This window comes from Oncorhynchus mykiss, chromosome 19 (assembly GCF_057628025.1).
Source record: "Oncorhynchus mykiss isolate SJ-2025 chromosome 19, ASM5762802v1, whole genome shotgun sequence".
Taxonomy (NCBI): Eukaryota; Metazoa; Chordata; class Actinopteri; order Salmoniformes; family Salmonidae; genus Oncorhynchus; species Oncorhynchus mykiss.
Window position 1 is genome coordinate 44,373,839 of NC_143040.1, and position 121,896 is coordinate 44,495,734.

Genomic DNA, 121,896 nt, shown 5'->3' on the forward strand with positions numbered 1-121,896 from the left:
ACAATCAAGACCGAGGTCCAACATCAGCAGAGCTGGGGCACGGTGGAGAAGATGGGCAGAAACAGACAAAAATGTAATGCCTTTGTTGCTGCCCAATGCACAAGCCGGCGTGAAGGGGATGAGTGGGCAATGGAGGAGAAATAAAGTTAGAGTTATATTAAAGGAGTCTTGTTTAGATATATTGTATTACATACATGGCAACACAGTATATGGTTTCAACAAAAACAACTCAGAGCAAAGGGTTAGGGGAAACATCTGCCTGGCTACAGTGATTCAGGGGGAGATCTTGGGGACACAGCTGGACCTCACTATCCACTAGCAGGCCTAGTAAACAACCTTTATCCTTGCACTGACCCCAAATCAAAAGTAAATATTCTATAAAGTTAAAAGATAACGAACAACATTGCAATTGATTATGTGGACACCTGTGTGGCACAGCGGTCTAAGGCACTGCAAGAAGCGTCACTACAGTTCCTGGTTTGATTCCAGGCTGTATCACATCCGGCTGTGATTGGTAGTCTCATAGGGCGGTGCACAATTGGCCTAGGTAGGCCGTCATTGTAAATAAGAATTTGTTCTGAGCAGACTTGCCTAGTTAAATAAAGGTTACATTTTTTTTTTTAAATAACCAAAACATTCTAGCATTCAGTTTGTCCACGAGTACTCAATGGCTGCATTTACACAGGGAGCACAATTCTGATCTTTTGCCCAGTTATTGGCATGAGCCGATCCTATTGTTCCAAAGATTAATTAGTGGAAAGAAATCTGAATTGGGCTACCTGTGTAAACGCAGCCAGTGAGTCAGCAACAGAAACTCACTGAGGCACTACTGACACCAAGTGGACTTCGCAAGTATTGTGTCTCTGGTATAACTAGAACGAAGGACTGGCGGCACAAAACATCTATAAAATCTAAACGTCTCAACTTTCTGGGAATTTACATTTCAGAGACATAGTTAGCGCCTTTGCATCCTGTGTGATTTGTACAGTTTAACTAAATTTGTATGCAGTCACACTACCCAATAACCTTGTATTAATATTTCCATTTATATGCCAGTTATGAAGAGGGTGGTCAGTCATCTACAAACTTAAATTGTCCATCTGTACATTTAGTACTGGACTCATTCAAATCGCTTTATCTAAGTAATATAACTAGCAATAGCATTTGAGAAACACATTGCTCTTTGCCTGCACCATGTTCAAATAGGACTACCTTCCATCAAGTCACTTGGCAGACAGCGGTATGAAGGCTGGAACTATGGCAATGAATGACATTACAGATTGAACGTCTGTCTGGAACACCATCCTCCATATATCAATGTAAAAATAAAGTCCTAGTCCAGAGGGTCTATCCATGAGTTCTATGAAACATGTTTCATCAGTTATTCATCTAAAAACATCCTAAAGCGACACTCCGAAATACATGGAGTCAGGAGTTCAGCATCCTAATTTGCATGTGGCATTTAATGAAACAGGCTGTACAAAAATATCTTGGAGCATTGACATGGAACCATTTCAGACAAGTCAAGTCAGTCAAGTCAACAGACAAGTAATCATGTTTTTTTTTTATTCATTATGCTTAGGTTTCATTTGGACAAAAAAAATATTAACATCACTTTCCAAAACAAGTGTCTTCAACAATGCATAGCTAGACATTGTGCATGGTCAGACTGGCTTTATATGGATCAAAAAGCTGTAGGTTACAAGTGTTCAACATTTTACAACTGAAAATGCACAATTACCACCAACACTGGATTCAGAGAATATACCCAGTATGCAACCCACCCTATTCTCATTGCTCCTATGCTTTAGAACAAGTAAATACATTTATGGGAGAGAAACTGTAAACTTGATGCATCAATTACAGTAAAAGCAGACAATAGAAAAGTCTAATAAAATAAAAATCGAGGTAAAAGAAGTCCAGAAACCAGAGCAGCAAGACCATGTCAAAACTGACTGGTGACTAGAGAAAAAGCTTGATGATTAAAAACCCACATTATTCGAAGAAAATACACTGAGGCAGTTTAGCTTCCCTCTTCTGGTGAATTGCATTTAAGGAAATCCACAACCTTTCAGTTACGAAAATGTATTTATCAAAAGTAGAAACAAAACTAAGCATGACATGACAGCAGAACGCACTCAACTTTAACGCCTCTTTTCCTTCCTATCTGACTTGCGATCCCTGTCGCCGCGAGAGGACCTCTTCCCTGACCGGCTGCCTTCAGAGGTGGTCCTCTTCCTGTCAGACTTGGAGCTCTTATCTTTGGAACCTTTGGATTCACGACCACTGCCCTTGGATGACTTGTGGCTCCTCTCAACTACTGCCTTCTTCCTCTCCCTGTCCCTCTCGGATGGCCTCCTCCTACGTTTCTTGTCCTTCCTCCCTCGGCTGCGGCTCCTGCTAGAAGAGCTGGAGGAGCTGCCACTGGAGGAGCTGCTCCTGCTGGAGGAGCCACTAGAGGAGGAGCCAGAGCTCCCACTGGACGAGGAGCCGGAGGAGCTGCTAGATGAGCTACTGCTGCTTCTGCCACCACCACCTCCCTTCTTGTCCTTTGACTTCTTAAGTCCCCTGCTGGCTTCCTTGCTCGGGGGCGTCAGTTCCTTGGGAGCCGCAGCATCATCCTGGGCCTGGGCAGGCTGGGCATTAGTGGTCTGCTTTATGGCACCTTGATCAGCCTCTTGGCTCTGCTCGGTTGTGAGCGGCTCTGGATCCGTTTCAGTCTCCAGTAGGGGGATCTGAACCTCAGGAGCCATAGATGTTACATCAGAGACTTCCACATGAGGGTTGCACTCTGAGAGCAGGGGTGTGGCCACTTCTGTACGTGGCTCTTCATCTTCGTTTGGTTGCATTTCAATGCTCTTCTCCTGGCCGTCTGACACAGCTGTGAGGTCCCGACCGTGAAGGGGCTCCTTTTCTGCCTTAACCGGTTGCTGCTCTTCTACTCCTTTCTCATTACCTACCTCCACTGGACTATCCTCCATCTTCTGATCCCCGTCCCTGGCCTGCCCTTCAGCCTCCCTCACTAGTGCAGTACCCTCCATCTGCTCCCCCACATCTCTAAACTCCACTATTCTAGTGTCTTGACTGTCTTCCTCAGCCTCCTCCATCTCATCTGCTTTAGTCCCCCCCTTAGACTCCTGCTCCTCGACTTTCTCTGGCTTTTTATTTCTGTCCTCCTTATGCTTTACACCCTCACCCCCCTCTTCCTCCTCTATTGTTGCCTCATCTTCCTCCTCCATCTCCACATCAAACCGGTTACCTGTCACTTTGACTACCTGACCCATGGGCTTACCCTCCTCTCGATCTTCTTTCTTCAGGTCCTTACCCAGAGCGGTGTCCCTCTGAGACTGGCGCCGAGGCCGAGCCTCCATCTTATTCAGATGTTCAGCAAATGCCTCGCGTCTCTCCTCAAACATAACTGAAAACAGGGATTTTTTTATTTATTTTTAAACAGATTCAGTGACACCACAATGCACACCAAGGATAGGAAGTGTATTATGGCTACTTGTTGGAGGGCAGAATAATTTGGCAAATTGCACAATTGCTTACCATTCATTTTTTTCTGAGACTCATCTAAGAGCTTCTGAGTGGCTGAGCACATCCTCCCAGGCAGAAAGAAGATGGGTGGCTTGGTCTTTGTGCGGATGTACTTGACAATTTTTGTGTTGTGCACATTCCACTCCTCTTGCTAGAATACAAAAAAGTTAATGAGCATTCAACCGTCCCATCTACATATTGTGAAAACTGTCACACACACAAAGGTTTCATTTCACCTTAATGCAATATTATTACAGATTAAAACATTTTATTTTTTTTGGCACCAGCACAACCAATGAGGTTGAATATTGCTTTCAAGCTTCAAGAAAAGTCTTTACCAACTGAGCAAGCTCCACTTTCTGTTCCAACAGTCTCAGCTCTGTCTGCTTGGCACGCCTCTCCTCAAAGAGCTCTCGTCTTTCGCCCTCTACTTTTTTGCGCTCTTGTTCAGCTTGAACTTCCAATTTTTGTTCAATCTCAATGCGTTTCTTTTGCTGAGAAGAGAGATCAAAAAATATATATAAATTCACACATACAATTTCCCCATTAGCAAATATTCCAAAATATATCCTAACAGCTGGAATAATTTTCACCAAGCTAGCTCGAAGGCTAATTCTGTAAGGTGACTTTCATGCATTTACTGTATTAGAGTACCAGTTCACCAGTGTTAAGAGTAAACAATATTCCTACCCTATCCGTTGCCACATTAGATTCCTGCTTGAATTTCTGTAATGTTCCCATCAACAGGCCAAACATGCGTCGATTCCTATAGGGAAAAAGGACAAAACAAAGAATAACATTTACATGATTTCTTGGCGATACACAAACTAAAGACCATTATTTCCCTAAGCATGTACAATGACATGTTACCTTTGTTTTCCCCTCTCATCCATGGTCTGATCCTGGATCAGGTCTCGACGTGTACGCTCCTTGGAGGTAGCTACTACTGATGACTGCAACACTGGCTGTGTTTGGACAAAGGCAAGTGGAGAGTTGGACACTTAAAACATCAAGGTAAAAGAGTCAGACAGTGAGTGTATAATGATGGTCTACCTTTTTGACATCGTCATCATCTTCAGCGTCGCTGTCATGGCGTGAATCTCTCCTCCCTCTCTGGTCACCGGCCAGCCTATACAAAGACACGAGCAACACAAATGTGTGATTAACAGGCCACATCAAATAGAAACCCATTTGAATGCCACCAGGTGTAGGGCAATACCTTTTTAGGAGTGCCCACTGCAATAATCATGCAACAAGGAATGACAGCCTACTAAGTGAAAGTTGGGTTCTTGCACAATATAAGTCTCCCTCTGGCTATCTGCCTTGTCAATATCCTCAGTGTCTATTAGTTTCACTTGTCTGTGTATCCATCCTGTGTACGGTAACTAGCGGATTTGCACTGGTTTTAGAATATTTTTGTTAACTACTCAACCAGGCATTAGAAAATGAGGGAAACAAAAATGACTTTATCTTCAAAATTCTTAATCTCTTTAGATGACATGTATGAGATCTGGAAATTTTATTTTGCTGGATTAATCCCTAAAACATCCTAACACACTGCGAGCCAGTACCAGTTGATCAATTGTTGCAACCGAGAGAGCAATCTCAAGACAGAGTGGACAGGCAGAGTAAGGAGATTATGCAATTGAAAGACAACTTGAACCAACCTCCCTGCATACCCAGTGTGATTTATAGAGGATATTTACTTTTAATAATTACATGTTCTGATAACGCAATGTTTTAAATTTGTCTAATTTATAAAACAAAATTTTAAAAAACTTTCCCACGCGCTGCAGATGGCTGTATCGATCCACTAATACAGCAGTAGTAAAGGCCCAGCGAACTAACATTACATTTGTCAAAGAAAAATCCCTGTGCTGCAGACTGCTATATCAGTCAGTTATTATTAATAATAACAATAACTACTTTTTAAATGTAACCTTTATTTAACTAGGCAAGTCAGTAATAAGAACAAATTTGTATTAAGAATGACGGCCTATAAAATGCCAAAACCAGACAATGCTGGGTCAATTGTGCGCGCTCTATGGGACTCCCTACAGCCTGGATTCCTAATACAAGAAGGCCCATTGAGAATAGTTTTTAATATACATTTTTATTACGATTTTTTAGGGGGTGTTGTAACACCCCTACTTCCCATGACTATGGACTCATCTCCACTACATCTGGAAATGGGCTAGATCTACAGATTACTCTTACCTCAGGAGGGCCCCTTCAATATCCCTCTGTTTCACTGGGGGTCCTCCTGGTCCACCGCTGATGTCGGAGAGTCCACGCCTGCAGACAAATACAACATAAAGCTCAATGAAATACAAACATCACACATACTGTTGGAGATAAAGCCTAAATATGAAATGTGTTTTACCTCAACAAGTTGATTCCTCGCCCCCTACCTCCTCCAACACCTGGGATGGTTGGCCGTCTAACTTGGCCGGGTCTGTAAGGAAAGCAGAGAAATTACATAACATTACAATTAACATAGATCGACCAGAGCTAGCTGTAACTATCATTGTTTTTAGAAAAACTTAGCCAACACTACATAGGGGGCAGGGTTGGGGGTATAGAATAAAAAAGATAAATAAATCAATGTGGCATAGCTAACTACTGTTACTTCAAGTAACGTTAGTTACTCTGACTAGTCTGGAAATTAAACTGAATCGAAACTAGCCAGCCAAAGGACACTAGCGAGCAACAACCGAGTAGCTAGCCAACTTGCTAACTTTACCAGTTGAACAATATATGGACATAACGTTAGGTAAGTAAAAAAACAGTAACGTTAGTTACCTAACTATAGTAATTGCATAAGTATTTGTACTTGCAGCTAGCTAGCCAATTAGCACACGGCCGATTCCATTCGACAGCACAGGCACGCAACCAAGCGGCTAGCTGGTTATGCACGAGAATGGGAGATGCCATTTTTGTCGTGGGATTGGCATTTGTTGCTAGCTATTCAGCATAGTTAGCTAGAGGACGAACGAATGCTGAAAAGGTTAATACAACTTAAGTTTTAAAATGCATTTTTGTCATACCTCAATTCATTAGGATCCCGACCAGTTAATTTACGAATATTATCGTCTACATTTTTCAAACTCTCTTTCGCTTTCTCAAGCTGGGCTTGCAAAGATCCCACTGCCACCGCCATCTTAGCTACAGTAACTGCCTTTCCTCGCGGGCACGCCAGCTAAGTGTTGGTCGCTCGTCGCAAAGCATCACTGGGTGATAAGCGCGTTTCACTAGCTTGATTGACAACTCAAAAGCCCAATCGGCAACTTCGTTATCTAAACGCACACGGCCATGAATTGTAAGCTTTCTCTAGTCAACAACGTCCATTAGTTTGTTGATCAATGAATGATTTTGATAATGACAAATACTTAGTAATTTGGTTGTTTTGGTCCTAGAGTTACACCACAGAACAGTGGAGCCTAAAATATCTGGTAACAGTCACTAAAACACTCATTCAGAATAAAAGGATGTCCAATGCCTTTATGGCATACAGTTTTTCTTGATGGTACAGAGCAGTGGTGGGCTTGTAGAGATGCAAGTGTAACCGATGTGAAATGGCTAGCTAGTTAGCGGTAGTGCGCGCTAATAGCGTTTCAATCGGTGACGTCAGTCACTCAGACCTTGAAGTAGTGGTTCCCCTTGCTCTGCAAGGGCCCCGTGAGTGACTGTGGTTGATGTGTGCAGAGGGTACTCCCTAGTTCGAGCCCAGGTTGGGGCGAGGAGGACGGAAGTGTAAGGAAGTGCTATTTCTTATGCAGGTGACCAGCCTACTGCTATTACATTGCTATAACTGAGACAACGTATTTTCACAGTAAAACATGTTAGGTCCCATACAGGATAGCTCCCACACCCACACACACAGCACACACACATTACACACACTAACTGCCGAGGACACACAGATAAGACATACACCCACACATTGGGAGGAAGAGACAGCCTTGACTTGCAGAAACCAGCGCACACACCTAATCTCCTTTCTAGCCGAACATTGTGTGACTGAGGACAGCGCACACACCTAATCTCCTTTTTTAGCTGAACATTGTGTGACAAAGAACAAGACTCAGAGGGATGACGGACGGCCCAACAGGGCCAATCCAAGAAGACTACACCTCAGCCTGAACCAACCCGAAGACCCGATCTTCTAGAATCAACCTACTTTCTGTTCTGTATATGAGACATGTGCACTCTGTTATCTGCGCTCTTTTCTGCTGGTTCCTTAAGAACCGAATGAAATGGGCCCGTATACGTTGTACCAGATATCTTTACTCATAATTAAACTGTCACTTGTCATACAATAGACCACCTTGTCTGAATCGATCCTTGACCGGCTCGCCCTCCTACATATCCCATTATCAACAGAAGCTATACTGTTACATTGATGCTGTTGACCCGGATCACTGGTTGCTGTGGAAAAGGGGGGTGAGTGTAACCGATGTGAAATGGCTAGCTAGTTAGCGGTGGTGCGTGCTAATAGCGTTTCAATAAGTGACATCACTCTCTTTGAGACCTTGAAGTAGTGGTTCCCCTTGCTCTGCAAGGGACGTGGCTTTTGTGGAGCGATGGGTAACGATGCTTCGAGGGTGACTGTTGATGTGTGCAGAGGATCCCTGGTTCAAGCCCAGATTGGGGCGAAGAGAGGGAAGGAAGCTGTACTGTTACACAAGCCACAACAATTGTGAAAGCAAACATTTTATTTAACTCCAGCAATAGCAGAAAGTGAACACAAACTGTAATAGAAAAAAATAAACAGTCTAATTGCACCAGGTAGCCTAGCAGTTAAGAGCATTGGACCAGTAACCAAAAGTCGCTGGTTTGAATGCTGAGCAGACAAAGTTAAAAATATGCTGATGTGCCCTTAAGTAAGGTACTTTACCCTAATTGCTTCTGTAAGTCACTCTGGATAAGAGTGTTTGCTAAATGCCAAATCTATTGGGTCAAATGTTCTCCATAAGACTCAATAGTTGCTTTATCTAAAGGCTTCAAATTGCCACAGATCCTAAATCGGAGCATGGTGATGGGTTCATAGAGCTACAGCTCATGGGGTGATGAGTTCCAGCCTCATCGTGGATTTCATCAACCCGTTTAGTCCTCCTTATCGGCCAAGTCGTTTTGATCAAAGTACCTATGTAAAAAAAAAAAAAAAAACATGAGCAATCAAATGACACTATTTCCTGGCTATGAGTTTGTGAAGTCAAATAAACTTACCTAGCAACAAGGCAGATCATCAAGTTGAGAGGAGACAACCTTTCATCTTCTTGGTGTTCCTGTAATGGGAAAGAAAGAAACAAAATAATTACTATAATATACTCTGTTCATAATTATCAAATATTATCATGCAAACATTTGAGCATCTAACATTAATGTAGTTACATTTTAATTATCCATAAGGAAGTTGGTTTGCATCCTTTCATCTCAACATTAATACAAGGCACTATATCCCCCTACCAGATTGGTCCGCACTTCAGAACTCCGTCTGGCCAGCTGTCTTATTAGAGAATGTGCTTCAGGGAGGAGAGGTTTCTCAAGGCAAGCCAGCAGTGCATACTGCCATCTTCCCTAGAGAAGTTGAGCACATATTAGCCACGAAAGCATTAAAAAAGGCACAAACTCTGTATTGATAATATTAAAGAAACTGAACTCACTAACTGCGGGACAAACTCTCTCTCTTCAAACCAGTTTATCAAGTACTCCAAAACTGCAGAGACTGTGGCCTAGAAGGGAATAATAATTTAGAGTGTCAAACACAAGTATTGTAATTTAGGTAATTAAAGAAAGCATCAATTGATGAGAAATTAGTGTAGTAAGTATCATGCCAATGCTGCGAAAACATTCACCTGATTTAACCTGCTCACTATGCTAAGGAAAGGTGGAAAACCAACCTGGTGAAACAGGTGGGTAAATGTCAAACATGATTCATGTCCATTTTTACACAGAAATCTTGCAAGATGCATCACTTAAATATTTCATCTGTGGTCTATATACAGTTACCTTCACATAATCAAGGCCTGGATCTTCAGTAACATGGTCAGTTGGAGGAGAGTTCAGATAAACATTTTCACCCAGGCAGAACTTTTTCCATTGTTCCTCTGCATCCTGTTTTGGCTAGATACAGAACACGTACTTTAAGGTTGCTGTATTTTACAATTCACTTTTACCAACAACAACAAAAATCATCCTCATACTTACCATTAACACATTGTCATCTAAAGCTTGACCACTCCAGTGTAGTCTGTGCTTACTGATACTCTGCAAGTAGTAAAACATTATCAGAATAAGTCACTTCAAAACAAAGCGACAAACAACTCTAAAGGGTAGTCACATCTATAGTTACCCGTCTTATTTCTGAGAAGTTGCTGACTTGCTGTCGCTGCCATTTTAAACTCGGTGAAAATCCTTGTGGAGCAGCTTGGCAACCCATGAGCTACCAAATAGAAGATTTGACAGGAAATTATACAGACAGACTCTCTCGCTCTCTCTCCCCTTTATACATGTTTTATTTATTTATTTTATTAGGCAAGTCAGATAAGAACAAATTCTTATTTATAATGATGTCCTACACCGGCCAAACCTGAACGATGCTGGGCCAATTGTGCACCTCCCTATGGGACACAGCCTGGATTCGAATCAGGGTGTCTGTAGTGACGGCTCTAGCACTGAGATGCAGTGCCTTAGACCGCAGTGCCCCCCGGGAGCCCAAAAAATATCTGCGTTGGCTGGGAAAAATCAAGACCGTAGGCTACATTTAATTTGTGTCAGTGTGGTGAAACTTACCGACACATTCACTGTCTGTTTCTTTCTCAATTTCTTTGGATCAATCTTAGCCACCACAACATCTGGACAGAGAGACGCCTCTAATCTGAAAATGAGAAAGGCAGTGTTGTTTTTACTTCCGTGAATGTGTGTTTCCTGATCATATGCGTGAAAAAAAATATCAAAAGACAGAGCTGAGGGACTTACTGAACCTGCCTCAGATATTCCTGGGGATTTCTTGGAGGCTCGTTAAGATTGACGTCTTCCCCCGTTTCAATGCCGCATGTTTCCAAAGGCAGAAGCCTTGGCATCAGTTCCTCCGCGTCAGATTTCATGATGATGCTGCAAACTATATGGTCAGTGTCAGACTGATACAATGTTAAATTAACCAATGACCGTGGCACTTACTATTGTACTTCTTAAAATATCACTTTATAAAGGTTGTTATGTTGGATAACGACACAAGTCTCACGTCAAAACAAACGTTGTCGCCATCTTGTTCGACTTTCGAATCAATCATGACGCATATAGAACGCGCCCGTTGCCATGGAGATTTAAAGAAGATGCTGCACGTGTATTTTGCGTTCTAAATGCCACAGGTCAAAGTCGAAAATAGAATGTTCCACATATTTTTTTCTAACAAAATCTACTACGCCATAATGACTATACAAATAGTTTAAATCACTTGAAGGGAGATAGTTATAAAATCATTGGTTGTTTGTGTTTCTTAATGATCAGCTCTTAATACAATTAAATTGGTATCTTGTTACAAATGAATCATTACCCCTCAGTTACATTGTATCTTGAATCCCTCATTTAGCTATTGAAACGTCCATACTTGTTGAGATGTGACATCAACAGCTTGAAGGCACTGTCAATTTGACACTATGGAATTCAATGCAACCTGTGTTACGGTGCGTGAATGAGGACCCAAAAGCGAATCAACTTAAACAGAGCTTCTTTAATTACCAAACATAGGTAGGCTCAGATGGACCGGCAGATTCCGACAGGACAGGACAAGGTTACAGCAAACATGACGGCAGTCTGGTTCAGGCATGAATGACACAAACAAACAAGAATCCGACAAGGACAGGAGCAGAAACAGAGAGAGATATAGGGACCTAATCAGAGGGAAAAAAGGGAACAGGTGGGGAACGGGGTGAATGGGTAGTTAGAGGAGACAAGGGACAGCTGGGGGAAAGCGGGGGAGAAAAGGTAACCTAACACGACCAGCAGAGGGAGACAGGGTGAAGGGAAAGGACAGAGACAAGACAACATGACAGTACATGACAGTACCCCCCCACTCACCGAGCGCCTCCTGGCGCACTCGAGGAGGAAACCTGGCGGCAACGGAGGAAATCATCAATCAGCGCACGGTCCAGCACGTCCCGAGAGGGAACCCAACTCCTCTCCTCAGGACCGTACCCCTCCCAGTCAACTAGGTACTGATGACCACGGCCCCGAGGACGCATGTCCAAGATTTTACGGACCCTGTAGATAGGTGCGCCCTCGACAAGGATGGGGGGGGGGGGGGGGGAGACGAGCGGGGGCGCGAAGAACGGGCTTAACACAGGAGACATGGAAGACCGGGTGGACGCGACGAAGATATCGCGGAAGAAGAAGTCGCACTGCGACAGGATTAATGACCTGAGAGATACGGAATGGACCAATGAACCGCGGGGTCAACTTGCGAGAAGCCGTCTTAAGGGGAAGGTTCTGAGTGGAGAGCCAAACTCTCTGACCGCGACAATATCTAGGGCTCTTCGTTCTACGCTTATTAGCAGCTCTCACAGTCTGCGCCCTATAACGGCAAAGTGCAGACCTGACCCTCTTCCAGGTGCGCTCGCAACGTTGGACAAAAGCCTGAGCGGAGGGGACGCTGGACTCGGCGAACTGAGATGAGAACAACGGAGGCTGGTACCCGAGGCTACTCTGAAAAGGAGATAGCCCGGTCGCAGACGAAGGAAGCGAGTTGTGGGCGTATTCTGCCCAGGGGAGCTGTTCTGACCAAGACGCAGGGTTGCGAAAAGAAAGACTGCGTAAGATGCGACCAATAGTCTGATTGGCCCGTTCTGCTTGACCGTTAGACTGGGGGTGAAAGCCGGAAGAGAGACTGACGGAAGCCCCAATCAAACGGCAAAACTCCCTCCAAAATTGAGACGTGAATTGCGGACCTCTGTCCGAAACGACGTCTGACGGAAGGCCATGAATTCTGAAAACATTCTCGATGATGATTTGTGCCGTCTCTTTAGCAGAAGGAAGCTTAGCAAGGGGAATGAAATGAGCCGCCTTAGAGAACCTATCGACAACCGTAAGAATAACAGTCTTCCCCGCTGACGAAGGCAGTCCGGTGACAAAATCTAAGGCGATGTGAGACCACGGTCGAGAGGGAATAGGAAGCGGCCTGAGACGGCCGGCAGGAGGAGAGTTACCGGACTTAGTCTGCGCGCAGACCGAACAAGCAGCCACGAAACGACGCGTGTCATGCTCCCGGGTGGGCCACCAGAAACGCTGGCGAATGGAAGCAAGCGTACCCCGAACGCCAGGGTGGCCGGCTAACTTGGCAGAGTGAGCCCACTGAAGAACGGCCAGACGAGTAGGAACGGGAACGAAAAGAAGGTTCCTAGGACAAGCGCGCGGCGACGGAGTTTGAGTGAGTGCTTGCTTTACCTGCCTCTCAATTCCCCAGACAGTCAACCCGACAACACGCCCCTCAGGGAGAATCCCCTCGGGGTCAGTGGAGGCTACTGAAGAACTGAAGAGACGAGACAAAGCATCAGGCTTGGTGTTCTTAGAGCCCGGACGATAAGAAATCACGAACTCGAAACGAGCGAAAAACAGCGCCCAACGCGCCTGACGCGCATTAAGTCGTTTGGCAGAACGGATGTACTCAAGGTTCCTATGGTCAGTCCAAACGACAAAAGGAACGGTCGCCCCCTCCAACCACTGTCGCCATTCGCCTAGGGCTAACCGGATGGCGAGCAGTTCGCGGTTACCCACATCATAGTTACGTTCCGACGGCGACAGGCGATGAGAAAAATACGCGCATGGGTGGACCTTGTCGTCAGAGAGGGAGCGCTGAGAAAGGATGGCTCCCACTCCCACCTCTGACGCGTCAACCTCGACAACGAACTGTCTAGAGACGTCAGGTGTAACAAGGATAGGAGCGGATGTAAAACGATTCTTGAGGAGATCAAAAGCTCCCTGGGCGGAAACGGACCACTTAAAGCACGTCTTGACAGAAGTAAGGGCTGTGAGAGGAGCTGCCACCTGACCGAAATTACGGATGAAACGACGATAGAAGTTCGCGAAGCCGAGAAAGCGCTGCAGCTCGACGCGTGACTTAGGGACGGGCCAATCAATGACAGCTTGGACCTTAGCGGGATCCATCTTAATGCCTTCAGCGGAAATAACAGAACCGAGAAATGTGACGGAGGAGGCATGAAAAGTGCACTTCTCAGCCTTCACAAAAAGACAATTCTCTAAAAGGCGCTGGAGGACACGTCGAACGTGCTGAACATGAATCTGGAGTGACGGTGAAAAAATCAGGATATCGTCAAGGTAAACGAAAACAAAGATGTTCAGCATGTCTCTCAGGACATCATTGACTAATGCCTGAAAGACAGCTGGAGCGTTAGCGAGGCCGAAAGGAAGAACCCGGTATTCAAAGTGCCCTAACGGAGTGTTAAACGCCGTCTTCCACTCGTCCCCCTCCCTGATGCGCACGAGATGGTAAGCGTTACGAAGGTCCAACTTAGTGAAAAACCTGGCTCCCTGCAGGATCTCGAAGGCTGAAGACATAAGAGGAAGCGGATAACGATTCTTCACTGTTATGTCATTCAGCCCTCGATAATCTATGCAGGGGCGCAGAGACCCGTCCTTCTTCTTGACAAAAAAAAACCCCGCTCCGGCGGGAGAGGAGGAGGGGACTATGGTACCGGCGTCAAGAGCTACAGACAAATAATCTTCGAGAGCCTTACGTTCGGGAGCCGACAGAGAGTATAGTCTACCCCGGGGGGGGGTGGTTCCCGGAAGGAGATCAATACTACAATCATACGACCGGTGTGGAGGAAGAGAGGTGGCCCTGGACCGACTGAACACCGTGCGCAGATCGTGATATTCCTCCGGCACCCCTGTCAAATCACCAGGCTCCTCCTGTGAAGAAGAGACAGAGGAAACAGGAGGGATAGCAGACATTAAACATTTCACATGACAAGAGACGTTCCAGGAGAGGATAGAATTACTAGACCAATTAATGGAAGGATTATGACAAACTAGCCAGGGATGGCCCAAAACAACAGGTGTAAAAGGTGAACGAAAAATTAAAAAAGAAATGGTTTCACTATGATTACCAGAAACAGTGAGGGTTAAAGGTAGCGTCTCACGCTGAATCCTGGGGAGAGGACTACCATCCAGGGCGAACAAGGCCGTGGGCTCCTTTAACTGTCTGAGAGGAATGTCATGTTCCCGAGCCCAGGTCTCGTCCATAAAACAGCCCTCCGCCCCAGAGTCTATTAAGGCACTGCAGGAAGCTGACGAACCGGTCCAGCGTAGATGGACCGACAAGGTAGTGCAGGATCTTGAAGGAGAGACAGGAGTAGTAGCGCTCACCAGTAGCCCTCCGCTTACTGACGAGCTCTGGCCTTTTACTGGACATGAAGTGACAAAATGACCAGCGGAACCGCAATAGAGACAGAGGCGGTTGGTGATTCTCCGTTCCCTCTCCTTAGTCGAGATGCGGATACCTCCCAGCTGCATGGGCTCAGCACCCGAGCCGGCAGAGGAAGATGGTAGTGATGCGGAGAGGGAGGCGACGGAGAGCGCGAGCTCCTTTCCACAAGCTCGGTGACGAAGATCAACCCGTCGCTCAATGCGAATAGCGAGTTCAATCAAGGAATCCACGCTGGAAGGAACCTCCCGGGAGAGAATCTCATCCTTTACCTCTGCGCGGAAACCCTCCAGAAGACGAGCGAGCAAGGCCGGCTCGTTCCAGCCACTGGAGACAGCAAGAGTGCGAAACTCAATAGAGTAGTCTGTTATGGATCGATTGCCTTGACATAGGGAAGACAGGGCCCTGGAAGCCTCCTCCCCAAAAACAGATCGATCAAAAACCCGTATCATCTCCTCCTTAAAGTCTTGATACTGGTTAGTACACTCAGCCCTTGCCTCCCAGATTGCCGTGCCCCACTCACGAGCCCGTCCAATAAGGAGAGATATGACGTAGGCGACACGAGCAGTGCTCCTGGAGTAAGTGTTGGGCTGGAGAGAAAACACAATATCACACTGGGTGAGGAACGAGCGGCATTCAGTGGGCTCCCCAGAGTAACACGGCGGGTTATTGATTCTGGGCTCCGGAGATTCGAAAGCCCTGGAAGTGGCCGGTGGATCGAGGCGGAGATGGTGAACCTGTTCTGTGAGGTTGGAGACTTGGGTGGCCAGGGTCTCAACGGCATGTCGAGCAGCAGACAATTCCTGCTTGTGTCTGCCTAGCATCGCTCCCTGGATCTCGACGGCTGAGTGGAGAGGATCCGAAGTCGCTGGGTCCATTCTTGGTCGGATTCTTCTGTTACGGTGCGTGAATGAGGACCCAAAAGCGAATCAACTTAAACAGAGCTTCTTTAATTACCAAACATAGGTAGGCTCAGATGGACCGGCAGATTCCGACAGGACAGGACAAGGTTACAGCAAACATGACGGCAGTCTGGTTCAGGCATGAATGACACAAACAAACAAGAATCCGACAAGGACAGGAGCAGAAACAGAGAGAGATATAGGGACCTAATCAGAGGGAAAAAAGGGAACAGGTGGGGAACGGGGTGAATGGGTAGTTAGAGGAGACAAGGGACAGCTGGGGGAAAGCGGGGGAGAAAAGGTAACCTAACACGACCAGCAGAGGGAGACAGGGTGAAGGGAAAGGACAGAGACAAGACAACATGACAGTACATGACAACCTGACTGTTCATCTCAAGGACTGCTTTAGTCAGGTTTTACATTCCTGGACTTTCCAACATCAATATGGCTATTTCAACGATATACCTTTGGACATTTACTATTTGCATTTTTCCAACTCTAACTTGGGGATTATGAAAGTAATTGCAGCCGTGGCCAAAAGTTTTGAGAATGACACAAATATACATTTTCACAAAGTTTGCTGCTTCAGTGTCTTTAGATATTTTTGTCAGATGTTACTATGGAATACTGAAGTATAATTTCAAGCATTTCATAAGTGTAAAAGGCTTTTATTGACAATTACATGACGTTGATGCAAAGAGTCAATATTTGCAGTGTTGACCCTTCTTTTTCAAGACCTCTGCAATCCGCCCCGGCATGCTGTCATTTAACTTCTGGGCCACATCCTGACTGATGGCAGCCCATTCTTGCATAATCAATGCTTGGAGTTTGTCAGAATTTGTGGGTTTCTGTTTGTCCACCTGCCTCTTGACCACAAGCTCTCAATGGGATTAAGGTCTGGGGAGTTTCCTGGCCATGGACACAAAATATCAAAGTTTTGTTCCTCGAGTGACTTAGCTATCACTTTTACCTTATGGCAAGGTGCTCCATCATTCAGGAAAAGGCATTGTTCATCACCAAACTGTTCCTGGATAGTTGGGAGACGTTGCTCTCGGAGGATGTGTTGGTACCAATCTTTATTCATGTCGATTTTCTTAGGCAAAATTGTGAGTGAGCCCACCCCCTTAGCCTCAGGATGCTTTACTGTTGGCAGGACACAGGACTGATAGTAGCGCTCACCTTGTCTTCTCCGGACAAGCTTTTTTCTGGATGCCCCAAACAATCGGAAAGGGGATTCATCAGAGAAAATTACTTTACCCCAGTCCTCAGCAGTCCAATCCCTGTACCTTTTGCAGAATATCAGTCTGTCCCTGATGATTTTCCTGGAGAGAAGTGGCTTCTTTGCTGCCCTCCTTGACACCAGGCCATCCTCCAAAAGTCTTTGCCTCACTGTGCATGCAGATGCACTCACACCTCCCTGCTGCCATTCCTGAGCAAGCTCTGTACTGGTGGTTCCCCGATCCCGCAGCTGAATCAACTTTAGGAGACGGTCCTGGCGCTTGCTGGACTTTCTTGGGCGCTCTGAAGCCTTCTTCACAACAATTGAACCGCTCTCCTTGAAGTTCTTGATGATCCGATAAATGGTTGATTTAGGTGCAATCTTACTGGCAGCAATATCCTTGCCAGTGAAGCCCTTTTTGGGTAAAGCAATGATGACGGCACGTGTTTCCTTGCAGGTAACCATGGTTGACAAAGGAATAACAATGATTCCAAGCACCACTCTCCTTTTGAATCTTCCAGTCTGTTATTCGAACTCAATCAGCATGAGAGAGTGATCTTCAGCCTTGTCCTTGTCAACACTCACACCTGTGTTAACGAGAGAATCACTGACATGATGTCAGCTGGTCCTTTTGTGGCAGGGCTGAAATGCAGTGGAAATGTTTTTGGGGGATTCAGTTCATTTGCATGGCAAAGACGGACTTTGCAATTAATTGCAATTCATCTGATCACTCTTCATAACATTCTGGAGTATATGCAAATTGCCATCATACAAACGGAGGCAGCAGACTTTGTGAAAATTAATATTTGTGTCATTCTCGGCCACAACTGTACACAACAAGAGAAGAAAGAAATATTTATCTCATATAACAAATACATTTTTTCTATCCTTTCCTGTAAAGTAAAAATTCCTATGATTTTTTATTTATTTATTTTTATTTAACCTTTATTTAACCAGGTAGGCTAGTTGAGAACAAGTTCTCATTTGCAACTGCGACCTGGCCAAGATGAAGCATAGCAATTCGACACATACAACAACACAGAGTTACACATGGAATAAACAAAACAGTCAATAATACAGTAGAACAAAAGAAAACTAAAAGTAAATATACAGTGAGTGCAAATGAGGTAAGATAAGGGAGTTAAGGCAAGAAATAGGCCATGGTGGAGAAGTAATTACAATATAGCAATTAAACACTGGAATGGTAGATGTGCAGAAGATGAATGTGCAAGTAGAGATACTTGGGTGCAAAGGAGCAAGATAAATAAATACACTATGGGGATGAGGTAGGTAAATAGATGGGCTGTTTACAGATGGGCTATGTACAGGTGCAGTGATCTGTGAGATGCTCTGACAGCTGGCGCTTAAAGCTAGTGAGGGAGATATGAGTCTCCAGCTTCAGAGATTTTTGCAGTTCGTTCCAGTCATTGGCAACAGAGAACTGGAAGGAAAGACGAACAAAGGAGGAATTGGCTTTGGGGGTGACCAGTGACATATACCTGCTGGAGCACATGCTACGAGTGGGTGCTGCTATGGTGACCAGTGAGCTGAGATAAGGCGGGGCTTTACCTAGCAGAGACTTGTAGATAACCTGTAGCCCCTGGGTTTTGCGACGAGTATGAAGCGAGGGCCAACCAACGGGAGAGTACAGGTCGCAATGGTGCGTAGTGTATGGGGCTTTGGTGACAAAACGGATGGCACTGTGATAGACTGCATCCAGTTTGTTGAGTAGTGTTGGAGGCTATTTTATAGATGACATCACAGAAGTCGAGGATCGGTAGGATGGTCAGTTTTATGAGGGTATGTTTGGCAGCATGAGTGAAGGATGCTTTGTTGAGATATAGGAAGCCGATTCTAGATTTAATTTTGGATTGGAGATGATTAATGTGAGTCTGTAAGGAGAGTTTACATTATAACCAGACACCCACGTATTCTAAGTCAGAACCGTCCAGAGTAGTGATGCTGGACGGGCGTGCAGGTGCGGGCAGTGATCGGTTGAATAGCATGTATTTAGTTGTATTTGCATTTTAGAGCAGTTGGAGGCCACGGAAGGAGAGTTGTATTGCATTGAAGCTCGTTTGGAGGTTAGTTAACACAGTGTCCAAAGAGGGGCCAGAAGTATACAGAATGGTGTCGTCTGATGACCTTATGTGACTTTTCATAGGCTTTCTGAGTCAGGCCAGGGCCACTAGAGCATCGGGGAGAGGACTGTAGATTCCTTAACTTCTAAATAGGGGATGTGATATTTGTTTACCACAAACTCAGGGGTAAAGGAGATGATCTATGTACAGGAAGTGTAAGCGTTTTTCATATTGGTATTTTCTAAAATATGCTGTGAAAATGTAGGAAATGTATGCAGATCACAGAGAAAGAAGTAGCCACAGGTAATCTTTGCAGTGCTCTATGCATTTCCGTTTTGGGCCTGTATATGTGTACTGAAAGTATGTAAATTAAAGGGTGAATAATCGGTGCTTTAAACCTTTCTATTAAAGACATTCTGTTAAAGCTCTTCTTCTGTTCCTTCCAGAAACATGACTTCTTCTGCATTGATGAGTATGGCACATTAATTGCTAATGACTCCAGTGAGTGGGACAATGAAGTTTATATCGGTTCAGAATTTCAAGAGATCACCACCAATAATGCTCCAGAATCTAAAACTTCCAAAGATGTCTTCGTGTCCAAACATTCGTCACAGAGCAGTGATGAAACAAGAACAAAGATGCCAATCAGGTCAGAATGGAAGACTTTTCCATGGATACCAAACCTGCACCTAGCGAACAAGGTGGGTCTCAGTGGATTGACTCTACAGTAACTGGATTGCTTGGTTTAGGTGGGGAAAGCCCTGATGATCCCAAAGATGACAACCCAGAACAGTCTTTCAGGAGAAGGAAACGTGCTTTGGACATTGATGGGAACCAATTGGAGGAAGAGACAAAGCAGACCGAAATGTCCGTCTGGTTTGGAGATGGACTGACTAGTGCCTTCGGTTTTGATGAAAAAGCTCCAGAGGAAAGGAGGTGGAAGAGCAACCCCCAACTTCTAACTCCTGGTTGAATATTGGCAATAGAGATGTCTTATATTTTGTCAGTCTTATCAGGATAAAGTTAAATAGAGAGTACCAGCAGCAGGCAGAGAGGAAAACATTGATCCAGATGAAATGATATAACAGACCCACAGGACCTTGACTTAAGTGAGTCTCATCATGATGCTACAGTGGAGCAAATAAAATAAACAGAGCACCACAGAGATGATGACACTGGTAAGGAGACAGAGAGAACAGGGGATTATGACTACGGTCAAGCAGACCGTCAGGAAGAAATGGTGGTGAATTTAGAAAAGAGGAAGATGCAGGGTGGTATGGCAGAATCTATAACAATATTGCAGACCTTTATGGGGAACAGGATAATGAAGAGGAGGAGGATATAGTTATAGACAAGGATAAAGAGTATAAAGATATCAGCCTTCAGTCAGAAGTCTCAGTCTGTGTTCTCATCCATGTTTGACACTCTGGCATCACTGTTTCAGGCAGATACCGATTATAAAAATGCTCAAATTGATGAGGTAACAGATATAAAACCGGCAGCCGCAGATGCCAATAGAGAGATCTCCGCTACTCCTCAGATGGCCATCCCAAAATGATGGTAATGACAGCAATGAGGCTCCACATCCCCCTCCATTAGATATACAGTGGGGAGAACAAGTATTTGATGCACTGCCGATTTTGCAGGTTTTCCTACTTACAAAGCATGTAGAGGTCTGTCATTTTTATCATAGGTCCGTGCACTTCAACTGTGAGAGACGGAATCTAAAACAAAAATCCAGAAAATCACATTGTATGATTTTTAAGTAATTAATTAGCATTTTATTGCATGACATAAGTATTTGATTACCTACCAACCAGTAAGAATTCCGGCTCTCACAGACCTGTTAGTTTTTCTTTAAGAAGCCTTCCTGTTCTCCACTCATTACCTGTATTAACTGCACCTGTTTGAACTCGTTACCTGTATAAAAGACACCTGTCCACACACTCAATCAAACAGACTCCAACCTCTCCACAATGGCCAAGACCAGAGAGCTGTGTAAGGACATAAGGGATAAAATTGTAGACCTGCACAAGGCTGGGATGGGACAATATGCAAGCAGCTTGGTGAGAAGGCAACAACTGTTGGTGCAATTATTAGAAAATGGAAGAAGTTCAAGATGACGGTCAATCACCCTCGGTCTGGGGCTCCATGCAAGATCTCACCTCGTGGGGCATCAATGATCATGAGGAAGGTGAGGGATCAGCCCAGAACTACACGGCAGGACCTGGTCAATGACCTGAAGAGAGCTGGGACCACAGTCTCAAAGAAGACCATTAGTAACACACTACGCCGCCATGTATTAAAATCCTGCAGCACACGCAAGGTCCCCCTGCTCAAGCCAGCGCATGTCCAGGCCCGTCTGAAGTTTGCCAATGGCCATCTGGATGATCCAGAGGAGGAATGGGAGAAGGTCATGTGGTCTGATGAGACAAAAATAGAGCTTTTTGGTCTAAACTCCACTCGCTGTGTTTGGAGGAAGAAGAAGGATGAGTACAACCCCAAGAGCACCATCCCAACCGTGAAGCATGTAGGTGGAAACATCATTCTTCGGGGATGCTTTTCTGCAAAGGGGACAGGACGACTGCACCGTATTGCGGGGAGGATGGATGGGGCCATGTATCGCGAGATCTTGGCCAACAACCTCCTTCCCTCAGTAAGAGCATTGAAGATGGGTCGTGGCTGGGTCTTCCAGCATGACAACGACCCGAAACACACAGCCAGGGCAACTAAGGAGTGGCTCCGTAAGAAGCATCTCAAGGTCCTGGAGTGGCCTAGCCAGTCTCCAGACCTGAACCCAATAGAAAATCTTTGGAGGGAGCTGAAAGTCCGTATTGCCAAGCGACAGCCCGAAACCTGAAGGATCTGGAGAAGGTCTGTATGGAGGAGTGGGCCAAAATCCCTGCTGCAGTGTGTGCAAACCTGGTCAAGAACTACAGGAAACGTATGATCTCTGTAATTGCAAACAAAGGTTTCTGTACCAAATATTAAGTTCGGCTTTTCTGATGTATCAAATACTTATGTCATGCAATAAAATGCAAATTAATTACTTAAAAATCATACAATGTGATTTTCTGGATTTTTGTTTTAGATTCCGTCTCTCACAGTTGAAGTGTACCTATGATAAAAATGACAGACCTCTACATGCTTTGTAAGTAGGAAAACCTGCAAAATCGGCAGTGCATCAAATACTTGTTCTCTCCACTGTAGGTATGGTTCAGAGTGCTAATGAAATACAGGAGGCATTCAAAAAGCTCTTGACACTAGCAAGAATATTTAATTGTCCCACGACCCTCAATTAAAGAACACAACTGGCATACTGAATCTTGAAGTTGATACAGCTATCGCTGAGATCAGTGAAAATGATGAGCTTAACTCTGCAGGTAGATTAGAGTTAGATGATGTCACCACCACTAATAAACCTTTCAGTTCTCGTGGAGATGTAGAGCCAAACCAATTTGTGTTGGACAATGAGGATGTGCGAAAATCAACTGTGCTCCTCAATGGGCTTATGCATTCAAGTGATGAAGATGTCTCTAATCACCATCAAGAAACTCCTGCTGCTGACCTCTGAAAATAGCCTGGATGATGGTGAGCCTGATCATTCAGTTGGTCTGAACATTTTAGAAGGCTCAGGGACTTCAAATCTATCTGATTTTACTCTTATTCAGACAAAATCAGAAATATTAACAGAGGAGCTACCTGATGTATCAAAGGACACGTCTGTAATGCATGCTGACGTGGAGGACATTGACACTACAGGCATTAAAGTGGTCTCATCCAGTCAGACAGGAGAGGATAGTATTCTAGTGTCTCAGTGCCCGGCAGAAGAGGACAGTGATAATCAGACAAACACGCCAGCTACTGATGAAGCTTCAGTGCTGGAGGAAATCGCACAGACACCTGACCCCTATCTGCATAATGCTGATATAGCTGAATCTATTCTGAATCTATCCCTAGCTGAACCTGTCACTGAAAATGTCTCAGGACAGGAAGGACATCATTTGATTACCTCAAGTGAGGAGGTGGATAAGTAAGGACTAGAATGAGAATACATTCAAGGCACCAGATAAGAATGTTCATGTTGAAGAAATCGACAAAGATTCAGTTTCTCTGAAAGACTCGTTCTCTTCTAAACTATGAGGGAAGTAATTCCAATGTAATGTAAGTTGTTGATCAAGAATAATTTCTCTCCTCTGATCATTCCAAGGAGTGGCACGAGGCTGATCCCATAGATAAAGTAGGGTTGATAAACATAACCCATGACCCAACGTTAGACTCAACTATACTAAATGATGACACTAAAAGTAACACATTTTTATCTGATAAAGCCAATGATGATAGGGAAAGTAATATAGTGGGCAAAGCATTTGAGATAGTTGGAAGAGGGTTCAAATATTGAAGTTACTGAGACAGAGTGGATAGAACCTGGGAAAATAGTTGAAGTTGAGTGAGACAATGTCTTTGAGAATGATGAAACACAGCCGTTCCAGATATGATGCTAAAATCCAAAGTTATCCTGATAGCTCAGAGCTAGGTCCCCCTGAGACAGTAACAGGAAATTAAGAAAGACAGACAGCAATCCTTGAGGAGGCAGATACAGAAAACTTGTCTATGGAAGATTTCATTCATGACCACGGGAAGTCAATGAATCTAAAAAAGACAGTGACGAGGAAAACATCCTGAAGGATAGATCCAGGATGATGAATGACCAGACGACAGCAATTGAGGACCAAAATCTGCCACAAGAAAACAGGAATCAGATGGATGACAGTAATCACATCTAAGAGTCAGTCGCAAGGAAATACTTTCAAAAAGGACCAAAGGATTGCATAATAAGATCAGTCTTGAGAAGGAGAGAGCACAGGAATTAGGCCAACAGGATAGCGAAACCGATGATGGGCGAATTAGCTTTGATAATTTACGTGCAGTCAATCAGCTTTCCCCCACTGATGAAGCTAATGATGTCATTACTCTGTCAGAGAGAACAGTAGACCATGATACATTGTATTCAGGTGAGAATTTCCTTTCAGATAGTTGTTCTAATTATCAAGAATTATCAAAACTAAAGGGATGATAAGAAGAATAACAAGAACCCCTACCTGTTATTCCTGACTTGAACCTCCATGAACCAGAACCACAGTCTCAGTCACCTTCAGTAGAGGACTCTGACAGGGCGACAACATTTTTGAAAGAATACAAGAATATCCAAAAGCACCTAAGTGCAGGTGAGAACTACTTTGTTGGACTTGTTTGGGAAGCACATACTAATGTGGCTTGACTACAACCTAACACGCTCAGAGACTTTGAATGAGGGCCAAGATGGTGATAAGGACCTTGCTATAATGTCAGGCTTTGAGAGGCTCCTGCAGTATTACATGGATTGGACAAAAACTCCATCTGGTGGATTTCTGGAGGATGAAGACAAATCCTCAAAACGTGTGTCACTACAAAACTAGAAATACTCCTGTCAAACATAACAAAAAGATTCCTACCAGTGTTTGCATGTCTCTTGCATGTCAATATTGTAAAGGTTAGCATATTTTGTCAAAGTTTTTGCAATTCGGTCATTGTTAGAAATGTGCTAAATCTGACCACCATTTATTGACAATGTCTTCATGTTTTAAGAATGAATTGGTGTCATAATACAACATGTTGTCCTGCAAATACAGACAAGACAAACTGCACCAATGATGATTGTTTTACTCGTAAGGAAAACGAAGACCTAACCAACCTGAAAATAAAATATATCTACTGAGGGGGGCATTCAGACTGGCAGATGGATGGGCAAACCAGGGAGGGAGTTAAAGATAAGCAGGGGTGGAATATCTTTCGACTTCTGCACGTCAAGTCACTGGTGATACTATTGCTCATATGCTGATGGTTAAGGGGCTTCTGAAATGGCTCACTGTACAGGTAAGAATGCTTAAATGACTGCTTTAAATATACCCCTGTGTCATCTATTGAGATGTAATGAGATCTAATTTAAAAGATTTGGACTGCACAATGCATGTGTCAATATGAATGTCCCCTCTTTGTCATCATTATAATAGAATAGCTTAATTATTCCAAGAGGGAACTTTGGTTGTGGCATTTGAATTAGACAACATAACACTATTAATTGACCCGATTGCCGAAGAAGCTGGTCCTTTAAAACCTCTGGTATGTTTCTCTGGTATGCAATAAATCATCCATCACAGTCATCATCCAACACTTTGAGGAGTTGGCTTTGGTGACTAGGCTTTTCACTGCACTGTGGTAGTGCAATAACATGAGCATTTTAAATAGAGAATAGAGATGGAGGTTCAGGATGTTGACCAGGTGAGTGAGAGGTAGTGTTTTGGACATGCACTGAGAAGTTAGCTGAAAGGTAAACACACAACCAACAACAACTTCTGGGCCTACTCTGAAAGGGCAGGGCAGGTGACAGCAGAGGGACTTTAGTAATAGTTAGTCTCAGCTGGAGGGAAAGGTCACTTATTCCATGTTTATAGATTATTTGAGAATGGGTATAGAGGTTGAATATGTGCTGTTTTCAAAACATTTTGTAGAGTACTACAATTTGCATTTGTTTCATCCAGGTTTCATCAGTTTGAGTGTAGGCAAGGATTGTCTATTATATTGACAAGATTGTAAAGTGACCCGCTCTAACAATGGAAAAACATGTCCTCAAAGATGGAAGTAGGCGAGATCAGGTGGGACCATTTTAGCCAATGATAAGGTAGATATGCATGTGAACAAAAGTCTATAGAGATAGACTCATCTTTTATCTGTGCCACTATAGCATCTGTGACGGCATGGGCAGCGCCATTGAGGCTATCTCCATTTGAAAGTATTCAATGTTCTTCTTCTTCAATGGCTAATTGCTCCCAATTCATAGGAATCCCCATTCAGTTGACTACTTTAAAATGGTGGAACCCTCAATGGGAGCGTTGGGCCAGTAACCGAAAGGTTGCTAGATCGAATCCCGAGCTGACAAGGTAAAAATCTGACATTCTGCACCTGAGCAAGGCAGTTAACCCACAGTACCCCTGGTGATGATGTGGATGTATATCAAGGCAGCCCCGGCACCTCTGATTCAGAGGTTAGGTTAAATGCAGAATTGTATAACTGACGAGGTATCCCCCTTTCCCCACGCTAAAAGGGGTTATGTCCATGCTAAAACGGATTTTTATCAATCATAAGCACCTACAATAACATCTGCGAAATGTGTATGACCAATAACATTTTATTTTATGGGTCCTCTATCTCTATGACAACACCGACAACTCCGATATAGTATTTTTTTCCAAAAATGCCGAAATGCCACGTGCCTTCACTTATAACAGTGCATTCACGTATAACAGTGCATTTGTAACAAACTAACCATTACGACATTTATAGTCAATCAAATAAGACTCACATAGCAAATTAGCAATTCGATTTTGTTATTCACCAATTAGACACTGATTGACCTCCATACAAAAATGCCTCACTTCGTGGACAGATTTTGGGCTATTTGGAATCCTTTGGACGTCCCTAAACAAAATATTAACCCTAACCTTAACCTCTACTCTAACCTAACTCTAATTTTAACCATTTTAAATGGCAACGTCATGGGTTAGGGGTGTCCCAATGATGCAAGATAGCATGGATAGTTCTACAATTGGTGACGTTGAGAATATACCAACTCAACATTAAAGCAGGAAATGGGGGCGCTGAAACATTTACCAATACTCCTTTTGAGTGAAAAGTCAAATAAAACACATTATTGTGTAGGATTAGAATTATACAAATTAACCAATATTCGTTTCAGGACAATATAAACGAAAGTGAGTCGTTTGAGCGAGTTCTGGGTGCATAAAATAGCATCAACCTGCGCACGTTTGAGCGTCATACGTGTCCCAACTCTAGTTTCATGTTGCCAACGATACTTCAGGATGACAGCTGGGCATTTGTTTTTTCAATGTTAATATAATCATGGAAATAATATTTCAATGAAATATTCGACAAATGGAAGATCAAACAAGTGGTGAGGCAGTTGCTACCCAATTGGCTGATTTTAAAATGACAGCAAGGACCTATTACACTCTAGCCGTGGAGAAAGTGAGAGATGTGAGTGTCAAATCCAGTTAGCATGCTAGATGGCTAGCTTGGACTAGTCAATGCTAAAAACATCAAATGGTGTAGCTAGCGTTACCCAACTTTGTAATTTCTGTGAATTCAATGATTCATTGTGTAGGACTGTCAAATATGGCTTATCTACATTGTTTAGTTAACTAGTTAGCTAGTGTCTTGTCTTGTTGTCCACGAGAACACTGTTACCTGGTAAGATATCGGAACGTAAACTAATGACATGTTAGCTCATTTAGCCAGCTAACTAACGTTAGCTATCTATTGCATCCTAATGTAAGTGTGTTCACACTTGACTTTGTCCCTTTCAGTCAATTTTTGTGAACTCGAGAGGTACGGTTCGGTTCGCTTGAATTCAGAGGTACGGTTCCCTTTTTTAGGGTATTGTGAACACAAAACTCCCCAGGTTCGCTTGTAATTATTCCTGTACCACACACTAGACTACTGCAACACCTGTCCCCCTACCATAAACCCTCACATTGGTGCAACAAAAGAGAGAAGATGATGTGCAGATTCGCGGGGGAAAAGCGTGCTGTTTTTAGATATTGATTAAGGATTGTCAAGGATGCGCGGAAATTCAAAAATAGTGTGTGTGGTGCGGGTATACTGACAAGCGAACCTGGGAAGCTTTCTGTTCACATTGCCCTAAAAAAAAAGTGAACCGGACCGCAGAATTCATGCAAACCGATCTCAAAACTAAAAAATAAGCCAACCGCACTGAGTTCACAAACATTTACTGAAATTGAGTGTTAAAACACCCTAAGTAGCTAGATAGGTGCCTAGTTAGTTTCACGTTTGAAGTTTAATGTCACATACACAAGTATAGTGAAATACAGTTCTTGCAAACTCAAAACCCAACAATGCAATAATCAATAACAATGTAATATAAAAATATATATACAAATAAACACCCAATAAATATGACCAACACAATAAGTAAGTAAGCATACTATGTACAGGGTCAGTTACAGTACCGTATTTACAATGTGCAGAGATACTGGAGTGATGGTAGATATGTATATGGGAAAGGTGTCTAGGCATCAGGATATAAGATAAACAGAGTAGTAGCTATTTATCAGTCTTATTGCTTGGGGATAGAAGCTGTTCAAGAGGCTGTTGGTGCCAGACTTAATGCACCGGTATCACTTGCTGTGCAGAAGCAGAGTGAATAGTCTATGGCTAGGGAGGTTGGAGTCTTCAACGATTGTCCGGGCCTTCCTACCACACTGCCTGATATAAATGTCCTGGATGCCAGGGAGCTCTGCCCCAGTGAAGTACTGGGCTGTCCTCACCACCCTCTTTATCGCCATGTGATTGAGGGCAGTACTTTTGCCATACCAGGCAGTGATGCAGCCAGTCAAAATACTCTCAATGGTACAGCTGTATAACTTTTTGAGGGCCCATGCTATCGCAGCTTCTTCATGACTGTGTGCGTGTGTTTGGACCATATTAAGTCTTTTGTGATTTGGACCCCAAGGAACTTGAAGCTCTCGAACTGCTCCACTGCGTCCCCGTTGATGTGGATGGGGGCATGCTCACTCTTCCTGTTTCCTGTAGTCCACGATCGGCTCCTTGGTCTTACTGACGTTGAGGGATAGGTTGTTGTTCTGGCACCACACTGCCAGGTCACTGATTGCCTCTCTGTAGGGTGACTCATCGTTGCCGGGGATCCGGCCTACCATTTGTTGTGTTGTCAGCAAACTTGATGATTGTGTTGGAGTTGTGCGTGGCCACTCATTTGTGGTTGAACAGCGAGTACAGGAGGGGACTAAGCACACAACCCTGTGTTGAGGGTCAGCGTGACCGAGTTAATGTTGCCTACCCTCACCACCTGGGGTCGGCCCGTCGGGAAGTCCAGGATCCAGTTGCAGAGGGAAGTGTTCAGACCCAGAGTCCTAAGCTTGGTGACGAACTTGGAGTAGACAATGGTGTTAAATGCGAGCTTGTTGTGGCTCCTTGTTGCAATCACTTTACTTTTCAATCACTCACAACAACTAGCTGTGTGTCTGTGTTTTAGAGGAAGTTGGACGTTAGCATTTTGACTGTTATGTACCCACAATCTAGGGCCTGAAACCTGAATAAAAATACTATAGCAAGTCCTTTGATTGTAAGCAATTTGTCTGATTTTCTACCCAGGTTGTGTCATCCCTTCCTGATGACGTAAGGCCAGGTCCTGACCTGTATGGACTTCCATGGGAAGCTGTCATCATCACTACGTTACTGGGGTTGGGCACCCTCCTATTGTTCACCTGCAGGTTCTACCAATGTGTAAGTTGACTGTCTGATATTTATACTAGCATGCAAGTATAGAGATGAACAACAGCATTCTTTCTTTTGATCGGGGAGTGACCAAGCTCACAAAATTGTTGTTATTTCCAGATAAAGAGCAGACTATATTCTGGCAAAGAGAGGCGGATGGGCCTGAAGGTGGCTCAACTATTAGATGAAAAGTGCAAAGTACTTAAGACTTTGAGTGAGGTTCAACAAAAAGTGAGTCTTATGTCAAAGAATGCAGTGTGTGTGTTTCTGACTGACTGGATTCGCAAACTATTCAATGCAATGCCCCCGGAAATTAATGTTTTGTATAGACCTGTGTGTTATGAATGCCTTTGCTACTGTTTGTTTATGTTTATTATGTACCTTTTTTAGTATGAAAAACTGGAATCTGCCCTGTGGAATAGTGGCGTTTTGGCTCACGCCGCAGAGAGGGAGAATCTGGAGGTAAGACACAAATTACACAGTATAATTGTTCTCAATACTGAATAAAGATTCTCATAAATGGTATAAAAGGACTTGGTATGCGTGTGACTTTCAAGTCAGAGGAAACCTATAATGGTCTCCTCTTCAGGTGATGTTCCAGAGGCTGAAACAGTCAAATACACAGCTTGGAGATGATATAGAAAGGTTAAAGGAGGACCTACATATCCAGAGAGCGAGGAGGTTGCAACAGGAGAAGACAGTGAGTTTGACTTCGGACTGGACATTTTTCACCTTTTCCTGTGTTTTGATGTTTATGCGTTACATCTTTTATTTTTTCAGTTTCAATCTTTGCTCTCATATTTCACAGTTCATTTATTTTTGAGATGTGGTGATTTGTGTGATTTTTACAGATTGCAGATATGCAGGAAACCTTGAAAACTGTAGAAGAAGAAACCAGGGACCTCAAGTCCCAGACAGAACAGGTGAAGTATGACGCTGACACTGGTCCGCATTACAGTGTTATATATCATGAACAACACGTTAATGGTAATTCCTTCCTGTTCGGCATGTTAATCATGTCGGGGCGGCAGGTAGCCTAGTGGTTAGAGCCTAGTGTTGGACTAGTAACCGAAAGGTTGCAAGATCGAATCCCCGAGCTGACCAGGTAAAAATTTGTCGTTCTGCACCTGAACAAGACCGTTAGTTAACCCACTGTTCCTAGGCCGTCATTGAAAATAAGAATTTGTTCTTAACTGACTTGCCTAGTTAAATAAAGGTAAAATTTAAAAAATGTCCACACACTTAGAGCCAGGATAGATGTAACACATTTTGCTCTTTTCAGGCACAGACAACCCTAAAAATATATGACATGAACAGTGAGAGGAATCAGAATAATCTGGAGGCAGCAAAAGAAGAGAAGGCCTTGCTCCAGGAGAAAAATGCACAGGTATGTAACCTGACATATAATATGTCCATTTACAGCTATACAGTGCCCACGAATCAGAGCCATTGATATCTGTATGTATGGCTCAGTCACTTATTGTGTTTTATACTCCAGTTCCATATCAGGCCTGGTTGCCGTTTATACAAAGAACCTGCATGGGTTGTGCTGAAGAGAAAGCAGAAAGTGTCCTATATTCTGGTGGGGTCCTCACCCTCTCCCCCTCTTCCCACAGCTGGTCCAGGAAGCAGAGGACTGGGGGGAGCGGATGAGTGAACTGGAGGAGGAGATGAGGATGTGTGAGAGCTCCTACACTGGAATGGTGCAGGATGCTGCCACGAAAGACGAGAGCATCAAGGTTTGCATTCATATTACTGCACTGGCAAAAACCACATGCAGCTAAATGTGTGCCTATAACAAACATTTGCATATTCTTCCCTGTACTGGGAAAAAGCAATCACCACACACTTTGAATATTACTGAGGGTGTCAACTAGGACTGTTGAAGACCAGATTAAATCAAAGAATAGTCTGATCGGTGACAATATTAGCCTATCACTTGTGAATTATATATTATCATTTGTGAATGATGCCCAGCATAAGAAACAATGCCTTTTTTTTTTGCGACTCATAGTCGCACACCTCATGTAGCCTAGCCCATAGGTTTGTATCACAACTAAAGTGGCCAAATAACTTCTTAAAATTAAGCACATTGATCAGCTTTACAAGGGGTGTAGACCCTAACTGGCATATATAAGCAGCGAGTGAGTTTCAAGATTGGGGAAGATAATTTTCACCATAAAATGCACCTTTATAATAAAAGCATTACATGCATAATTGCATTTACGGTCATTTTTGATAATGGTGTTTTGAAACATTCGGGCCTGTGCACATTGCTGTGTTTTATAATGTGAAGAAATAGCCTAATAGTTTATCAACATTTTTAAGCTAAACGTTCTGATCTGTTGCGTCAGCCACATTGCATAAAAAACGTTTGCATCATTTGGGATCTATCACATCCCACAACTGTCCCAGACTGTTTGAAATATTTATTTCTTGCACAGAGTAGAATAGGTCGACTTTTGTACTTTGGGGGATAGTAGATTGACATAGGCTAGTGCTTTTGTTGTTTGTTAGGCCACCACATCTTGTTGACTGACAAAATATCTTCAATATGCACTTCTGAATTGGATAAGGGCGCAGTTGCGTCCCTGATGTTTCTGTCTTAACTTGTAGCCTGTGAGGAAGACCGATCTCAAAACACAAAAAAAAGATCACGTGATGGAAAGCAGTGTGAGTGAGAGACGCTTCGGATTGCACAGCACACACCGGGAGTAGGGCTCAATGCAGCACTCTGGCCGCAAAAGGCATGGATTTTTTAGGGGGCGCGTTATGGCCGCAAAGGGGTTGCCGCCATGAAATTTGAGGAATTATCAAGTGCTTGTCAAATTTGTGAATGAGACTATTTGTGTGTACAGCCTTGCGCAAAACAGACTTCATTCAAATCATCATTCGTCTCATCATGCAGCCTTACAATGTATTAAAAATCAAAACATATAGCCCAATATTTGTAGAACTTAAGTTATTTTAATAACTCTAAATTAAGCATATAGGAGTGCCTATTTCTTTGTTAACCGCTCAACACAGAATAGCCTCGTGTGCACTCACTGAAATTGTTTGGAGAAAATATTTATATTTGTTCAGCTTTGTTCATTTGTATTCTTCGTACTATAATATAAAATAAGGCCAGGGAATTATAAGCAAATCTTGTCTGCTAAATTAACTAGTGTAGCCCACAGCCATTTGGCACAGCCACATCAGTACCTAACATAAGGACATCTGAGTTCTATTCTTTTCTTCTGAAATAGACTACATGTTCTTCATATCATGCTTCTTTAGACCTGTGTAAAATAATGGATTTATTGTGAAGGTGTAGGCTATATTACATGGATTTATTAGACTTTTAAAAATGGCTTGTAGGTGGCAGGTAGCCTATTGGTTAGAGTGTTGGATGAGTAACCGAAAGGTTGTTAGATCGAATCCCCGAGCTGACAAGGTAAAAATATGTCGTTCTGCCCCTGAGCAAGGCAGTTAACCCACTGTTCCTAGGCTGTCATTGTAAATAAGAATTTGTTCTTAACTGACTTGCCTAGTTAAATAAATAAAAACATGTGTGGAAGCCAGGATATGCTTAATGTTTTTATATTAACGGTCAATTACCGTGAGACCGACAGTTTATTTGCTTGACAATCACCGGCTGATGACATTTTGTGACCGCCACAGCCCTAGTGTCAACTAACAATTAGTTAGGCTGCGCCACTTAGGGTGTCAACTATTTGAGGCTATGGTCATAATGGTAATCCTCGATTGCCTGTTAATTATTGTAAATGGTATATACTGTGTTTTGTTGTATCACTCAACAAAATAAGTTTCCTTGGGGAAAAAACTATAGTTATTTAAATGGTAAAGCCTTCTCACGCTTTCTCTCGCTCTCACTCTCTCTCTCTCCATTAGTCCCTGACAGACTGCCTGTTGAAGATAAAGGACTGGGACTCAGTGCTGGAGGACGGAGCCAACGGAGAGGAGAGAAATGGGACACGAGGGGTGGAAAATAGAGAGGGGCCAGGTGAGGTTCCGGTAGATAAGACTACAACCGCCAGTAGGTATGATCAACTGGCTTTCGCTCACCATCTCTTCGTATTATTATGCATGATCATCGGATGGGATTAAAAACAACAACATTTGTGTCAGGATATTGAGGAAGTGGGATATCTGTGTCTTCCCAGATGTAACTTTTTTTTTTTATACACAGATAACCATCAACGACAAAGAATACAGAAACTCATTCATGCAGCCAAGGTATGTCTTCACTTAAATAAAATTCTGTTTTACAAACAAAACTCTTGTCAGCAATAGATGGGAAATGAGACTTGTTTTTTATTTTTTATTTTTTCAGATGAATGCAGACTTGAAGTCGGTGGATGAAGACAAGGACAGGGTGTTTGCCAAGCTAGCAAATGAAGTCAAGGCCATGGAGGATCTCCAAGGTAAGCAGAGTATTATGCTGTTCAGTAGTAACTTTTCACTGCGGAGAACAAAGCAAGAAAATAACAAGGTTAATTTTATAATGTACATAAAATGACTAGGTTTATATTGAAATGAGCTTCAGTTGTTCATGATACAACAGACACAAAGGGTTGGTTTCCCAGACGCATATTAAGCCTTGTCCTCCTAAAAAGGACATGCGTCAGTGTCCGGGAAACCGGCCTAAACTGCTGTAAACTTCTGACCTTTAACGAAAAACCATGTCTAGTTTTTAACACCAGGTTGACTCTTGGGTTGCAGAGGGGATTAAGAAACTTGAGAATGAGAAGGACTCTCTGCAGACCGAGAGTGAGAAGTACACGGGCCAGGTGCAGAAACTACAACAGAAACTGCAGATCATGACGGAGATGTACCAGGAGAATGAGCTCAAACTACACAGGTACTGTACAGGAGCCACTCTAAGGCTGACCCAAATGCACAGCTTCATCCATGAACATTATGTCATTTTATACAGGCTGATCATAACAAACAAAAAAACATTTATGAAGGATAATGGCTGATTTATGAAAGTTTGGTTACACTTCATAATAACTATATTCAATAAGTGGGACTATTGAACTGCTGCATGCCTGGTAATATAATACTATATGTAATTTAGCAGACACTTATGCAAAGCAACGTAGTCATGCGTGCATACCTTTTTTATGCCAATGGGCATCGAACCCACTATCTGTGGCATTGCAAGCGCCATGCTCTAACAACTGAGATGCACTGGACCACACAAGGCCTGGTAATGTTTGTCTGATCATGGCTGTTCCACTCTGTGGTATGCATATAATGGGTGTTCTCCCTGGTGTCAGGATGCTGACGGTGGAGGAGAGGGAGCGTCTGCAGAAGGAGGAAAAGCTGACCAAGGCTGACAGGAGTATCAGCCTGGCCGTGGAGGAGCTCAGCAGCTACAGGTCGGCTACTGGACATACACACACACACACACACACACACACACAAACAAACCATCCCTGACTCCAGATATCACCTGTCTCCAAACCTACCCTGCAAATCTCTTGTTTACTGTGTTTTCATACAGGCCTGAAATTTAAAGGTATACTTACTTCCAGTACACTTGCTGTCAATCGAATACATCCAATTAATTTTGTGAAACATAGAGTTGCACATGTCAAAAAAATTTCGCAGGGCATTTTGTATTGCGAGTGCTTGCATCAAGGTGCTGTTTTGTTTCCACACAAAGGCAAAGAGCACAAGACCTGGAGGATGAGCTGGAGAAGACCAACCAGGCCTACAAGATCCAGGTGGGAGATCTGACAGTCTGTCATAAGAGGCGGGAAAACATAAACCACATGCAATTATCTGATGTATGGCCAATAACAAATGTCATTCTCCCTCCATTTTTCAGATAACCTCCCAGGAAAAGAAGGCACACAATAACTGGGTAAGTACATAGTAGTAACATACATACACACACTATGGCGCACACCTCAGCTCATAGTCATGTTAAAGAGCAACTGAATGCATTTCTGGTTGAAAACAGCCTATGTGGCATCGATATTAGAAATGTTTATTCCAGTGCCAAAATTGACTAAAGTGTAAGTAGGATAATTTTGGTCATAAGGTTCCTAAACTGAGTTTTGTGAGATTTGTGTAACTGAGGTCATCACAATTTACATAAGGGCTGGGTTTGGATTGCAACCATGCCGACTAACACGAGACGGTAACGCCAAAAATCTGCTCTGATTGCGCTCTATCCAATCGCAGAACCTCCAGGCAGTGAGACAAACTTGCCCAAACACTGCAAGACAGATGCAAACTCCGGTAATGGATTGTAAAAAAAAAAGTATAATTTTTAAATGAATAAATAAAAAAACTGCACCGAAGCGCACACGTCGCCACTCGCCAGTGACTTGATAAGCTGATTAGCTAACATGGCCTGCCTGCTAGCTACTACTACATGGAACTTAGCTAGCTAGTGATGTTTGGGCACTGGTAAACAGCGTGAAGCTTTTGCTTTATTTAAGATTTTTTTGACAGCTTGCTGATGATGTTGTAGACATGTTCTCCGAAATCAGTCATGAGTGCAGCCAGCAGCAGCTGACTCAGTACACTTGAGAAATACTGCACCAAACACCTTAGTCACACAATTTTACATCTAGCTAAGACCTTAGATCAATTCTGACTATTTTGAGGAAGTGATAGTGGCTATGTTGCCACAGTGTCTCAAGAGGGACAAACAACCGTAACTACCATGGTACGATCTACAAACATGACACACACACATCAAGCCACACCCCCAAGACCCACATCAAATTTTTCTTGATGAGCAGCAGAAAGACACATGTGGGATCGGTGCTTAAATAGGATTTCCTCAGCTTGGCAACTCATCTGTAACCTCTATTGTCTGCATTGTAGCTAGCAGCACGAGCTGCTGACCGTGACCTGGCTGACATTAAAAGAGAGAATGCACACCTCAGGCAAAAGTAAGTACTAAAGAAAACAGTCAGTTTCACCAGACACCAGTGTTGTCATGTGTTGCTACAAAATAGTATTTCCCTGCAGTGTGGAAAGTATTCTCCAGCTTGTGGTGTGTCTCCATGCAGATTGACTGATACTCAGTTCAAGCTAGATCTGGTGGAGAAAGACCCCTATGCTCTGGACAACATGGGCAGACCTCCATTCAGAGGTGAGTCTACAATAACCCTCCTATCACCCTAACTATAATCATATCCTCCGCTGAATCCTAACTCGCCCCCTAGCTCCTATTCCCTACATTGAGACAATTAGATAGGTGAAAGCAATATGGCGACAATCCGAAAGTCAAGATGAAGTTATTATTAACAGAACTACTTACAGTATATCCATCCAATCCTCTCAGATCTACAGGAGTGCCTATCGTGTAATAGGGACTAGGTGTTGAATAGGTCATTATTCTGATATCTGAACTTTCTGTCTCTCCCTGACCTGCAGGTGAAAGGTCACCGTATGGCCCCTCCCCCCTGGGTCACCCTGCCTCCGAGAACAGAACCTTCCCGTCTCCGCCCACCCTGATGGATGGCCCACCACACCTCTCTCCAAACTTCCCTCCCATGGCACCGGGAGGCAGAGGTGACTTCTCCAGTCCAAACCCCCTCTTCAGTGCAACATGTGGCACTGCACCGCAGCCAAATGTACATGGCTTGAGGCGTGTGTCCTTGAAGCATTGCAGAGTATCATGTTCTAATCGTTGGCATGTCATGAGTTTATAATTAGGATTCTATTTACGTTTTCTATTTAGTACCAACTGATGTGCCATGACATGGTGAAAATGCCATTAAGAAAGCAGGATAAATAGATTATTTAATTAAGTTTTGATTATTATTTAATCCCTGTCAATTAAATTGAGTAAAGCAATGCTGAAGTCTGTTCTTAATCACCTGATACAAATACATGCTGAATCTTAATTTGCTTGAAGGTTGATGCATCTGTTACAGAGATGCTTATCTTTATAGTCTAAATTGCCTTGGTGGTGAGCATGCACCTGCAAAATGGGGAATGATATGCAGCTGTATCACCTACAGAGGGAGCATTGTCTTTGCACATGACGCATTATTCTGGTCTTGTCATCCTTGCTTCATGAACTCATTGACATTATGCTGTCTCTCTCTTTCTTGCTCACCTACCACTCCCACATGTCTCTCTCACATAACCAGTATCCCGAGGCCTAGTAGATCCCACCGGTGGGGTGGACTCTGATCGGAGTGGTGGTCCTCACTCTGACAGTGGCTCGCTATCTCCCACCTGGGAGAGGGATCGCAGGGGCCCACCTATACCCCCTCCAGGTACAGTGATGACCACCTGCTATCGCCCCCCCCCCCCCTTTATGATCTCAGCAGCCCCCCCAATCACTACAGACAGCAGTTATTCTAATCTTCTAGCCTACTATATTGTGTGTGAAAAATACTCATTCAGTATCAGCCCTAAAGGGTGTGTGTTCGTTATTTATTTACGTCAGTATGATTTACCATCTTTTGCTATGTAAAGATGTCCGTACTTTCTTTTGGGTTGCGGAGAAATATAATTAGTTATAGGGTGAGAGTGAGTTATATTTGTTAATCGACTGTCAGATTATTTCACAGCTTAACAATTCCCCTCAGTTGGTTACTGTTGTGGTCAGCCGGCCCTGTGAGAGGTTTGAGATACTCTTTATTGGTTCAAATCACTGTTGTTATCAGTCTGTGAGGTGCAGGCCTAGTCGTGGTCAGTGAGTGTATGACTACTCTATATATATATATATATACAAAAGTATGTGGACACCCCTTCAAATTAGTGGATTCAGCTATTTCAGCCACACCTTTTGCTGACAGGTGTATAAAATTAAGCACACAGCCTTACTGAGGAGCTCAATGACTTTCAATGTGGCTGCCTTTCCAACAAGTCAGTTTGTCACATTTCTGCCCTGCTAGAGCTGCCACGCTCAACTGTAAGTGCTGTTATTGTGAAGTGGAAACGTCTAGGAGCAACCATGGGTCAGCCGTGAAGTGGTAGGCCACACAAGCTCACAAAATGGGACCGCCAAGTGCTGTAGTGCATAAAAACTGTCTGTCCTCTGTTGCAACACTCTACCTATTTCCAAACAGCCTCTGGAAGCAATTTCAGCACAATAACTGTTTGTCGGGAGCTTCATGAAATGTTTTTTTTTACAATGCTACCTGCCCGACTGCGTAGTGCCAACTGTAAAGTTTGGTGGAGGAGGAATAATGGACTGAGACTGTTTTTCATGGTTTGGGCTAGGCCCCTTAGTTCAAGTGAAGGGTAATCTTAACGCTACAGCATACAATGACATTGTAGACGATTCTGTGCTTCCAACTTTGTGGCAACAGTTTGGAAAAGGCCCTTTCCTGTTTCAGCATGACAATGCCCCTGTGCACAAAGCGAGATCCTTACATAAATGGTTTGTCGAGATCGGTGTGGAAGAAATTGACTGGCCTGCACAGAACCCTGACCTCAACCCCATCGAACACCTTTGGGATGAATTGGAACGCCAACTGCGAGCCAGGCCTAATCGCCCAACCTCACTAATGTATTGAGGAGTCAGAGCCTGAGCCGCCACTGGTTTGTGTCGACTCGAACCAGGATCTCTAGTGGCACAGCTAGCACTGCGATGCAGCGTCTTAGACCACTGCGCCACTCAGGAGGCCCTGGAGCTAGGAACTTTTTAACCATTTAGTTCAGTTATCATGGGGGAGCGATTAGCATGTGGCATCACTGTATTTTGATTAGTCAACGACAATTCCATCATACCCATTCTACTACTGTCACTGTTCTGTGTACTAAGTAAATGCATCATGATTTTATGCTTGTTTTTGTTTTTTTGACCTGCAAAGAGGCTTCTGCTTTTGGCTCCAGTCCCCTTTGGACAGCACACTGGTTGTTTTGATTTGGACATTTCTGCTCTGATCCCCATCCTCAGTGCAGCTGGTCTGAATAAGGCTGCTGAAACGGTGCTCTCTCTCTCTGCTCATAAAGGGTATATGTATCCAGACCCAGGCCTTCCCTACAGGAGACCCCTGCCTGGAGCCTTTCCCCTTGGGCCTATGGGCCCCCCCCCACCCAGAGGCCCCGGTCCTACTGAGCCCCACAACTTTGGGCCCCACCCTGGAGATCAATCTGGTGAGAACCCTCCTTTTTGACCTTTTCTCTCTCTGTATTACAGTGCCGTATAATTCGTTTTAGTGATTGATACTGTATCTCTGCACCATAGCCACTCTGTCAAATAAACTTCAAAAGGATGTTTAGTGCTTGGAGTGTGTAACTGAAGTGATGAAATACATTTCAGGACAGTATCTTTTTAATGTTGACGTGATTCAGACCAAGTTCCTTTGTCAGCAGCACACTGAATTAGGAGGAGTGTACATGATTAGTATACCTCTGAAGAATAATATAATGTTAGCTAGAGAATGAGCAGGATATTTTGCCCAATGTTAGGTAACTCATTACGTAATCAGATTACTTTTATGAGTAACAGAGTAAATTTTTTAAATTGGGTGATATTATAACATTCTTTGTCAACTAACGTGTGCGTTACTTTCAGATTCATATCCATACTGGACGCTTTTCCATGATCCGATCTCGACTTGTTTCCTCATTTGATTCTTGAGCGAGCCATTGATCGCTTCTTTGATAGCAAAAGCCCGTAAAGGGCTTTCCCATCTAGTGGCAAGTGTGCCCTCTATACATCTCTAGGGTCCGTATTACGTGCAATCTATAACCAGAACTGGCGGCTCGAGAGAGATTTTGAATGAAAAGATGGCCAGATATCTGTACAGATTTTCTTAGTGTACAGTGCATTTGGAAAGTATTCAGACCTGTTTTTCCACATTTTACATTACAGCATTATTGTAAAATGTATTACATTTTTAAAAATCCTCATCAATCTACCCCATAATGACAAAGCGAAAAACATTTTTTTTTAGAAATGTTTGCTAATTTAAAAAAACATAAACAGAACTGAGACTCGAAATTGAGCTCAGGTGCATCCTGTTTACATTGATCATCCTTGAGATGTTTCTACAATTTGATTGGAGTCCACCTGTGGTAAATTAAATTGATTGGACATGATTTGGAAAGGCACACAACTGTCTATATAAGGTCCCACAGTTGACAGTGCATGTCAGAGCAAAAACCAATCCATGAGGTCCAAGGAAGAGAGCTCAAGAACGGTTGTGTCGAGTAACAGATCTGGGGAAGGGTACCAAAAAAATTCTGCAGTATTGAAGTTCCCCAAGAACACAGTGGCATCATTCTTAAATAGAATAAGTTTGGAACCAACAAGACTCTTAGAAATGGTCGCCCGGCTAAACTGCGCAATCGAGGGAGAAGGGCCTTGCTTAGAGAGGACAACGACCCTACGCACACAGCCAAGACAATGCAGGAGTGGCTTCGGTACAAGTCTCTAAACGTCCTTGAGCCAGAGCCCAGACTTGAACCCGATCAAACATCTCTGGAGAGACCTGAAAATAGCTGTGTAGCGACACTCCCCATCCAACCTGACAGAGCTTGAGAGGATCTGCAGAGAAGGGGAGAAACTCCAAATATAGGTTTGCCAAGCTTGTAGCATCATACCCAAGAAGACTGGAGGCTGTAATCGCTGTGGAAGGTGCCTCAACAAAGTACTGAGTAAAGGGTCTGAAAAATACTGAAATATCACATTTCCACAAGTTATTTATTTTTGACAAGCATTTCTAAAAACCTGTTTTTGCTTTGTTATTGTGTGTAGATAAGGGGATAAATATATATTTTTTAGAATAATACTAAGGTAACAATGTGGAAAAAGTCAAGGGGTCTGAATACTTTCTGAATGCAGTGTGTGTGTGTGTAAGCAGCCCATTTGATAGCACAGCTTTTGTAGACTATCACAGGAAAGCAGCGCCACAGATGAAAGGAGAAACTTGTGATCAAACCTGAGTTAGTAAGTAGCCTATCTTTGGTAGAGCGTGCGCGGCTCCCTCTGACAGTCAAACTGAGTTTGAGATGTTTTTTCTTTCATGAAAGTAACTCAAAGTAATAACACGTTACTTTCCACACAAAGTAATCCATAACATGTCATGTATTAATTTTTCAAGCAATACATATTAATCATAACACTGTGCCCAATGTGGAAACTCCCTTGTTTTGACAGAGTTGAGCTGATGGCATTAAAGAGCATGAATGAACCCTCTTTTCATCAAGTTCTTAAGGATTGAATGAAATAAACCCACCAAAGATTGAAGTGGATATAGCTTGGTTCTTACTGTGTTTTTTTCTCTTGTGTTCTTGCAGACTCATCATTTATGGAAAACAGCATGGGTCCTGGTGAAAATGAAAGGGATGTAAGTATTCTAACCCTTATATTAACAATACATTGGCTCATTCATGTACTGTCTCTCTGTCCATAGGTGCATATTTTGCTGTAAAACCAATTTCCCATTGGGGATCATAAAATGTTCTACTACAGGGATGGTTAACTTTGACAGGGGTGTGGGATTACAAAACATCTGAGTTTGCCATCATGGCCGCAGTGGCTCATGGGTCTGCGTACCCACATTCAAACCCACACATTGTCAGAGCTGGCCCTAGCCTTTTGGGGGCCCCGGGTGAAAGAAATCCCCCCCCCCCCCCCCAAAAGAGAAAAACAGCGCTTTGCTGCTATTCTACTTATTTGCCATGGGGTGGAGAGAAAAATGAGCAGTTTCACAGATTTTCTGCAATTCTACACATTCTACCACATTTTGAAATTGCCCTTTTATTTGACTATTTAGACTGAGTAACTAAAATTAATAGTAAATATTTTTTTCCCCTGAAATTTTTCCTGCAAAAGGGGGATCAAATTAAGATTCTACATCTATATTTAAAATGTTTCCGCAGTCCCACATGTCAGCACCTGGAGATCTGAGGATGGGGCCTCCTCCCTTAGGACCCCCTGGTATGGGTCCCCTCCCCCCCATGGACCCTTACTTTGCACGCAGAGGCCCCCCAGGCCCTTACGGACCCCCAGACTTCTTCCCCCCACGAGGTCCAGCAGGGCCACCCATAGGCAGTAAGTATTATTCTCTGTATCCCTTACATATTAAAGGCTCATATGTGCTTTGTACTTATAATGCATTTATAACTGAAGGTTTTTATGTAATTTGGTTCTATTAACAAGCTATGGGTGGGAGATGAGGAATATCATTTTATACCACATTCACTACATCTTGCAGGTTAAATGACTCTGCATGTATACTGTTAGACTGACTATACGTAAAGCTTTCCCCCTTGTTTTCCCCTGAAGTGCGAGGACCACCTCCCCCGGGAATGTTTGGGCGATTTCCACCTCTGCTGCATATGGGCTACGCTCCCATGAGGCCCCACCCAGACAGTTTTCCCCCTGGACCCCCTCCAAGGCCCTCCCCACCAGACAGCGAACAGCCTCCTGACCAGTCCCCTTCTCCACATGATGTCATCTGAGCCATCTCTCCCCCTCCCTATGAGGGAGAAACTCTCTCTCCGCCTGCTTCCTGTGTGGCACTTCACTTCCTGTTGTGCTGGTAGTGAGCGACTTAGGGTATGCTCAAGGACTGTTTCATGAAGTGTAACCAATTGTCATTTGACTGTCTTTCCCTTTTTTAGAGACCGACAGTGGAATTGTTTCCCCACTGTCTCACACACACACACCACACACACACACACACACACAAATAGATTAGTGGCTTATTAGGACTGTTGAGAGAATACAAAACCACCATGAACTGGAACTACTGAGTGATCACTGTTGCTATGTGTATTTCTGGTGTTGAATGCAGTGTATTTTTGAAGAAGTTCCATAGTTATGTGAATCTGCTGATGGTGAACTGCCTGTGAGACTGCCTTTTTCTGAGTTGTGACTTGGGCAAATTTGAGAAGGCTGTGTTTTCTTGCAATGTCAAAGCATTCTTGCCATGTGTATATATTAAGATATTGTCAATATTGTGAAAAGGGAAGTGTGTGTGTGTGTGTATACCACCCTTAGTCCATTCACGTTTTCTGTCAATTGACCTGAAAGATGTTCATTACTTTTTAGCTGGGAGTTCTTGACCGTCCATAGTTTGATCATTAAATGTCAAGAAATTAAGTAGTGTTAGCCTTGAGGGAATGAGATATTGTAAAAGTCTAATAAATTATGCTCAAGTGTTTACTTGTCTTACATTTTCATAGATCAAATGATTTAGGGGATAAGGATGGAATCACAAATTATAGAATAAATGAATGGCAACTCACTTTTCTGCTCAAGTCATCTTTACAAATGGCATGCCATATTGGTCTTCTTCAGGTAGAACTAACCCTTACATGACCTGAAAAGGACCGTAATCAGCTGTGCCATGACACAACGTCTAGCTCTGACATGTAGTTGAAGTTTACATCCATGGCCAAATACATTTAAACTCAGTTTTTCACAATTCCTGGTAAAGATTCCCTGTCTTAGGTCAATTAGGATCACCACTTTATTTTAAGAATGTGAAATGTCAGAATAGAGATTTATTTTGGCTTTTATTTCTTATCACATTCCCTGTGGGTCAGAAGTTTACATACACTCAATTAGTATTTGGTAGCATTGCCTTTCAATTGTTTAACTTGGGTCAAATGTTTTGGGTAGCCTTCCATAAGCTTCCCACAATAAGTTGGGTGAATTTTGGCCCATTCCTCCTGACAGAGTTGGTGTGACTGAGTCAGGTTTGTAGGCCTCCTTGCTCGCACAAGCTTTTTCAGTTCTGCCCACAAATCTTCTATGGGATTGAGGTCAGGGCTTTGATGGCCACTCCAATACCTTGACTTTGTCCTTAAGCCATTTTGCCACAACTTTGGAAGTATGCTTCGGGTCATTGTCCATTTGCGACCAAGCTTCAACTTCCTGACTGATGTCTTGGGATGTTTTTTCAATATATCCACATAATTTTCCTTTCTCATGTTGCCATCTATTTTGTGAAGTGCACCAGTCCCTCCTGCAGCAAAGCACCCCCACAACATGCTGCTAACCCGTGCTTCACAGTTGGGATTGTGTTTTTCGGGTTGCAAGCCTCCCTCTTTTTCCTCCAAATATAATGGTCATTATGGCCAAACAGTTCTATTTTTGTTTCATCAGACTAGAGGACATTTCTCCAAAAAGTACAATCTTTGTCCCCATGTGCGGTTGCAAACCATAGTCTGGCTTTTTTATGGTGGTTTTGGAGCCGTGGCTTCTTCCTTGCTGAGCGGCCTTTCAGGTTATGTCGATATAGACACTTTTGTAGCTGTTTCCTCCAGTATCTTCACAAGGTCCTTTGCTGTTGTTCTGGGATTGATTTGCACTTTATGCACCAAAGTACGTTAATCTCTAGGGGACAGAACGCATTTCCTCCCTGAGCGGTATGACAGCTGTGTGGTACCGTGGTGTTTATACTTGCATGCTGAACGTGGTACCTTCAGGCGTTTAGAAAGTGCTCCCAAGGATGAACCAGACTTGTGGAGATCTACAATCTTGGCTGATTTATTTTGATGGTCCCATGATGTCAAGCAGAGGCACTGAGTTTGAAGGTAGGCCTTGAACTACAGCCACACCTCCAATTGACTCAAATGATGTCAATTGGTCTATCAGAAGCTTCTAAAGCCATGACAATTTTCTGAACATTTCCAAGCTGTTTAAAGGCACAGTCAACTTAGTGTATGTAAACTTCAGACCCACTAGAATTGTGATACAGTGAATTATAAGTGAAATAATGTCAAACAATATTTGGGAAAATTACTTGTGTCATGCACAAAGTTGATGCCCTAACCGAATTGCGAAAACTATAGTTTGTTCATTTGTGGAGTGGTTAAAAAATTTAAAAAAACGTTAACGACTCCAACCTACGTGTGTAAACCTCCGACTTCAACTGTACCTGTACACTGGGTTAATGGGAGGTAAAATCACACCAAAGGTAAAGCACTGCCATAAACTAGGATCAGCACAGGATTATTGTAATTCAAATTAAACCACCATGAATAACAAAGACCATGTTTGTGTTTAATGCTTTTATTCACTGGTTTAAAAAGAACCATTCAACATTCAGCTGGTTTACACTGTCACTTAGGCTTTTTCCTTTAGTTATCTTGCATCACTTTTTCAAATCAAAATTCTCTACACTTGCCATTTTCACACCTGCACCAGTGGAGTTCCCATTTGCAGATGTACTGTACATATCCAACGCTATGCGCTCACTTGAGACAAAGTTGACAGAACACACCTGTCCAAATATTTCAACATTTAGCAAAAATGGTAAAACCATCTTAAAGCTTACAAATGTTCATAAATAGAACCCAGACATATGTTGCATAAGAGTATACATTATGTATTGATATATACAAATATGCAGTTATTTTCTTCCCCGAAAGCTTATAAGGACACAGCCTAGGTGTTCGCACTGCTAGTGCCCCATGGTGGCCACTTGTAATGCATTACTTATTTTGCAATAAAATATCCTGATTTTAAACAAATGCACAACATTCATACCACTTAAAACTGGCGCCTGCTGGCCAGTCTCATAGAGACCATGTCTGTAACCCACGGTAGCCTTTGAAACGGAGTTTGGCTTCCAAAAAATCAAGATCTTAAAACAATCACATTGTTATTTCCATTTGTAAGTGACAGAAAAATAAAAGCCACTGGATTATATGTGTTTGACTTGGCTGTAATGCAAGCCAGCCATTAAGAGATGTGACATGTTTAAGCTCACCTCCCTCCTGACCCCCACAACAGTGAACTTGTGGTATGATAGTGGTGCAGGTTTTTAATAATGGAATAAAACAAAACAGAATTCTCCTCACTCAGGTCTCTTGACGTCAAGCGTTTATGCTCTTAATAAGGCTGGTATGAGGTCATTTAGCTGTAGCTTCTGCAGCACAATGAGGTTCTACAGGTAACAGTTAACTCTCAGATGGACCTGCCCTCAAGCAGCTCACTGTTGCTATATAGGTTCCTCCTTTTCAACAAGAGAGATGTGGATTGTGATAGCATAAAAAACAAGAAAAAAAAAAGGGAACCAACTGATTTGTAAGCTGTAATAACCCAAATGGTATGTTTCTCCAGAGTATAAAAATAAAATAAAATACCTCCACTGCTATGCCTGTTAACATGCAGAGTGAGACTGGGCTACACAACCACTTCTATAAGACTTCACACAGCAAAACCATTTTAAAATCATTTTTTCAGACATTTGGCCATTTTCTGTTGGTTTTTAACTCCCCAGTGGAATGTTCCTTACACGTCTGATAGCAGCATACAGGGCTGAAAGAATCAACCAAACTTGATTTTATCTATACTAAAATGACATTCACTTTTCACAATGAAACTGGTGAGCGAGAGCTCTGTTGTTGACAACTGAGAGAGCTCTGTTGTTGATCAAGCCACAGCACAGCTGTGCACCACGTGGTCCATCTTCACCCCATATTCAGTAGGTATATTTCTAGTAGTATTTGTGGAGGAGCAGTCATAGTAGTACATTTTGGCTGATCAGCCATTGGCCCTTCCCTATGCCAGCACGTGGGCACTTCATAAGGGTCGTTTCACACAGTTATCTTTGGCAGCTGATGCAGACACGCTGACAGACCGTTTTGTTTAATCCAGTGACTTGTTGGAAAAAAGATTCTTCCTAACTTTCATCATTTATTTTTTAGGCATGGAACACCTCTCCTCAACTGACAGTAACCCTGAGAAAGGCTGTTTCCTGCTCACTGGTGAGAAAGGGGTACACCATGCTTTGCTTCAAGCACACCATACGGCTAATTCTTTGATGTATGCACTTCTGAAACTTTACACCCCCACACAAGCTCAAGAGAAACCTACACTCCTCTTTTCCGGAATGCTCCAACATCTCAGCAGCATAGAACAACCACAGGTCACCTATTCCAAGCCCCACACACTACTGCGTTATCAGACAAGTCTGGCTCCCGAAGCTTTACAAGCAACAAAAAAAGATATGCGTATATAAGTGGAATTCTGGATAGCAGACAACTTTACACATTAAGGTTGTTAGCTTCATATTTACATTCTACCACTGAGCAATCAACCTCAGATTCCCTCTACTACTCTGAGCTCTAAAATGTCAAATACACTATAGAAAACGCCATTAAAAGTATTTTCACAGACGCACATCGAGGATGTTAACCTTTTTAAAAAGTTAAGAGGACACGAGAAGGCGCGTCTAGAAAAATAAAACCGCGTAGTGTTGGAAGAGCTCTTTCCACAGTATTAGTATCCAGTCACACCACCACGCACACTGGCCCGCAGATCAACAGAAAGCTTTTTATTAAAAGAAAGCCTTCAAATGGACAAATTTACTGAAAGTGAAAAAATCCTGAGATTTGGAACAAGCAAGCAAATGCTTCCCTCCATCCAACGTTCAGCTGGTGAAACACTGTGGCCCTGGAGTCAGCGAACATAGCTGTGAACAAGAGAAACATGTGCAAGGAGTAGCTTTTTGCCATTCTTTAAACACCTTAATCTTAAAACAAATGTACGACTAAGTTTGTTTACCCCATGGTAAAAAAGGGGCAGATTGGATGGCAAAAACGACTGATACTAGAAAACAAGGGGTTTTCCAAGGCAAATGTGAAGAAAAGAAAACTGCATTAGACTGAGAGACTAGCTGATTCTTTCATAGTATATACATCCTCATCATCTTCCTAGAATCATGTTTTGCCCACCTGAGACAGAGAGGATTTTTCTGAGAGCAAACTGCAGCGTACGACTCGCAACGCTAACCCCTGACTTAAGTACTGCAGCAGAACGTAGGAAACTCAGTGTCAGTGTGGAAACCTATCATATCCCACCTCTGGGTTGAGAAGAACCAGCAGGATCTTAGTCCCGTAACATAGCAACAATATCATCTCCAAAACACAAAAGTAAAAGAGCAGACAGGATCTTGCTGGGCTGAGGGGGGGGCCTAACCACACACTCCATCAGCATGGTCCCTCCCTCTGCCGGAAGACTACTAGACTAATCTCCCGTTAAAAAAAATGTGCACGAACAAGTACACAGGATTCCATCATTGCAAAAAGTAAAGGTGGATTAACTGATAACTCAGCACTTGCTGACAGACAAAACACAAAGCAAAAAATAAAACTTGCAATACAACTAACTAAGCTAGCTGTGTAGAAAAGCCCCCTTGCAACACCAACCTCTCATTTAGCTACTAAACAATTATTCGACTATACTCTCCTAATCATAAGCAGGATATATATTGATAGATATAAATATAGAGCTAATACTGATAAACACGGCACAAAGGATGCTACAGAGAAGAAAATAAAATGTGTAAATGAGATGATCTAATCACCTTATAGGTCCCAAGACAAACACTGAGCATGTGCAGCAGGCAAGACCAGACCAGGGTTGTGTTCATTAGGTCATTCAATGGAAAACGTTTTGTAACAGAAAATTTGAATTGCTTATTGGTGAAGTGGGGTCCCTCCTGTTTAGGTCTGGTTTTCTTTTGTTTGATGCCTAATGAACACGACGCAGATGGCTGCCTGGTCTAGCGGCTGCAGCACTAGCCTACATGCCCAAGCTGAAGCTCTGCATCTCCCTGTGGAAGTGCTGGGTGGGCTCGCTGAGGACCAGGTTGGAGTCCATAGAAGGGTGCCAGACGCGCCCCAGGCCCAGCGACACCTCCTTCACCAGGTTATGGACGGGGTCACCCTGCATGAAGACCCTCTGGTCCGGGTCGAAGTCAATGCTCTCCTCGGACACAGCCAGGACCTTGAGGCTGGAGCCACGCAGACGGGAGATGGCCACCAGGTTGTGGGACCACACAGTGTAGCCTGTGGTGTTCAGACAGAGGAGAATCACATTGAACGCCACTGTAGAAAGAACATACTGGATACTGAATGTAAAACAACTCCATTTGATCTGTGCTATACATATCAACATTCTGCCAATATGACCTCTACAACACACACACACACTAGACATTAGGGCTGTTCCCTAAAATGTATTAGTCGACCAAGATACTGTTCTTTCAACCAATCGATAGGTCAGTTTTTCATATACTGACACATCCTATGAGTTTTAATCAAATCAACTATATGCACTGAGCTTGTTGGATGCTTTAAGCAAACCATTTGTTGAAATAATTAAAAGACAAAGGACTAGAGGGAGTTTGACCGCAATTGATTTGATTGTACCGGACCTGGCTCAGACATGTTGCACTGTGTATTAAAATAAAAAAATATTTTAATACACAGTGTTGTCTCGCTCTCCTCACTGCTACATCGACACCACAGAACATCAACAGCATAAGCTGAAGCTGCAACATAATTTGTCCTTTCTGACTGAAAAATTGTGTTACCGAAATACAGCATATCATAACATCAATAAATTGGTTAGAAACTCTGAACATCCTAACAGCAAATTGGATGCAGAGGACTGACAAGTAAACTCGAAACGGGATAATGTTTACTTGTTGCTTACTGGTAAAAGGGGAAGTCGGATGTGTGGAATAAATGACTACTTGTGGAAAATACTAAAGATCAAGAAAAATGAGGTAAGGAGCAAGTGCTGCGTGCATATTATGTGTGCCAAAACAGGTGCTGTTAGATTACAATATAATTTCTCTGACCGTTTGGAACAATGTAAACTACACAAAATAAATTATAAGTGGACCAGAGACTTGATTGAAAATTCTTAACTTAAATGCTTGATTGCATTTCAAATCATGAATGACTGTGATGACATTAATTAATAAATGATTGATTCATGCAGTTACCTATTTACAGTGCCCTTAACTTTATCCCCTGTTACGTTAGTCGTATTCTAAAATATATTAAATAAAAACATTTGCTCGGGAATCTACTCACAATACCCCAAAAAGACAAAGCGAAAACAGGTTCTTTGAAATGTTTGCCCCCCCCCCCCCCCCCAAAAACAACGAAATACCTTATTTACGTAAGTATTCAGACCCTTTGTCATACACCTGTTTATATAAAGGTCCCACAGTTGAGAGCGGAGCTCAATTTCGAGTCTCATAGCAAAGGGTCTGAATAATTATGTAAATAAGCCATCTGTTTTTTATTTTTAATACATTTGCAAACACTTCTAAAAACCTGTTTTCCCTTTTTCATTATGGGGTAGTGTGTAGCTTGATGAGGAAAATGTTATATTGAATCCATTTCAGAATAAGGCTGTAACGTAACAAAATGTGGAAAAAGTCAAGTGGTCTGAAACCTTTCCAAATGCACTGAAATATAGGCCCAAGTTATGGTATTTATATTAGACCTACAGCTCAATGCTGGTTATACAAGGCTGCTACACTAAGCAGACTAATGAGAATGAAATTACTTATTACCATCATTATAATAATAACAATAAGAAGGAGATCAAGGAAAAAGGGTCAATTGTGCGCCGCCCTATGGGACTCCCGGTCTCAGCCGGTTGTGACACAGCCTGGGATCGAACCCGGGTCTGTAGTGACGCCTCAAGCACAGCAATGCAGTGCCTTAGACCACTGCACCAGTTGGGAGGCTTATGGATGATTTATAAAGTCAGGCACAATTTTCTTGGACACTTAAGGCAAAGTCTGTTTTCTCATCTCTCCGAACTTCACTGCTGCCTCCACAGCATTGTTCTCAACACCATGCTGGTTAACTATTACGCACTTAGCAACATGGTCTAGTAAAAAGTGCCAATTCAACAGTGTACTGGTGCGTTTCAGAACTGAGGACAGTGACTACTATCCAAAGTGTGAGAGGGCGCAGTTGTTAAAAATGTTTGATTTGTATTGCACCATTGTTCTTACATAAATGCATATGGTTATTTTTCAGTAGCACATTCACAATGGATCAGTCCACTCAGACAGATGTTTTGTACACCAGGATGTTTTTGTTGTTGTTGCTACTTGGTCGACCAACAGCCTATCGCCCAAAACAATCAACCAGTCGACTAAATGGGGTCCGCCCTACTAGACATTTTATTTGACCTTTATTTAACTAGGCAAGTCAGTTAAGAACAAATTCTTATTTTCAATGACGGCCTAGGAACAGTGGGTTAACTGCCTTGTTCAGGGGCAGAACAATATATTTTTACCTTGTCAGCTCGGGGATTCGATCTAGCAACCTTTCGGTTACTCTCTAACCACTAGGCTACCTGCCGCCCCACATAACAGTACTCCCAGAAATAACCAGTAATAGATATTTCTAGCAGAACATCTTGTAGAACCCATGCCACTGGAAATCAATCATTGCCATTCAAATGTTAGGCTACACTAAAAGAGTGGTGAGCTATGTAATGCTAACATCTGGGCCAGGCTCACCGTGGATGACCAATACAGAGAGGTGTACGCAGCGCCAGGCCAGTAGGACCAGTGGGTCCTCGTTTCGGTTGATGCCAAGGTCAGGGAAGCCGGTGTCATCCCTCATCAGGACGAAGTGGCTTAGGGTCTTGTTGTACTGCTGGGCAATGAGCTCCAGGGTTCCGTCTGTGACCAAGGTGGAGTAGCTGTCCAGGTGGATCCTCTCCAGGGGCAGGCTTGGTTTTAGCACCCTCAGCAAGTCCTGGCTGCACACATCCAGTGCCATCACGTAAACCCGCAGGTTAGCGCTGCGTTGGACCAGGGCCTTCCAGTCGTCCTCACTGGCGGTGCCATCGAGCGGCTTAGCCTCCAGAGCAGCGCCGTTGAGCATCAGGGAGAGGCGGTGTAGCGGAGCACGGTCTCCTCCAGCCAGTAGGTGGCTCAAGTCTGAGGTGAAGTCACAGAAGTCGAGGGCCAGGGAACGCAGGTGGACCAGCCGCTCCAGCTCCACAGGTGAGACCAGGCAAGGCAGCTGGTTGTCCAGCAAGCCGAGGTGCTCCAGGGAGCCTGCGCTGGGGTTGGACAGAGAGGCCAGGGAGCATGGGGTCACCACACCCAGCATGAAGGTGGAGGACAGCCACTTTATCTTCCTGCTGTTAGACAGAACCTCCAGTAACAGCTGTTGGATCCTACCCCGGCCCAGAGGAAAACACAGAAAGAAAGTTTGAAAACTTTTGCATTTTTTCTCTGTTCCATTTCTGCAAATAAAGACCTATTCACTGACAATGAATAGATTAAAAAAAACTGTATGGTCAGAACAGAGATCCTATTAAATGACCTATTTGTGTTCTATGTAATTATATGAGGCAGTTTTAGTTTAGTTTTTTTTACAGGGACAATGCACATTAATCAACATTTCAGTAAAAGTGCCGGTTTGAGCCAGCCGGCTAATTTTCAACCGCAGTCCCTGGGCAGGTTATTATCTATATTGTAATTGTTTTTAATCATTGAGCAGTGAGCACACGCAGTACACCATAGTACAAGCAAGACATAGCATACAGACAGAGCAACAGAACAAAAAGCAGCAAGACAAAATTCATAAAAGCAACAAAGTGTTTCCACACCTCACAAGCTACAGACAACATGGAAAGCGGCAATACACAGCTAGGGATTTTGTTCACAAATCTGATTGATATTTAGCCATGTCTTCATGCATTTTGTGAAAGTGTGATATGTGGTGCAGTTATGTGTGTCTGATGGCAGTGTATTCCAGACATGGGAAGCTCTCACAGAGAAAGCGGATTTACTAAAGGTGCTTTACCTTAAGGGAACTATACTGTTTGTACTGTGATTTTGAATGATTGTGAACCTAAGTATTTTGCTGTGCGACCTTGAAGAAAAATCAGGATCCTAGCTTTATTAATTCAAATCATTTTCCTGGTGTCCCTAAATGTCTTTATGTGTGCCGACATTTTTCAATTTAGGCGCACACATGTTCCTTGTAAGAAAAGTAAGTGTATGCCCTTTTGTCGCCCTGGGCAAGATGTAGCCTTGCCTAAAAGCTACTCACTCTTTGATTTTCTTGCCTCCTGGGTCAACCTGCTGGAGATGGGCATTCTGGACAGTGCCTTCATCCTGAAGAATGAAGGTATCCCCATACAGACTCAGTTTCTGGAGATTTCTGAGAGAAGGAGCGAGAGAGAAAGGGCCGAGAGAGAGAGAGGTCCGAGAGAGAGAGAGGGGGTCGAGAGCCGAGAGAGAGGGCCGAGAGCCGAGAGAGGTGGGTGGGGGGCGGGGGGAGAGAGGTATGAGCTTTAGTCAAAACCAGACACTAATCAGCCATAGTGGAGGTCAGTGAATGTTCTAATTGTGGTCTGCAACAAACACCATCAAACAGTATACATGTCCTCACCAATTTGCCAGAAGGCCTCTGACAATAAATACCTTTCAACATCACACACTGATGTCCACCACAAACCTAGCGGCTAGACACCACAAACATGGCGGACTAAATTCCACTCCATGGTGACTTCCTTCACCATTGAACGGAGTTTGGTCCACTATAACAAACCCAGCTTCCCGCATTTGATTGCGCCACTAAATCTCTCGAACTCTCTTAAACAAGTGTGTTGTAATTGAATGAACGCTGGAATTAGTTATCAACAAAGAAATGCCTCAAGACACCTTTAAGCCATCTCTGTGGCAGTGGAAGTGTAACTTTTCAGGACACAAATGTGTCCAAAAGATATTAGCATATTGAAAGTACATGTTTGAAAAGGCAGAGTTGCATATCACCAGGGTTGGGGAGTAACGGATGACATGTAGTCCGTTACATGGAAGTGATTACAAAAAAACTAACTGTCATCCGTTTCCAGCAAAAATATTGTCATCTGGTTACAGACACTTTTGAAAAACTAGATTATTTTAATGATTACTTTTAAATTCAGAAAGGATGTTTGCGGGAAAACAAAAATCTTTGACACTTCTGTTCTCAATGACATTCAAATCAGCATTGAAAAGGGTACAAATTTAAATGTATTCAATGTGTGTGAGTCTGGCCGTAAGACAGAGACCACTATGATGACAAACCAAATGTGCTTGATGGATCGCGGGAAAACAGCAGGAATATACTTTTGTAGGCTACAGCTGACTGCTGTCAGCATCTAAAGCATCTAAAGAACTTGAATAAATGCATGGTGGTGAGGATGACAGCAGAGGTGTAGTCTACGACGATAGGGATATCATTTATTGATAAATACATAGCAGCAGTGTGATTCACAATCACACTTGTGAGGCGTCTGAAAAACAGACAAGTACATTAGTGTCTAGTTTGAGAAACAGACGCCCCACAAGTCTCCAACTGACAGCTTCATTAAATAATACCGGCAAAACACCAGTCTCAAAGTCAACAGTGAAGAGGTGACTCCGGGATGCTGGCCTTCTAGGCAGAGTTCTTCTGTCCAGTGTGTGTTATTTTGCCCATCTTAATCTTTTATTTTTATTGGCCAGTCTAAGATATGGCTTTTCCTATGCAACTCTGCCTACAAGGCCAGCATCCTGGAGTCCCCTCTTCACTGTTGATGTTGAGACTGGTGTTTTGCAGGGTACTATTGAATGAAGTTGCCAGTTGAGGACTTGAGGCGTCTGTCTAGTTTGAGAAACATGCTAATGTACTTGTCCTCTTGCTCAGTTGTGCACCGGGGCCTCCCACTCTTTCTATTCTGGTTAGTGCCAGTTTGCGCTGTTCTGTGAAGGGAGTAGTACACAGCGTTGTATGAGATCTTCAGTTTCTTGGCAATACCTCGCATGAAATAGCCTTAATTTCTCAGAACAAGAATAGACTGACGAGTTTCAGAAGAAAGTTAATTGTTTCTGGCCAGTTTGAGCCTGTAATCTAACCCACAAATGCTGATGCTCCAGATACTCAACTAGCCTAAAGGCCAGTTTTATTGCTTCTTTAATCAGAACAACAGTTTCAGCTGTGCTAACATAATTGCAAAATGATAATGATCAATTAGCCTTTTAAAATTATAAACTTGGATTTGCTAACACAACATGCCATTGGAACACAGGAGTGATGGTTGCTGATAATGGGCTTCTTTACGCCTATCAGCCGTTTCCAGCTACAATAGTCATTTACAACATTAACAATGTCTACACTGTATTTCTGATCAATTTGATGTTATTTTAATGGACACATTTTTTTTGCTATTCTTTCAAAAACAAGGACATTTCTAAGTGACCCCAAACTTTTGAATGGTAGTGTGTGTGTACGTCAAAAGTTGAAGAACACCCCCTCATTTAAGGGTTTTTCTTTATTTTTACTATAAAAACTAATGAAATAACACATATGGAATCATGTATTAACTAGGGATGCACCAATATGACATTTTTGTCCGATACCGATATTTTCCTTGCCAAAACACCCGATACTGATAAACGATATTGAAAATTTGGGTGGCATTTTAAGCATTCTTGTACAGTTAAATAGTTGAAAACACACACACACAAAGAAGTTATTTTGTTGGCATTTACGTATGTCCCAATTACCAGTAAAACATAATCAAAACGGCCGATTAATTAGGGCCGATTTCAAGTTTTTATAACAATCGGAAATCGTTATTTTTGGGTGCCGATTTGCCAATTTTTTTTTTATACCTTTATTTAACTAGGCAGGTCAGTTAAACAACACAATCTTATTTTCAATGACGGCCTAGGATCGGTGGGATAAAACCTTTTGTAACTAGGGGGGCAGTATTTTCATTTTTGGATAAAAAACGTTCCCGTTTTAAACGGGATATTTTGGGGTTGATTCTAAGGGTTGATTCTAAACAACATTTGCCATGTTTCTGTCGATATTATGGAGCCTATTTGGAAAAAAGTTCAGCGTTTGTAGTGACCGCATTTTCCGGTCGATTTCTCAGCCAAACGTGAAGAACAAACGGAGCTATTTCGCCTACAAAAATAATATTTTGGGAAAAAAGGAACATTTGCTATCTAACTGGGAGTCTCCTGAGTGAAATCATCCGAAGTTCTTCAAAGGTAAATGATTTAATTTGATTGCTTTTCTTATTTTCGTGAAAATGTTGCCTGCTGCTAGCAGAGCCTAGCATAGCATTATGCCATGATAAACTTACACAAATGCTTGTCTAGCGTTGACTGTAAAGCATATTTTGAAAATCTGAGATGACAGTGTGATTAACAAAAGGCTAAGCTGTGTCTCAATATATTTCATTTGTGATTTTCATGAATAGGAAAATTTTCTAGGGGTATTTATGTCCGCTGCGTTATGCTAATTAGTTTGAGGCGATGATTACACTCCCGCATGCAGGATGGGTAGTATCAAGAAGTTAACTGCCTCATTCAGGGGCAGAACAACAGATTTTCACCTTGTCAGCTCAGGGGATCCAATCTTGCAGACCCACTGGCTCTAGGTCATCTACAAGTCCATGCAAGGTAAAGCTCCGCCTTATCTCAGTTCACGATGACAACACCCACCCGTAGCACGCGCTCCAGCAGGTGTATCTCACTGATCATCCCTAAAGCCAACTCCCTCATTTGGCCGCCTTTCGTTCCAGTTCTCTGCTGCCTGTGACTGGAACGAATTGCAAAAAATTTTTTTTGCTGAAATTGGAGACTTTTATCTCCCTCACCAACTTTAAACATCTGCTATCTGAGCAGCTAACCGATCGCTGCAGCTGTACATAGTCCATCTGTAAATAGCCCACCCAATTTACCTACCTTATTCCCATACTGTTTTTATTTAATTTACTTTTCTGCTCTTTTGCACACCAGTATCTCTACCTGTACATGACCATCTGATCATTTATCACTCCAGTGTTAATCTGCAAAATTGTAATTATTTGCCTACCTCCTCATGCCTTTTGCACAATGTATATAGACTTTTTTTCCTACTGTGTTATTGACTTGTTAATTGTTTACTCCATGTGTAACTCTGTGTTGTCTGTTCACACTGCTATGCTTTATCTTGGCCAGGTCGCAGTTGTAAATGAGAACTTGTTCTCAACTAGCCTACCTGGTTAAATAAAGGTGAAAAAAATAATAATAATAATTGCATTATTTAAACCAAATTGAACATGTTTCATTATTTACATGAGGCTAAATTTATTTTATTGATGTATTATATTAAGGTAAAAGTGTTCATTCAGTATTATTGTATTTGTCATGATTACAAAAACAAAAAAATAAAAATATATACTTTTTTTTAAATTGGCCGATTAAATCAGTATCGGCTTTTTTGGTCCTCCAATAATCGGTATCGGGATCGGCGTTGAAAAATCATAATCGGTCGACCTCTAATCTAAACCTATTTATTTCATTTATTGCTGGGCCATTTTGTTGTTCATTTGTTCAGTCGTTTTATTCTCCAGGATTTCATCATACATGTCAAGCAGTGAAGTTTCAGCTCCGTCTGTCCGTGGCCTCTTTCTCGGTGCGCACTGTCACCACGTCCGTTTCCATCTTGTCCAGCTGTGTCTAACATTTCACGTAAACCCTGTTTCTTGTCTGCATCGAAGTAGCGGTCCTTGTACCTAGCATCGAGCAGGGTGTGACACAGTAAAGAGGCTCAGAGAGACTGCCACCGAAGAGCTTGTTCGCAGCCTCTAGTAGATTACTTTTGCAAGTTTTAACCCCACGGTCTGTTGGCAGTTTTGTTGAGCAGGCATTTCAATGCCATGACAGAGGGCATCACGTCTGCTGCAGATGATGAGCTTATGTCTTGAGTCAGTTGTTCAAATGGCGCTAGGAGTGTGTTCATGTTTCCAAGTTTCAAACATGTTCTCAAATGCCATTGAAATGGCAGCAGCGGTATGAGAACCAGCATATTCTTGAGCATGCAATACAGCTTTCCTCAGTACGAAATCCTTGTCGACCCACTGTGCTGTCAGACTAAGCGCGCTCATGGGGCTGACATACCTGGTCCAACTGTCAGTCGTGAAGCTAATAGCAGTGACGCCCATAGCAAGTAGCTCATGGATGTGCGTTTCAACAAAACTAACTCCAGTAGGGCAACATCTGAAAAATAGCGCCTACTTGGTAGTGTGCACTGGGGCTCGAAGTGCTCGACCAGTCGGCGAATGCAAACATCATCTACGACAGAGAACGGTTGATTGTCAAGGGCAATGAATTCCATCATCTTGGCGTTAATGGATTTTAGCTTTGAGTTGTCTCGCTGAAATGTTCTTACTCTTTCAAATGACTGCTGGACTTGAACTTGTTTAGTTGTTGGAAGTGTGTGCTTAGTTTTTCTGCTTTTGTTCTAAGTAACTGCTGAATCTCTGGGGGAGATGCACTTTCAAATTACTAATTAGGTTTGTGGTATTGAACGATTTCACTTTCTCCCATCCTCGGGAAATAATAGCAGCACAAACGTTGCATATGGCCTTCTGTTATCTTCCTTTGAAACTTCAAAATAAATCCACACAGCAGACATTGTGTGCTTGGGTAGGAATGCTGTGTTGCACGTGTAACGCTGTATTTTTCGTGGCATCATTACATCATCCACCTATGTTATATAGGTATGCACGTCAGCTTTGACATCGGTTTTGCACATCGGCGTTAAACTAGACATCGGGCCAATGCCGATGTTGGCATTTTTAGCTAATGTCGGCCGATTCCGATATGCTTACCAATATATTGTGCATCCCTAGTAGAAACCAGAAGAGTGTTAACCAAATCAAAATATATTTTATATTTGAGATTATTCAAAGTTGCCACCCTTTACCTTGACAGCTTTGCATTCTCTCAAACAACTTCATGAGGAAGTCAACCTGGACTGCATTTCAATTAACAGGTGTACCTTCTTAAAAGTTCATTTGTGGAATTTCTTTCCTTCTTAATGCGTTGTGACACAGTATTGGGAGGGGGGGGGGGGGGGGGATTATACAGAAGATAGCCCTATTTGGTAAAAGACTAAGTCCATATTATGGCAAGAACAGCTCAAATAAGCAGAGCGAAACGACAGTCCATCATTAATTTAAGACATGAAGGTCTGTCAATACGGAACATTTCAGGAACTTTGAAAGTTTCTTCAAGTGCAGTCGCAAAAACCATCCAGCACTATGATGGTTCTACAGCTGCACCATCAAGAGCATCCTGACTAAGAAGAGACTTGTTTGGGCCAAGAAACACACGCAATGGACATTAGACTGGTGGAAATGTGTCCTTTGCTCTGAAGTCCAAATTGGAGATTGTTGGTTCTAACTGCCGTGTTTTTGTGAGATGCAGTGTGGTTGAACAGATGATCTCTGCATGTGTATTTCCCAATGTAAAGCATGGAGGAAGTGGTGTGATGGTGTGTGGTGTGGGGGTGCTTGCTGGTGATACTGTCAAAGTTGTATGTAGAATTCAAGGCACACTTAACCAGCATGGATACCACAGCATTCTGTAGCGATACGCCATCCCATCTGGTTTGGGCTTAGTGGGACTATCATTTGTTTTTCAACAGGACAATGACCCAACATACCTCCAGGCTGTGTAAGGGCTAAATAGGAGGCTCAAGGAGGAGAGTGATTTAGTGCTGCATCAGATGACCTGGCTTCCACAATCCCCCAACCTCAACCAAATTGAGATGGTTTGGGATGAGTCGGACAGCAGAGTGAAGGAAAATCAGCCAACAAGTTCTCAGCATATGTGGGAACTCCTTCAAGACTGTTGTAAAAGCATTCCAGGTGAAGCTGGTTGAGAGAATGCCAAGAGTATGCAAAGCTGTCAAAGGCTAAGGGTGGCTGCTTTGAAGAATCTCAAATATATTTTGATTTGTTTAACACTTTTGGTTACTACATGATTCCATATGTGTTATTTGATAGGTTAGATGTCTTCATTATTATTCTACAATATAGAACATAGTAAAAATAAAAAACCTTGAATGAGTAGGTGTTAAAACTTTTTACCAGTAGTGTATATCCATTGATTATTGAAGAATATAACTTAAATGCATCATGAGCTTAGTTCATCTGTCACACTCCATGAGAACCCAAAATATTAGCTTGTTTTTCACCAATGTTTGTAAACATTGGAGATGTAAACAAACACTGGATAAAACAAGTTTGATATCATGGATGGTCAGTCCTTGCATCATTAGCTTTGTATTAATTATTATTATTATTATTATTATTATTATTATTATTATTAGCTTTCTATTAATCTGAGTGGTTACATTTCTCCAGGCCCATCCCTCAGCGTTAAACCAAAAACAGTGGCGGGGATCGTTTCATCTGTGGATTTGTCCTTTAACACAGCTGCATATTATCAATATATCAAAGTGTCACCAACAAAAAAGTTAACAATAACTATAGCAAATGCAGCATATGGCATTCATTTTTCAAATGTAAACAGCACTTTTCAATAGTGCTCAAAACATGCCATTCCATAAGCGCAGTATTTATTTTTCAACTCGAATCAATGAGCCCAATCAATCCTCCATGACAACAAAATCATAAACAACAATAGGGATGGCTAATAAATCCTTAGTTTTGGGGTTATGCTCAAGTAAAAAACATGTGGCTAATCTATACCTCCAAGTCCTATTCTTGAAGTTCACGTAGTATAGCATTTATTGGAACGACTGGAATTCTGATAGACTTCGGTTATTAATGTAAAGATATAATTTAATCGTATATATGAAGTAGAAAGCAATGGGTTAGAAGAAGCCTAAATAACCAACCCATAAAGTAAAATGTTGTATCCATATAAGGCCAGCTAAGTAAACTTTAACATTAATTTATCCTGCAATAGATATCGTTCAATTGGTAACATACATTTTTGCATTCTTCTTATGCCTCTTAAGGGGAAGTCATCTAAAAGTAACTTAATGTAATCAGTTTACGTTACCGAGTTTGGGCAAGCCAAAAGTTACGTTACTGATTACTATTTTGGACAGGTAACTGGTTACGGATTACATTTAGAAAGAAACCCACCCAAACCTGAATGACAGCATGCTGCCAATGTCATTGTTGACCTCAATGGTTGAGCCTAGCTAGATTCCCTGGGCATGACCGCCACTGCTGCAATGTTGTTCAAATGTCATTTAAAAAACTCCTTGCAACATTCTTTGCGCAACAAGCAGAAAAACAGATTTCAAACTGACATGCCTTCTCCAAGTAGTTAGATTATAGCTAAAACAGACTGAAAACCACACAAGCAGTATAACGTTAAGCAGAAATCGGTAGAGTAACGACATGACTCGATTACGTAATGATAGTTTGTTTATAGCTAGGCTAGCTACTTAACGTTAGCTGACTACGACCCAACAAACTCTCAAATTGACACGTATGGAGTTGCTGACTCCATTTACTTTAAACATGTATTGAATAATTGTAGTAACTATCCAACTACCTGTTGTTTCGAATACATCTGAGCACACACAACACCTGTTCCAAATAGGTTATCCTTGCGTCTTTCCAGCGATCAAGCAATTGAGGGTCGCGTTCTACAGGTTCTATCCTGCCCTCCAATCCGCTCAGTGGGCTTAGATATCCGTCCACAGGGGCAACCTCGAGATGTAGCTCGCGCACGAAGGCGCCAAACTTCCTCATGAGAAATTCTAATCTTGGGGTCTGTTCGATGCCAGAACCTCCCCAGTTTGCACCACCTCCGACACGCAACTTCAGCTCCGTCCAAAGCGATGGGTAAAACAGACACTCCCTCCAGCGAGAGCACACGGACGAGGCCCGAAGCTTGTCACGGTCGGACAAGAATGAAAATATATGGACGATAAGCTCGCTAGGTAAAGCCATGGCTCCGACACACCCGTACAAAGCCATGGCGCAGACCACTAAACTATTGTATTAATCGCGGACAGAAAGTGTACATATAACCGTTGTAAGATTGTGCGACAACAGTCCAGTTCCGGTACTCCCTCTCCGTAAAACTAAACATCCAGCAGATTTGCTTTCAATACTATTGGATCATACCACTTATGACTACGTGGGGATGAAAACAATCCTCCGCAACGTTCCACTTTTTGAAAACAGGCCGACATCATTTATGTTTAAGTTACATATTCATATGTTTGATCATCATTTATGTTAAACTTATATATTCATATGTTTGATATACTTTAAATTTCTGTTGAATATGTTGTTCATTTAATTGTCATCTGCAAATATAGTTATTTTATCAAACCATTTGCAGTAGTGGTTTGGCCCAATTACTTATTTTTGCCATACCCCTCAAGTGCGCAAGGGGGGGAACTTTTACTGCAGTTGAGTCCCCCACATAAGGGGACATTTTATTGAATTCTCTGCCAACGACAAGACCACCTCGTTTTCTCTTTGCACACTCTCTTTACCGTTATAGTGTAGGATACCATATTACTGACCTAACTAGCACAGCCAATGCTGTAGAAATGTAAAAGGAATTATTTTTCAAGAACAATATCCAATAGCAGATACCTTCATCACATTCAGGGGTATTTGATTGAATGCCATATACACATACAGTGGGGCAAAAAAGTATTTAGTCAGCCACCAATTGTGCCATTTCTCCCACTTAAAAAGATGAGAGAAGCCTGTAATTTTCATCATAGGTACACTTCAACTTTGACAGACAAAATGAGAAAAAAAATCCAGAAAATCACATTGTAGGATTTTTAATTAATTAATTTGCAAATTATGGTGGAAAATAAGTATTTGGTCAATAACAAAAGTTTATCTCAATACTTTGTTATATACCCTTTGTTGGCAATGACAGAGGTCAAACGTTTTCTGTAAGTCTTCACAAGGTTTTCACACACTGTTGCTGGTATTTTGGCCCATTCCTCCATGCAGATCTCCTCTAGAGCAGTGATGTTTTGGGGCTGTTGCTGGGCAACACGGACTTTCAACTCCCTCCAAAGATTTTCTATGGGGTTGAGATCTGGAGACTGGCTATGCCACTCCAGTACCTTGAAATGCTTCTTACGAAGCCACTCCTTCGTTGCCCGGGCGGCGTGTTTGGGATCTTTGTCATGCTGAACGACCCAGCCACGTTTCATCTTCAAAGATCTTGCTGATGGAAGGAGGTTTTCACTCAAAATCTCACGATACATGGCCCCATTCATTCTTTCCTTTACACGGATCAGTCGTCCTGGTCCCTTTGCAGAAAAACAGCCCCAAAGCATGATGTTTCCACCCCCATGCTTCACAGTAGGTATGGTGTTCTTTGGATGCAACTCAGCATTCTTTGTCCTCCAAACATGATGAGTTAAGTTTTTACCAAAAAGTTATATTTTAGTTTCATCTGACCATTTGACATTCTCCCAATCTTCTTCTGGATCATCCAAATGCTCTCTAGCAAACTTCAGACGGGCCTGGACATGTACTGGCTTAAGCAGTGGGACACGTCTGGCACTGCAGGATATGAGTCCCTAGCGTCGTAGTGTGTTACTGATGGTAGGCTTTGTTACTTTTGTCCCAGCTCTCTGCAGGTCATTCACTAGGTCGCCCCGTGTGGTTCTGGGATTTTTGCTCACCGTTCTTGTGATCATTTTGACCTCACGGGGTGAGATCTTGCGTGGAGCCCCAGATCAAGGGAGATTATCAGTGGTCTTGTATGTCTTCCATTTCCTAATAATTGCTCCCACAGTTGATTTCTTCAAACCAAGCTGCTTACCTATTGCAGATTCAGTCTTCCCAGCCTGGTGCAGGTCTACAATTTTGTTTCTGGTGGTTCTTTGGTCTTGGCCATAGTGGAGTTTGGAGTGTGACTGTTTGAGGTTGTGGACAGGTGTCTTTTATACCGATAACAAGTTCAAACAGGTGCCATTAATACAGGTAACGAGTGGAGGACAGAGGGGCCTCTTAAAGAGGTCTGTGAGAGCCAGAAATCTTGCTTGTTTGTAGGTGACCAAATACTTATTTTCCACCATAATTTGCAAATTAATTAATTAAAAATCCTACAATGTGATTTTCTGGATTTTTTTCTCCTCATTTTGTGTGTCATAGTTGAAGTGTAGCTATGATGAAAATTACAGGCCTCTGTCATCTTTATAAGTGGGAGAACTTGCACAATTGGTGGATGACTAAATACTTTTTTGCCCCACTGTATTTGGTTGCATCCAACAATTTCTTATCTGTAAACTGATGGAATGCGAAAAAATAACCAATCAAGTCGAGGCAGGAATCATGGTGTTATTGAATGCCAAGTTTGAAATGAGAAGTGGATCATGTAGAGAAAGAGAGAAAAAATTGCATTTTTGGGCTGGATTGCCTGTGAGATAGAGGACCGGACAAAAAAAATGAGGAAAGTTGAACATATGAGTAAATATGGAGTGGGGGATTGCACAAGCTTGCATGTAGAGAAAGAGTGCGGTGAAATGGAGAAGACATTGGCTGTTCTGCTGAGTTTTGATGCAGAGTCTTTGCACAAGATCAAGTTAGGATCTGATGAGGGAGAAAATGGTGGACAAGGAAAAAAGGAGAAAAGTGGAACATGTTTTGAGTGAATATGGAAAAGAGGATCATGCAGAACTTTTGGAAGAGCTACAGAAGGAAATTGAATGTGACGAGAGTGAGGATGAAGTACCTGCGGTGAAGACCGCCGAGTTGGAGCCTCGTCCCGATGATGACAAGGATGATTCTGGCCCAGTGGGAGTGAGATTTGTGGAGAGAATGGATACTTGTATTCTGGCTGATCCATATGTGGTTTCAGGTTGGATGGAAAAAGAGGTTTGGGACTGTTGAGTTGGTGAAAGTAACTCAACAGTGATTTATTGTGTTTCTTCCATCCAGAGGGAGAGGGCGCTCCGGACCATGCGATTAGGGACAAGAACTGTCTTGCTTTGCTCTTCGGAGCAGGGCGCTGTTGAACGCCGTGATAATGGGGGTAGCATTAAGTATTGCGGAAGATCAGCTGAAATTGAAGATTCCTGGTGTCTGTGAGGCCCGCCGTTTGGTGCGATGCAGACCCGGTGGAGAGCGTGGTGAAATGGAGAAGACATTGGCTGTTCTGCTGAGTTTTGATGCAGAGTCTTTGCACAAGATCAAGTTAGGATGTGTTAGTTATCCCGTGAGAGTTTTTGTCCCCGAAAATACTACAGTGTTATAGGTGCCAAGATTATGGTCGCAGCAGTGTGTAGGAGGGAGATTCCTAGATGTTAGAAGTGTGCAGGAGGGCATGAGATTAAGGAATGTGTAGTATCAGTGGAGAAAGTTGTGTGTGTAAACTGTGGGGGTGCCCATGGCGCTGGAGATCGGAGGTGTCCGGTGAGAGAAAGGCAGGTTGAGGTTTCCAGGCGTCAGAGTAGTACAGAAAGTGTCATATGCTGAAGCAGTGAAGAAAGTTGTAGATGGGTGCAGGGTGAGAGATCCTGAGGGGATTCCTGTGAGTGTACAGTTGACAACCATGGCTATGAATGCTAAGAAACACTCACAGTGTGTGTTTCTTAGCATTCATAGCCATGGTTGTCAACTGTACTGTAGAAATGTACAGAAAATAAAGGTGGTGATGGCAGCTGCAGAGAAGTACTTAGGATTGTGAGGTTGTACTACAGAAGATTTGCTCTGTCCTCCCAGACCATTGGAATGGGGTGGTGAGTTTTTTTTATTTTATATTTTACCCCTTTTTCTCCCCAATTTCGTGGTATCCAATTGTTGTAGTAGCTACTATCTTGTCTCATCGCTACAACTCCCGTACGAGACGAAGGTCATCGAAGGTCGAAGGTCACGAAAGTCATGCGTCCTCCGATACACAACCCAACCAAGCCGCACTGCTTCTTAACACAGCACGCATCCAACCCGGAAGCCAGCCGCACCAATGCGCCGGAGGACACACCGTGCACCTGGCCACCTTAGCGCACACTGCGCCCAGCCCGCCACAGGAGTCGCTGGTGCGCGATGAGACAAGGACACCCCTACCGACCAAGCCCTCCCTAACCCGGGCGACGCTAGGCCAATTGTGCGTCGCCCCACGGACCTCCCGGTCGCGGCCGGTTACGACAGAACCTGGGCGCGAACCCAGGGACTCTGATGTCACAGCTGGCGCTGCAGTACAGCGCCCTTAACCACTGCGCTGGGTGGTGAGTTTTTTAGTGAGGGTTAATATTTGGCAGGGTAATGTTCCTTTTTCCCCAATTTTGTATTACCGGAAGTTAATGTAGGTAGGCCGTGACTGGCCTCACACTCCAGTACAGTAGGTGGCAGTGTATTCCCGTAAAAGTTGGTTGCGATCCGCCAACCCAATACTGAAGAAGAATGGACAAAAGTAATGAAAAATAAGTGTCGATAATTGAAGGGGATGATAGTATATCAGACAATGATTCGTTTCTTGTTGGGATGCGATTTTTTGAAAAGGGTGATTATCTGGGAAATCAGTTTGGCGTCTCGAAGACGGTAAATCATAGCCTGTTAGGAAAAGTTCAATCAAATCAGAGTGACCAGGCGTGGGCTTGTCCCTGATTATGTTTAAGGAACAAGGCAGTGGGCCTCACAAGAATCGAGTCACCCGAAGTATCATGCTTCAAACACTGGAGTAGGGGTTGGGCACCTGTTTTAAGGGAGTTATCTCTGGGTTGTCAATGGAAATTGAGGAAAACCTTGCGAAAGGAATCCTTTGCGACAAGAATCCCAGGTGTAGTTAGTGCCCGTCACTTGACCCGCATGGTGGATGGAAGAACATTCGGTTCTATTTTTTTGGAATGATGTCACCTTTTACATTACAGGCTTATTCTAAACATTTTAATAAAAATGTTTCTCATCTATCTACACAATACCGCATAATGACAAAGCAAAAACCTAAATACCTTATTTACATACTGTAATTATTCAGGCGTTTAGCAGCGGTGTCTGCTCAGTTTGGCAGCTGCGCGAGAGTTAGAGGGAGATGCCCGTGTGCTTCGCGGTTTACCGGATATTTTTCTGCTGTATTGTTGAAGATCACTGCGACCCACACGCTGCAGCGCTGTGGTTCAAGCCACTGACTTGTTATTCCCACTCGCCATCACGAAATGGACTCATGCTAGCCACAAGTTCTGACTGAGCTTAATCGTCATGAAACGCAAATACAGTGATTACTTTTGTCTCTTTCATACAAACTTTGAGAAATAACGAGGAGCGCCCACAATGTGTTTTGTGTGGGGAAGTGCTTAGAAATGAGTCTCTCATAACGAACAAGTTAATAAAACGACACGATGGTAAACCCAGTGAGTTCTTTCAGAACAGGGCAGAATGCTTCAGGAAACAGTGCTTCGAAATTGGAAAGTAAGTCAACTAGCAAGGCATTGTTGTCATTTTATAACAGGTGATGGGGAGTACTATCTCATAGTAGAAGATGTGAGTTTCTCTTTCAAACAATCCCCATGGCCTTGTAACTTTACACAGCTAATAGCTAACGTTAGCCAAAGCAAGCTAACTAGCGACTGATAGTGCAACCCAAAGAAACGGTATAGATGAAGATTTTTTTTTAAATCAGGCATACTGTACATTTTACTGTAGAAATAATTGTTGGAAACAAGTCTAGATTGGAACTGTTGCTGTTAAAATACAAGTAATAATTTTTATTCTGAAATGGAATAAACTGATTGAAGCAATATGCTTTTTGAGGCAAATACTCACATATTTCTGGGTTGCTCATCTGCAGCAGGAAGCAGTCTCCTGCCTGACTGAGAAAGCAGTAGATGTTCTGATCCAGTTTGGCAACACATACCTATGCAATTCAGGGTTCTCAAGTACAGAAACAGTGTCAATGCTGAGCATGACCTGAGCATGACCCAGAATAGACCTGCTTGTTGAAAACTTAGGACCTCTCATTAGGATTGTGTGTTTTCTGGTCTACATCTGTGTGATGTGATCAATCAATTTATTCCAGTTCAGAATAAAAAAAATGTATTTTAACAGCAACAGTTCCAACCTAGACTTTCTATCAACAATAATTTATACAGTAAGATGTACAGTAGGCCAGAATTTTTCCATCTGTGCTGTTACTTAGGGATGCACGATCAAAAAGCCTGTGTGTGTGTGTTCTGTTATACATCTGTGGGATGTGATCAATCTGTTTATTCAAGTTCAGAATGAAATTATTTATTGTATTTTAACAGTAACAGTTTCAACCTAGATGGGTACATAAGTGTTTTTAATGGGGGAAAATAAACATGAAAATATATTTATGGGTATTTCATAGTTATTTGTTTTTGTCTATATTGCATTTTTTTTAGGCAAATAGGAAAAAATGCAGCTATACATAACTAAGCTTGGGTCACAGGAAAACACAGAATTTCTCATTTGGGTCCCAGGCTAACAAAGTTTAAAAACCCTTGAATTACAGTGATCTGTCTGAGCCCGCAAATGCGTCATCACATTCCCTAAACTGATTGGTCGAATAGGCGAGCCTTCTGATTTTGTGGCAACTCCTGATAGCCCCGCAGAGGAGAGAAGCAGTGAAGTGTGATCTCTGAGTTTATAATGGTGCGTTCAAAATAACTGGGACCTCGAAAAAAAATACGAGGATATATCATGACATCTGTGATCTTCAGGTCGGGAAGTGGGAGCTCTAGGAAGAGGCCCGAGTCCACATGTGAATTTAGAGTTGGATTACCGTTCAAAATATGTTTTCCAGTCGGAGTTCGTTTTTTTCCAAGTTCAGTTGTCTTGAACAAACTGATGTTGGAAGTAGGACACTACCGAGTTGATTTGAACGCGGCATAAGAACGGCGTCGCTGTATCTCTCTAATGTCATCATCTCTTTGGGGCAAGCTATGGACACTGAAATGGTGTGATTATTCAAATGTTATACCTGTTCTCGTGAGCTTAGCCAACAAAAAAACGATTGTGTGTGTGTGTTTTTTTGTTTTAGCTAGCTAGCTACTTCATTGTACTGTAACGTTAGCCTCAGCAGCTGGCTAGTAGCTATCTAGCTAGTAGCAAGCTGTCTCGAACAGGAATTCGTTCACAATTGTACACTTATACGACATGCGTAGCTAGCTACCATAGTAACAACCACTAGCACTCTGTCATTAGCTGCGGTACGAATTAAACACTCACAGAAACTGCTTGAATAAACATGCTGCGTTGGAATGTTTTCATTCAAATGTGTGACAAATGTCAACAACCATAATGTAGCTGCTATTCTTTCTAATAGTTAAATTATGATAGTAAAATTATGTTTCTACTAGCTGTATGTAACCACACATGTCTGGAGAATGAACTGTTGTTATGATGATTGACAGAGCTCCAATATGGTGAAGGAGTTTGAGAGTGTGGAGCTGGGAGACATGCGGATGAAAAAGCAGAAGGTGCCCCGTAGAACGATCTACTTTGCCAGTGGCGAGACCATGGAGGAATACAGCACAGATGAAGATGAGGAAGTGCAAGTTTCTATCGCTGTTAAGACCTCAGCTGACCCGGTTGGTTTCTCTGGACTTTACTCCATGACATGCACTTGAATATAATTAATAATTCCCACATTTTGTTAACTTTGTTTTCTTACTGTGTCATGTTTTTGATACAGTCCAAGTTGAATTGGGGTCCATACTTTTGGTTTTACATGTGGAGAGTGGCAACCTCCACTATTTCAGGTAAATGTGGGATTTTGTATACTACACTCTAAAGATAAACATGTATTGAATATTCTGTGTGTTAGTAATACTGTGCCTTGGGCTTTTTACTTTCAGTTTGTGACTATCTTGGGGAGAGAATGGCCTCATTGTTCGGAATTACCTCACCCAAGTACCAGTATGCTATTGACGAGTACTACAGAATGAAAAAGGAGGTACGTTGTTGTCTTGTCTTTGTGGAAAGCATCTATTTACAGACCTTGGAATGCTTCATTACTACTACTTTGTTACTACTCCATGATGTAGTTTGTAATATTCTTGCTTCTCATTCATGATGTGACTGACAGGAGGATGAGGAGGAGGAGGAGAACCGGCTGTCTGAGGAGGCAGAACGTCATTTTGAAGAGGAGCACAACCAGGAGATCCAGCAGCCAGCCATGGAGCAGCCGGAGGGCAAAGCTTCCTTTGTCAACGTCAGCTTCGAGCTGGATCAAGATCCCACACCTGAACCCAACAGATGTCCTGCCCCCATCCCCACCTAACAGTTCAATTAAATAGGTGTTTCCATTTTTCTCATTTCACGATGTAGCCTCCTCAGACTGTTTTTTTGTTGCTATAGCATAGAATTCTTATTTTTATCATATTGATTTAATATTGATTTTTCTATAGTGTAGTTTTCTTATCTTTGCCTAAATGATCATGTTCTATGTAAGTCACAGATTTAAAACAAAAAAAAAATATATATACATATATACATACATTTTTTTAGTTGCTGCGTTGTAAATATGCATTAACTTTTGTGTGCAATGAACATTGCTGTGCTGTGTCAGTGACAATGAATGAGCACACGGATGATATCTGATGCTGGTTAGCTATTTCCAGGTTTAAGAAATGTCTTTGATTTATTTTTTCAGGTACATAATAACATTGTTATACAATAAGTTATTTTCAGCAAGATAAGTTACCTTTTTCTAAAACCATTCCAGATGTGCACAATGTTATGGAATAGTACAGATTTATTTGAATGGAAAATCTATTTTCATTTCAGAATGCCCACAAACATGTTACTGTTAGAATCTGTCCCCAGGCCTTTAATGTAATAACTTCACACGTTGCTCATTGGCATCTGTGGAAAGACTTTAGACATTACTGTTGTCCAGGGCTATATATTTAGAAATACAGTGAGCTCCAAAAGTATTGGGACAGTGACCATTTGTTGTTTTGGCTCTACTCCAGCACTTTGAATTTGAAATGATACAATGACTGACTTTTTGTACATGGTCCCCTAAAATGGGGGAACTAAAAGTACTGGAACAAATTCAATGTATTTGGTCCAATATTCCTAACACAAATTGGGCACAAAATAATCTGAAACACAAACAAAACAGCAAATGACTCCAACGAGTTTGTAGAGTCATACGCTTGATGTAATCATTGTGTGCTAAGAATATGGGACCAAATAAACTTTTGACAACTTGGATACACAAGTGTATTTGTCACAATACTTTTGGGCTCCTGAAATGGGGGGGGAGACCATCTACAAAAAGTGCTGTCATTTCTAAACTGCTCATATGGATGAAAATACCTTCAAATTAAAGCTGACAGTCTGCATCAAAAGTGCTGGAGTACATAGCCAAAACAAAAACGTGTCACTGTCCCAATACTTTTGGAGCTCACTGTATCTCTGCTAGAGCTGACCTTATCTGCTATTGTCCCTTCTCAGTTTACAGGGCTTGTGAGGGATGCCTAAGGTAAAGCCAAACATGTTAAAATTGGCTACTCTCTTTTGGAACGCAGTATTGTCAAGATAACTACTTTTTACCGTGTGTAAAATTGCCCAAAGAGTTTGAAATGCCAAGAGACACTTTATTAAGACAGATGCTAAACTATTTATTTTTCCACTCTAATGTACTATGTACACACAAGGAAAGGAAATCTTAGGAGTCCAACATACTGAAAAACAAATATTTTCTAATTTAATGGAAACCGGTTTCATTTGAAAGCTTTTATATAATAATTTTAGTAAAATATAGTATTTTCTTTTTCTATATGAACTGTACATTAAACATTTAACTGTCTTGCCAAGTCCACAGGAGTGTGTGTCAAGAATCAACTAACATACAGTACAGTCGGGAAGTATTCAGGCCCCTTGACTTTCCCACTTTTTTTTTTTTACGTTACCTTATTCTGAATTTTTTTTAATTTTTTACATTCCTCAATCTACACACAATACCCCATAATAACAAAGCAAAAACAGATCTTTAGAAATGTTTACAAATGTATCAAATGAAAAAAAGAAACAAAAACAACTTTACTCAGCACTTTGTTAAAGCACCTTTGGCAGCGATTGCAGTCTTGGGTATGACGCTACAAGCTTAGCGCACCTTTATTTGGGGAGTTCCTCCCATTTTTCTCTGCAGATCCTCTCAAGCTCTGACAGGTTGGATGGGGAGCATCGCTGCACAACTATTTTCAGGTCTCTCCAGAGATGTTAGATCGGGCTCTGGCTGGACCACTCAAGGACATTCAGAGACTTGTCCCAAAGCCCCTCCTACATTGACTCGGCTGTGTGCTTAGGGTCGTTGTCCTGTTGGAAGGTGAACCTCCACCTCAGTCAGAGGTCCTGAGTGCTCTGGAGCAGGTTTTCATTAAGGAGCTCTATACTTTGCTCCGTTCAGCTTTCTCTCGATCCTGATTAGTCTCCCAGTCCCTGCAGCTGAAAAACTTCCCCACAGCATGATGCTGCCACCACACTTCACCATAGGGATTGTGCCAGGTTTCCTCCAGATGTGACGCTTGGCATTCAGGCCAAAGAGTTCAATCTTGGTGCCTTTTGGCAAACTCAATGCAAGCGGCCATGTGCCTTTTACTGAGGAGTGGCTTCCATCTGGCCACTCTACCATAAAGGCCAGATTGGTTGAGTGCTGCAGAGATGGTTGTCCTTCTGGAAGGTTCTCCCATCTCCACAGAGGATCTCTGAAGCTCTGTCAGTGTGGCCATTGGGTTCTTGATCACCTCCCTGACCAAGGCCCTTCTCCCCCAATTGCTCAGTTTGGCCGGGCGGCCTGCTCTAGGAAGAGTCTTGGTGGTTCCAAACTTCTTCCACTTAAGAATGTTGGAGGGCAACGTGTTCTTGGGGAGCTTCAATGCTGTAGAAATGTACCCTTCCTCAGATCTGTGCCTCGGCACAATCCTGTCTCGGAGCTCTACGGACAATTCCTTTGACCTCATGGCTTGGTTTTTGCTCTGACATACATGGTCCACTGTAGAACTTTATAGACAGGTGTGTGTCTTTCCAAATCATGTCCAATCAATTGAATTTACCACAGGTGGACTCTAATCAAGTAGTAGAAACAGCTCAAGGATGATCAATAGAAGCAGGATGCACCTGAGCTCAATTTCGAGTCAAATAGGAAAGGGTCTGAATACTTATTTTATTTTTAATACATTTTCTAAAATGTCTAAAAAACTGTTTTTGCTTTGTAATTATGGGGTATTGTGTGTAGATTGATGAAACATGTTTGTTTAATACATTTTAGAATAAGGCTGTAACGCAACAAAACGTGGAAAAAGCAAGGGGTAGGAATACTTTCCGAATGCATTGTATATCCTTTTAATGTTGGTCTTGCAGTCCTTCCCAGTTTGACAGAAGATTCATGTATTTTCAAGGTCAGCGTTGTCGCTGTCATTAGCAACCAGAACTTTTCTGTTTTCAAAAGTCCAGAAGCCATTGAAATCAATGAAGATGCTGGTTTCTGTGTCTCATTGGCTGCTGTTCACTAGATCCTGCACGGATCCTTTGGCTTCACCATGTCAAAGATATCATCCTGAAGGCACAACATTGCAAATTGTTTTAAAATGACTTATTATTGAATTAATTATTCAAATCATTATTAAAAACATTTAAATCCCAACGAGTACAAATGAGAATGCAGGTTGGGTCTGTAAAAAGTTGTCAGGGAACCATAAGATTTAATGGCATGACACATCAGTAGCCATCTTTCCATCCAATTAGCTACAGATTTTCATGGGAATATTCTAAAATCAGCATAAAGAAAATATGCACATTTTCCCACCAGTGGTGTTTTCACCAAACTGACTTGAAGATAAACGTGTGTGATGATGTAGTGCAAAAAAAAATAATGTTTTTGCTTAAGTTTTCATGTACCGAATAAAAAACTAAAGTAAATGTGTTTCCATCGCATTTTCAGCTCTATCGATAGTTGTCACAAACAAGCAAATATGACTACTCTCATCTTGACACTTGCACTCTAGCCAACAGTTCGCAGATACTGTGCTGGTAGGCTAGTATACATGAGACTATTATGGATAAGAGCGAGAATATTTCTATTTGTCAAACGGCAGTCAAGCATCAATCATCATGTCACCAGACCATGACCCTCGATATTTATTGGAAATGAGCATCAATATCACTGCATTTAAAAAATGATGAACTTCACAGGGTGGTGAAAGTGCATGGTGAAGAGATGTGATGATCCTTTCCAAATATTGTGGGTCTTATTCTGGTGATCATCGATGCTTGGCTGCTGTTTGACAAATGCAAATATTTTTGTCCATAATAATATCATCATGTATTAGGCTACCTGAGCTGTTGGCTAGAGCCCACGTGCCAAGACCAGAGTGGGCACATTCGCTATTTTATGTTGTTGACAAAACCATCAGTTGAGTTAAATGCGATGGAAACCCATTTAACTTGTATTTTCTATTTGATACCTGGGAATTTAACCCCAAAATTATTTTTGTGTGCACTGTCACACACTGTCTTTTATCCGCAACATGTCAATTTGATGGAAACTCCGGTGGGAAAATGTGCATATTGTTTTTATGCTCATTTAAAAACAATAGTTGCATGAAAATCTGTCACCAATTGGATAGCTTCTGGTGGGAAAATGCACATATTGTTTTTATGCAGATGTAGAATAGGCCATTCGCATGAAAATCTGTCGCCAACTGGATGGAAACCTAGCTACGTTTTCATCCACAGTAATGTGAGTAAATTCATACAAACTTCACAGGGTGGTGAAAGTGAATAGTGATGACCTTGATGTAGAGGTCTGCACGAGACTGATTTCTTCAATCCTCACCCACTTGCTTGCTGTCCAACTCCCACCCACTACCACAAGAACTGGTCCCGAACCCAACCGCGGTAATTGTGAGTATTTCTGTCTGTAATAATGCCCTTTTGTGGCGAAAATCTCATTCTAATTGGCCCAAGTGGGTGGGTCTATGCCTTCCCAGGCCCACCCATGGCTGTGCCCCTGCCCAGTCATGTGAAATCCATAGATTAGAGCCTAATGAATTTAAGTCAATTAACTGACTTCTTTATATGAACTGTAACTGTAAAATCGTTTAAAGTTGCGTTTATATTTTTGTTCAGTGTAGCTAGCTTTTAGCTACTTGAAACCTAGACATTCGGCAAAACAAAATGCGTATGTATCTGGTGGACATCTGGCATTCATGGGCTATATCAGCCAATAGGCTAGATGTAGTTTGAAGAGAGCAGAGTTTGGAGCGAGAGCAGACACTTGCACTTTCTCTTGAGCTACGTTTGATAGCCTGCTTTTTAAGAGTGGGACGATTTTCAGACAAACAAATATGGGTGATCAATGTGTATTTCTAGGCAATGTTGTAAACTATAGTATAGTATACAACATAGTATAGTGTAAACTATATTTAAGAAGTTAATTTAGATAACTGCCCCATGCTTCTCAGCCCATGCATAGGCTAGCCTACTATTTTAACCACACATGCACCTGATCTTGCACCTATCTACTGAACTTGAAGCAGCAAGATTGATGAGTGAACACTTGATCTTTCTCTTGAGCTACAGTCGTTTTGCATATGGGATATAGCCTACCTTTTAGGAGGACAATTTGCATGCAAAGACAATTAAATGGGTAATCAATATTTATTGAAAATAAAAAAAGGTGCAATGCTCGCTCACCATGGTAGCCAATAACTGTGTTGACCTTTTCAATAGCCACCAAATTTTTTGATTGCACTTCGACTCAAGTTAGTTGAGCGCCCTCCACTTCTTTCCATTATCAATATTAATATTAATTTACAGACACTATAGCCTACTCATATTTAAGTGAATTTACTTATTTCATAGAGCCCCACAATGGAGGTGTCATAATACCCATAAAGCCTTGCGGTCAAACAGAGAAATGTTTCCAATCATTTTTCCACCATTCACTTTTCCCATTGGGTATTTTAGAAAGACTTAAATTAAGGGCTGTGTTTTGTGTAGGCTAACTCTGGTGTGAAGTTTTGATAACCGTGTAACTCTCAATACAATATAATATATTAGGCTCTATTTAATCTCAGATTTGAAAATGCTAATTAGCATCAAAGTGGACATCATGCAAGACCACAAATCCCTGCAAGCTCCAGTATGTTATCTCAAATTCTGAGTGTGTGAATAATGCCGCAAAGAGGTGCCTACAAAGCAGACAGTTTCCAAATAATTTGCAGGACCAAAAAAATATCCTCATCCCAAAGTTGTCTGAATGACCATGTGCTTCCTCCCACAGCATTAAACATGCCGACACACACAGCCTACCGACACTGTGTCTGCGAGCTTTTATCTAGAGTGCATATGTCAAGACTAGAGTATGCACATTTGCTACAATTTCTGTAACAAAACTGTTGGTAGAGTTGAAAGTGCAATGGAAACACATTGAACTTTAGATTTGTATTCAGTACATGAAAATTTACACAAAAAGTAAATTTTGTGTACTCTATCTCATGCACTGAAGTCTGTTTGGTGGAAACACACCACTGGTAGGAAAATAAACATTTTCTTTATGCACATTTTTATATATTCGCATGAAAATCTGTCACCAATTGGAAGGAAACCTAGCTAGCATTAAATATTGTATCAGCAAACTCAGATTAGATCTTGGGGAAACAAAAGCAGCAGCACTGAACACCTACTGAGCACCATGGCTTATGGTTAACTCCATACAAATCCTTGACACCCACAACCTAATCTCTCCCCAACATTTCTGGATGAGACTTATTTACGGATACTTCCAGCTGATTTTACAGTAACCAGTAGTACACTTCAGTTACTTCATCCATGGTGAATATGGTAACAGGGGGCAAAGTCTATTTACCTTGACATCCTGGAAGAATATCGTCTCCTGCCCATGGATTTTCATCAACTCCTGAATGGCCCGGTGGATTTTTTTATTTTTTACATAATAGATGACAACACTTTTCATACAGTGAGCAGGATAGCAAGGTCCCGCTGTCTGCCGTCTCCATTGACTTCTATTATCTCTGGCCCAATGTGGCATGTTCTGTCAGATGTCCATCTCACCCTGAAGAAGTAATTGAGAGCGAAGACATTGAGGTAGCCCTTGTTCCCCATGTCCAGCAGCTTGAAGATGTACTGCAGCGCTGCAGGTTTCTTCCTGTTCTCCAGAGCCAGAACAAAGTCCACGTACGTCTTATAGTCCTGGGAGAGATACACACAAAGTCAAGACCAGATTTAGTATTAAATCAGGTCCAGTGGTTCCCCTATATTCATTTAGCAGCGGCTGCTATATCGTTGCCACCACTCCAAAAAATGTATAAAAATAAATAATAATTTTAAGGTAAGAGTGACAAGTTACACATCTTCCTCAGATTCTCATGATTGTCAGAAATCTCCAAATTAACTAGCTAGCTAGCTTGTAATCCTGGAAGTGTAGCCATCCCTATTAGTAGATGTACTGTATGTAATAATTGTTAGCTAAAATACAGTAATGTTACGTTAGCAAAAAACTTTTTGGAGTATTTTTATACATTGGCTATGATGTCATTGAGATCAAGACATAAAATTAAACGGTCCTCAATTTTGAGATGCGTTTCAAAGGAATTCTACTCATGAATTTGAGTAGAATGTCCTTTAAAAAAGTCAGCGGTAGTTTAACAAAAAAAACTCCCAAGGGAAGACCCCAAGCAGATAAGGTTTTTACAATTTCTCCGTCGTAGGTGAGGCACTCCAGGTACACGCAGTCCAGAAAGACGCTGGTCAGAGTGCCAGTGCCGTAGCGAGACAGCTCCTCCTTACTGAGCATGCCGTTGTGGTCCTTGTCCAAATTCAGGTATTGACCTGCAAGAGGAAAGATCGACCATCTTACCAAGACAGAACAAAGACATGTAGAGTACCTTTTTTTTATTTTAACATTCAGGTATTACCGGCTTCAGATTAGTCCGATGTCTATTAGGCAAAATGTTGAAATCAAATAGCTGCTGCTTACAATAAACTCGAAGAGCAGAGGGTGCAGAGAACCAGTTGGATTCCTGGCTCACCTTGGAAAGCTCCTCATCTCTCAGCATAAGTAGAACATCCAAAAGAACTGCAGGCCAAGATGTCTTGAATCTTAATTTCCCCTGGAAATTAACATAAATAAATGGAGCAAGATGTTTGTTTTTAAGAGTGGGCACAGGTAAACAAGTTGTAGGCATGAAGATCAATCATCGGAATCTTACAGATAGGAATTCAAAACCTCAGCGTCTCTTATACATGTACAAGTCTGCACATTTGACTAGTGTTTCTGGTTAGTTATCGTTAACTAACCAGTCCGTAAAGAATCCAGGAAGAAGAAGAACTTGCGGACAGCGGTGCAGACATAGAAGGAATAGAAGGACGTCTCCAGGCCATACAGCTGAGGGAGTGTGGGGATCCATTTTAAAATGTAGTTCTCCACTTCCTGTCACATAACAAGACACATACTAACTCAATCCAACCTAAATTCCAAACAGCCTGGTGTTCAACCTATTTATGGGTTGCACATTGTCACAATATTGTTTTGAACATTTGTTTTAGGACTGATGGCCAACTGAACATTCTACTCAATGCATCCTCAATGGGCGATGGTGAAGATTTGGTCTAATGCATTACTAAACCTTGAAAACACAATGACATTTCTAAAATAAGGCAAATTATTACTAGGAAAACCTTTGGTCATCATTTTGATGTAGCCAGATTGACTTTATTTGCAGTATAACGTTAGCTAGCTAGCTAGGATTGCGGGGAGACCACCAAATTTTTAGCGCACTACCGTTAGCATTGCAAGCTATTTTTGAGAAACTTTGCTAGTTAATGACAACATTGCCATCTGTCTAAAGTACATTTAACAACATGATGATGGTGACAAAGTGTTTTCCTACTTTAGCAATGTCATCTCATCTTATTTCTAAATCACTAATGTATTCTAGGCAAATATTAATTAGCTCCCATTCTACTTTTGGGCATCAACATGGCTGCAGTGTCTGTAAAATGTTGATAACAATGGCAACTACGCAACCAAGTGATGGAGGTGCACGAATCTGGGGCTACTTGGACAATTTACACCCCAAAAGTCATAACATTTGTCTCTTTGCTGGAAAAGACAGCAATACAGAAAGGTTATCCAAAAGGTAAAAGGGTCACTGAGAAAAACATGATGTCACAGTGAAGAAAAACATTTACTGTAACCAGAGATGCTTCACAAGAGGGTGGTTCCTGCCTCAAGGTCATAGTACATATCATCTTTCACAACTCTGAAAGGCGCAAATGGGCAACCTCAATTGGAATCATGAGAAAGTAAGGAGGGAAAGGATATCCCTATTTCAGTAAGGAGCCACCAACACAAGCTTTTGGTCTGAAAGTATAGTACTAGTGAGAGTGCTTACAGACTCGCAGAGGTAACCCTGTCCGGCCATGTCATGGAGACTCAGCCCTAGCTGTGTTTGCTAGGGATGGGGGAAAAGTGTGACACCAATCAGGCCCCCGAGGACTGGAATTGCCCAGGCCTGCTCTAAACGCTCTGCAACGTGAAGTAAAAGCTGTTGAATTCCCTTTAGTTGTAGTTAATTATTTTGAAGCCTATGAACTACATCTTCTGATTAAGAATGAAATGATACTCAACAGCCTTTACATCATGTTGAATAAACCCCTAGCTTACAAATACACTATGTCTCATCATCACGGTATTCATGTTGCCTTTTAACACCAGCTAAAAACATGCTTTTGGGCTAATGTGAATGTACACATAGGTAATTCTGCTCAAGATTAGCACAAAACATTGTGGCTCCAAAATTACTAATATGCAGAGTACTCACTTGCACTTTACTCCTGCTTTGTCTCCAAACTTCAGAAAACAGTCGTAGCTTATCATTGCCTCCTCTCCTGTCATGGGTGACACTTGGTGTTTGTCGAGCAGAAACCACATGATCTATATAACAGAAAGAAGATTTAGGTAAAATAATTAGGTTTGATTACTTGAATAGACTTATGCACTTTTCCGGTGCTTGTAAAGCTTTCTATTTTAATAAAACATTTGTTTGATTCTGCCAGATGTTAGTCTCACCTGTAACTCCTCATTTGTTCAGAAGCTCCAAGCTCTTCCTCTGCAGAAAGATGGCTCTGGACTCCTCTCGCAGTTTCTGCAGAACTTCATCCTCTGCAGGAAGCTATATGGGTCACAAGATAAAAGACTTCATTAAACATGATCCTTTCAGCCCCTCAAAAAAGTAAAACAGAAGCAGGCTAATGATACAAAAGTGCATCCGTTGACACACGTCAATAATATCATAATTACTGTAGGCTGTTAAAAATGGTTGATGAGTTAAAATGTTAGGTTAGAATGTTAGAGATTGTCAGAAAATGCAATTGCTTGCTCTGTAGTAGAAGAGTGGAATGTTCTTGTAGTTCTCTGTGCTGCTTCCTCCCCTCTACTCTGTGTAGTAGTATTTAGTGAAAAGTATTGTCTCGTCTACTTTCTTTTCCTCAGTCCTCTCATGTGAACAGAAATTGATAAGTCAACGTAACATGTTGACAATAAGGCTGTGTGAATGTTCAATCATTGAAATACGTGGGTAGTTGGCTAGTGTGGCTACCGGTAGTTAGTTATCTAGCTGGACTTCTTACTCAAAAATAAAGAACGTTACGTTAACTAGCTATTCAGGTTTCTATGAAATTTGCCTAGCTAGCTAGTTAAATAAACACAACCAATATATGGATGCAGCAAACCATTAATGGAGGATGCCAATCTTATTTTCAAAAGCTCTTTCCAGTGCACTACCTTATCGTTTGACATTTTACTTCTGTTTATTCGTAATAACATGAAAACTAGCTAACCAAAGTTATGATAACTTCTAACTCCAGCGTCTAAAATTTCTAAACAATCGTAGCTCGCTTGGGATTGGTCGGCTTCGACGTGACCTCTGAACTCCAATGTCACACGATTGTGGCGTCATCATATGCGACTTTCTGATCACAGACATGCCTTCTTCTGCAGGTGAATACTCCGTAAAGTGTTATTTAGCTACATTTATTTAGCCAAATTATCATCCAAAACAAGTGCATGTAGATATTGGGTCTCCTGACTCCTTATCAAAATAATAAAACTGGCATGCTGGTTGTTTGTTTATAGGCAATGTCAATTAAAGTCTCTAGCTAGCTAATTATTTTGAACCTAATTTCTTAAAGTATCCCTGACTTCACTTGACAGTTTTTTTTGTTTAACACAGACATGAGACATCACATCTGACAGTGTACAGTAGTAGTATATTGTTACTATGAGCTCCTTCCTGATATTAAAAACAAGAATATGTCTGAAATACATTAGCCCACTCTTTAATCCAAGCACTGCTGGCTTTACTCCCCTGAATAATGTGATTAGCAAGCTATCAGTTAGTTCCAGGCTTTTATGCACTAAAGGAGGGAGTAGACATGCAGGTAACAACAGGAAAGAGGACAGACAGAGAGAATTCAATATCAGAGAGAGGCTCCCTTTTCCCAAGTCAGTGTTTGCTTCTGGGACAGCCAAGAGAACTGCTGAATACCAAAAGAAGAGGGCTGAGGAGGAACCAGACTTCCCCAGAAAGAACAAGAGAGTGAAACCCCCAGACCACCCTCTCACTGCCTCAGAATGGAAGAGCCTAAAATTGACTTCACCGAATCCTGATCGCTTTGACGTCCGGATGATGTCATCAATGCTGGCCGATGGGACAGACATCAACGTGGCCAAGTCCCTGCTGGCCTATGTTGCCATGGATACCGGTACGCTGTCTTACGAGCTGCTACTGCGGTACCTCACCCTGTGTGTCGGCAGCGGCCATCACTCTGAGGTGTTTGACATGTATGATATCATGAGGAGCCGGTTCAGGACATTAGACACTGGAGCCTCCAGCCTGTTCATAAAGGGCTTCAGCAGGACAGAACGCTGGAAGGAGGCGCTGACCATCCTGGAGAACATCAAGAGGGCCATCACGCCATCACCGCGTAACTACGGCGATACCATCGCTGGGGCGGTGCTGCATGGTGATGGTGACACTGCCTGGGCCCTGTATGCTGAGCTGATGGAGAAGGGCCTCATTCCCAACCAGGAGACATGGCAGGCCCTGTTCCAGTGTGGTCTCTCTCATCAGGGCCACGAGGACGGGCTGCAATCCATCCTGCTCCATATGAGGGACAACCAAATCTATCCCGAGGAGACTCTGGCTAAAGATATCAAAGCTTGGTTTGAGAGGTAAGTCCTGAATATAGGTTACTGAATAGGCCTACAATCACACAATGTTATTGGGACAAAGCATGGGCTGTGCCTATTTTGGTTTGATTATGATATCTTCTCCTGCCAGTCTTCCAGAACAGAAGTGGATTGGAAGCTGGTCCACCGTAGACCCCAGGTAACAACATAAACATTATTTTAATTTTCTTCATTAAACCATTAGACCTAATGAATTCAGAGTTTGAATCAGCACTTCATACACTACTTCTTCTATACTTATTCTACTTCTATTCGAAACCTAGATGGCTGGAAAATGGAAATTCTTTATTAACCTCTGACCCTGTTACCTTTGCCTTTTTAACCAGGGGAGTGTGTCGGAGCTGCCAGGCAGAGCTGGAGTCCATCCAGCTGAGTCGGGAGGAGTACGCCCAGCTCAAAGACAGGGTGATGGGGGACGTGATCCAAGGCAGAGACGTCTTCAATAAGACCACTCCAGAGGTTTGGGAACCTCTTTCTCTTAGTTTGTCTCCCTCTTGTCCTCTATCTCTGCATTGATAGTGTCCACACACATTATGCAAATTGTCTACACTACAGGTCAGCTTTATGTAATTGGTCAGCCAATCCTTTTGAGTACAGTTGGTTGTAATATATACGCAACATGCAGCAATTTCAAAGATTTTACTGAGTTACAGTTCATATAAGGAAATCAGTCAATTGAAATAAATTAATTTGGCCCGAATCTATGGATTTGACTGGGAATACAGATATGCATCTGTTGGTCACAGCTACCTTAAAAAAAGGTGAGGGTGTGGATCAGATAACCAGTCAGTATCTGGTGTGACCTCCATTTGCCTCATGCAGTGCAATATATCTCCTTCACATAAAGTTGATCAGGCTGTTGATTGTGGCCTGTGGAATGTTGTCCCACTCCTCCTCAATGGCTGTGCGAAACTATTGAGCCGTGCATTATCATGCTGAAACATGAGGTGATGGCTGCGAATGAATGGCATGACAATGGGCCTCAGGATCTCGTCACGGTATCTCTGAATTCAAATTGCCATCGATAAAATGCAATTGTGTTCGTTGTCCGTAGTTCATATCTGCCCATACCATAACCCCACCACCACCATGGGCACTCTGCTGACACAACTTTGACATCAGCAAACCGCTTGCCCACTCGATACCATACACACGGTCTGCGGTTGTGAAGCCAGTTGGACATACTGCCAAATTCTCTAAAATTATGTTGGAGGCGGCTTATGGTAGAGAAATTAACAATAAGTTATCTGGCAACAGCTCAGGTGGACATTCCTGCTGTCAGCATGCCAATTTCACGCTCCCTCAAAACTTGAGACATATGTGGCATTGTGTTGTGTGACAAAACTGCACATTTTAGAGTGGCCTTTTATTGTCCCCAGCACAAGATACACCTGTGTAATGATTGTGCCATTTAATGAGCTTCTTGATATGCCACACTTGCAGTGGTGTAAAGTACTTAAGTAAAAATACTTTAAAGTACTACTTAAGTAGTTTTCTGGGATATCTGTATTTGACTTCACTATTCATATTTTTGACGAATTTTACTTCACTACATTCCTAAACAAAATTATGTACTTTTTACGCCATACATTTTCCCTGACACCCAAAAGTACTTGTTACATTTTGAATGCTTAGCAGCACAGGAAAATGGTGAAATTCACACACTTATCAAGAGAACATCCCTGGTCATCCATACTGCCTCTGATCTGGAGGACTCATTAAACACAAATGCTTTGTTTGTAAATGATGTCCGACTGTTGGAGTGTGCCCCTGTCTATCCATACATTTTAAAAACTAGAAAATTATGCAGTCTGGTTTCCTTAATTTAAGGAATTTGAAAGGATTTACACTTGTATGTTTACTTTAGTATATTTTTAATATATTTTTGCAATATCATTTACTTCTGTTATTTAAGTATATTTAAAACCAGATACTTTTAGACTTTTACTCGAGTAGTATTTTACTGGGTGACTTTTTCACTTTTACTTGAGTCATTTTCTATTAAGGTATCTTTACTTTTACTCAAGTATGACAATTTGGTACTTTTTCCACCACTGCACACTTGTCAGGTGGGTGGATTATCTTGGCAAATGAGAAATGCTCAATAACAGGGATGTTAACAAATTTGTGAACAAAATTTGAGATAAATAAGCTTTTTGTGCTTATGGAACATTTCTGGGATCTTTTATTTCAGCTCATGAAACATGGGACCGACACTTTACATGTTGCGTTTATATTTGTGAAGTTGTGTAGTTCGACAGCAGAAAATAGTTGCGTACAATGGCCACTAGACAGTGCTAGTGTCGAATCAAACCAAATCTGCACATGTGAATTCAACGACAAGCACTGCAGGTTTCTCCACATGCACACATTGAGAATTGCACAAGAAATATGAAAAACCTATGGCAAAGTTTTATTTTGGATTTAACTATTCCTTTGGTTCTGGATGTTTTGGGGCTACATGTTTTAAGTATTGGTCAAACTTTTCAGCCATTAAATGCAGTGTTTCATGATTCAGTGTTGTTCAGGGCTGATCTTGCTTTACTCTTAGGGTTTGCTGTTGTTTAGGGGTTTATCTCCTGAATTAAACAAGATATTTTGCTGCATGAGGGCCAGTTGTATGAGCTTGGGGGTCTACTGCTTAAAATAGAAAGTCGTCCTCCAAGGGATCAGGCCTGTCCCACAATTAGATGAGATGATGGGGATTTCCAGTTGCAGAACATGTATCTCCCTGTCTCTCTCTTTGCATCTGCACTGAGCCCGCTCTTAGAGTCAGTCAGCACAGCCACACATTTCAAACATTGGTAAAGGCTGGTCAATATGTAAGTGACAAAATACATTTGACCCTTTACATTGTAAGGATATTTGATGATAGCTGCTTGTAGGCTCTTCTCAGGTCAAAATAAGTGTACTGTAACTAGCTTACCTCCATTTGTCATTGTCCTATATGTGGTCATTTATGTTTCATCAATAAGAACTCTTCAGATGCATGGTAGGAAACATACAAGTATTTGTTTATTTGAATCCCCATTAGCTTTTGCAGAGGCAGCAGCTATTCTTCCTGGGGTCCACAAAAAACAGGAAACATGACAAGTAACAAAGGACAGTCACATAAATGTAAAATACAGCTATATACAAACAATACAACCACAACAATACAACAACAACAAAAACGTGTGTGTGTGCATGTATTTGTTTGTGTGTGAGTGTGTGTCCCCTCACAGTCCCTGCCGTTCCATGAGATGTTGTTAAAAAAAAAAGTGTTTGCTTGAGTAATTGTAGATGGAAGGGAGTTTCATGCGATCTTGGCTCTGTATAATACTGTGCTTTGTTGTGAATTTGTTTTGGACTTGTGGGCTGTGAAGAGACCTCTGGTGCCATGTCTTATTGGGTATGGGTGTTTGAGCTGAATGTTATTTAATTATGCAGACAATCAGGAATTTTCATTATGGTAATACTTCTCATAAAAACTAGAAGAGAAGCATTTTATCTCTCATCAACCCTCAACCAGGAAAGGCCAGCATGCATGTTGTTGATGTTAGTTCTGTATGTGCAGTTAAGGGCAAGACATGCTGCTCTATTTTGAGCCAGCTGCTGCTCTGCTAGGTCTTTCTTTGCTGCACTTGACCATATTACCAGACAATGATCTAGATGGGACAAGACCAGAGCCTGAACAACTAGTGCAGTTGATTTGTATGTAAAAACATTTTTTTTAAAAGGCAGAACATCTTTTAATAACAGACATACCCCTCTACATCTTCACAACTTTTTCAGTATGACTTGACCATTGTAATTGACCATCCAATGTTATACCTAGGAGCTTCCTCAACTTGCTCAATGGTCATACCCAATGGTCACACCCTTTCTACACAACTCCAGTTGAGGTTTAGGTCTTCGTCTTCGAGAATGTTTTGAACCAAATCTATGGAGCGACTTCAGTGCCAACATAAATTCTATTTGAATTCCATCATTTTACATTTGTATTTGGATATAGCATTTTTTTTATTTGTAATGCACAAATTGAATCATTGTATTCATAAATTGAACTTGTATTTCATGATTTGAAACACAATTGAGTGAGTATTGCATTCAGTTATTATAATTCAATTTAATTGAATATTCAAATGCAATATTTATATTGTTGTTTTCAATATGGTAGATATTGCATTCATTGTGGATCAAGTTTACAAACTATAATTTCAAGTTGATCAAAGTTTGTATATTCGACTTCTCAAATGCATTCAGATTCAGTTTTCAGATTCAAAAACAGAGACAACATCCTGGTACTTTGCCAGCCAGGAAAGGTAGAGGAGAACAGATAGAATCAAACGCTCACTGTGGTCAACAGAAGTTTCTGGTGGTTTCTAAAGCCAACGTGGCATGTTTAATGCATTTTCTTTCTATGAATTTGGCTCTAGCATTTTAACTGTTTTGGCTCTAAGCTATTATGACCCCATTCCTGAAAGTTAAGACTTTCTGGAACGTGGACGTGCCTTCTGTTTCCTGCTATGATGATCACAGGCCGTGTTAGGAGTGTCAACAATTTGGCCCACATTAGAATATAGTTGAATAGCCCTGTCATAGCCCTTCTAAGGATAGCTGTTCCACTCCCTATGTAATCTTGTTCTTGTGACTGACTGGGTTTGAACCAGGGCTCTTGCATGTCACAAGACTTTGTTAGTAGAGCTGGGACACCGTCCATATCTTTCACTTATTGCATGCATTTAGCTGATACCGTTCATTACGGTAAGTAGCCTATACCATAGAAATGTAAAGTTTGAAATTAAATAAGTTTGCTGATATGGTTGATTCTTAACTGGACAATTGATGACCACAACCATCAAACTAGTAGTAGTAGTTTAAAGGATAATAACAAACAAAACAGTTGCACATTGTTATGAACATATTGTTCAATTTATCGTTATTGCATCAATTCAGGCAGTTTATCACAACATGGTTTTATACCCATATTACCCTGCTCTATGTGTTAGCCCACTTAGCTAAACCCTATAGGCATCCGTTCAGGAGTTTAATGTAAAGGATGACACATTGCTTGCCTAACGAGTACCGCATCCCCCTGATTCAGCTTATACTGAGACTCGAACACAGGACGTCTGCCTTGCAAACATACTTGACCGCCCTCCTGAAGTGTTCCAACCCACCAAGATATTTAAAAAGGCCTTCTTCAATTGCACAAGGTGCGACAATTCAGGCTTATGAGTGTGTTTCACAGATCCCGATCTGCTACATTCACCCACTAAACTCACTCCACAGCGACCCCAGTTGTTGAACCAGCGCATCTGTAGATCCAAGTCCAGTGGCACCATTGTAAAGGACATCACGTTGACTGCTTCCCCCTGATTCAGCTCATATGGAGAGGCCTTCTTTAATTGTGCAGACTGAGGAGTGAGTTTCACAGATCCCTATCTGCTACACTAGATCCAGCAAGGTTACTCATCAAAAGAGCGTGGTTTGGTGATCCATGCTTATGTGATGAGAACCTTGCCTGTGACCTGAAGACGTGTTAGTTTGACATGTGTTAGCTTGTGTTAGATGTGTACGTTTTAAGTCTCCGGCAAGGGTAGTCATTATAAGGTTAACATGTTTCTGACTTAGGCATTGGTCCTGTGGCTTGGATGGGTCTCTTCAAAGAGTAGGTCAAAAGGGGTTGAAGTGTAACACAGGCGGATCAGTGACCATGTTTGTGTGATGAGTAACTTGTCTGAGACCTGAAAAGTTGCATTGTCAGGATACAGGATACCTGGGTTAGAAAGCGCATCAGTCAAGCTGATACCGGTCTCAGGCAAGGTTGCTCATCACATGCATGGATCACCAAACCACCTCTGTTGCACTCTCATTAAATGGGGTGCAGAGATCCTTCTGCTTCTGTTTGCCACAGAAAGTGTTGTTGTTGTTGGGCAGTACTTTTAGACTTTTCCTCAAGTAGTATTTTACTGGGTGACTCACTTCTACTTGAGTAATTTTCTATTGAGATATCTTTACTTTTGCTCAAGTATGACAATTGGGTACTTTTTCCACCACTGAGAACTACTGTGTTAAATCTGTTTTGTCTTAAAGGGATACTTTGGGATTTTGGCAATGTGGCCCTGTATCTACTTTCCCAGAGTCAAATAAACTCATGGATTAATGTTTTGTGTCTCTGTCGAGTAGGAAGGAAGTTAGAGGTAGTTTCACAAGCCAATGCTAACTAGTGTTAGAGCAATGGGAACTATCCTTTATAGATACTGTTTCATGGGAAATATAATTTTTGTACAGATGTACAAAGCATTAGGAACACCTTCCTAATATTGAGTTGCACCCCCTTTTGCCCTCAGAACAGATTTACTTTGTCCGGGCATGGACTCTACAAGGTGTCAAGTGTTCCACAGGGATGCTGGCCCATGTTGACTCTAATACTTCCCACAGTTGTGTCAAGTTGGCTGGATGTCCCTTTGGATAGTGGACCATTCTTGATGCAGACAGGAAACTGTTGAGTGTGAAAAACCCAGCAGCACCTGGCACCTACTACCATACCCCGTTCAAAGACACTTAAATATTTTGTCTTGTCCATTCACCGTCTGTATGGAACACACACACAATCCATGTCTCGAGGCTTAAAAATCCTTCTTTAATCTGTCTCCCCCCTTCATCTACACTGATTGAAGTGGATTTAACAGGTGACATCAATAAGGGATCATATAGCTTTCCTCTGGATTCACCTGGTCAGTCTGTCTACGTCATGGAAAGGGCAGGTGTTCCTAATGTTTTGTACACTCAGTGTATATTGTATAATAAAGTGATAGGCTATTTCATGGCAGTTTATTTGGGAAATTCAATTTTCTTTTGATTACTCGATTGCATGTCAGGATGAACTGTAATACATTAAGTCCCTGTTCTGAGCTGTAATCCCTCTTTGTTGCTTTAGGTAACATTAGTTTTGTTTATATCTGGGCATAGCGTGGACATTTTTTGGGCCTGCTGCAGTCATATAAGCTACACAAAAGAGTTTCACATTTCAACCCTCAACAGGATCTCACATGAGTGACCCTGGAAAGTCCCTGTGTGTGTATGTGCGTTTGTCTGTGCTTGCGCGGACTCTAACCCCCCATGGTTACATGAGTGAGTAGTTTATGATGTGAAACCAGTGTGAGGCACTGAAAACTAACGCCCTCAGTCCTGGTGCTGGGGCTGGAGCTCCTATGCAGCATTAGTGTTTTCTTTGCAAGGTTCAACTTCATTGTAAAGTCTATCACATGAAAGAGTGCAAGAAAAATGCATTTAGAATAAATTGAAAAGCAACGGTACCATTTTTTAATTAAATCATTTTGTCTATGATTCACAGATTAAAATTAGAACCCACTTGTTATGGTTTGTCTGCGGTGCAGCACTGCTTTATATTAGCCTATTTCTCTGTCTGTCCCAATTAATACTTTCGGAGGTGAATTCCTAGAATAAGCATAACATAGTCTTGCACTGAGAAGTAAGATATTATTGTTGTTCTGTAACTAACCAGGATGTAAAGGGCAACATTTTGCCGCAGGTTGACAGGGAACACCCTGGCTTGCAGGGTTTTAGAATGTAGAACCAGCCATAGAACACAACATAACAACCTGTTCCTCGCGCTTTAGACTAGAGGGAGATGACAGACCGGTGGAACAGCCACATGTATTTTTATCTACAATTTTTGTTTTGGGTGGTTGGATTGAATACAGTTATGTGGAATGTCACTGTAAAGCCTAATGCTATTAAGATATCAATGCAAATGTTATTGGCCACGTGCTACATACAACGGGTATAGAATTTACCATGAAATTATTGCTTGTATGAGGTATTTCAGATAGATACAGTGCATTCGGAAGTATTCAGACCCCTTCCCCTTTTCCACATTTTGTTACGTTATAACCTTATTCTAAAATTGATTAAATACCGTTTTTCCTCATCAATCTACACACAATACCACATAATGACAAAACGAAAACAGGTTTTTAAAACAGTGCATGTCAGAGCAAAAACCAAGCCATGAGATCAAAGGAATTGTCCTTAGCGCTCCGAGACAGGTTTGTGTTGAGGAACAGATCTGGGGAAGGGTACTTAAACATTTCTGCAGCATTGAAGGTCCCCAAGAATCTTCCAGAAGGACAATCATCTCTGCAGCACTCCACCAATCAGGCCTTTTTGATAGAGTGGCCAGCCTGAAGCCTCTCCTCAGTAAAAGGAACATGACAGCCTGCTTGGAGTTTGCCAAAAGGCACCTAAAGGACTCTCAGACCATGAAAAACAAGATTCTCTGGTCTGATGAAACCAAGATTGAACTCTTGTATGTGTATGTTTGTGTGTTTGTTTTGTGTCGGTTTGTGTGCTTATGTAGTGTATGTGTTTGCGTTTTGTATGAAAGTGTCAGTGTAGTGTGTGTATGTAGTGTGTATATATATATATAGTCTTGTGAGTTTGCATAGAGACAGTAGGGTCCGGGCAGATAGTCCGGGTAACTATTTGATGAACTATTTAGCAGTCTTATGGCGTGGGGTAGAAGCTGACCACATTTAAAATACCCAAATGCGGGACAACAGGATGATTTTGCTGGACAATGTAGTATGTCTGTGTGATCCCCCCTCAATCTTTTTTTTCTAAATTAGTAGTGTTTGAATTTGTTGATTAAATGTGGGAGAGGATTGTTTGGTTGTGGGACACAGGACACGGGACCAAGGACGAAAATGTAAGACTGTCCTGCACAATCTGGGACATGTGGTCACCCTACTGTGCAGGTGTGAGTGGGCCATGTTATGTCCTTAATGATGTGGAAGCCAAGATACGTGAAGCTCACGACCTGCTCCGCTACAGCCCGATCGATGTGGATGGGGGCGTGCTCTCCCCTCTTTCTCCTGTAGTCCTCGATCAGCTCCTTGGTCTTACTAGCATTGAGGGAGAGGTTGGTGTCCTGGCACCACACTGCTATGTCTCTGACCTCCCTGTAGGAGGTCTCATCGCCGTCGGTGATCAGGCCGACCACCGTTGTGTTGCCAGCAAAATTGATGATGTTGTAGTTGTGCGTGGCCACACAGTCTTGGGTGAACAGGGAGTACAGGAGTGGACTAAGCACACACCCCTGAGGGCCCCCCATGTTGAGAGTCAGCATGGCAGAAGTGTTGTTGCCTACTCTCACCACCTTGGGCCGGCCCGTTAGGCAGTCCATGACCCAGTTGCCGAGGAAGGTGTTCAGTCCCAAGGTCCCCAACTTGGTGATGAGTTTGGAGGGGACTATGGTGTTAAATGCTGAGCTGTCGTCTGAACAACATTCTCACATAGTTTTTTTCCCCTCTTGTCCAGGTGGGAGAGGGCAGTGTGAATTTACATTTTGCATCATCTGTCAATCTTTTGGGGTGGTATGCGAATTGGACTGGGTCCATGGTGCCTGGGATGATGGTGTTGATGTGTGTCATGACCAGCCTTTCAAAGCACTTCATAATTACAGATGTGAGTGCCAGGATGATTACAGTATTTTAGGCAGGTTACCTTGGAATTCTTGGGAACTGGGACAATGGTGATCAGTTTGAAGCATGTTGAGATTACAGACTAGGACAGTGAGAGATTGAAAATGTCTGTGAAGTCAGTACTGAGGCGACACTACAGCCTGGGGTTGGATCCCGTGACCGGGAGCCCCATTAAAAATCAGCTGTTTCCAGCTACAATAGTCATTTACAACATCAACAATGTCTACACTGTATTTCTGATCAATTTGATGTTGTTTTAATATACAAAAAAATAGCTTTCTTTCAAAAACAAGGACATTTCTAAGTGACCCCAAACTTTTGAATGGGAGTGTAGGTTCATTGGTGATTTAGACATTTTATTGGTTCCAGACAGTATTGCAGATACGCAGTTGATAAAATTGTTTCTCAGCATTGTCTCCTTTTTCCATGTGGAAAACTCAGTTATGCAAGAACAATGAAGAAGAGCCATCAAATGTGAAATATTCTCTCCCTACCAGGGAGAAACTCTGGAGAGATGCAAAGGTGCCTCCTATCAAGTGTAACTGGGTGGTTGCCATGCTATGCTCAGCTAAACCCATTCCCTCCACAATGGAACTAGAGTGGAGATCCATTGTCTCTGACTCCATCAAAAACAACATCTAGGCACAAGTCACGTGACCCTACAACCTCTGGGAATTCCCAGTTCTTCCAGTCCCAACTCGCCATGACAACTGCTAGTGCTGCAGGGGAGCAGATAGCAACACAACAAGCTGTGTTTAAAAGGTAGAGGTGAAGTAAAGGGAAAGTAAGCTCTTCCCCAGGCTATTGGTTAACGAGATGTTAACGTCCTGCCTTTATCCCAGAGGCCTAATGATATATTAGAATGTCTATGGCCTGAAACAGGGCCTGAATGTTTCTTCAATACTTAATGTCCTTTAGTTGCAGAACTCGTTCTCCCTTCTGCAACACAGGGATTCCCCAAATATTATTCCTCTTTCCGTCCCATACAGATGTCTCATTGCGATGCTGTTGCTTACAAAGTCAAAAGCTTTTGCTAAATTTGCTATAGTTTTTTTTGTATAGTTTTTCTCAGGGGTATACAGTACTTTACTGTTGTTCTGGTGGACTTTAGGATTGTATTGGGGGTGTGTCAGGGGATTTTTCAGGCTCTTTGCTAGCAGAGACAAAGAAGTGAAAGTACTGGCCTGTTCCATGGGCTACAGTATTGTATAATGGACACTTATACCACATTATGTGTTGGTTTGTAGGCTGTAGTTGGTCTGTCTTGTTGCATTCTCAGGAAACATGGTGAAATATTAGCATCTATATGTGATGAAATGAATTTAAAAATATATTTTTATGTATGTCGCAATCAAATTTTTTTTCCATTTCTTTCATCACAAATAGATGCTAATATATACACCATGTTTCCTGAGAATGCAACAAGACTGACCATGTATGTCGCAATCTAAAAAAAGTATTTCATGTGTCAGTGGATCTCTATTTCCTATGTACTAAGCAGCAGTGACAGCAACATGAGAGACCTATGCATGCATACCTGCAGTGTAGAATGTACATGATAGACAGACAGACAGGTGGAGGTGTGGCCTGGGTTGACATGTGGCCTATCCAGAAATTCTGCGCTGTGCTGTGTACTGCCATATTTATATCTGGACCCAGTCCAGTTTCCCATTGAAACGGAAACAATGAAAGAAAAACAAGAGCGAGAAGGAAGTCCTGGCTGTCGAGTTAAGTAAATATTGACCATGCCATGTTTGATTTATCTTGCCCTGCTACTGAAGTTCATCCTTGTTGTGTACAGACCAGCATGCATCATGAGCTGGTGCTCAAGACTTTCAAGTATTTTTTTTGTGAATAAGTATGTGAATTTCCCACCCCCTCATAGATCACCTGATAGCTGTGAGACATTTAATTTAAAAAATATTAAATATAATATGGACTTGACATGCACAAACATTTCAAATGGAAGCATAAAACATTTAACCACATATGTAAACCGGAAGCTTTGGTAACCAAGTGTTTCTCCCTCTCCTAGGAGCTGGAGAGCTTCAAGAACTTTGTCAAGCGGAAGCCGGCCTTTGACGTGGTCATAGATGGACTCAATGTGGCCAACATTGGCATCAAAGGGAACCAGTCGCAGACGGTGAGTTCTCTGCGAATGTGAGTCCAGAACAACAATCACAGGGTATGAAATGTTCTGAGTTGGCACCATTGATCTGACATTTAAGGATGTGGTGTTGTGCTATTGATTAGTGATGGGACGGGGGGGACGATAGTTACATTTTGGGATAATATTTTACTTATTTTTACCCCTTTTTCCCCCCAATTTCGTGGTATCCAGTTGGTAGTTAGTCTTGTCTGATTGCTGAAACACGACCCAACTCAGCCGCACTGCTTCTTGACAAAATGCCCGCTTAAGCCAGCCACACCAATGTGTCGGAGGAAACACCGTAAACCTGGCGACCGTGTCAGCGTGCATGCGCCTGGCTCGCCGCAGGAGTCGCTAGAGCGCGGTGGAACAAGGACATTTCTGCCAGTCAAACCCTCCCGGACAACGCTGGGCCAATTGTGTGCCACCCCATGGGTCTCCCGGTCGTGGCCTGCTGCGACAGAGCCTGGACTCGAACCAGGATCTCTAGTGGCACAGCCAGCAACTGCGATGCAGTGCCTTAGACCACTGCGCCACTCGGGAGGCCGACGGGGATATTATTTTTGACGATATATTGTACTGTTCTGACAATATCGCAATATAATTTTAGCGGAAGTTGGCTGTATCTGCACCAAAACGCCAGTATTTTTTTCCTTCATAGCTTATTTTCCATCTTCTTTTTAAATAGGGAGCCAATTCGTTTTCAGCACTTTTATTTTATTGACTGATCAAAATTCCGTTTATCATGGCTCTCTATTGTCCCTCTGCAGCAGACATATGGTGAGCAATATGTTTTGAACATCAAATCACAATAAAATCACTGTCCCGAATCACTATCTATCTATCTATCTATCACAGTATATCACAAAAGTGAGTACACCCCTCACATTTTTGTAAATATTTAAGTACATCTTTTCATGTGACAACACTGAAGAAATGACACTTGGCTACAATGTAAAGTAGTGAGTGTACAGCTTGTATAACAGTGTAAATTTGCTGTCCCCTCAAAATAACTCAACACACAGCCATTCATGTCTAAACCGCTAGCAACAAAAGTGAGTACACCCCTAAGTGAAAATGTCCAAATTGGGCCCAAAGTTTTCCAGCACTGCCTTAACCCTCTTGGGCATGGAGTTCATCAGAGCTTCACAGGTTGCCACTGGAGTCCTCTTCCACTCCTCCATGACGACATCACGGAGCAGGTGGATGTTAGAGACCTTGCACTCCTCCACCTTCCGTTTGAGGATGCCCCACAGATGCTCAATAGGGTTTAGGTCTGGAGACATGCTTGGCCAGTCCATCACCTTTACCCTCAGCTTCTTTAGCAAGACAGTGGTCGTCTTGGGGGTGTGTTTGGGGTCGTTATCATGTTGGAATACTGCCCTGCGGCCCAGTCTCCGAAGGGAGGGGATCATGCTCTGCTTCAGTATGTCACAGTACATGTTGGCATTCATGGTTCCCTCAATGAACTGTAGCTCCCCAGTGCCGGCAGCACTCATGCAGCCCCAGACCATGACACTCCCACCACCATGCTTGACTGTAGGCAAGACACACTTGTCTTTGTACTCCTCACCTGGTTGCCGCCACACACGCTTGACACCATCTGAACCAAATGAGTTTATCTTGGTCTCATCAGACCACAGGACATGGTTCCATTAATCCATGTCCTTAGTCTGCTTGTCTTCAGCAAACTGTTTGTGGGCTTTCTTGTGCATTATCCTTAGAAGAGGCTTCCTTCTGGGACGACAGCCATGCAGACCAATTTGATGCAGTGTACGGCGTATGGTCTGAGCACTGACAGGCTGACCCCCCACCTCTTCAACCTCTGCAGCAATGCTGGCAGCACTCATGAGCAACAATTCTTTTTTTCAGATCCTCAGAGAGTTCTTTGCCATGAGGTGCCATGTTGAACTTCCAGTAACCAGTCAGTATAAGGGAGTGTGAGAGCGATGACACCAAATTTAACACACCTGCTCCCCATTCATACCTGAGACCTTGTAACACTAATGAGTCACATGACACCGGGGAGGGAAAATGGCTAATTGGGCCCAATTTGGACATTTTCACTTAGGGGTGTACTCACTTTTGTTGCCAGCGGATTAGACATTAATGTCTGTGTGTTGAGTTATTTTGAGGGGACAGCAAATTTACACTGTTATACAAGCTATACACTCACTACTTTACATTGTAGCAAAGTGTCATTTCTTCAGTGTTGTCACATGAAAAGATATACTTAAATATTTACAAAAATGTGAGGGGTGTACTGTACTCACTTTTGTGATATACAGTGTATATATATATATATATATATATATATCAGAAGAAGAAAAAAACGTCCCTTTTTCAGGACCCTGTCTTTCAAAGATAATTCATAAAAATCCAAATAACTTCACAGATCTTCATTGTGAAGGGTTTAAACACAGTTTCCCGTGCTTGTTCAGTGAACCATAAACAATGAATGAACATGCACCTGTGGAACGGTCGTCAAGACACTTACAGCTTACAGACGGTAGGCAATTAAGGTCAGAGTTATGGAAACTTAGGACACTAAAGAGGCCTTTCTACTGACTCTGAAAAACACCAAAAGAAAGATGCCCAGGGTCCCTGCTCATCTGCGTGAACGTGCCTTAGGCATGCTGCAAGGAGGCATGAGGACTGCAGATATGGCCAGGGCAATACATTTTAATGTCCATACTCTGAGATGCCTAAGACAGCGCTACAGGGAGACAGGACGAACAGCTGATCGTCCTTGCAGTGGCAGACCACGTGTAACAACACCTGCACAGGATCGGTACATCCGAACATCACACCTACAGGACAGGTACTGGATGGCAACAACAACTGCCCGAGTTACACCAGGAACACACAATCCCTCCATCAGTGCTCAGACTGTCCGCAATAGGCTGAGAGAGGCTGGACTGAGGGCTTGTAGGCCTGTTGTAAGGCAGGTCCTCACCAGACATCACCGGCAACAACGTCACCTATGGGCACAAACCCACTGTCGCTGGACCAGACAGGACTGGCAAAAAGTTCTCTTCACTGATGAGTCGCGGTTTTGTCTCACCAGGGATGATGGTCGGATTTGCTTTTATCGTCGAAGGAATGAGCGTTACATCGAGGCCTGTACTCTGGAGCGGGATCAATTTGGAGGTGAAGGGTCCGTCATGGTCTGGGGCGGTGTGTCACAGCATCATCGGACTGAGCTTGTTGTCATTGTACGCAATCTCAACGCTGTGTGTTACAGGGAACACATCCTCCTCCCTCATGTGGTACCCTTCTTGCAGGCTCTTCTTGACATGACCCTCCAGCATGACAATGCCACCAGCCATACTGCTCGTTCTGTGTGTGATTTCCTGCAAGACAAGAATGTCAATGTTCTGCCATGGCCAGCAAAGAGCCCGGATCTCAATCCCATTGTGCACATCTGGGACCTGTTGGATCGGAGGGTGAGGGCTAGGGCCATTCCCCCAAGAAATGCCCAGGAACTTGCCGGTGCCTTGGTGGAAGAGTGGGGTAACATCTCACAGCAAGAACTGTCAAATCTGGTGCAGTCCATGAGGAGGAGATGCACTGCAATACTTAATGCAGCTGGTGGCCACACCAGATACTGACTGTTACTTTTGAATTTGACCCCCCCTTTGTTCAGGGACACATTATTCAATTTATGTCAGTCACATGTCTGTGGAACTTGTTCAGTTTATGTCTCAGTTGTTGAGTCTTATGTTCATACAAATATTTACACATGTTAAGTTTGCTGAAAATTAACGCAGTTGACAGTGAGAGGACGCTTCTTTTTTTGCTGAGTTTATATAGCATTGTGAGAATCCCAATACATATCGTATCGGCATGTAAGTAAAGTGATAATATCGTGAGGTCACTGGCAATTTCCCAGCACTACTAGTGATGTGCCTTCTGCAGTGCAATTAGACTGCAACCTATAAACAGTAACTATTAGAACATAGTGCACATGCACAGCTGGTGTTACCACTTCCATTTCAGTGTGTTTAGGTTCATACTGACTCACTGTTAGTCTTACTCAGTCTTCCACACTAACCAAACCACAGTCAGCGTCAATCAAAAGCAATATTCCAATGCAGGGGATGTTTCCTAAATCTGAACTTTTTTACTACTTGAGTGGTCGAGCATCAGTCATCATCATGAAAGCAAATACTCTCGAACGTCTCAGACTTGGGTTGAATCAGTGGGAGAAAATTAATTTTTCCCCCACTGATGACTAAGGCTGGAATCACTGTCAATATTACGAATTCCTAGTAACGGAATATAAAGGGTGCCTATCTTGTATTTGTAACTCAGTACAATTAAGTCATTCTGGACAGGATGTACGGTATGTCTGCTCCCTCTCTCCGGTTGCTACTAGGGGATGATATAGTGCACAGCACAGCCACGCCAGCATGTATAGACCCCTCGAAAAGAGCCAAATACAAATATCCATCTTGAATTCCAATGAAGTGAATAAGTTGTAATGCCAGCCCACATAAGTTACCCATGTGCTTCCCCCACTTGAGACACAGAGGAGATGGCATTGTCACGGCTGCATGGGGCTATGGGAGGCTGTTAATAAATGACAACACTTTTTCATGTGGGAAAGATGGGTATATTTTTAGTGCTGTGTATATTTATTTAACCATGGGCTCATAGCCGAAGAAACCCACAGAGTATTATATCTGTGCTCTGTAAGCAGAACCCTCAGTCACCACAGTCTGGCCAGCAGTCTGCCATGCATACACAAACACACACACACAGTGTGAATAATCCCTCCACCTCCCCACAGCTGTTTAGCTTCTTGTTTCTCTGACAGGTGAGCTGAGCATTAGTGAGGAGCAGGGGGGGGACTGTGGCCTCAGGGCACTTACTGCATAGAGTAGATATGAATAACCTGCTTCCAGCTTTCAAATACAGCAGTTCTGTATTTCTATAAATGCAGCACATGTAGCTTTGTTTCAGCACACCTACAGACTCTGATGCCTTATTGAGGGGATTTCTCTTCCATTCTAATATGACTAAAATCAGTATTTGTGTATTTGTGGTGCTGACTTCTGTCCTAGTTATCAGCTAAAGGTCACATCTCCCCAACCCACTCGTCTGCATTCTCAACCACATCAGACAGACATACAATCGGACATGTCAGAGTTTTTGCATGTGTGTGAAACTATTATTATACTGAACAAAAATATAAATGCAACATGCAACAATTTCAAAGATTTTACTGAGGTACAGTTCGTATAAGGAAATCAGTATTTCACATGACTGCGAATACAGATATGCATCATTGGCCACAGATACCTTAAAAAAAGGAAAGGGCTGTCTGGGATGACCAAGCAGGCAACGAGAGACAACTAATTAGGGTGCAAACAATATTAGGGTCAGTAGCGGTGTGTGGGTAAATTCACTGGGGAAGCCAGAAAAAATGCCATATTATAACATATGTGTTGTGATAATTGCGTTGTTTGCTCTATAACCTGTTAATTAATATGTCTAAAGGCAGACAATAAGAAGACACAGTGGCAGAATAAATTCAACCATACCTTTTATTTTGTCACAAAACCGGATAGCAACCTCTGTCTGGTTTAGTCCTCAAAGCATATTGCATGTAACAGACCTACAGCTTGGTCAAGCAAGTTAATGTTTCTGACATTTTTGGACCACTAAACAACTATTGATTTAGAACCACAGGGAGTTACCTCAAGTCTCAAAGAAAACAGGAGCTGCCTCCACTATTCCGGCACCATTTCAACTTCAACATTTCAACATCATCAAATCACCTCTGCTTCATCTAATACAGTGATAACTAAAAGGTACCAAAAACAATTTAGTCCAATCAAAGTAAGCTAAATATGATGTGGCTGCCCATGGTTCTGATTTCTGTGTGTGAACATGTGTGCGCGTATTTTAACGTTGACGAAACGGTCATTAGGTACACGCTTTTATTTTTGTTGTCCTAGGCTACCTGGCTAAAATGCTTGCTCGCTAGCCTAACTTACAATCATGAGCAATGTTAGCTAGTTAACATTAGCCTTCTACATCTAGCTACATATTGAACTTCCATCCTCTCAGGCCAGGGGCACAACAATGTATGAATTAATGGTTGGATCAGAATAGCCGTTATAATCATTGGCCAGTTTGGAGAATTAAGTAAAATCACAAGTCCAAATCCCTATCAACATCCATGGCTAATTTAGGAAAGGGCCAATTTTAGCTAGCTAGCTAGTCACCGGAGGACAACAACACAACATGATGCAACAATTCAAATTGTTTATTTCAAAGACGTATGCTCTCAATGCGATTTGATAGGAGTGATGCCAAAATCCAAGCTGGCTTCCCTTGTCACTTTTTTTTGGTGTGCCAGGACCATTCACAGTTGAGCTCGCTCAGTTTAGCTCAATGCTGATTGGATCATTTTTTATACTTTTTTTAACCAGGGAGGACAAATGCTCGCTGGCTTCCCTTGCATCCCATTCAGTGCTACTGGGAGCAACAAGGTTATACTAATTTGGACCAGACCGCATCAGATAGATGGCCTACACATAGAGACAGTGGGGCGCTGTTTGGCTCGCTCGGATGCTTTCTCCGGTGAGATACATTAAGCCTCTTGCGAATTGAAGAAAAATTATGAAATACATAGAGATGAAAGATAAATTATTGTATGTTTTTTTTATTGGCACATTTTTTAGGGAAGCCTGGCTTCCCTTGGCATCCATTAATACATACCACTGACAAAGGTTTTATTTCTCAAAACAGAAAATACAAATTATGTCAAGGAAATAAACCAAAGTGCTTTAAAATATACAAAGGGATACGTTATTTGAAATGAAAAACGGACTGTCCTATACAGTCTTAACTTAAAAAATAACTTTGATCCAACGTGCAGGAACAGAACGTACACGAACAGAACGTACACGAACAGAACGTACACAAACCAAAAATCAACTACCTGAAGGCAGACTATAAGGAGAGTGGCCAGTTCCATTCCCTGGTCCAAGGGGAGTCTGCAAACCATCAAGTTTACATTATAACAAGAATGATATAACGTTTAGATCATGTTTTTAAATACAATAATTATTTTAACAATAACAGTACACGATATCAATGTATAACTGTACTTCACTATTTTAAACTCTTCGGGGGGGGGGTCCCCGGAGTGAACAGACCGTTGGCATTTCCCAACGCCCCGCCTGAACCCTATTTTAAGCCTGGGATTCTGTTTGGGCCTCCTTTACCAGAACACCGTAGCATCCCATGCTGGAGACATGAGGCTGTAAAAGCCTATTTATGTTTGATCCAAAAATGTGGTCGGAGACCGTGTGGATGGTGTGACGCAATTGCGGAGCCTCGGAAGGCACGCAGAGGCCAAATCGAGCTCTCTACCGCATCGCTGTGCGCCTCTTAAATGTTGTAACAATGTTGTAACAACCACGTAAACTATGGAGCATGCACTCAACATAGAAACAATGATAGCAACTGCCAAACTGTATTTCTGCACTAAAGTTATGTATGGGATATAAGAAACAAGCTATGTGTCACATCATCATTTATTTTATATGTGATTTATTTCACCTTTATTTAACCAGGTAGGCTAGTTGAAGTTCTCATTTGCAACTGCGACCTGGCCAAGATAAAGCGTAGCAATTCGACACATACAAATACACATGAAATAAACAAAACATACAGTCAATAATACAGTAGAACAAAAGAAAACAAAAAGTCTATATACAGTGAGTGCAAATGAGGTAAGTTAAGGAAATAAATAGGCCATGGTGGCGAAGTAATTACAATATAGCAATTAAACACTGGAATGGTAGATCAGCAGAAGATGAATGTGCAGGTAGAGATACTGGGGTGCAAAGGAGCTAAATAAATAAATACCAGTATGGGGATGAGGTAGGTAGATAGATGGGCTGTTTACAGATGGGCTATGTACAGGTGCAGTGATCTGTAAGCTGCTCTGACAGCTGGTGCTTAAAGCTAGTGAGGGAGATGTGAGTCTCCAGCTTCAGAGATTTTTGCAATTCGTTCCAGTCATGGGCAGCAGAGAACTGGAAGGAAAGACGACAAAAGGAAGAATTGGCTTTGGGGATGACCAGTGAGATATATCTGCTGGAGCGCGTGCTACGAGTGGGTGCTGTTATGGTGACCAGTGAGCTGAGATAAGGCGGGGCTTTACCTAGCAGAGACTTGTAGATAACCTGTAGCCAGTGGGTTTGGCGACGAGTATGAAGCGAGGGCCAACCAACGAGAGAGTACAGGTCGCAATGGTGGGTAGTGTATGGGGCTTTGGTGACAAAACGGATGGCACTGTGATAGACTGCATCCAGTTTGCTGAGTAGAGTGTTGGAGGCTATTTTATAGATGACATTACCAAAGTCGAGGATCGGTAGGATGGTCAGTTTTGAGTGAAGGATGCTTTTTTGCGATATAGGAAGCCGATTCTAGATTTTATTTTGGACTGGAGATGCTTAATGTGAGTCTGGAAGGAGAGTTTACAGTCTAACCAGACACCCAGGTATTTGTAGTTGTCCACGTATTCTAAGTCAGAGCCGTCCAGAGTAGTGATGCTGGACGGGAGAGCAGGTGCGGGCAGTGATCGATTGAATAGCATGCATTTAGTTTTACTTGCGTTTAAGAGCAGTTGGAGGCCACGGAAGGAGAGGTGTATGGCATTGAAGCTCGTCTGGAGGTTAGTTAACACAGTGTCCAAGGAGGGGCCAGAAGTATACAGAAGTATACAGAATGGTGTCGTCTGCGTAGAGGTGGATCAGAGAAACACCAGCAGCAAGAGCAACATCATTTATGTATACAGAAAAGAGAGTTGGCCCGAGAATTGAACCCTGTGGCACACCCATAGACTGTCAGAGGTCCGGACAACAGGCCCTCCGATTTGACACACTGAACTCTATCAGAGAAGTAGTTGGTAAACCAGGCGAGGCAATCATTTGAGAAACCAAGGCTGTTGAGTCTGCCAATAAGAATGTTGTGATTGACAGAGTCGAAAGCCTTGGCCAGGTCGATGAATACGGCTGCACAGTAATGTCTCTTATCGATGGTGGTTATGATGTCGTTTAGAACCTTGAGCGTGGCTGAGGTGCACGCATGACCAGCTCTGAAACCAGATTGCATAGCGGAGAAGGTATGGTGGGATTCGAAATGGTCAGTAATCTGTTTGTTAACTTGGCTTTCGAAGACCTTAGAAAGACAGGGTAGGATAGATATAGGTCTGTAGCAGTTTGGGTCTAGAGTGTCACCCCCTTTGAAGAGGGGGTTGACCGCGGCAGCTTTCCAATCTTTGGGAATCTCAGACAATACGAAAGAGAGGTTGAACAGGCTAGTAATAGGGGTTGCAACAATTTCAGCAGATAATATATACAGTGGGGCAAAAAAGTATTTAGTCAGCCACCAATTGTGCAAGTTCTCCCACTTAAAATGATGAGAGAGGCCTGTAATTTTCATCATAGGTACACTTCAACTATGACAGACAAAATGAGAAAAAAAATCCAGAAAATCACATTGTAGGATTTTTAGTGAATTTATGTGCAAATAATGGTGGAAAATAAGTATTTAGTCACCTACAAACAAGCAAGATTTCTGGGTCTCACAGACCTGTTCTTTAAGAGGCTCCTCTGTCCTCCACTCGTTACCTGTATTAATGGCACCTGTTTGAACTTGTTATCAGTATAAAAGACACCTGTCCACAACCTCAAACAGTCACACTCCAAACTCCACTATGGCCAAGAACAAAGAGCTGTCAAAGGACACCAGAAACAAAATTGTAGACCTGCACCAGACTGGGAAGACTGAATCTGCAATAGGTAAGCAGCTTGGTTTGAAGAAATCAACTGTGGGAGCAATTATTAGGAGACATAGAAGACCACTGATAATCTCCCTCCATCTGGGGCTCCGCGCAAGATCTCACCCCGTGGGGTCAAAATGATCACAAGAACGGTGAGCAAAAATCCCAGAACCACACGGGGGGACCTAGTGAATGACCTGCAGAGAGCTGGGACTAAAGTAACAAAGCCTACCATCAGTAACACGCTACGCCGCCAGGGACTCAAATCCTGCAGTGCCAGACGTGTCCCCCTGCTTAAACCAGTATATGTCCAGGCCCGTCTGAAATTTGCTAGAGAGCATTTGGATGATCCAGAAGAATATTGAGAGAATGTCATATGGTCAGATGAAACCAAAATATAACTTTTTGGTAAAAACTCAACTCGTCATGTTTGGAGGACAAAAAATGCTGAGTTGCATCCAAAGAACACCATACCTACTGTGAAGCATGGGGGTGGAAACATCATGCTTTGGGGCTGTTTTTCTGTAAAGGGACCAGGACGACTGATCCGTGTAAAGGAAAGAATGAATGGGGCCATGTATCATGAGATTTTGAGTGAAAACCTCCTTCCATCAGCAAGGGCATTGAAGATGAAACGTGGCTGGGTCTTTCAGCATGACAATGATCCCAAACACACCGCCCGGGCAACGAAGGAGTGGCTTCGTAAGAAGCATTTCAAGGTCCTGGAGTGGCCTAGCCAGTCTCCATATCTCAACCCCATAGAAAATCTTTGGAGGGAGTTGAAAATCCGTGTTGCCCAGCAACAGCCCCAAAACATCACTGCTCTAGAGGAGATCTGCATGGAGGAATGGGCCAAAATACCAGCAACAGTGTGTGAAAACTTTGTGAAGACTTACAGAAAACGCTTGACCTCTGTCATTGCAAACAAAGGGTACATAACAAAGTATTGAGAAACTTTTGTTATTGACCAAATACTTATTTTCCACCATAATTTGCAAATAAATTCATAACAAATCCTACAATGTGATTTTCTGGACTCAAATTAAGGTGTAGAAACATCCTCAAGGATGATCAATGGAAACAGGATGCACCTGAGCTATTTTTCAAGTGTAATCGCAAAGGGTCTGAATACTTATGTAAGTAAGGTATTTCTATATTTTAGTTTTAATACATTTTCAAAACATGTCTAAAAACCTGTTTTCAATTTGTCATTATGGAGTATTGTGTGTAGATTGATGAGGGGGAGACATCTATTTAATTCATTTTAGAAAAAGGCTGTAACGTAACAAAATGTGGATAAAGTCAAGGCATCTGAATACTTTCCGAATGCACTGTATGTGATGATGACTAATCGTGTTGGTGTTTCTATGCAGCTCCTGGAGGTGGTGTCGGAGCTTGAGCGCCAGGGCCTGGTCATCCTGGTCCTTGGGAGGAAGCATATGCAGCGGCCCTCACGCAGCTGGGACAGACATGACATGAGCTTGGTCCAGCAGAAGGCCCACTGCTTCTTCACTGACAACATGTGAGTTCAGCCCTATGTGTCTTGCAAACCATAGCTTTCTGGTAGATCATTCATATCCATATTATAAGAGTACAGGTCACTCTTGCAAAAGAGACTTTATCTCATTGAGAATACTAAAGGCTGAAAGAAAATATATGTTTTTGTGCAATACATTGGGTAAAGTAACCAATGTGTATTCTTTGGGTTTGTTTGGATGTTGACACCTCTGGTTGTTTGTCAGTTCTGAGGATGACCCTTTCCTGCTCTATGCCACACTGCACTCTGGGAACCACTGCAACTTTGTTAGCCGGGACCTGATGAGGGACCACAAGGCCTGCCTGCCAGACGGTGCCACCCGACGCCTCTTCTTCAAGTGGCAGAGAGGCCACCAGCTGGTGCTGAGCAGCTACACCCCGGGAAAGAGAGTACGATTCCAGGTGAGAGTAACAGGGAGATAGAGCTTGCTTATTTATTACACATCAATGCATAGTATCTGTTGTCTACATGAGGACCTAAAAGGCACATTGATTTAAAAAAAATATGGCCTGTGTATGTTTATTACAATTCTTGTGTTCTGTACATTTTTTCCAGAGGATATTAAGTTATGACACCATTGTCCAGACAAATGGAGGATCCTGGCACATCCCCTATGATGAGAATGGGGCAGAGAGATGCACTTATGAAGTTCCACAGAAGTGGCTGTGTCTCACCAAGGCAAAATAAGGACCCACTTAGAACTGGTTGATCTTCACAAACCTGTCAATACAGTGTTCGTCAATGAAACTATAGAATGTGAAAAAGAATAAAGGACTGAAAAAAAAGCTTTGTACTTTTCTTGTAGTCCTAGAATATTTTTTTTCAAAATGCATTCAGTAAACCAAGAGGTGTCTTAAAACAACGTTTGTTGGATTGACCCGGACATCAACTACTGTTCCTTAACCAATTCCGGGGTCATTATCTTGCATGTTTTTTTTCCTCAGCCAGTTGTTTTTTCAGTTTACAACTTTTATACAAATGTACTTGTTTGCCAACACAATGTCCCAAGGGTCGAGTGCAGGATTTGACCGATATATTACCATCTTCTCTCCGGAGAGCAGACTAACAAAGTCGGTTAGTATGGGATAGTTATGAAGAAATTAAAATACCAACTTGCCCAGTCATTATTGTAGCCAACTATAGTAGGTAGCTAACGTTAATGTTATCTAACCTGGCCATAGCTAACGTTAGCTCAGTTAAAAAATATTAAAGCTAACTAGCTGCTTTATAATGTCAGTGAATGGATAAAGTATGTTAATATTGTCCGATTTCTAACAGCTAGTTTATTGATTATGTTTGCTAACTACAGCAGTTAAGCAATTAACCAAGTTGGCTAGTTAACCTAGCTAACTTTGCAAGCTGATCAAATTCAAATCTGCCAGCCTTCATGCTGAGTTTGAAACAGTTACTATAGTAAGCTAACTTTTACAACTAGCAATTCCTGTCAAGTTATTTGACAGAAGTAGACCGTTACACCATGGCCATAGGAGGCTAACTTAGTAGCAACTAGCTGTCCAGTAATGAGTTGTCATTTGTTGAGTGTCTTGGCACAGATGCGTTCATGGTCTGAGCCCGTCAATGTGGTGAATAGCCTTCATCATGACATGCTGTTGATCTCTCACCTTAACAAAAGTCTGGAGTGATGCATCATTTTCCCCTGTTCTGTTTATTTTCCCAGAATATGCATTCAAGGCTATCAACCAAGGTGGCCTTACCATAGTAGCTATCAGAGGGCAAGACTGTGCAGTTGTCATCACCTAGAATTCCAGTAAGAACACCCTTTATGACTATTTCAGTACTCAGTTATCAATATGCCTATGTGATGTTATATGCAGTCATCAGATGTACTCTTCAATCTCTCCCATAGGACAAGCTTGTTCAGAATCACAGAAAACATTGGCTGTGTCATTTTGGAATGACGGGTAAGAAACGTGTTAATGTTGAAATATCCACTACACACTAAATATGAACCTTATGAAAGGTATTAGTTAATGTATGTAATAATGACTGTAATCGTGACCGATTCATTTGTGTTCAGCTGACAGCAAGTCCCAAGTCCAGAGGGCTCGTTACGAGGCAGCCAACTGCAAGTACAAGTACGGTTATGAGATCCCAGTGGATATGCTGTGTAAGAGGATGGCTTACATTTCTCAGGTGTACACACAGAACGCTGAGATGAGACCTCTTGGTTTCTGTAAGTGTTACACAATTGTAAAAAAAAAAAATGTTTTTAAAACACCAGTGTAGCTGAGAAGTTTCAAGATATACAGTACCAGTCAGAAGTTTGGACACACCCACTCATTCCAGGGTTTTTCTTTATTTTTACTATTTTCTACATTGTAGAATAATAGCGAAGACATCAAAACTATATAGCACATATGGAATCATGTAGTAATTGTTAAACAAATCAAAATATATTTTAGATTCTTCAAAGTAGTCAGCCTTTATGACAGCTCTGCACACTCTTGGCATTCTCTCAACCAGCTTCACCTGGAATGCTTTAACAACAATCTTAAAGGAGTCCTCACATATCCTGAGCACTTGTTGGCTGCTTTTCCTTAATTCTGGGGTCCAACTCATCCCAAACCATCTCAATTGGGTTGAGGTCAGATGATTGTGGAGGACAGGTCATCTGATGCAGCACTCCATCACTCTCCTTGGTCATATAACCCTTACACAACCTGAAGGTGTGTTGGGTCATTGTACTGTTGAGAAATAAATTATTGTTCTACTCAGTGCAAACCAGATGGGATGGCATTTTGCTGCAGAGTTCTGTGGTATACATGCTGGTTGTGTGCCTTGAATTCAAAATAAATCACTGACAGTGTCACCAGCAAAGCACCATCACACCTCCTCCTCCATGCTTCATGGTGGGAACTACATATGCGGAGATCATCCGTATACCTAATCTAAATCTCACAAAGGCACAGCAGATGAAACCAAAAATCTCACATTTGGACAGATTTCCACCGGTCTAATGTCCGTTGCTCGTGTTTCTTGGCAAGTCTCTTTTTATTGGTGTCGGTGAACTCGGTGAAGCATTTATTTGGCCTGCAATTTCTGAGGTTGGTAACTCTAATGAACTTTTCCTCTGCAGCAGAGGTAACTCTGCGTCTTCCTTTCCTGTGGTGGTCCTTACGAGAGACAGTTTCATCATAGCGCTTGATGGTTTTTGCGACTGCGCTTAAAGAAACTTTCAAAGTTCTTGAAATGTTCCGTATTGACTGACCTTCATGGCTTAAAGTAATGATGGACTGTCGTTCAGGCAAAGGGTGGCTACTTTGAAAAAAGTAACATATAAAATATATTTTGATTTGTTTAAACACTTAGTTTTGTTTACTACATGATTCCATTTGTGTTATTTCATAGTTTTGATTTCTTCACTATTTTTCAATAATGTAGAAAATAGTAGAAATAAAGTAAAACCCTTGAATGAGTAGGTGTGTCCAAACTTTTGACTGGTACTGTATATATTTAAGAAAAGTTGTGTGTTACGGGGAAGACATCCTCCTCCCTTCCTGCAGGCTCATCCTGACATTACCCTCCAGCATGACAATGCTACCAACCATACTGATCATTCTGTGCTTGATTTCCTGCAAGACAGTCTGTGTTCTGCCATGGCCAGCGCAGAGGCCGGATCTCAATCTCATTGAACACGTCTGGGACCTGTTGGATCGGAGGGTGAGGGCTAGGGCCATTCCCCCCCAGAACTTGCAGGTGCCTTGGTAGGAGAGTGGGGTAACATCTCACAGCAAGAACTGGCAAATCTGGTGCAGTCCATGAGGAGGAGATGCACTGCAGTACTTAATGCAGCTGGTGGCCACAGACTGTTACTTTTGATTTTGACCCCCTCCCTTTGTTCAGTGACATATTATTAAATTGCTGTTAGTCACATGTGGAACTTGTTCAGTTTGTGTCTGTTGTTGAATCTTATGTTCATACAAATATTTACACATGTTCAGTTTGCTGTAAATAAACATAGTTGACAGTGAGAAGAAGTTTCTTTTTTTGCTGAGTTATATACAGTGGGGCAAAAAAGTATTTAGTCAGCCACCAATTGTGCAAGTTCTCCCACTTAAAAAGATGAGAGAGGCTTGTAATTTTCATCATAGGTACACTTCAACTATGACAGACAAAATGAGATTTTTTTTCTCCAGAAAATCACATTGTAGGATTTAACGAATGTATTTGCAAATTATGGTGGAAAACAAGTATTTGGTCAATAACAAAAGTTTATCTCAATACTTTGTTATATACCCTTTGTTGGCAATGACAGAGGTCAAACGTTTTCTGTAAGTCTTCACAAGGTTTTCACAGACTGTTGCTGATATTTTGGCCCATTCCTCCATGCAGATCTCCTCTAGAGCAGTGATGTTTTGGGGCTGTTGGATTGAGGTCAGGGCTTTGTGATGGCCACTCCAATACCTTGACTTTGTTGGCCTTAAGCCATTTTGCCACAACTTTGGAAGTGTGCTTGGGGTAATTGTCCATTTGGAAGACCCATTTGCAACCAAGCTTTAACTTCCTGACTGATGTCTTGAGATGTTGCTTCAATATATCCACATAATTTTCCTTTCTCATGAAGCCATCAATTTTGTGAAGTGCACCAGTCCCTCCTGCAGCAAAGCACCCCCACAACATGATGCTGCCACCCCCGTGCTTCACGGTTGGTATGGGGTTCTTCGAGTTGCAAGCCTCCCCCTTTTTCCTCCAAACATAATAATGGTCATTATGGCCAAACAGTTCTATTTTTGTTTCATCAGACCAGAGGACATTTCTCCAAAAAGTACAATCTTTGTCCCCATGTGCAGTTGCAAACCGTAATCTTGATTTTTTTATGGCGGTTTTGGAGCAGTGGCTTCTTCCTTGCTGAGTGGCCTTTCAGGTTATGTCGATATAGGACTCATTTTACTGTGGATATACATAATTTTGTACCCGTTTCCCCCAGCATCTTCACAATGTCCTTTGCTGCTGTTCTGCGATTGATTTTCACTTTTCGCACCAAAGTACATTCATCTCTAGGAGACAGAACGCGCCTCCTTCCTGATTGGTATGACGGCCGCATGGACCCATGGTGTTTATAGTTGCGTACTATTGTTTGTACAGATGAACGTGGTACCTTCAGGCGTTTAGAAATTGCTCCCAAGGATGAACCAGACTTGTGGAGGTCTACAATTATTTTTTTCTGAGGTCTTGGCTGATTTCTTTTGATTTTCCCATGATGTCAAGCAAAGAGGCACTGAATTTGAATGTAGGCATTGCAATACATCCACAGGTACACCTCCAATTGACTCAAATGATGTCAATTAGCCTATCAGAAGCTTCTAAAGCCTTGACATCATTTTTTGGAATTTTCCAAGCTGTTTAAAGACACAGTCAACTTACTGTATGTAAACTTCTGACCCACTGGAATTGTGAAACAGTGAATTATAAGTGAAATCATCTGAATTGTTGGAAAAATGACTTGTGTCATGCACAAAGTAGATGTCCTAACCGACTTGCCAAAACTATAGTTTGTTAACAAGAAATTTGTGGAGTGGTTGAAAAACGAGTTTTAATGACTCCAACCTAAGTGTATGTAAACCTCCGACTTCAACTGTAGATGGGAGGGATTGAGGGTAGCTGAAGGATGTGACTGGATGGTCTTCAGATATAGATGGGATGCATTGAGGGTAGCTGAAGGATGGCACGAAAGACCAACAAAAGATAACTAATGTAAGATACAGTGCATTCGGAAAGTATTCAGAACTCTTTACTTTTTCCACATTTTGTTACATTACAGCCTTATTCTAAAATGTATTCAATAGTCCCCCCCCCCCCCCCCCCCCCTCAATCTACACACAATACCCCATAAAGACAATATCAAAAACAGGTTTAGACATTTTTGCAAATGTATAAAATAAAGTAAACTACAATATCACATTTACGTATGTATTCAGACCCTTTACTCAGTACTTTGTTACAGCGATTACAGCCTTGAGTCTTATTGGGTGTGATGCTACAAGTTTAGCACACCTGTATTTGGAGAGTTTCTCCCATTCTTCTCTGCAGATCAAGCTCTGTCAGGTTGGATGGGTCTCTCCAAAGATGTTCGATTGGGTTCAAGTCGGGGTTTGGGCTGGGCCACTCAAGGACATTGAGACTGTCAGAGTGACCATCGGGTTCCTGGTCACCTCCCTGACTAAGGCTCTTCTCCCCCGATTGCTCAGTTTGGCTGGGCAGCCAGCTCTAGGAAGAGTCTTGGTGGTTCCAAACTTCTTCCACTTAGGAATGATGGAGGCCACTCTGTTCTTGGGGACCTTCAATGCTGCAGACATTTTTGGTACCCTTCCGCAGATCTGTGCCTCGACGCCATCCTGTCTCTGAGCTCTACGGACAATTTGTTTGACCTCATGGCTTGGATTTTGCTCAGACATGCACGGTCAACTCTAGGACCTTATGTAGACAGGCCTTTCTAAATCATGTCCAATCAATTGGATTTACCACAGGTGGACTCCAATCAAGTTGTAGAAACATCTCAAGGATGATCAATGGAATAAGGATGCACCTGAGCTCAATATCTTTTCTCTGTAGACATCAATGATGTCACTCTTGCTTCTGGTGATTCTCTGATACACCTCTACGCAGACGACACCATTCTGTATACTTCTGGCCCTTCTTTGGACACTGTGTTAACAAACCTCCAGACGAGCTTCAATGCCATACAACACTCCTTCCGTGGCCTCCAACTGCTCTTAAATGCAAGTAAAACTAAATGCATGTTCTTCAACCGATCGCTGCCCGACCCCGTCCGCCCATCTAGCATCACTATTCTGGATGGTTCTGACTTAGAATATGTGGACAACTACAAATACCTAGGTGTCTGGTTAGACTCTCCTTCCAGTCTGTAAACTCTCCTTCCAGACTCACATTAAGCATATCCTATCCAAAATGAAATCTAGAATCAGCTTCGTATTTCTCAACAAAGCCTCTTTCACTCACGTTGCCAAACATACCCTCATAAAACTGACTATCCTACCGATCCTTAACTTTGGCGATGTCATTTACAAAATAGCTTCCAGCACTCTACTCAGCAAATTGGATGTAGTCTATCACGGTGCCATCCGTTTTGTCACCAAAGCCCCATATACCACCCACCAATGCGACCTGTATACTCTCGTTGGCTGGCCCTCGCTTCATATTCATCGCCAAACCCACTGGCTCCAGGTCATCTATAAGTCTTTGCTAGATAAAGCCCCGCCTTTTCTCAGCTCACTGGTAACCATAGCAGCACCCACCCGTAGCACGCCCTCCAGCAGGTATATTTCACTGGTCATCCCCAAAGCCAACTCCTCGTTTGTCCGCCTTTCCTTCCAGTTCTCTGCTGCCAATGACTGGAACGAATTGCAAAAATCACTGAAGCTTGAGTCTTATATCTCCCTCACTAACTTTAAGCATCAGCTGTCAGAGCAGCTTACCGATCATTGCACCTGTACACAGCCAATCTGTTAATAGCCCACCCAACTACCTCATCCCCATATTATTCTTTCTTTTGCTCCTTTGCACCCCAGTATCTCTACTTGCACATTCATTTTCTGCACATTTATCACTCTTGTGTTTAATTGCTAAAATGTTATTTTGCCACTATGGCCTATTTATTGCCTTACCCCCCTAATCGTACTACATTTGCACCCACTGTATATAGATTCTTCTATTGTGTTTTTGACTATACATTTGTTTATCCCATGTGTAACTCTGTCGCACTGCTTTGCTTTATCTTGGCCAGGTTGCAGTTGTTCTCAACTGGCCTAACTGGTTAAATAAAGGGGAAATCAAATAAATAATTGAGTCTCATAGCAAAGGGTTTGAATAGTTATGTAAGTAAGGTATTTTATTTTTAATACATTTGCAAACATTTCTAAAAACTTGTTCTCTCTTTGTCATTATGGTGTATTGTGTGTAGATTGAGGGAAAACATTTTAGGCTGTAACAAAATGTTGAAAAAGTGGAAGGGGTCTGAATACTGTATATTCCCCTTCATGAAGACAGTCCGGATTTTCCATCCGAAGGCTTTGTCATTTCTCCTTGTCATGCTGAGTCATACGAGTCCCTCTTAACCCCCATTGGGGCGCTTTTCTGAATTGCCTGACTGCCCCTCTGTGTTTCCTGCTCACTTAGGGCTTTGAGGGAGTATGCTATGACTAAATCATTTGCCTTCACTTGCAGAGGTTTCTTTGAGAATATACCACTGGAAAGTAGAGCGACGGGGGCAAAATTACTCATCTTTGTAGTATCAACACTAGTAGCTCTATGGTAGAATCCCGTGAGAATTTTAGCATGTACAACCACACTGGCACTAGTATCAGATTTCTAGCAGTTTGTTCAAACACGCAGTTAGTTATGCTGTATCTTCCTCATCACGTGACCATAATTACATTGGAGAATCCCTTCTGACTAATTGTAAGAGAGGAATTCCGTGAAGTTCCTCATGTCTGGAATAGCGTGTCTGGGAACTATGACTCCCCAGCGGAATTTTCAACGCTGCCCATCTTGGCCCTTCCCTTACAGGAAATTCCATTTTACTCCGCTATAATAATATAGATACAGACCTCTACAAGTCTATGAATATATGTTACGGCTCTTCCTGCCTGCTACTCATTCTGAAGCCTGATCACCAGCATCCTTACACTTCAGTCCCTTATTCTGTTCAGGCATTTGTGGTTTGCCATTATATCTTCATAATAATGTGTGTCTTGAACACTAACTTTTCAGGATCTGTTTGATATATTTAACATAATTAAATAATTCAGTCTCAGAGTTGGTCACATTCCAAATAGTCCATTGGGCATGTTGCCTGCACTTTCAAGTACTGGAAAAATAAAAATGCTTTTTTTTTTCATCACTATCTCCCACACTGATGGAAAAACACCAGAAATCAAGGCGAAGTTAAATGTCATGTTTTAATTTACTGGAGTTTGTGGTTTGCTTTACCTTTCCTCACGCAATGGATAACATTTACAGTAATGTCAAACTTTATACATTTACAGTTATAAAAAAATATATGTATTTGTATTCACAGCCATTTACAATATAATACATGCTGATGCTATTACATCGTTGGTTGGATGTAAGCTTTGTGATAATGAGTATCTATCAGAGAGCCATAAAGACCATTATTTATTGGCATCCATTTAGTTTATTTGGCATCTTCTCATTGGTTCACACTGTCCATCATCACTATGTCAGTCCTAGCGTGTACCCCAGCCTTCTGCCATCCTCAACCTCTGAGGTTGGCACCACTGCTGGGCATGCCACTGTACCATAGCTAGAGCCTGTGGGCAGCAGAGCTTCTCCCTGTCTGTACTACTGTTCTCTACAGGTTCTTCGGTCGACTTCCTACTTGTGCATATTCCATTGAATGTCATCATACCAACATGTTACCTGCGAAAGGAAAGAAGGTGGATTAGAGCCAAAGTTTATGACTGTCTAAAACATCCAATCTGCTAGGTTCACTCATGATGTACAGTTAGATATGCTGAACCGTTTTCACAGCCATTTCACCAGAGAATATGGAAAAACCCTACGCTGCATAAGCAATCACACACAGTAGAGATGCCTCACACACCTACAGTCCACATACTCGCATCAGTTCAGTCACACTCACCTCTTCCTCATCAGACTGTCCCTCTTCTTCACTGTCCTCAGACTCACTGTCTGGCAGTTCTCTCAACTCCTGAGCCGTCAGCTCATACAGTTCCCTTTGGATGGCGGCGTTCTGGCGACCGTAGGTCAAGTGGTACGGCGTGTGACCTCCATAGGTCAGGCTGTTGACGTTAGCACCGTTATTGACCAGGAGCCGTACCAAGTCCAGGTTCTGTAGGTCCACAGCCAGATGAAGAGGGCTGCGGCCATTACACTGCTCCTGGAATGCCAAATAAGTTAATGGGAAATACACAGCATTTGGGTGCTTTTTTAGGAAATGTGAATAACATAATCAAATGGACTATTGTGAGGGTGGGGTTGAAAAAAGGCTAACTTGCTGCATAGCCTACCTGTGCATCGATGTCAGCTCCGAGAGCAACAAGGCTCTCCACAAGCGAGAGAAAGCCATGGATAGAGACCAGATGCAAACAGTTCTGACCTGAATCAGTGAAAGACCAATGGTCAGAGAACAGGGTAATACTTTACATTAAGTTGCTCTTATACCTGTGTAATTACTACAGTAACATTGTTAAACATTTTTGTAATTGTTTAGTTCCAGTAATGGCCACAGGTTCCCCACAAGCTGAAATAAGTAACAGAAAATAAACTGTTTTTCAGTGTCTTACCACTGTAGTTTGGTGTGGCCATGATGGCTGGGAGCTGGGTAGAGCAGCCCTGGGTCTGGGTGAGGACACTGAAGCAGGTGAGAGAGCCCTTCCTACAGGCGATGTGGAGGGCTGTATTGCCACTGTCGTCCACTAGCATTGGGTCACAGCCAGCCCTCAGCAGACGCTCCACTATCTCAGCCTGCTCTGTGATCACAGCCAGATGGAGCGGAGTCTGTATAGGGGAGCAGGACGGGTATGGTTAGGAACTGGAAGTACGAGTCTCTCGCTGCCCCACTCTCGATCTCTCGCACACACACCTTTTACTGTATTTGTGCATCTACTTCATTCCCTCTCATACACACACCTTGTATTCTATCTAAGCATTTACTGTACTTGTGCAGGTCTTAACTATATGTACCTGTCTCTGGTAGTTCTGTTGATTGAGGAAAGGCTCATTGCAGGACAGCTCTATCAACTTCCTTGCACAGTCCTTGGCTTCATGGATAATGGCAAGGTGGAGAAGCCTGATTAGAAGAAAAGGGGGAATTATTAACTGCTCAGACTACTCAAAAATAAGTGAACATGATTCATGAATACGACATAAGGTTAAAACTTGGAATGAAAAACAGGCAGCACTTCATAGTCGTCACACCTTTCCCTCAAGCTATTTCTACTAGTGGTGGCTTGAGGCACTGGCGCACGTTGCAGCGTATCTGGTTTCTGGCACGAGGCCCGGGACTTTCCAGACCAGCGGAGTGTGAGCGCCGCCTACTTTGACCCCCAGCCATAGTACATTCCGTTCTGAAAGGTTTGTTTACGTAAAGCCCACAATGGCCATAATCACTCTCCCCCAAATACCTTCCTTGTGCATTGTTTAGATTGCAAATGCAACTTTTGCACACAGGAAGACAACCATAATTGCGCTATAATTAGTCGACTACAAAAATGAGCTTATTATGTAACCGAGAAATAACAGTCGATTTAACTCGAAACAAAACTTGAATGTCTTGATTTGATTAAAGTATCTCAACATACGTGTCTCCGTCCTCTAAAACGTGTTCCTTCCAAGGTTCATTGCCGCATTCGTCTCTCTGCGGTGAGGAACAATCCACACGAAGACACTCGAGCTCACTGGCGACAACTTCATATTCCTCGTCTTTGAGAGAGTCAAGGCCGCTGTCCAGCCGCTCTTCGTTGATAGATTGCACTTTCCTATCCTTAGAATGTCGAGCATCAGTGTTATAATCCATGTGGTTGAGGATACTAGCTCGATGAAGGTCCATTGTTGACACTGGCTGCAGTGCTGGTAGTAATTCGGATCTTGACATACACCAGCTTTAAATTCTCAGTAGTGCCGGAGGGGGAGGAGTCAACACAGGGTGGGGGATTTCCAGGCGGTACGCAGGACTCCAAACGGTCTCCATGGGGAAATTTGGGCCCCACATATTTCAATTCTGCATTTTCATACTTGTGGCCTCAACAGATTAGGTTTATGTTAGAACACTGCAAAGGGGATTGGATATTTTTGCATAATCCTACATAAAAGCAAAGAATAGCGAAAAAGTGAAGTGAAAAACAAAACAAATACATTCACTCATGAAATTAAATTGTGTCAAGAAAACAAAATACGATTTTGTGCATAGAGATTATAGGCTATGATCTAGTCGGCTAGTAGCCTACTGGCTGAGTAGACCTATCAAATGTTTTTATTTTTAAATATTTTGTCCCTTTGCAATGATATATATATATATATATATATAGCTCAAAAAAATAAAGGGAACACTTAAACAACACAATGTAACTCCAAGTCAATCACACATCTGTGAAATCAAACTGTCCACTTAGGAAGCAACACTGATTGACAATAGATTTCACATGCTGTTGTGCAAATGGAATAGACAACAGGTGGAAATTATAGGCAATTAGCAAGACACCCCCAATAAAGGAGTGGTTCTGCAGGTGGTGACCACAGACCACCTCTCAGTTCCTATGCTTCCTGGCTGATGTTTTGGTCACTTTTGAATGCTGGCGGTGCTTTCACTCTAGTGGTAGCATGAGACGATGAGTCTACAACCCACACAAGTGGCTCAGGTAGTGCAGCTCATCCAGGATGGCACATCAATGCGAGCTGTGGCAAGAAGCTTTGCTGTGTCTGTCAGCGTAGTGTCCAGAGCATGGAGGCGCTACCAGGAGACCGGCCAGTACATCAGGAGACGTGGAGGAGGCCGTAGGAGGGCAACAACCCAGCAGCAGGACCACTACCTCCGCCTTTGTGCAAGGAGGAGCAGGAGGAGCCCTGCAAAATGACCTCCAGCAGGCCACAAATGTGCATGTGTCTGCTCAAACGGTCAGAAACAGACTCCATGAGTGGGGGTTGTGCTTACAGCCCAACACCGTGCAGGACGTTTGGCATTTGCCAGAGAACACCAAGATTGGCAAATTCGCCATTGGCGCCCTGTGCTCTTCACAGATGAAAGCACTCTCACACTGAGCACGTGACTGACATGACAGAGTCTGGAGACGCCGTGGAGAACGTTCTGCTGCCTGCAACATCCTCCAGCATGAACGGTTTGGCGGTGGGTCAGTCATGGTGTGGGGTGGCATTTCTTTGGGGGAGGGGGGCGCACAGCCCTCCATGTGCTCGCCAAAGGTAGCCTAACTGCCATTAGGTACCGAGATGAGATCCTCAGACCCCTTGTGAGACCATGTGCTGGTGCGGTTGGCCCTGGATTCCTCCTAATGCAAGACCTCATGTGGCTGGAGTGTGTCAGCAGTTCCTGCAAGAGGAAGGCATTGATGCTATGGACTGGCCCGCCCGTTCCACAGACCTGAATCCAATTGAGCACATCATGTCTCGCTCCATCCACCAACACCACGTTGCACCACAGACTGTCCAGGAGTTGGCGGATGCTTTAGTCCAGGTCTGGGAGGAGATCCCTCAGGAGACCATCCGTCACCTCATCAGGAGCATGCCCAGGCGTTGTAGGGAGGTCATACAGGCACGTGGAGGCCACACACACTACTGAGCCTCATTTTGACTTGTTTTAAGGACATTACGTCAAAGGTGGATCAGCCTGTAGTGTGGTTTTCCACTATAATTTTGAGTGTGACTCCAAATCCAGACCTCCATGGGTTGAGACATTTGATTTCCATTGATCATTTGTGTGATTGTTGTCAGCACATTCAACTATGTAAAGAAAAAAGTATTTAATAAGAATATTTCATTCATTCAGATCTAGGATGTGTTATTTTAGTGTTCCCTTTTTTTTTGAGCAGTGTATAATATTTCCTAATTGTAATGCAGTTCTAAGGGAAAGTCCTGTGTTTGCTTATTTATCCTGGGTGCCAATTTACTTTACTGTTCAAATTGTGCGGTTCTGAACAACACAGGGTATTCTAGGGGTCTTCCTATTTGCATAACACAGGGGATGAAACGCAATCACACATATCAAGGTACATTTCTCTTCAAAGCAACAGAAACACAGCAACTATCTCCATGTTACCAGACCACACTGGCAGGAACATACGCACTCTAGTGGTAACCACTGTTCATCTGACTTCATAGACTGACAAAACATGACTAATACCTCTGATAGGACCCAACTGAACTGGGGGAAGAAAAGAAGAAGAACCATTTGTTGACATTCTAGCCCTGTGTATACCTGGTGCTAACATGGGTCCTGATCTACTCTACATTCTGATCGTGCCCACATTTCCAGAAATGTGTCTACATATGGTATTAAAATGTGTCTTATCTACTGGGTCTGCATTGTGACCCGGTTTCCTGGTTCATTCCTTTATGCAAATTATTTCACAACTATTCTTTCTAAATCCTATTTATTGTAAGACGCATTTATGTTATCAATGGTGCCACCTGTCAATGATTTTAGAGAACCGAATAATGATGATTTAAATAGTCTCTGTTCAGTTCTGTCTACACTTGTAAGATATCCAGACACAATGAGTGTCTGACTACTGTACCTCGGGAGGTGGGAAAGATGAACATTTCACAATCAGATCACAATGTTCCTTTTGATTGTCTCCACCTGTCTAAAAACGTGGGCATAATCAGAATGTCGACAAGATCAGGACAAAAGACACAACCAGGTATAAAGGGTGCTTTTGAGTCTGTTTGACTAGGGTTGACCCAGGATTTGATCAATAACCAGTATAACAAAACAACTAATCATTTGACAAGGCAGGTGGCAGAAAAATACCTGATTTGCAATAAAGGAAATAAGTCATGTTTACTTCCCTGTAACACAAGACTTAAATCTGACTTTAAAGTCTAGGTACGGGAGGCCATCACGTTTTTAATCTCCTATTATGAGAGGCCTTGTATGGAATGTTCTCTTGAGATATTCTATTGAGACACATGACTGGGTGGACCAGACGTGGTAGGAAACTCCCGGGACATGGAGTACTTTTTGAGGAACAACAAGAATGTCTGTCTCTTGCTAACTGTGTGTAAACAACAAGGGGGATGGGAGACTCTCTTGTTACACTAATGAGTGTGCACGCAGAAACACACACACTAAGTATAAGAAATGCAGTATATTCATTTTCAAGAGAAAATGTCTCACCTGACATTGTAATAGAAACACTTAACAACAAGCATTGCTGCAGGAATAATATGTGATGGGTGGATGGGAGTTTCCAAGGAAACTCAACCTTGTAAAAAACAATGACATAAAATACACTTAATATACCAAGGAAGGAGACAGAACGCGTCTCCTTCCTGAGCGGCATGACGGCTGCGTGGTCCCACGGTGTTTATACTTGCGTACTATTGTTTATACAGATGAATGTGGTACCTTCCGGCGTTTGGAAATTGCTCCCAAGGATGAACCAGACTTGTGGAGGTCTACAATTGTATTTATTTTTTTCCCATGAAGTCTAGCAAAGAGGCACTGCATTTGAAGGTAGGCCTTGAAATACATCCACAGGTACACCTCCAATTGTCTCAAATTATGTCAATTAGCCTATCAGAAGCTTCTAAAGCCATGACATAATTTTCTGGAATTTTCCAAGCTGTTTAAAGGCACAGTCAACTTAGTGTATGTAAACCTCTGACCCACAATTGTGATACAGTGAATTATAAATGAAATGATCTGTCTGAGAACAATTGTTGGAAACATTACTTGTGTCATGCACAAAGTAGATGTCCTAACCGACTTGCCAAAACTATAGTTTGTTAACAATAAATGTGTGGAGTGGTTGAAAAACGAGTTTTAATGACTCCAACCTAAGTGTATGTAAACTTCTGACTTCAACTGTACCTCTGCTGCAGAGGATAAGCTAATTAGAGTTAACTGCACCTCAGATTGCATCCCAAATAAATGCTTTACAGAGTTCAAGTAACAGACACATCTCAACATCAACTGTTGAGGGGAGGGCCTCCTGAGTGGTGCAGTGCATCACTGCATCACAGTGCTAGCTGTGCCACGAGGGATCCTGGTTCAAGTCCTGGCTCCGTCGCAGCCAGCCGCGACCGGGAGACCCATGGGATGGCGCACAATAATTGTCAATTATTGGCCCAGCATTGTCTGGGTTAGGGGAGGGTTTGGCCAGCAGGGATATTCTTGCAGTGACTCCTGTGGTGGGCCGGGCACAATGCACACTGACACAGTGGCCAGGTGTACAGTGTTTCCTCAGACACATTGGGGTGGCTGGCTACTGGGTTAAGCAGCATTGTGTCAAGAAGCAATGCGGCTTGGCTGGTTTGTGTTTCAGAGGATGCATGCCTCTTCCGAGTCCGTATGGGAGTTGTATCGATGAGACAAGACTGTAACTACCAATTTGATACCATAAAATTTCAGAGAAAAATGGGTAAAAGTAAAAAATTAAATACAAATACACACTGTTCAGAGGAGATTGTCTGAATCAGGCCTTCATGGTCGAATTGCTGCAAAGAAACCACTACTAAAAGACGGCAATAAAAAGACGGCCAAGAAACACGAGCAATTAGACCAGTTGAAATCTGTCCTTTAGTCTGATGATTCCAAATTTGAGATTTGTGGTTTCAACCGCCATGTCTTTGTGAGATGCAGAGTAGGTGAACGGATGATCTTCGCATGTGTGGTTCCCACTGTGAAGCATGGAGGAGGAGGTGAGATCGTGTGGGGTTGCTTTGCTGGACATTGTTGGTGATTTATTTAGAATTCAAGGCACATTTAACCAGCATAGCTACCACAGCATTCTGCAGCGATACGCCATTCCATCTGGTTTGCGCTTAGTGGGACAATCATTTGTTTTTCAAAACACATCTCCAGGCTGTGCAATTGGCTATTTGACCAAGAAGGAGAGTGATTGTGCTGTATCAGATAA

General features: G+C 42.4%; 8 protein-coding genes and 1 pseudogene across 16 annotated transcripts; 4 read left to right on the forward strand and 5 right to left on the reverse strand.

The window, feature by feature from the left end:
- Positions 1 to 1,552: 1,552 nt before the first annotated feature.
- Positions 1,553 to 6,794, reverse strand: LOC110497722 (uncharacterized). The gene is made up of 9 exons (XM_021574035.3): positions 6,585 to 6,794; positions 5,921 to 5,992; positions 5,755 to 5,832; positions 4,591 to 4,666; positions 4,408 to 4,502; positions 4,228 to 4,303; positions 3,876 to 4,031; positions 3,550 to 3,688; positions 1,553 to 3,418 (listed from the first exon to the last, which is right to left on the reverse strand). The coding sequence occupies exons 1-9, from the start codon at positions 6,695 to 6,697 to the stop codon at positions 2,145 to 2,147; spliced, it is 2,079 nt and encodes a 692-aa protein (XP_021429710.3). The 5' UTR covers positions 6,698 to 6,794; the 3' UTR covers positions 1,553 to 2,144.
- Positions 6,795 to 8,234: 1,440 nt separating this feature from the next.
- LOC110497723 (gem-associated protein 2) lies at positions 8,235 to 10,842 on the reverse strand. Of its 4 annotated transcripts, none has more exons than XM_021574037.3 (11): positions 10,720 to 10,838; positions 10,519 to 10,653; positions 10,333 to 10,417; positions 9,893 to 9,982; positions 9,748 to 9,807; positions 9,550 to 9,663; positions 9,396 to 9,440; positions 9,204 to 9,272; positions 9,007 to 9,117; positions 8,767 to 8,825; positions 8,235 to 8,683 (listed from the first exon to the last, which is right to left on the reverse strand). In XM_021574037.3, exons 2-11 carry the CDS (start codon positions 10,644 to 10,646, stop codon positions 8,644 to 8,646), a joined length of 801 nt encoding a protein of 266 aa, XP_021429712.2. In that variant the 5' UTR covers positions 10,647 to 10,653; positions 10,720 to 10,838; the 3' UTR covers positions 8,235 to 8,643. The 4 variants fall into 4 exon arrangements, with proteins under 4 accessions (XP_021429712.2, XP_090067228.1, XP_021429714.2 ...); XM_090211102.1 differs by having other exon boundaries at positions 10,528 to 10,653; positions 10,720 to 10,831; XM_021574039.3 differs by having other exon boundaries at positions 10,528 to 10,842.
- A 15,975-nt stretch (positions 10,843 to 26,817) lies between these two features.
- Positions 26,818 to 43,742, forward strand: LOC110497724 (melanoma inhibitory activity protein 2). Of its 2 annotated transcripts, XM_036954702.2 has the most exons (23): positions 26,818 to 27,276; positions 29,431 to 29,562; positions 29,674 to 29,784; positions 29,944 to 30,015; positions 30,143 to 30,253; positions 30,405 to 30,476; positions 30,836 to 30,940; positions 31,170 to 31,292; positions 33,448 to 33,559; positions 33,746 to 33,792; positions 33,890 to 33,980; positions 34,279 to 34,417; positions 34,839 to 34,940; positions 35,228 to 35,288; positions 35,393 to 35,428; positions 36,403 to 36,470; positions 36,591 to 36,673; positions 36,958 to 37,095; positions 37,680 to 37,808; positions 39,496 to 39,639; positions 41,788 to 41,837; positions 42,373 to 42,544; positions 42,779 to 43,742. In XM_036954702.2, exons 1-23 carry the CDS (start codon positions 27,175 to 27,177, stop codon positions 42,952 to 42,954), a joined length of 2,376 nt encoding a protein of 791 aa, XP_036810597.2. In that variant the 5' UTR covers positions 26,818 to 27,174; the 3' UTR covers positions 42,955 to 43,742. The 2 variants fall into 2 exon arrangements, with proteins under 2 accessions (XP_036810597.2, XP_021429716.3); XM_021574041.3 differs by lacking the exon at positions 37,680 to 37,808.
- Positions 43,743 to 45,498: 1,756 nt separating this feature from the next.
- Positions 45,499 to 62,207, reverse strand: LOC110497725 (F-box only protein 33). The gene is made up of 4 exons (XM_021574043.3): positions 61,623 to 62,207; positions 53,335 to 53,445; positions 51,786 to 52,453; positions 45,499 to 49,299 (listed from the first exon to the last, which is right to left on the reverse strand). The coding sequence occupies exons 1-4, from the start codon at positions 62,048 to 62,050 to the stop codon at positions 49,034 to 49,036; spliced, it is 1,473 nt and encodes a 490-aa protein (XP_021429718.1). The 5' UTR covers positions 62,051 to 62,207; the 3' UTR covers positions 45,499 to 49,033.
- A 4,202-nt stretch (positions 62,208 to 66,409) lies between these two features.
- LOC110497726 (protein FAM177A) lies at positions 66,410 to 71,831 on the forward strand. 4 transcript variants are annotated; one of them, XM_021574044.3, is made up of 5 exons: positions 66,410 to 67,462; positions 69,427 to 69,603; positions 69,708 to 69,774; positions 69,871 to 69,968; positions 70,101 to 71,831. In XM_021574044.3, exons 1-5 carry the CDS (start codon positions 67,430 to 67,432, stop codon positions 70,293 to 70,295), a joined length of 570 nt encoding a protein of 189 aa, XP_021429719.1. In that variant the 5' UTR covers positions 66,410 to 67,429; the 3' UTR covers positions 70,296 to 71,831. The 4 variants fall into 4 exon arrangements, with proteins under 4 accessions (XP_021429719.1, XP_021429721.1, XP_021429720.1 ...); XM_021574046.3 differs by lacking the exon at positions 66,410 to 67,462 and adding an exon at positions 68,577 to 68,665; XM_021574045.3 differs by lacking the exon at positions 66,410 to 67,462 and adding an exon at positions 68,602 to 68,970.
- Positions 71,832 to 76,453: 4,622 nt separating this feature from the next.
- On the reverse strand, positions 76,454 to 81,006 carry LOC110498336 (serine/threonine-protein phosphatase 2A regulatory subunit B'' subunit gamma-like; annotated as a pseudogene). The gene is made up of 6 exons (XR_016488701.1): positions 80,991 to 81,006; positions 79,870 to 79,982; positions 78,344 to 78,476; positions 78,024 to 78,156; positions 77,739 to 77,875; positions 76,454 to 77,236 (listed from the first exon to the last, which is right to left on the reverse strand). The product of XR_016488701.1 is annotated as a serine/threonine-protein phosphatase 2A regulatory subunit B'' subunit gamma-like (transcript).
- LOC110497728 (mitochondrial ribonuclease P catalytic subunit) lies at positions 80,959 to 106,380 on the forward strand. Its single transcript, XM_021574048.3, has 8 exons — positions 80,959 to 81,047; positions 81,280 to 82,280; positions 82,390 to 82,437; positions 82,625 to 82,757; positions 93,825 to 93,932; positions 105,117 to 105,265; positions 105,486 to 105,681; positions 105,836 to 106,380. Exons 2-8 carry the CDS (start codon positions 81,328 to 81,330, stop codon positions 105,965 to 105,967), a joined length of 1,719 nt encoding a protein of 572 aa, XP_021429723.3. The 5' UTR covers positions 80,959 to 81,047; positions 81,280 to 81,327; the 3' UTR covers positions 105,968 to 106,380.
- On the forward strand, positions 106,215 to 109,272 carry LOC149975203 (proteasome subunit alpha type-6-like). Its single transcript, XM_090211107.1, has 5 exons — positions 106,215 to 106,354; positions 106,959 to 107,048; positions 107,148 to 107,202; positions 107,319 to 107,474; positions 108,885 to 109,272. The coding sequence occupies exons 3-5, from the start codon at positions 107,196 to 107,198 to the stop codon at positions 109,007 to 109,009; spliced, it is 288 nt and encodes a 95-aa protein (XP_090067233.1). The 5' UTR covers positions 106,215 to 106,354; positions 106,959 to 107,048; positions 107,148 to 107,195; the 3' UTR covers positions 109,010 to 109,272.
- Positions 109,273 to 114,201: 4,929 nt separating this feature from the next.
- LOC110497729 (NF-kappa-B inhibitor alpha) lies at positions 114,202 to 116,952 on the reverse strand. Its single transcript, XM_021574049.3, has 6 exons — positions 116,605 to 116,952; positions 115,988 to 116,093; positions 115,588 to 115,801; positions 115,312 to 115,400; positions 114,924 to 115,181; positions 114,202 to 114,700 (listed from the first exon to the last, which is right to left on the reverse strand). The coding sequence occupies exons 1-6, from the start codon at positions 116,895 to 116,897 to the stop codon at positions 114,656 to 114,658; spliced, it is 1,005 nt and encodes a 334-aa protein (XP_021429724.3). The 5' UTR covers positions 116,898 to 116,952; the 3' UTR covers positions 114,202 to 114,655.
- Positions 116,953 to 121,896: the final 4,944 nt, after the last annotated feature.

What these genes read in the sequence shown, in the direction of transcription:
- LOC110497722 (XM_021574035.3), bottom strand. Translation starts at nt 6,697, where the DNA reads ATGGCGGTGGCAGTGGGATCTTTGCAAGCCCAGCTTGAGAAAGCGAAA. An exon ending in CGGGATCCTAATGAATTGAG is followed by an intron (nt 5,993 to 6,584) that starts GTATGACAAAAA and finishes CTTTCCTTACAG; the next exon opens with ACCCGGCCAAGTTAGACGGC. An exon ending in GATGAGAGGGGAAAACAAAG is followed by an intron (nt 4,304 to 4,407) that starts GTAACATGTCAT and finishes TTTTCCCTATAG; the next exon opens with GAATCGACGCATGTTTGGCC.
- LOC110497723 (XM_090211101.1), bottom strand. Translation starts at nt 10,646, where the DNA reads ATGAAATCTGACGCGGAGGAACTGATGCCAAGGCTTCTGCCTTTGGAA. An exon ending in CAGGCCTTGATTATGTGAAG is followed by an intron (nt 9,441 to 9,549) that starts GTAACTGTATAT and finishes CTGTTTCACCAG; the next exon opens with GTTGGTTTTCCACCTTTCCT. An exon ending in ATGATCTGCCTTGTTGCTAG is followed by an intron (nt 8,684 to 8,766) that starts GTAAGTTTATTT and finishes TTTTTTACATAG; the next exon opens with GTACTTTGATCAAAACGACT.
- LOC110497724 (XM_036954702.2), top strand. Translation starts at nt 27,175, where the DNA reads ATGGAAGATCAAACAAGTGGTGAGGCAGTTGCTACCCAATTGGCTGAT. An exon ending in AATGCACACCTCAGGCAAAA is followed by an intron (nt 36,471 to 36,590) that starts GTAAGTACTAAA and finishes GTCTCCATGCAG; the next exon opens with ATTGACTGATACTCAGTTCA. An exon ending in CCCACCTATACCCCCTCCAG is followed by an intron (nt 37,809 to 39,495) that starts GTACAGTGATGA and finishes CTGCTCATAAAG; the next exon opens with GGTATATGTATCCAGACCCA.
- LOC110497725 (XM_021574043.3), bottom strand. Translation starts at nt 62,050, where the DNA reads ATGGCTTTGTACGGGTGTGTCGGAGCCATGGCTTTACCTAGCGAGCTT. An exon ending in GGAGGCAAGAAAATCAAAGA is followed by an intron (nt 52,454 to 53,334) that starts GTGAGTAGCTTT and finishes GGGCCGGGGTAG; the next exon opens with GATCCAACAGCTGTTACTGG. An exon ending in CTCTGTATTGGTCATCCACG is followed by an intron (nt 49,300 to 51,785) that starts GTGAGCCTGGCC and finishes TGAACACCACAG; the next exon opens with GCTACACTGTGTGGTCCCAC.
- LOC110497726 (XM_021574044.3), top strand. Translation starts at nt 67,430, where the DNA reads ATGCTTCAGGAAACAGTGCTTCGAAATTGGAAA. An exon ending in CAGTGCTTCGAAATTGGAAA is followed by an intron (nt 67,463 to 69,426) that starts GTAAGTCAACTA and finishes GATGATTGACAG; the next exon opens with AGCTCCAATATGGTGAAGGA. An exon ending in ACTACAGAATGAAAAAGGAG is followed by an intron (nt 69,969 to 70,100) that starts GTACGTTGTTGT and finishes TGTGACTGACAG; the next exon opens with GAGGATGAGGAGGAGGAGGA.
- LOC110497728 (XM_021574048.3), top strand. Translation starts at nt 81,328, where the DNA reads ATGAGCTCCTTCCTGATATTAAAAACAAGAATATGTCTGAAATACATT. An exon ending in ATCAAAGCTTGGTTTGAGAG is followed by an intron (nt 82,281 to 82,389) that starts GTAAGTCCTGAA and finishes TTCTCCTGCCAG; the next exon opens with TCTTCCAGAACAGAAGTGGA. An exon ending in TCAATAAGACCACTCCAGAG is followed by an intron (nt 82,758 to 93,824) that starts GTTTGGGAACCT and finishes TCCCTCTCCTAG; the next exon opens with GAGCTGGAGAGCTTCAAGAA.
- LOC149975203 (XM_090211107.1), top strand. An exon ending in GATGAGACCTCTTGGTTTCT is followed by an intron (nt 107,475 to 108,884) that starts GTAAGTGTTACA and finishes CCTGCAAGACAG; the next exon opens with TCTGTGTTCTGCCATGGCCA.
- LOC110497729 (XM_021574049.3), bottom strand. Translation starts at nt 116,897, where the DNA reads ATGTCAAGATCCGAATTACTACCAGCACTGCAGCCAGTGTCAACAATG. An exon ending in GTTTTAGAGGACGGAGACAC is followed by an intron (nt 116,094 to 116,604) that starts GTATGTTGAGAT and finishes TCTTCTAATCAG; the next exon opens with GCTTCTCCACCTTGCCATTA. An exon ending in AACAGAACTACCAGAGACAG is followed by an intron (nt 115,802 to 115,987) that starts GTACATATAGTT and finishes TCCCCTATACAG; the next exon opens with ACTCCGCTCCATCTGGCTGT.